At 46.9% G+C, this 144,179-nt stretch overlaps 1 protein-coding gene across 1 annotated transcript; it reads left to right on the top strand.

Moving 5' to 3' along the window:
• Nucleotides 1–35,412: 35,412 nt before the first annotated feature.
• Nucleotides 35,413–121,649, top strand: LOC136661564 (mitochondrial peptide methionine sulfoxide reductase-like). The gene is made up of 6 exons (XM_066638862.1): nucleotides 35,413–35,519; nucleotides 80,251–80,319; nucleotides 86,516–86,635; nucleotides 99,160–99,264; nucleotides 105,598–105,704; nucleotides 120,944–121,649. Exons 1-6 carry the CDS (start codon nucleotides 35,447–35,449, stop codon nucleotides 121,100–121,102), a joined length of 633 nt encoding a protein of 210 aa, XP_066494959.1. The 5' UTR covers nucleotides 35,413–35,446; the 3' UTR covers nucleotides 121,103–121,649.
• The last annotated feature ends 22,530 nt before the right edge of the window (nucleotides 121,650–144,179 follow it).

Below are 144,179 nucleotides of genomic sequence, written 5' to 3'. Positions count from 1 at the left end.
GGGATCCGCTGCATGCAAAGGTATGCATGCCCTACACCTCTTGCACAAAAGCAGGAGTGAGATCAAGGTTGGCCCAAGACCTCCTGATGCCTGAGGCAGCTTGCCAAATTCTGCCCCCCCTGACCTGATGATCTGCCAGCCTCTCTGTTCCTCCCACTCTCCAGTATTCTCGCTCAGTACTCTTCTCCCCTCCTCATTTCCTCTCCCTCTCCACCTCCCTCTTCCAATCCAGTGGAAGGAGGAACAGTGGAAGGGGGCAAGAAGGAAGGACAGAGAAGAGTGCCTCTCAACCAAACTCCTGCCTGATGCAGCAGCTTCAGTTGGCCTCATGGATGGGCCAGCCCTGAGTGAGAATCTACCATCAAGGAAATCTAGCGGCCCGCTTGGAGGCAGGCTGTGCAACATGGACTTTCCCAGTTTGAAGAGACACTTGGCCAACAGTCTGAGGCTAAGAGGCAAAGAAGGAAGGCCCATAGCCAGGGAGACAGGCCAGGGACAGACTGCACTTGCTCCCAGTGTGGAAGGGATTGTCACTCCTGAATCGGCCTTTTCAGCCACACTAGACGCTGTTCCAGAACCACCTTTCAGAGCGCGATACCAGAGTCTTTCGAGACTGAAGGTTGCCAACTAACTAACTAGAACTTCATCATTGCATTCCGCTTTATTCTGCTGTGGAGTCGAGAAGGCTTTACTTTACCCCACAAGGCAAAAAACAGGGGAAGCAGTATTTTATTGGTGAACAGCTATAGGGGCATATTGCTCCATGGAGTCATTGGCTACCCTAGGCCTATCCCCTAGCCCGGCCATTCTCAACAGGAGCCATCTGGCCCCCTGGGGAGCCCTGGCACATTTGAAGGGGGCCACAAACGGAAAACTGTGAGGAGGGGATTTTGTGTTTATCTGCTCTTGTTTGACTGGAGCGGGAGTCGCTTTGGAGCCTGAGAAGAGCTTCTAAGAGGCCTGTAGTCCAGAAACAGAACAAAGGTTGACAATGGCTGCCCTAGGCCACCAAAATGCTTGAGCCCACCATGTTCTCCAAAGCAGCTTCTAGTTCTGCAGGCTGTTCATTCTTGTTTGTAACGTATTCTGCCCAAAACCATCTCTTCCATTTCTCTAATGAAAGGTAAGGCTGCTCCTGTTTGTTCCACTCACCGTCTTTTGACTTGGCTGCCTGTGTATTGAGAATAGCTTTGCCTGGGGTTCCCTTTGCAAGAACCGCCAGACTCTTAATGGAAGGGCTTGATGGGAATTTCAGTGGCTTGTATAATTCACTCTGCCGATCTCCTTTGCCTGCATTCATCACAAACCCCCAAAGCAGAGGACTTTGAATGAATGTTTTATTCCAAGGTTTCAATTTCTTCTTTTTTTTTTGTGGCTGTTGTTGCCGTGATTCAGTGAAAAGGGGAAAAGAAAGGAAAACAACCTGTTTAAGAAATCCATGCCACTTAGAACTGCTTGTTTGGGAGAATGAAACACCAGTCTGTTTTTTGTTTTATTTGCGTGTGTGTGAGCGAACAATCAGTTGGCAAAACTTCTCTTTGGTTAGAACCACTTAGGAGCTGAACAGAAACAAGGACCATTCAAAGGGATGGAACCTGCAATGCATTGGGAGCCCCCGTCCAAAAACCACTTATTGAGTGATTCACACAGTCCTTTGCAAGTAGAGAGGGACAGTGCATGACGCATGGTTGTGCTGGTGTAGAGGGGGACAGTGATGAGAAACATGCCCAGGCTGACCCATCCAGGAGGCCAAATGAGGCAGTTGCTTCAGGCAAGCAGATTGGCAGACTGTGCCCAACTCTGCCCACCTGCCTCCACTTCTCCTCTTCCTACTCTTCCTGCTGTTCTCTGGATTGTAAAAGGAAGAAGGGGTGAAGTGAAAGAGGAAAGGTGGAGCACAGGAGAGTGATGGGCTAGACTACCATTGCCTAACTCAGGGGTGCCCAAACCCAGGCCCGGGGGCCACTTGCGGCCCTCGGGGGCTCCCAATCCGGCCCTCAGGGAGCCCCCAGTCTCCAATGAGCCTCTGGCCCTCTGAAGACTTGCTGGAGCCCACGCTGGCCCGATGCAACTGCTCTCAGCATGAGGACGACTGTTCGACTGCTCTCCTGAGCTGTGGGACCAGGGCTCCCTCCACTACTTGCTGTTTCACATCTGTGATGCAGCAGAGGCAGCAAAGGAAAGGCCAACCTTGCTTTGTGCAAGGCCTTTTATAGGCCTCGAGCTACTGCAAGACCTTCAGTCATTCATACAGGTTCAATCTCTAATGTTTATGTAAATTTATTCAAATTTTAAATGTAAATTAATTCATTTTTTCCCCAGCCCCCAACACAGTGTCAGAGAGATGATGTGGCCCTCCTGCCAAAATGTTTGGACACCCCTGGCCTAACTAACCCGCCTCTATGCTTCCTCTTCTGCTCCATCTCCACCTGTTAAATGGAGCTTCTCTGCCCCAGCTGGCAAAATTTGGCATCAGGCCCTGCGGTGCCCCAGCTTGATACCCTGGACAGGGACCTGGATCCTACAGGGCCTGTGTGTAGGACAGGACTTCTACAGGCAGGAGTGAGCCACCACCTTGTAGCCTCAGTGCTGTGGCCAACCCTACCTAGAAAGCTATTGTTTTGCCCCTTTCCTGAACACTCCTAGCCCTTCTCCTCTTTGCCCCTCTGCATCTCTTGGGCTCACATTCATCCTTCTTCTTACCTTCCCTCAAGCATCTTCTTCCCAGTCACCTTGCCTCTCTCTTCTGATTCACCTTACCCCATACTGCTGTCCTCTATTTCTCCTTTGCTGCTCCTCCTCCTCTTGGCCTCCATCTCACTCTCCTCTGACTCTTGTTCTCTCCTTCTTCTCCTTTTGCCATCCTTCACACTGTCTCTTTCTTGCTCCTTTCTCTCCTTCCACCCGCTGTCCTGCTGTCTTCCATCTCATTCTCTTTCCCGCAACCCCCTTCCCCCTTGGCCCATATTTGTTCCGGCTCATCCCCATCCTACTCCTGTCTGCTATAGAGATCTACAGGGTCTCCCTGCCTTGTCCTTCATTTGCCCATGCCCAGTGAAGACATCGGGCCCAATCCTATCCAATTTTCCAGCCCCGGTGCAACTACAATGCAGTTCCATGGTAAGGGAACAAATGTTCCCATACTTTAAGGAGGCCTCTGTGACTGCTGCCCCACTGCAAGATGCAGTGCATGCCCCATTAGCATAGTTGCACCGGCACTGGAAAATTGGATAGGATTGGGCCCATCATCGTCAGATGACAGGCTCAGAGAGATGCGCCATTCTGTGGAGTCTCAAGGCACAGCAGGACACTACGGCATTGGCTGGAACTCCACAAGTGTGCCACAGATAAATTAAACAAAATCAGTGCATGATAAACTTGCTGCCATTGAGTGCCTTCTTGCTAAATATTTCTTATAAGTCAACGTAAAGGACAATGGGGCAATGGCAACTCTTTTTGAACAACAAAGAGCTTCTTCAGTTACACTGGAAGAAAGAATTTGTCATAAGCGGCAGTTGCTGAGGTCCAGTGCAGCTGTGGGCAAAGGTCACTGTAGTGTTGATCTAAGCCAGGGGTCTCCAAACTACATGGGCCAAATCCAGCTTTCCACAAGATTTTATCTGGCCGGTGGCAAAGTGGTGGGAAAACCTTAACCCCACCACTGTGCTCCAACCTGCAGCAACCTGCTAATGCACCGGGTAACCACAGAGCCTTGGGCGGGGGAAATACTTTCACAATCACCCCAGAAGCGCTTTGCACTTGTGGGGATTCCCTTAAAGGATTCCCAAGTTTTGGAAATCATATTAAGCCGATTACAAAAAAGACCCAAGTAAAACTTATTCATTCATTTAAATTTTATTTTTTTTAATTTGTTTATATAAAACTGATTTTTTGGCCCCCCCAAACATGTGTAAAATATATGGCGTGGCCCTTGTACTGAAAAGTTTGGAGACCTCTGATCTAAGTCACTGATGACTTAGGAATGTCCCACCTACCCCCTTCCCACCCCTTGCCTGAGTGGTTACGCTGTTCTCCTGTATCTTCCCCAGTTCCTGGGAAGCCAGGCTGAAATCTCCAGCTGAGCCTGGTTTGGAACCAATACTGAACAGAGAGCACTGTGGAACTCCTTGCCACAGGATGTGGTGCTGGCGTCTAGCCTAGACGCCTTTAAAAGGGGATTGGACGAGTTTCTGGAGGAAAAATCCATTATGGGGTACAAGCCATGATGTGTATGCGCAACCTCCTGATTTTAGGAATGGGTTAAGTCAGAATGCCAGATGTAGGGGAGAGCACCAGGATGAGGTCTCTTGTTATCTGGTGTGCTCCCTGGGGCATTTGGTGGGCCGCTGTGAGATACAGGAAGCTGGACTAGATGGGCCTATGGCCTGATCCAGTGGGGCTGTTCTTATGTTCTTATGTGTGCACACATGCATGTGTGTGCGTAAGCCAAAAAATGCAAATGATTGTACAAGCTGCCATTTTGCAACTGGCTCCACCATCCCAAGTCATCATTTCGTGCTCTTAATTGTCAAAGCTCTGTCACAGTAACCTCCAGGAGCCCCAAATGGCTCCAAAGGGGAGGGGGAGGGGCCACTTGCATGCCGCAATGAGGTGCCATGCAAAACTTAGCGCTTTGCCCCCCCCTCTAGCTACACTACCGCTCTGGCCAAAACAAAAGTAAGTTCGGTAGTAAGTAACAAAAGATGTTCTGCCACTGGTGTACTGATTAGAGAATTGACCTGGGGTCAAATTCCCACTCAACCATGAAACTTTTCACCAGGTACCTTATCTCAGCCTGAGATTACTGTCGTGAGGATAAATGGGAAATGAGAACCACGTACACTAACCTGAGCATTTTAGAGTAGGGATCTCTAAACCTTTTGGCCAAAGGGCCACATCAAATATCTGGCAGGGTCGAGAGCCGGGAAAAAAATTTATAAATATAAAATTTAAATAAATACATTAGAGATGGAACATAGATGAATGAATAAAAGAATGAATGGGCTCAAATTTCCAGGATTTTTCCAAGAACCAAAACACACCACAGAAATAAAGCTCACACTTAGATAGACCCCCCATTCCCCCACCCCACAAGCACAGCTCCGGTCGTGTTTGGTCAACTGTGTCATAGGCTCTCAGGAGACCAGAGACTGGCCATGGGCCAGATAGAGGCTTGCCACAGGCCGCATCTGGCCCCCGGGCCAGGGTTTGAAGACCCCTGTCTTAGAGGAAGGGTGGGAAATAAATGAAATCAGAAATTCCCCCCAATTGTTCTCCAAAAGTCCCAAATTTTCCCATTGGACCACACTATAAAAAAGCGTGTTTTTCCATAGATTTGTTCATCCCCTTCTTATATGAGGCCTTTGCTTCCATTTCCCACCAGCCACCCTGAGTGTCTAAAAATACAAGGTTGAAAAATATGATGAATTCTTAATAATTTTGAGGGACTGAAAATTGCAATGGGCAAGCGGCATTTGATGCAAGGCAAACATCTGAATAATGTCCCACTTAAAAAAAAGAAAAATAAGCAGGAGACAAAAAGGGGGAAAAGGAACAACTGTTTCTTTAACCCGCTTCCTGCTGTTCCCAGATTTAGGTCAGGTCCATGCATCTGATGTCCAGAGCAAATCCTCCTCTAAAACCTATTCAATTACAAATGCAGCAAGGATGGGGATTATTCTATTGGCTTCCTTGCATCCTGTCCTCACACCCCCTCCCCATCACCCCATGGTATTTCACATCTGGTGTTTGCTACGTGCCCAGACAGATCCTAAACCCTGTTCAACCTGGCAAGGGAAGGCTGACTTGGACAACTGCAAAGGCATTCCTGACATTAGTGAGCTGCCCTGAGTCTCCTCAGCAAAACAAATGAACAATTGGCAAACTCTTAGCCCTGTAGCCAGGCATACAGTCAAACTGCTTAGTTCCTCTGGTTTCAGGTAGGCCTCACTGTGCGCGCCGTGTCACAATCTATGCATAACCTCCAACATTTCACGGCTGAAAATAGGGATATACAACACACCAAGGCTCACTCAGGCACCCCCTTCCCCTCTCACAACCTATTGGAAATCCTTTGCTTCCTGTGTGTTTTTAACCTTGTAACCTACCCTTGCTGCTGTCTCTTTAACTGTGGCTTGATCATGGCACAGAGATCATGCTTATGGCCTGCTCCTTGCTACAGATCATGTCCCCTACTAAGGGCACAGCTGCAGGGGAGAGTTGAAAAGCTAGCAACCTTGTTCGTAGGTATTCATTTACTCTGCTGTGGCTAGTCATGCGCTGGTTTCTGAAACCTTTTGGATGATCAGTTTCTTAATGCAAAGGAATGGAATTATTCATGCACCCTCAAATTTTTAAGAAAAGGCGCTATGAGGGCAGTGTTAAATCAGGGATGCTGGGAGCAGAAAACAGAAACTGCCCCTGGTAAATAGGGGCAGTTGGAGGGTTAAAAGGGGCAGTAAATAGGAATGAAATTATTTGTGCATCCTCAAATTTTGAAAAAGGGCAATATGGGGCAGTGATTTGTCAGGAATCCCGGAAGTAGAAAGCAGAAACTGCCCCTGCTAAATAGGGGCAGTTGGAGGGGAAAAAAGGGGCAGTAAATAAGGGCAGTGTGTGTCTAGTTGGAGGCAATGTCAACTGTACAGACCAACTGTTGTGACATTATTACGGTTGTGCTACCCACTTAAGCAATGCTTAATATTAGAATGAGTGGAGCGATTCCTGCCCCAAAGACCTTACAATCTTGATATTGACACAAGAGGCAAACAGAAGAAGGGAAGGAAACTTGGAGCAGGATTAAATGGGAGAAGCATATGTGGTTGCTTTCATAGCATGGTCTTAAGCTGAGTTAAAGGAGGGAAAGACAACTTAAGGCGCCTTCACAGAAAAAGTGGGTTTTGAGAGGAGATTCGAAGGAAGCAAGAAAAAGTTTGCCTGTGCTCTGTATTGCTGTTTTCCATGGATGCTACAGCAGGATCTGTTTGGCTCACAATTCCCATAAATAGTTGGAGGAAAAGCTGTTTCAGAGACTTTTGCTCCAAAACAGCTTTGGGCCATTGAATTGGAAGGCCACTTCCTGATTGGCTGCCAGTGATGTCATAGCCCTGCCCACACACTCAAGCCATTAATTTTCATGCAGGGCTTTCCTTGCTGCATCTGTCTAGTTCCCTTCCTGGAATAGAAGCGCTGGCTTGTCAGGTAACCAAAGGCTGTCTTCTGCCACGTCCAGTCATGATTCTTCCCTGAGCCACAAGCATATCTGCGAAAGGCAGAGGAACCAGAAATTAGCAGGCAGTGGCGTCACCAGGGTTTGCATCACCCAGTGCGGGAAGACAGAATGTCACCCCAATGACAACCTCCTCCCATGCAGTGGGTGGGGCAGCACCCCAGGTGGTGGGTGTAGTGATGCACCATTGCCCCACCCACTGGTTTTTTGGCCTTAACTTTTGATAGAATAGAGATATTTCAACACAGTTTGTTTCACTGCATTCTGCATGAAATTACACATCAAATGATATATAACATGATGGTATTATTTGAAAATGCCAAGATTTTAAAAATTTTGTCCAGTGGCGTTACCTCCCTGTGCAAATCACCCAGTGTGGCTTGCACTCCTGCATCTTCCTAGCGATGCCACCATCAGCAGGCCTTCCAATAGTTAGGAGGCTATTAGTTAGGAGGCTATTTATCTGGTGTGCTTCCTGGGGCATTTGGTGGGCCGCTATGAGATACAAGAAGCTGGACTAGATGGGCCTACGGCCTGATCCAGTGGGGCTGTTCTTATGTTCTTATGCATGTATCCACCACCTCTACTATGACTTCCAGCATCTCTCCTTTGCCCCATTGGAGTGTAAAACAGAAGAAAAAAATTGAAGCACATCAAGATGCAGATGGTGACTTTTTGATGCAGATTTCCTTGCATTTTGACACTCCATCACCAGAGAGTCAAATCAAGACATTTTCCTGATTCCCAAATCTGATTAAACTTGTTGGATTGAATATCATACCCCCCTCCCCAAACCAGCCAAGAAGAAATATTAATGTCTGTATTTGTTTGGCATGCCCCAGATTTTGTTCATGGATACTACTGCCACGTCTAGAGTTGGGGCTGATCAAAACCAGTGGTGGTCCAAGAGTCTTAAATAGTGACGGTTTTAAAGTTTTGGAGTGTCCCGCAAAAGAATTTCTGGCTGCTTGTGGGTTTCAGGGTGCACAGGTGTATTGGGGCTAGTACCACCTACGCTATACCGTGCTTTGTCAGCCCTATGGGCTGCAATGGTGACACTAGAGTGCTACGGAGATGGTGCCGGCCGCTGTAGCAGCGCAAGATGCTGCTTTGGGGAGCACCCAAGGCTTTTGGGGGCCTTGGTGCTTGGTGGGAGACACACAGGACTCTATCTTGTTGCCTGATGGAGAGTTTTAAAGCAGAAGCACTCTGACGGTTTGAAAGTTAGAACTTGAGGCAGCAAAGAGTTATAGCAGGGGTGCTCACACTTTTTTGGCTCGAGAGCTACTTTGAAACCCAGCAAGGCCCGGATATCTACCAGATCTTTTTTTACAATGTTTGCGCCACCATAACATATAACATTTATGTGTACAATGTATGTTGGTGTACCTTGAGCCCCACTGAGTATAACAGGACTTACTCCTGAGTAGACATGCCTAGGATTAGGCTGTGAGGCTGCAATCCTAGCCACACTTACCTGGGAGTAAGCCCCATTGAGTACAATGGGCCTTACTCCCGGTGTTTCCTCCCAGAGGCACCTGAAGGGGGGGTCGGCACTCCGCGATCTACTCATTTTGCCTCGCGATCTACCGGTAGATCGCGATCCACCTATTGAGCACCCCTGAGTTATAGCAATGAATAAAACAACAGACATGTATAGAAGCGAGATGCAGAAGGAAGGCCAGATGCAGAAGGAAAAAGCTTCTGGGATTCAGCCTTCTCTGACTTTTATTCCCTCTCAAACAATACATCACAGGCTGGGGTTTTCCATTCTCTGATCTTGTTTACAATACTAAACCATGAGTCAGAAGTCTGCGTAATAGGGAAATTTCTAAGAGGATGCTGAGATTCACACTGGCTATAACCAGCCGGCTCTCTAGCTTAACCGCAATACATTCCTAGATATGATTCTCCATAACATCTTCTTGTTGACAGGCTACAGAGCTTTAGACTCAGCATGTCACCAAGGCCGCGCAAGTTTGCTCTGCGCAAGTGCAAAGTGTGCTTTGCTTTATTGCCAACATACTAAGGCTAAGGCTAGCGCCTCTACATAAACACTACAGGCCGCAAAGGGTGATGTGGGGGTATGACACCACTTCTGGCCAAAATTTTTAAAATTCTGGTGTTTTTGAATAATACCACCATGTTATACATCCTTCAATGTGTAATTTCATGCAGAATGCAATGAAATAAACCAGTCCGAAATAGCTCTATTGTATCAAAAGTTATAGCCAAAAACCTAGTGGGGTGGGGCGATGTAAATCACCATGCCCACTGCCTAGAGCATTGCCCTGCCTACTGCATGGGAGAAGGTCCACCATGGGAGTGACATGCTGGCCTCCTGCACTGGATCATGCAAACCCTCGTGATACCCCCGGCTCAGTCCACACTGTATTAAGCACTAGGAAGAAGCAGGCTGGAGGTGTCCTTGGCAAAAGGGGATATTTGTCCCTTTACACCATGTGCAGTGTCTAGAAAGTGGAACTTTCTATCAAAAGTTATAGGCAAAAAAAACAGCGGGGGTGGGGCAATGGTGCATCAACATGCCTAACATCACCAATGGTGCGTTGCCCTGCCGACTGCATGGGAGGAGGTCTATCATGAAGGCACCGGGTGACATAATCCCTTGTGACTCCACTGGTGGGCTGTGAAGAAACAGAGTATTAAAAAAATGCCACAGGGCTCCAGTGCTCTCTCCAGACAAAACTTATTACAATCTGCCTAGAGAAGAGGGAAGGGAGAGAGAGCATGGACCAATGCATCCTCCTCAGTGTAAAAGCTCTATATCTGTTATTTTCTGCTCTTGTATCTGTTTTGCTCTTTTCTGGCTTAGGCAAAAATGTTAAGTGTGTAACGAAGGGCTGCAGAGTTTAATGGCTTGATCAATTATATTAATTGACTTGAAAATCTTGTGGGTAATGCAAATGTTTCCTTAATTAATTAGGCAGCATGTTTTTTTTTTAAATCATTGTTATTAATGCAAAGACAGAAATGCTACAGAGGGCAAGTGCCGTCCTATGTGAGGCATTCCACCTGCTCTCACACAGAAATCGGAATGCATCTTCTAAGTCAGGGGTCTCCAAACCCCGGCCTGGAGGCCAGATGCAACCCACGGCCAGCCTCTATCCAGCCCGCGGCCAGCCTCTGATCCCCTGAGAGTCTCTGGCCCAGTTGACTAAACCTAACTGGAGTTGTGCTTCTGGGCTGGGGAAATGGGGGCCATTTAAGTGTGTGCTTTATTTCTTGGGCTGTGTTGGTACTTGGAGAAATCCTGGGCATTTGAGCCCATTCATTTATTAATTCATCTAAGTTGCATCTCTAATGTATTTATTTAAATTTTATTATTTAATTTTTTTCTGGCCCTCGACACTGCACCTGCTATTTGATGCGACCCTTCAGCCAAAAAGTTTACAGACCCCTGTTCTAAGACGATGATTGATATGGCACATGGCTGCATCATCTAAAATGCATGTGGAACTCCCTGCCTCAAGGAATTTTGTTTTTTTCTCCTCTTTGATAGCTTTCAATACCTAAAGTCTTTTGCTGCTTAGACTTGCTTTTTCCTTGTCTTCTCTTTATTTGCTTGTATCCTTCTGTGACAGGACTGGCATTAAGGGTTGAAGTCATTGGACAGCTGCTAAAGGCCAGGGCCTAGGAAAGGGGTGTGAAGGGGGTAATTTGTACCCAGGCCCAGGGTCAGAAAGGGGGCTCAGAAGCCAAAGAAGGGGCCCCAGAAATTTCCTGGGATCTTATATTTTCCAATCTCACTCAGACTCACTGCCCACATGGGATGCACATGACGCATAGCAGCAACTACTGCCAGAAGCCACACATAGCAGGCCCAGGAATGCATACATTCCTTAACAGTGTCGCAGCTGGGAGGAAGCTGGCCAGCTCCAGGAGCTCTTTGGCTTGTGGATCTACTTACAATGGATGGGAGTTTAGAGACACAGCTGCGGGGCTACAGCTGGTGCAGAAGTGGTGCCCCCCCACTCTGTTTCCCCCCTCTGTCTTTGGGAAGGGGCCCCAAAGAAACTTTGTAACCCTGATAAAATTCCTCTTGGAGGCCCTGCTGAGGGCACAGGGCCTCCAGAAAAACCCATGGTTGATCCCTGAAATCATCTATGAAGCCATAGCTTCCCCATAGTGATGGCAGAGTGAAGCTTCTGACCAAGAGAATCATCCCCTTCTTTCTCCCATCCCATAATTTTACTACCAATGTAAACCACACCATGAACCTTATGGGGGGCACCTTGGTAGGAAGGGGCCCATTATTGCAGTTTGCAGAGGGTCCTCTGAAACCCACACCACACCTTTGGTACGTTAAGATTGACACTCGTCTTATTTGATTGTTTGGATGGTTGTTATTATAATGTGTATTTGGTTAGATTGTAAACATTATAACCTACACTGAGTGCTCCAGATGGATTGGGAAGAGGGAGGTTCATGTGAAGAAAATAAGCAAACCAAGGGAATAAAAGGCAATGCTTTTTTGTTTATGCAAGTTTATGAACATTTAATCAATTAACCCAGTGTTTCTCAAACTGTGGGTCGCGAGCCTTCAGGTGGGTCCCCATTCATTTCAATATTTTATTTTTAATATATTAGACTTGATGCTACCAAGGTATGTGACTGCATTTGGGGAAATGTTACAGACCTGTACTTTTAACAAGCTACTATGTATATTCTTCGAACAATGATAGTAAATGGGACTTACTCCTGGGTAAGTGTGGGTAAGATTGCAGCCTAGAATTGTTAAAAAATTTTCCTGCTTGATGATGTCACTTCCGGTCATGACATCAGTTCCGGTGGGTCGTGACAGATTCTCATTCTAAAAAGTGGGTCCCGGTGCTAAATGTGTGAGAACCACTGAATTAACCAATCAGTGGATTGACTAAAACTCATATGATTGATTGACCAAGATGCCTTTAACAGATAATTGATATATAGCCCTAGCATAAGTTTGTCCCAAAAGGTATTAGAGAAAGAGAACACACAAAAGTACAAAATCTTTTAAGAACCACCATGCCATGTTTCCTCCCCCCCCCCATGTTCCCACACATGATACTAATAGAAGATACTAAGCAAGATAAACCTATGATTTGACTTCCTGCTACAGGTAGGGGGTTGGATTTGATGACCATTTAGGTCCCTTCCAACTCTATGATTCTGTGAAAGCAGATTTCTAATATCCTAAATGGCCAGAAGCAAAGCATTCTCCAAGCGATTTCTTTGAGGGAACTTGGCATGGCTCATAAGCTTGGCCCCAGTTTTAGTGGCCAGCTGACATTCACCCAGTCCCTTTTGCTATTTAGATCATTTGATAATCATATGTAATGGCACTACTTATACCATGAGGTTGCTCATAGACTACTCATGCTGTCATGCTTTTGTCTATGGCTTTTGTCTTCCTCAATTACAGCTCAAAGAAAGGAGACAGACATATGCCTAGCAGGGGAAATGTAGGTGTGACTGAGATGGTATATGGAGAAAGGTGAAACAATAGCTTAACTGCACTGTTTTGTCTCTTTTACACACACACACACACACACACACACACACACACACATCTCTGTTCATCTTCTCCTCAACTCTACGTTCCTCCACCTCCCACTCTTGAATTAAAAAAAAAGAGAGAGTGACGGAGCAGAAGAGGAAGTATGAAGAAGAGTTGTGGACTAGAGTGTCTTCTATTCCTTGTTCTGCTTTCTGAATTTAAAAAGGAGACACTCTAGTCCACCACTCTACTTTCCTCCCCATTTTCTCTGATGCTCCATTGTCTTTTTCCTTTCCCAATCAAGGGAGCAGAGGAAGTACAATGGTTGACATACTGCCAAGCAAGGAAGGGGGATACATTCAGTGTGCTGTTTCAGACACCGGGTGGTCTAGGGCTGGCTCTAACCAAAGGCTCAACTAATTTGGCACCCTCCTTCCCACAGGCCAACCAGATTCTTCCAGAAAATTCACAGGTAAGGCTTGAAAGCAAAAGCCCTCTCTGCTGTTTTCTCCCAGTAGTTGAAATCCACTGGTGTAATGGCTGTAAACCAGAAAGTTCCATTTAGCCGTCTCTCAGAAACAGAGAATTCTCTCTAAAAACACTTGCATCTAAATTGAAAACTATTATTGGTTTCCATTCATATATGTCCTTTGTGGATTTCACTTTCACGAAACTCTGTGCCTACCCTGACAGGTTCCATTTTCCTGCTCTCTTCCAGCAGGCACCCGGCACTACCCCCAAAATGGTTTCTCCCCATAAGGCAGCATCTCATAATTCAGCTCTGATGTGTCGGGGCTAGTGAGACTTTCCCATCCAAGACCAACATTCTTCTGCAATAGGCAGTGATGCCCCTGAAGCTGGAGAAGTGCCAAGGTGTGTTACTGATGGACTAGCAAGTCCTGTGGGGCTTTGTAAGTGCTGTTTCTCGTGTTTCTAGATTGGCTGACCTAATTCTCCAGCTCTGGCTTCAATGGGATCTGAGTGAGCTTTGGAAAATGATTCCGCTTGACAGATGACACAAGATTTGTTGTCTGTCTTGCATTTGCGATGGAGAGGGAGAGAAGTGGAAACGTCCAGGGTGACATGCAAGGTCAGAGCTAAAAATAGGACAAAAAATAGACAATCCTTTTAGTTCTGCGCAGACGTAGGAAGAACGGAGTAATCTTGACCATCGTGCCTGAGCTCGTTCACATCTAAAGGTGTCAAAAGACCATCACCTCTTTTTCACAGGTGACAAAGCTCTGTTTTTGGACAAGAAATAGGATTCAGAAGGCTTGGGGCAGGTCTCATTATTTGGAGGGCCACAACTTGGAACCTTAAGTTTCTAGTCAACGATTTCCCCAGAAGTTCAAGAACATTAACAGACCCTTTCTCTGGGTCAGACCAAACGTCCATTTTATCCTACACCTTACTTTTCATGGCAGATAACAAGATAATTGCAGAAAGATCCACAAGCAGGACACTAACAGCCCAATCCTGTCAGGAAATGGGCATTTACAACTGTGGGACAGAGTTCTGCTGTTGTAAAATGGTTGCTGACACACAGCACTCTGTCAGTGGCCATTTTGGGAACACTGCCACAAGAGGCAGTCGCGTTTCTTGGACGTTGCTGGATCTCCCTGGTCCCACTGGAGCAGGTAAGGCAGCGATTGGGCAGTGAGAGAAGTGAAACGGGTCAGGGAGGGGGAGGAACAGGGGGTGAGGAGGCTGCAGGAGGGGTAGATCCAGAGGTGATGGGGTGTGCCAGATCCTATCTCCCTTCTGGCAGCCTTCCCGTCCCATTTCTCTCCTTGTACCAGCTAAAGAGCTGTGGAGTAGGAGCCCCCATCCTCCCATTGTGGAATAGAATGCTTATGGAGGGGTATGGGGTTTTCCCCTCTGAAGCTTCCTGATCTGCTCACCTGCTGGATACAGTGTGTACCTTTATAGGATTGGGCCATAAGGCAATAGCCACCTCCTACTGTTACTCCCTATCTCACTGTCAGTGACATACTGTCTTCTAGACATGATAATTTCATATATAGCCTCCATGGTTCACAGCCACACAGATAGACTGTCTTCCATGAATTCGTGTAGCCGTTTAAGCAAGCTGAGGGCAAAGACTCTTCCTCGCTACTAAGCTGGCATCACATGGAAGCCAACAACTTCCTTCAAATTATCTCCACACCCCAGTTAGTAAAGACAACTTGATGCAAACATTCTGGGTCAGATACGTCCAGGCTGCCTCTACATCAAGGTTCATCTGGGCTCTGTCTCCAGCTGCCTCTTGTTCTACCTGACTCTATGGTCCTTGCCTCTGTTGTTTTGCTTGCCCTCTGCTCTTGCCCTGATGCAGTGACAGCCTTCCTGAGTACTGGCTGTGGTTGACCTGTTGGCAGTGGCAACTGTTTGCTTCTGGCTATTAGAATAATGGAATTCTCAGATCTGATTAATCCAGCTTCTGATTCCTGCCTGAGCTTTGTACTTGTCATAACAATACATAAGGAGAGACCTTGGCTCAGACCAATGGTCCATGTAGCCCAGCATCTGTTAAGCCAACCAACAGGGTCCTCTAGCAACTGGTATTCATATGCATACTGCCATAGGACATGGAAATTCTATTTAACTCTCATTAGTCATTGATTAGTCTTGTGAGGAATTCACTTTCCCCCTCTTTTTGCAGATTGTTCTGTGTTTTTGAATGCTTTAATTCCCCAGAAGTTCCTATGCAGGTTTAGCAACTAAAAAGCTGCTGGGGCCTCCTTTGCAAGCAACCTTTGTCCTTTGTTTGGAAACCATGTGTGCAAATGTGTGCAATTGCAGGCCTGGCTTCTGTGCCACTCCAGGGCACAGGACCACAACACACTGCCCCCCCCCCCAAGATACTTACTCAGCTCCTTACGGAGCCTCAGGCAATATTTATTCCTGGGCACTCCAAAAGCCTTCTGAGGCCTCCAGAGTGCTGTTAAACAGTACTTCTGGTTTTCCAATGAAAACCGGAAGTACTTTTTAAAGGTGTTCTGGATACCTCAGAAGGCTTTCAGAGCACCCACGGACATAGCACAGGGCTTCGCCTGTCCCTGGAATAGCTCCAGAGGGCAGGCAGAGAGGCGCAGTGGATGGAAGAAGTGGCAGTGGAGGTGCCAAGGCAGTGCCGTCTCCACAGGGCCTACAGGTGTGGTGCCTGGGGCTTTTGCCCCTCTGACCCCCCCCAGGACTGCCACTGACAGCACAATCCTATCTTGCGCTGGAACAGGGCGGCCAGGAGGCCTGCACTGTATCTAGCCCAAGACTGGGGCCAGAATCGGCTTAGCCAGAGGTAAGGGGAAACTCTTCCTCTTATCCCCAGGTCAGCCAACACAGTCCCAATGGGTCTCCTTGGGCCTGTGCCACCTCAGGAGGTGACGCAAGTCAGAGGAGAATGGAGCGGTTTGGAGCCACTCCACATTGCTCAGGGAACGAGGTTAAGATCTGGGCATAAATGCCGGGTCCCAGCCCCACCTGCCCCCTGGAACACCCTCCACCCACCCTCCCCCCTCCACAGAATGCCTCCCTCCTGCCTCCTCCCTGCCTTCCCCAGACCCCTGCATTGGCCAAGGTTGGCCAATGCAGCCTTACCTCTTTGTGTCAGCATGGAGGTTGGATGCAGCCTCTGTGGGCTGGCATGTGTCCCTACACCGGCCTAGCTGACACACAAGGAGGCACAAATGTGCTTTACCGTATGTTTGCGACCCTCCAGGACCAGCGCAAGGGACTTGTGCCAGCCTAACTACTAGTTAGGATTGCGCCCTTAGTGGACCGTCACATCTCTTTGCTCTGCAGATGCTACTGTGGGACTGATTTTGTAATAAGGGTCCCTGGTGTTCATTTTCCTCTATTGCCTGGTCTCTATAACCTGGGATGGTGACAGTAGATACAAACTACCAAGGATTTTTCTCTGTTCAGCTACTATAAAGGGAGTGCAGTGTGCAGGAAGGAGTGCATGCGCGCTCACCACTAGGTGCTACTCCCCTTGGTCAGTTTGCCTTCTCCTGGGAGTCCCTTTTCCTGACAGAACTATCCTCCATGAATTTGTTTGATCCTTTAAAGTCATCTAAGCCAGTGGTCATCATTACATCTTGTGACAATGACTTCCATGACCTACAGTGCAATTCTATGCCTATCAGCTCAGAAGTAAGCCACATTGTTTTCAATAGGATTTTCTCCCAGGAAAGTGTGTAGAGGATTACATCATCCCCCTTCACTCCAGGCATCCAACATATTGAAAAATTACAATCACCAGCCTAGTGAACATGAATGAATTCACTGCTATCATACATAATATTGGGAACCTCTGCTAATTGGGTAAGAGGCACTTTTTCAAGTGGCTGCTCCTTTTTTTAGCAGGGGGAGAGTAACTGGCCCACCTCACCCCAGCACTGTCTGTTCTAGTGGCTGTCTGCTGCTATTCCTTGGCATCTTTTTAGATTGTGAGCCCTTTTGGGACAGGGAGCCATTTAGTTATTTGAGTTTTCTCTGTAAACCGCTTTGTGAACTTTTAGTTGAAAAGCGGTATATAAATACTATTAATAATTAATAATAATAATAATTAAATCAATATTCTTTAACAGGAATGCTTCACCTTACTAAAGCTCATAGCTGGTGCTGGGTGTATATTGTGAATTTTCTCCAGGAATACAGCTGCATCATTCATTTTATTAATCAATTAACATATTTGAACCCCATCTTTCATTTAAAAAAATAACACAAAGGCTGCAATCCTAACCACACTTTCCTGAGAGTAAGCCCCATTGAACAAAATAGGACTTCCTTCTGAGTAGACCTGGTTAGGATTGTGCCCAAAGGCAGCTAACAACATTTTTTTAAAAAAACACAGTTTTTTAATCAATAAATGCTAGCTTAAGCATGTTTACTCAGAAGTAAATTCCACAGTATTCAATGGGGCTTACTCCCTGGTAAGTTTAGAATTTACAGCTGTAGTCTGAGCAAACCTATATAGGCATATGCTGTTAGTCTCTTTGCTGCTGCACCTCAGTGGCTCTCAATTAATGATCTAAAATTAATTTAAATTAATTAATGGACTAAAATGCATGTGATGGCTTGAATCTTTCTGTGGGTAGGAAGGGGGGGAATAGATGTCTAATTTTAACCTGGTTTGCTCTTTGTATTCTGCTTTTCTGCCAAAATAATAACCAGCACCACACAAAACACCACAATAAAACCATGTTGGTAAGAAAGCAATAATTAAAATGTACGCTAGCAAATTTAAAAATGGCAGTATGAAACACTTTGGAAGAAAGCATCAGAAAAGCAGCAAACCACTGATGGCCATCCAGCTTGAATTGTTATGGCAAGTTTTTATCAGTCATCAAAAGATGGGTAGAGAAGGAGGATGCTGAATCTCTATGGGAAGAGGCTTGTTAGGGTTGTCTTTTCTGGTTGTCCCCAAGTGTTTCCAAGAGACTTGCTAAACACACAGCATTATCATTTTAAGGAGATCCTGACCCCGAGTAAACTCTGTGTGTGAGGAAAGGCCAAAGGTATCAATTGAACCTGGTGTAGCACAGTGACTGCTCTGATGAAAGGAGAACACAGCAGAAGGGCAGAAGTTTGTTTTTCCTGGCCTTGCACAAAGTTTGCCTTTAGTATTTGAACTTAGGACAACTGCAGGAGTTGAGAACAGAAGATCAGGAACAGGGAGGAAAAGGAAGAGCAAAAGTAGCCTTTGTTGGAGAAAAGACATGAGCTTCTGGCTTTGTTGTCAATCTGGGGTACAGCCTGCTCCTCCTTCAAGACTAGGGGAGACAAGCATGGAAGGTTTCCACCAAGCCTGAGATCACCATATGTCATCTTTGGGCCACAGTACCCCAACAAAGCCCATCACTGCTTGTATTTGGACCCCATCAGGGAGGTTTGGGCAAAGCCACCATTTTGTTTGCCCCCACAATGACTCTGATGTGGAATTTCTTCAGAACCCTGTGGAAAATAAATTGCTACAGAAGTCGCACCGCCATTTTTATTTCCCCAAATGCCTCAGAGTACCACTGTTCTCGGACATTGTGAGTAAAAAAACAAAATAGTGGCCACGTCAGCTGCCAGTTAAGAAGAATTTGTCATCAGGATACACAAGGGACAAGGAAAAGATGCTTTAATATGTTGTAAGCTGCCCTGGGCATCCCAATTGAGGGAAGAAAGGTGGAATAGAAATGTTTTTAATAAATAAATATTCTGAGAACCTGCATAACAGAAGGACTTGTGACTTGGCTGCAATATAGTTAGGCTGCAGTCCTAACCACACTTTCCTAAGCCCCTTTCAACAAAATAGGACTTACTTCTGAGTAGACCTGGTTAGGATTGTGCCCTTAGAGAGCTCTGCACATTGTGACTCAAAGCATACCAGGTGAACAAACTTAGGACTTGCTAACGCTGGGAGCTCTCCATGGTACTAACATGGCTGAACCACTCAGAACATTTTCTGCTGCGGAGGACAGGAATACAGTCCAGACTATAGTACAGGAATATAGTATCGTATATAGTACAGAATATAGTATAATATAGTATAGGAATATAGTAGTGCTTACTGCCTGTTTCTCTCTCATTATCTGTCCTTTTGGTTAAAGAAAATAAAGATACAGGAACTAAAGAAAAAGAAAGAACAGGGAAACAATCTCACTGATATTACTATTAAAAATGGCAGGTTCCATCAACCTGGCTATAGTTTTCTATGCCCCTTCTATGATGGAACATCTTTGTATGCTGAAAGTGCTAGGGTCAATCCCTGGCATCCCCAGTTAGGGACAAAGACCCTTGTCTGAAACCTTAGAGAGTTACAGCCAGTCGTAGCAACAATCCTGAGCTCAATGGATGACTAGTCTGATATGGAATAAGGTAGCTGTATTTCTGAGATAAAGCAGGACAACTTTTTTTAAGTAAGAAGAAATGTAGCATGATCTCCCACCATTTCTCCCATATAAACCACGATATCAGGATATCGCACATAACTAAGCAAGTGGTTCCCAAATCCCAGGGCCCACTTTTCAGAATGACAATCTGTTGGGACCCACTGGAAGCAATGTCATTAACCATTAAGTGATGTCATGGCCGGATGTGACATAATCAATTTAGGCTTCAAAGCTCTGCCGTGACCAGCCAAAGGTCCCGTTACATAGCACACTCGCGCTGTTATTTTGCATAGCTCGGAATTCAAACATTCCAACTTGGAAGTTAAAGAAGAACACAGATTTGGATCCTTCTCCAACCACACAGCCCTCTCCCTTTCCAGCATTCCATCTTCCCACCTATTCAGGTCAAAGCCAGGCCTCTCTCCCACCAGAAGCCCACACTGTCCAGAAGCTTTGTACTCTGTATTTTCAGCTCTGTATTTTCAACTGTAGCTGGGCCAACCTGAAATTGGTTCATGACTCACCTAGTGGGTCCCAACTCGCAGTTTGAGAAATCCTGAACTAATCTTGTTTATGGGACCAGCATTTGTGGTTGGAGGTTAAGAAATTTTCAAACCTGCCTGAATTCTTCTGTTGCCCATGAAACCACAACTTGATATGTAGAATCAAGAGGGCATCACTGGCTTAACCAGAATGTTTACTACATTTTAGCACAGGACCTAGAGCTGGTCCTATAGCTAATGAATAGCTACATTCATTATTTGAAGCCATAGCCACGAATACATGGAGAAAGCAATTTACTAGTGGAGCAAGATCAGCCATTTGACTAGTCAAGATAACTAACCTGCTGGATACTGGTGAAATAAGAGTAATGACTTCCAAATAATACATAGATATTTAAGTCATTCATTTATTAGAACTCTATCAAGGTGAGATGACTGCTAATTATCAAGTGCCAAATTTGCTTATGAAACAATGAGGTTACATTCTAAACTATTGTAATGATTATGTATAGCTAAAAATTACAATGAAATGTCAATTCTGTGGTCGATATTAGAGAGACCGATCAGGTCTTCATGGCTCTTACATTGGAATCTCAGAGGCAGGTCAGTTACAAAAAAAATTAAGAAAAATGAATGCAAATATCAATAAGGATAAAGCCTGTTTTTACTGGCCATTTGCAGGGCAGGGCGTGTGTACAGAGGGGGGCAGAGACTGTGATTTCTGGTGGGTTGAACTGGGCAAATGGGTCACCCCAAGTGTTCTACCAATCAGAGCACATTAAGGCTGCAATCCTAACCACACTTTGGGGCTTACACTTTCCTTAGAGTAAGCCCCACTGAACAAAATAGGACTTACTTCTGAGTAGACCTGGTTAGGATTGTGCCCTATGACTGCAATCCTATCCACAGTGACCCGGGAGTAAGCCCCATTGACTATAATGGGGCTTACTTCTGAGTAGACATGCCTAGGATTGGGCTGTAAGAGGTAAGAGATTGTATGCCATCTCCTTTTGGTGCATTGACGCTTTATCCTTATTCTTAACACTCTCCATAGCCCTCCTCCCCTCACTCTTTCTCCTCTCATAGCCTGATATATCCCTACCTATGACGTTCACTCCTCCAGCTCCATCACTGAGTGCTGCCTAAAAAGTCTTCTGCTCTTTCAGAAGTCTGTGCTCATGTTCCTTTGCTGCCCTTTAGGCCTAGCACCACCTTCCACAATATTTTTGTAGGCAGAGGCATAACTAGAACAGCGCCTGAGAGGCATGTACCCTGGGTGTTACACTGGGGGGGGGCACATGACTCCACCCTCGTTACAGAGGAGGTACTGGCTGTGTTGTGCTCCCATTCCTTCTACTTCAAAGTGGAGCCTCCGCAGATGAAGGAACAGGGGCATGAAGTCACCAGTCCTCTGGGGAGAACCCAGAAGTGTCTGCCTTGTACTTGCACACCAAGATCCAATGCCCTTTTTACCAGACTGACATGCCCCCTGACTGTCTTTCGATCTATGCCACCTAAATAGCAGGCATTAGAGGCCAGGCAGCCTGTAGGGAGATAAGTAAAAAAAAAAAAAAAAGTTTTGCTTATCTTTCCCAGGCCATTTCCCAGGTCACTCACACCCCTCTGACCATAGCATGCCGTGTGTGTGCTCTTCAGTGGTGCTGCATGCTACAATTGGGCAGGGGATAGGACTGGTCTCTAAAATATGCACCAGAAGGTATGGCCATACCCCAGTGGCAGAGTCCCCTGCTTTGCATTCTAAAAGCCATAGCTCTAATCCCTGTGTTCCAGGTAGGGCTGGAAAAGACACCTGTCTGTAAACCTGGAGAGCTGCTGCCGGTCATCTAGTCTGGTCAGTAGTGAGCTAGAGAAGCCAACGGCCTCACCAAAGCAGTTTCCAATGGTGCTGTCTTATTCTTCACACTTCTGTATGCGCACTGCCCTCAAGGAGTATACAATGTACTATACAGAACTCCTCCTGCTTATCCAGATAGGTGCTAACACTTGCAGAATCCTGCATGCTTTAAGGCTTCACGAGAAAGATCTAGCACCCAAAACTAGTCACGTGGCTGAAGTTCACAATTACTTGTTCCAGTGTATAAACTTGGCTCCCTTGAAATGCTTGGTAGCATTCCAATTCGAGTACTCTTTACCCTGAGTGTTTTTTACCCAACTCAGAAGATAACTTGAGCCAGTGCACCTCTGAATGCTGCAATGGCAGAATCTCAGGCACTGGGTCCCTTGGCAAATATAATTTTCCCAGGATTCCCGAGTCCTCTTTAGTATAGATGTTAGGTGCCTTGGAAACTATATGTCCCAGGGTTTTTAGCATCTTTAGGGCTGGGAGACAGTTATCCTCATGATGACAAAAACCACTACATGAGATAGATTGGGTTGAGTGATGGTGACTGGCGCAAGCTTCATGGCTGGGTTGGAACATCCAGGTTTTCCTAGGTCAACTCCAGCACTCTAACCACTACATCATCCTGGTTCTCCTGTCCTCTCCTGACTCTCCTGTCAAAATTTCCTATTCCAAAACACTCCATCTGGACTCCTTTGATAGCCAGCACTGTTCTGCAAAACATCCACTTAACACTCGTTGGGCATAGTCGCAAGAATACAAATAAGGCATGTAGGGCCTGTGAAGTTCTGGCTGCACAAACACACCACTTTTCTGCTCCCGTGGGACAGGTTCCTCCACAGAGTGGTCTCTTTATATTGACCTGCCCCAGCCTGACAAAGATGGATGAAAGAAAATGGATGGGGGCAGCAGCTGACTGTCTTCTGCAAAGATACATCTTCAGGGCTCCCTTCCAGTCCCTTGGCCTCAGAGCCACATATGCATGTATGAGCTGCTTCAAACCAAATGTACCCTGGGAGTGTGTCTTTACAGTGGCTTTCTTTCTGAAGAACATTTTCTAACCAGGGGAATATCTAACAGGGAAGGGGGTCAGGAAGGAGATGGTGATGGGGGAAGGTTGGGGTCCTTTTGTCCCCCTTAACCAATGGCTGCAAACATGCTCCTTGGGGGGGGGGAATCTCCAATTTGTGTCATTTAAACATCACCCTCTTCTCCCTCCATGTGTCTAAAAGAACAGACTTTGTAATATTGAGCCTGTGTGCATACATACTAGCAGAGGTGCTATACAGGACAATGGGATGTTGGAGAGGGGGAGAGCCATGCAGGAGAGAGAATGGGACAGTAAAGACCAGAATCATGTGCATAGCAGGGGAAGGTAAAGCATTACTGAACCTCTTTCTGGGAAGAGATGAAAGACAATAGGAAGACAATTGAGAGGCTGCAAAGTGCAGTCTTAATTGTAGCAGGTGGCTGTGTGGAAAGGAGACAGGCTAGGCTGGAAGGGCTATTGACGTAGATCTGGATGCACAGGAACCTGTGGGAAAGCCGTGTGGCGGAAGGACAGGGCAGGACAATAGGATTCAAGGGCATCAGGACAAGGGAGAATAAGAATTTGTCATCAGGATACACAAGGAAAGGAGTAACCTGTCACTCTGTCTGTACAGATGAGAGAAGGGAGATGGGGTTGGTTGAGAAAAGTATGACAATATGCAGAGGGGGAAATCTGTATCTATCAGAAAGATGAGGAAATTGCCACGACCACTGACATAATTGGAGATGCTTCTCTAGGTGTGTCTCTCTAGAGGCATGCAGCTACTCAGGCATCACACAAAAGAAATCTATAGCCATACTGTGAATAAATGGCCCATTTGTCACTCAGTACTGGCTTTGACCCTGTTTCCTGTACCACATTAAAAAAAAAAAAATCCCACTAGGTACCAAGGCATATATCCCACCCACTCTCCAACCCCTCTTCCCAAATTCCCCATTTGTAGTTGAAACAATAGGGCATTCATTACAGGACAGTGTATCTCCATCTCCCCCCCCCCACCCACATCCCTCTGCTCCCTCTCCCCCTTCTTCCCCCCAACACCCGCTGCATCATAATTACCTTAATGTTTGAACTGCAGCACACTCCTAGCTGTTCCTTCTTGGTGAAGAGGGAGCAAGAGAGAGGGGAGGGGGAGGGAGGGAGATAGAGAGAGGGAGGAAGGGAGGGAGGGGAGGCTGGCGTACAGACAAATAAGACCCAAGTGAGAGAATGATCTTAGCAGTGAGCTGATGGGTGACACCCAGGGTGTCAATATCGCCTTTCCAACCAGAATGAGGCCACTACTCTCCTTAGGTGCTCCCCCTTCCTGGTGTGTGTGTGTGTGTGTGTGTGTGTGTGTGTGTGTGTGTGTGTGAATAGATTTAACCCTTTTCGTAACAAGACTCTGAATACATCTTCTGCCAGCTTATGCCAAAAAAGGACGCCACCTGCACTTCAAGGCCCTGGAAGGGAAAAAAATTCGAAGATGCTGTTGAAATTCGAGCAGGATGACCTGCAAGAGTAGATCCATGGCCTTCTTTTGTACAGCATGGGGGTCTTCTTTCCAAGCCCACAGGGCTTTTTGACTTACCTGTTGATTGAACAAGACCTGTGTTCCTTGCGCCACTACTGATTGCAGGAAATATTCTCGATATCGCCAATATCGCAAGCAAAGTCCCATCCACTGGCACCAAGTTTTCTTTTGTGATTGGTAAGGGTTTGATTTTTTTTTTTTAATAACAAAATAAAAACACACAACAACATTTTCAGCACTTCTCATTTTTGTCAAAAAACAAAAACAAAAAACCCCAAATCTGCTAAATCAGTGGTTCTCACACATTTAGCACCAGGACTCACTTTTTAGAATGAAAATCTGTCAGGACCCACCGGACATGATGTCATGACCAGAGGTGACATCATTGAGCAGGACAATTTTTAACAAGTCTAGGCTACAATCCTACCCACACTTATCCAAGAGTAAGTCCCACTGACTATCACTGTTCAAAGAATATACATAGGGTGCAATCCTAACCCCTTATGTCAATGGGACATGTGCTGCATCCTGCAGTTGGGTGTCACTCACGGAGGCCTCCTCAAAGTAAGGGAATGTTTGTTCCCTTACTTCAGGGCTGCATTGCCCTTATGTCAGTGCTGGAAAGCTGGATTGTGCCCATAGTAGTCTGTTAAAAGTACAGATCTGTAACATTTCCCCAAATGCAGTCACATGCCATGGTAGCATCAAGTCTAACAGATCAAAAATAAAATATTGAAATGAATCGGGACCCACCTGAAATTGAGAAAAAGTTTGAGAAACATTGTGCTAAATCAATCAATCAATCAATCAATCAATCAATCAATCAATCAATCAATCAATCATTTTCTAACACGTAATTGACTGTGTAATGACTGTGGTTGCATTTGCTGACACTATACCACCTACATCACCTATCTAGTAAACTTTTAAAGTGATTAGAATTTATAATTATCATTTATAAAAATTTGTCCTTGGAATAAAAACACATAACACTGCTTTTTGCACTTCTCATTTTTGTCAAAAAAACAAAATGTGCAAAAAAAAACACAACAAAACCTCCCCCCAATCACACCTCTAGTGACTGGTGATGCAGACAAAAGGCCTTAAGATTTTGAACCATTGTCTGCAAAGTTCTTTCCATCCCATCTGTAAAAAGGACATTGCCAGTGTTGGTACCAAGCAGGGTGACTTCTTTTCCAGGACATGATCTCTTTTTTCCAGGATGGGTCCTGGAAAAGAACTTAAATGTCCTCCTTTTCCCTCTGAGCAGGCAGCGCATGGTCTTCTTGGAATTAATACGTTATATGTACCGTAATATAGTTTTTAATTCAATAATAAGCAATGTAGTGTTTTTAGCTTTTATTTTGTCACATCCTACATTTTTCTTGGATAACCTACATTTTGGGGTACCTTGTCCTCTTTTGCGGGTGTGACATCTGGTCACCCTGGTTGCTGGGGGTTCCAGAGCTATGCTGTACACTAGATCTCCCATACTGCCCCTTACCCATCCCCTGATGGTGCACTTGGAACTATCACTGCCACTGACACTCAGATCTCAGGATAGCTGGTACATTTGGCTGGACCACCTGATGGTTGTGAGCCCTCAATTGGCTGAACACTGCCCTCAGAATGGGCATCAGAATGTGTGGGATTTTTAAATGGCTATTGGATACATTAAACCCAGTGATTGTTGGCTTACACCAGGGGTGCCAAAGCCCGGCCCGGGGGCCACTTGCGGCCCTTGGGGGTTCCCAATCTGGCCCTCTGGGAGCCCTCAGTCTCCAGTGAGTGTCTGGCCCTCTGGAGACTTGCTGGAGCCCATGCTGGCCCAACGCAACTGCTCTCATCACGAGGACGACTGTTTGACCTCTCACCTGAGCTGTGGGACGAGGGCTCCCTCCACTGCTTGCTGTTTCATGTCTGTGATGCAGCAGTGGCAGTGAAGGAAAGGCTGGCCTTGCTTTGTGCAAGGCCCTTTATAGGCCTTGAGCTACTGCAAGACCTTCATTCATTCATTCATACAAGTTCCATCTCTAATATATTCATTTATGTAAATTTATTCAAATTTTAAATGTAAATTAATTCTTTTTTTCCCTGGCCCCCGACACAGTGTCGGAGAGATGATGTGGCCCTCCTGCCAAAATGTTCGGACACCCCTGGTTTACACAATAGTTTTTAGAGATAGTCCCCAAACAGCCAAACGTAAAGAATTGGGGGGGGGGAGTGGCATCCATGTAAAGCTGCAAAACGAATGCAGTAAAGGAGATGAGATCTTGGGCTGATCTATAACACATTTTGAACACAACAGACAGTTACCTAAAGATGTTCAGATTAGAAAAACATGGATTAGAAAAAGAAAAGGGGAACAGAGCAGAAGAGGGGCTAGAGTGTCATGGATGATCTAGCCCTCCACTCTCTTCTCCTCCACATTTCCTTTTCTGCTCCTTTCTTCCTTTTTGAACCCAGAGAGGAGTGGCAGAGGCAGCTGGAGTGCCATGAAGCAAGGGAAGATGGCATTTTGCCTACTGCTTCCAGTGCTCAGAGGTCTTAGTCTGGCCCTGGTCAATCTGTCACTAATCACCCAGAGATCTAGACTTTGGTGGTGTGTTGGTTTTTTTTGTTTTTTGTTTTTGAAAGATACCATTTGATTTGTGTTGATAATGCTCAGGTAAAGTTGTACAAAAAGATAACCACAGCAAACACTCTAAAAATTACTCCTGCTTTTTACAATTTTGGAATATTTTTCTAAATGGGCCTTTAAATCTGACCAAGGCACGGGCTCCGCTTCTGTCTCATACTCTACTGAAATGCAAAATGCACTAATGCTGGAGTTGCATCAGGGCAGCTGGTCCTTTGGGATCCACAGATCACTGAAGCATTTCTCAAAAAGAAATTACCCAAAAGCCTTTGGGATTGAGCACCCCAGAATCTGCCATGGTCTCCATTGTAAACATTGTGGCAGCGATGCTCACAGAGCATACCTAAAAATATCTGTTGCCTTGACAACAGGATTAATAAGCATCGCGACAAGGGAGGAGTCCGAATGCAGGTCTTTGGGATAGCGAGATCAGGATTTGGAGGAATGCTGCAGGTGGCCATTGCCCAGTGACTGATTCATATCTTGGAATCCTAAGACACTTTGGGGGCACTGAAAAAGTTGATCAAATCACAGAAATATAATGGGTTAAAAAATGACGGTTGCTTTTCTTTTGCCTTCTTGTACCCTCCCCCTCTCCTTAGCATTGGCTTAGCTGCCATGATGTCATGGAATTCTGTAGATATTCCAGCTGCTCAGAGGAAAGTTGTAGCAACAAGATGTTGCCAAAGTTCCAAGGATGCTGGGCAGGGAAGCATGGATCGCTCTAGGACCCACTGATGTGGGGAAGAAAGGAGTAGGGCTGGGACTGTGGTTTCATGTTACAAGATCAGGGTGCATCCTTGGCCTTGCTGATAGGTGACTGACTTTCCCCACCTGCTATTCAGAGAAGTGGTGAGGCGGGGAGGAGAATAAATCAGGGTCCAAGCAAGCCTGGCCTAAGACCTCCTAGGAATTGAAGTGGTGCATCCTGTACCACTCTACATATCCTGTGGTGCACCAGCTGCTGCCTCTGTAACTCTTCCTCCTCCTCCCTCCAGTCTATAGTTTCAAGAAGGAAGAGTGGCATGAAGTGAGGCAGGAAGTGTGGTGGAGAGGAGAGTGGGAAATTAAGAGCTTCACACTTTCTCTTTCATTCCATTACTTTTAAAATCCAGAACTAGGAAGAGAAGGAGTGGTAGAGGCAGGTGCCGGATGGAGGCAGGTGCCTTCTGCCTAAGGCACTTACTTCAGGACGGAGGTAGGTGTTGGATGGAGGCAGGAACCTTCTGCTTAAGGCACCGGCTTCAGTTGGCCTCATGGATGAGCGGACCTGGATCCATGTGCATGGGAACAGGGAGAACAGGTACACTTTGGTAGAGCTCCAGTTGCCGGGGATCCAGCCTGGTCATCAAGCCCAATACCATGAGGAACAAATTGCAGGTTGAGGATGCCTGTGAGGGGTGTCCCAAAATGGGGGGGTCTCAGGGCATCCTCTGTTGGGGTGCCGAGGGTCAGCTGGATGGTCTCATGGGACCCCTGGGTGGGGTGTCCACCTCCCTGGGGTTCCTTGCAGGGGAAGCCTCAGACCAAGGGAGGGGTCACGACACCCTTGTCCTCCTCCCTGGAGGCAGGACCTGAGGCACTTGGTCTTCAGGCAGGAGCTCCTGCCTTCCCTCTCCAGAACTGCCTGTCATCACAGGCCTCCCTGCTTTTATCCTTCCCAACCACACCCTCGGCTCTTCCCCTTCCTCTAGGCTTAAAGGGGCCCTGACCCTGGCCTGCTTCCCTCCTCTTTAGTGGTTAATGGTGACCCAGCCCTGCTTGCTGCTCAGGTCAGGTGAGTGCTGGAAGGACGGTCTCTCCCACCCAGCTGCCCTACGTCTTACCTGGAGAGGTGGTGGCAGCTCTACGGCCAGGCAGTTCTGCCCCTGGCCTGCAGCCAGGTAAGGCAAGGGTCAGACAAGGGCTCGACCCCTGACAATGCCCATGCTACCTTCTATTCCTGCATCCACGTGGGCGGTACACATTTTGTGAGGCTTGCAGGAGTCAATCAGAAACAGTGGTAAAACAGATCAACTTTGAATCCTTTGCCAGCCCTGTTCCTCTGAGCTTACAAACTCTGCACCTGACAGCATTGTTTGGCTTCAATTTAAGTTTCATTCTACTTTGCTCCTTTGCAAGATCAAACCTGCTCCCTGCTCTCCACCTTCCTGAATGCCCCAGGTCACACCATGTACACTGTGGTTTTAGGCCTGAACAGGGCTCCACACATAGAGATGCATTACTCCCATGCTCCCTGCAGGATGCCCCGCATGGCTGGCCAACACCAACTGATTTTGACAAATAACAAATTGCTATAATTGAACTTGACCCGTGGTTCTCACACATTTAGCACTGGGACCCACTTTTTAGAATGAGACTCTGTCAGAAGTGATGTCATGACCAGAAGTGACATCATCAAGTTGGAACATTTTTAACAATCCTAGGCTGCAATCCTACCCACACTTACCGAGGAGTAAGTCCCATTGACTATCATTGTTAAAAGAATATACATAGTAGCTTGCTAAAAGTACAGGTCTGTAACATTTCTCCAAATGCAGTCATATCTCATGGGAGCATCAAGTCTAATATATTAAAAATATCAATGGGGACCCACCTGAAATTGGTTCGTGACCCACCTAGTGGGTCCTGACCCACAGTTTGAGAAACACTGCTGTAGAATCAATACCTGAATATTTTGTGCAGCACAAGACTGGTAACTGGGGCCGGGGTAAAGCCCAGCACTGGATCCCTTGTGGCATCTCCTGCCCACCTTCTGATGACAAGATGGGTGCAACCGCTGCTGCTTCCAGTACTGAAGTGTCAATGGTTGGTCTGGCCAGGTGGGCCCTCTGATGGGTGTGGACTCTCAGCCACTGCTCTACCCAGTGCCACCCACAACTTCATAATACCGAAAGCTACTGATGGGGAAAGAGAAACCAAGACAACAAACAAAGATCATCAAAGGAACAAGAAGCTGTTTTGATTAAGACCCTAAATCAACCCACTCTCCCTATTTTCCACCCACTGAGCGACAAATATCCCTCCTTGGAGCTCAGTGCTTTGCATCCCCCCTCCTGCCATTTGTTTCTTGAATATTACTTTCCAGGCACGTTGATTGTGACCTAAATTGCTTGCACTGGGATTTTAATTCATTCTCAGCTGCAGTAATCACTTGAATTTAAGATTCTCTTCCCCTCCCTTCCCAAACATGCAGTTTCACCCTGCAATTTAATCCACAATACAATTTCCCCATTGACTGTCATTATGATAGTCGCTCCCATTACAAAGCACCCCCTCTGCCCCCCCCAACATGGAGTTTCCTTTATGTTTTTCATGCCGTTTCAATATTATTGCAAAATCTAATGAACTTAGAGTATCTGCTGTAGCTGCCATTGTGCAGGCTGCAAAAGAGACTTTTCACTTCTCAGTCTCTACCTTGGTGTTTGACCATGGTTTTTTTTTGTGTGTGTGTGTGTGTAAATATTTTTCTTTGTGGATTTATCTTCTCTCTCTCCCTCTCCCATTTCGTCCACTGGATATTGTGACCTGGAGAAGGCTGGATAAAAAAGAGAAAAACAGTAGAAGACCCAGCCCAAGAGCTCCCAGTACCTACGTGCAAAAATGACGCCCCCGTTTTTTCTGCTGCCTGGATTTGAAAAGAATGGAACAAAAGGAAAGAGAAAGAGCAGAGGAGCGGTGGACTAGAGCGTCTCCACACTTCCTCTTCTGCTGCATTCTTCTCTTCCTTTTTGGAGTCCATGGAGCAGGGTGACCGGATACAATGGAGGACAGAGTGCCTAAACCAGTCGTTCCCAAACCTTTTCAACTGGTGGCTCCCTTGACCTACTGGGCCATTGACTGCAGCTTCCCATTAGGGTTACAATCCTATACATTGTAGAGGGTGGTGGGTTTTTTGCGAGGAACCCCTGTTGCCACCCCTGTGGCTCCCATGGCTGATTTCCATGGCTCCCTGGGGAGCCATGGCTCACAGTATGGAAACCACTGGCCTGTACCTTTAGAAGAAGTATACTGGCCTGTATAGAAGAGGGAATTTTGGCAGGTGCAGCTCAACATGGAAGGGTTTAAAAAGCTGCACCTGCCAAAATTCTCTCTTCTATACAATGGTGAAAGTTATAGGCACTCTTTCCTCCATGGTATCTGCTCACCCTGCCAGTGAAGCAGCAGCATCAGGAGGAGGTACAGTGAGACAACCACCTCAGTTGGCTCATGGGTTAGCCAGCTCTGACAGTCAGGCACCTGTGATTTCAAACATCAGGGCTTTGGAAGAAGATCTTGGTTAGTGATATCAGTACCACACAGGAGTAACATCAGAAGATCTGAGTCACAGCTACAAGTGTTGTGAACAAGCTATGATTATAGCCCAAGTCTTACTGAACTCAATGGGTTTACCTCTGAGTAAAATAAACCATTCTGAGTAAAACACCATTTTCAAACACCTTTAATCAAAGTTAGGCTAGATCTGTACAAAATGAGGGGAAGAGTCCTAGAGTGCAAATCCTATGCATGTTTACTTAGAAGTAAGTCTCACTATGTTCAATGGGGCTTACTCCCAGGTAAGTGTGTTTGCAGCTCTAAGATGGCAGAATGTATGGTACCAATTCCAGCTTCAGTGAGAACATTTTTGAATGACCACCCAAGTAAAAAAAAGAAAGAAAGAAATATAGCAGAAGACTAACATATTAGGAAAAAGGCTTCAGACTTGCTCTCCCTGTGCTTTGCTAGCTTTCTACCTGTAGGGAGCTTTAAAAATTTGATTTCCCACTGCCGACGCCACCCACATCCTGAAATGCACAGTCCATTTGACCACCTCTAGATTATTCCAACTCACAGCGTAATCCTAACTCTTTGTTGAGCCTGTGCAGCCTTCCCCATGCCAGCTCAGATGGTCGCAAACATGATGAAAGGGTAATGGGGTGCATATTTGGTGCAATGCCTTAGGTGCTGGAAGGTCTTGGGCCAAGCCTGGAAGGAAGTGAGTCCTTTCCCCATAGCCTGGATGGAAAGCATGCTAAGGAACTGTACTCTCCACCCACCAGGAATCCTCTTGGCCCATTTTCTCTCTGTTGAAACATTGTGGCTTTTGGCCCTTTGCCACTCCTCCCAGATTTCACTCCTTCTCGTTGCAAGAGAAGAATTAAATCAAAACAAAGGAGTTATGAGCACAATTAATATAGCAAATGGCAGTGAAAGAGAAGAAAGCACAAGAGCCATAAGATGGGGTGTCTCTCTTCTCTTTCTGACTCTCTCTCTCTGCTGGTAAGAGTGTTATTAGGCTCTCTCAAAGAATCCTTATTAAATGCCTTTTGACATCAAGTAGGAAATTATAGGACGTGGATGTTCATTCACTCACTCAGGTGACAACTGAGCCCTGACTGCCACTGTTGTGGGTGGGTGGGAGAGATCATTAAGGAGGCACTGAAAGGGAAGCAAAAGCCAGTGGGCTTATGAAGCATTTCCCCAGTGCTCCTTATCTGGGTGAAACAATAGTCCTCTCTGAGCAGTGACAACAGAAGGGTATGAGAAAAGCAGGAGAACCCTGCACCGATCCTGATTCCTGCTAAGTGAAGCTGCTACACTAAACACGGGGCTGTCCTTGAAGACTGACAGAAATGTCAGCTGGTTTGAAACATGGCAACTTGACTGGGATGTGTGATCATGTTGCAGGTATAGGCAAAGAAGGGCAGTGTGATTCCAGGCTGCATCGAGTAGTGGTAAGGCTGTATTCTGCTTTAGTCACATCCCACTTGGAATGTAGGGGGCACCATAGCTTAAGAGGGATATTGACAAACCGGAGCAGGACTAGAGGCTGGCAGCAAGGATCCTGAGGAGACCTGCGACCAGGTCATATGAATGTGGGTTGAAGGAGTTGGGTATGTTCTGTTTGGAGACGAGATGGCTACGAGGGGACACACATGATAGCCACCTAAGAATATCTGAGGGGTTCGGGTGGAAGATGGAGCAGATGTGGTTTTGGTTGCTCTGTAGGGTAGGAGTAGGACAAATGGGCTTAAATTACCACAATGGAGGTTTTGAATAGGGGAAGACTTTCTTGACAGTATGAACAGTGAAACAGTCTTCCTTGGAAGATGATGGATTCTCCGTCTTTAGAGGTCTTTAAGCAGGGGCTGGATGGCCTTCTCGCAGGGATGCTGTAGTTGTGGACAGCCTGCATTGGGTTGGACTCAATGATCCCTTCTCCAAATCTTTGATTCTAGGTCTAATTCAAAGGCCGGCTACCTGGCAGAGGGCATGCTATGCATTCAGAAGCTTCCAGGTGTCGTCTCTTGCATCTTCAGGTAGAACTGGGAACGGCTAGCTTCTGATACCCTGCTGTTGCCTATCAGAAATGGTATCGCTCGGGAGGTGCAAGCTGCACCGGGTGACGTGCGAATATTGATGTCACCAACCCCCCCTGTGCAGGGGGATGTCACCAACCCCCCTGTACATACCCATCATGGCCTGCAACCTGTGATGGAGTTTTTCTCCAGAAATCTGTCCAAACCCCTTTTAAAGGTATTTAGGTCAGTCTCCATCACCACATCCTTGCAAGGAGTTCCAGAGACTAATTACACACTGGGGAAAGAAATATTTTCTTTTCATTAATTTGCAATACTTAGGATATTTTGGAAAATTTGGAGATGCCTTTTCTACCCAAAACATATAGTTGTACCATACACCAGTGGTTCCCAAATCTTTTAGCACCAGGACCACTGTTTTAAACAACACTCTTTTGGACCTCACCTAGATTTGCCAGACTTTTTAAAGAGGAGATCTAGAAAGAAATAATAATAACCAGAAAGCCCTGAAATATTTATCTCCCTATATGTACTCATGTTTGCAAACTGCAGGAGCTGAGCTCTTTACATAGTAATTAGCAGCTACAGTATCTGAATTTTGTTTTTTTTTAAAATATTTTATTTATTTATTACAGATACAGGTAAGGAAAATACAGTATCTGAATTTTGAATAGCTTCAGGGCTTGAGGCAATTAGTTATCTGCTCTTTCCATCACCCTTTGGTGACCCACCAAAACCAGGTTGCGACTCACCAGTGGGTCCGGACCCACAGTTTGGAAACCACTGCTGCACACAGAATGGTATTGTATTTGTATGGTATTGTATTTATGGTAATGGTATTGTGTTTATCAATACAAAAAGAAAGAAAGAAAGAAAGAAAGAAAGAAAGAAAGAAAGAAAGAAAGAAAGAAAGAAAGAAAGAAAGAAAGAGAAGGAGGCTGGAACAGCACTGAGTTAGGCTGCAGCCCTGTATGTACATGCTTTCCTGGAACTAAGACCCTTTGATCACAGTGGAGCTGGCTTCTAAGTTCATCTGCAGAGAAATGCAGCAGGAGTGTGCACTGAGATTAGTTGTCAGTAAACGCATGAACCAACACAACCAGGAGTTGCAAGAAGAGATTCTGATTGAACGTCAGGAAGAAATTCTGATGGTCAGGGAGGTTTGGCAGAGGAACAGATTGCCAAAGGAGGTGGTGAATTCTCCTTCACTGGAGGTCTTTAAGCAGAGACAAAACAGACATGTGCTGGAGATGCTCTAGGACAGTGGTTCTCAAACTTTTTAGTACTGAGACTCACTTTTTAGATTGGCAGTCTCTCAGGACCCACCGGAAGTGATGTCATGGTTGGAAGTGACATCATCAAGCAGGAAAATTTTTTAACAATCCTAGGCTGCAATCCTAGCCACACTTACAGCCCAATCCTAGCCACACTTTCCTGGGAGTAAGCCCCATTGAATGTAATAGGACTTACTTCTGAGTAGACATGCAGAGGCTTGGGCTGTCACCCAGTTGTAAGCCCAATTGACTATCATTGCTATAAACATACCTGGTAGCTTGTTAAAAGTATAGATCCGTAACATTTTCCCAAATGCATTTTAATAGCATCAAATCTAAAATATTAAAAATACAAAATTGAAATGGATGGGGACCCACCAGCAATGGGCTCCCGACTCACCTAGTGGGTCCCGACCCACAGTTTGAGAAACACTGCTCTAAAAGGATTTCCTGCTACAGGCAGGGAGTTGGACTAGATGACCTTTTAGTTCCCCTCAAACTCTAGGATTCTAGACTCAGATGCATGCCTTGGGGAGGCTCTAGAGGCCCCTCCTCCCTCTGGCCCTGCCCACTTTGCCACACTTGGCTTGCTCAGTGGAGGGAGAGGGAGGGGAAGGAGGCTTTTTTGGGCAAGTGTTCCTGAGCCGTCAGCTGGTTGGCACCTGGACGCTGCGCTCCCTTCTGGGCTGATCTCCGCAGCGATGCCTGGCCCAGCGCAGCTGCCCAGCCGGGAGGAGGCTCTGCGGGGCAGATCTGAGAAAATCGTTGTGTCAGGTACACACAGGCTCTGCATTGATGTGTGATGTGCGTGTGGCTGCTCCTTGTTCCCAGGTCCTTGTTCCTCAGCACAGGGGAGCCTGCATCCTGCTCCAGTCCGGTGATCCCCTTCAGAACTGTAGATCAACAACTGTAGATGTAGATGTAGAAGAGGAAGAGGAGGATGGTGCTCCTTCCTCATCCCTCCCCCCTCCCCCCAGAGTCTGCACAGCCGACTTGTTGCAGAATTTGCAACAGGGGACTGCATTCTTGCCCATAGAGCACAAGCCTAATCTTGTCTACTCGGAAGTAAGTCTCATTATCTTCAACGGGACTTACTCTCACGAAAGTGTGCCTAGGATCGCAGCCTAAGCCTCTGCGAGCGGCCAAGAGCTCAAGCCTAGGCGTGGGTCTACTCAGAAGTAAGTCCTATGATAATCAAGGAGGCTTGCGCCCAGGAAAGCGTGGATAGGATTGCAGCCTGACAGCCCAATCCTGTGCATGGGTCTACTCAGAAGTAAGTCCAATTATAAGTCAAGGGGGCTTACTCCCAGGAAAGTGTGGATGGGATTGCAGCCTATGAAGAGAGCCGGGATGGGTGCCTCTCCCTCGATCCCCGTGACTCCTTTCCACCACCGTGCAAAGTCCAAAGGCCCATTTCACCCAAGCCTTGCAGAGGAAGGGGGGGGCAGAACTGCTCCTCGATCCTACCATTGCAGGGCTACAAAGGGAGGGGGGCTTGCACTCCAAGAACAACTTTGCAAGCAGGAAACTAACCTATTAAGGGCTGAATGAGAACTTTTCTTCCTGACTTCTAATTTTGTGTGAGCAGATTATGTTTCCCCCCTTCCATAGGGAAGCATCCAGTTATTTGCGTCCCCCCCCATATACAGTCTGAAGTGGTTTATTCCAACCTCATCAGCTGTTTGCATACATTCCAATAGATTCTTGGCATAGACTTGCTAGATACATAATCATACGTGTTCTATAGAATGCATTGGAATACTTAGGATAGCTATCTAAGGGCCTTATCCTGTCCAGTTTTTCAGAGCCAGTGCAGCTGTGCCAATGGGGCATGCACTGCATCTTGTGGTGGGGAGGCAGTCACATAGGTTTCCTTCTTGGGGCTGCATTGTGGGTGTGCCGGTGCTGGAAAATTGGATAGGATTGGGCCCTAAGGAAGATCAGAACCAGTCCAGAGGTCATCACCAGACTTGTGAAAACCAGACTATATGATATAGAAAGGCAAGAGATTCTAAGTGCAGCACAGAAAAAATGTTCCCCTCTGAATTTTCATCTTAAAATTACACGTGGCCAACAACCAAAATATCTGCCCCTCCTAGTGCACCCCCTGGAGAGAAAGGCCTTTACCTTGGCAAGTTGTAACGTGACCCCCTCTAATGACTTACATGGCAGATTTAGAAACGCCTCCTGGGAAGATCGTTTATGTAGCTGCAATTTAGGTGAAGTAGAATCATCCACACACGTTATGTTGCACTGTCCCAGATGTCAAGCACTAAGACAGCAATTTCTCTCTCCCTTGCTCCATGCTAAAACAGGGCATTCTGAGAAAGCTATAATTCAATTCCTTCTAGCAGGTGATGTAGAGTACACAACCCTCTCAGTCTCACAGTTCCTAAATTTGAGTAATTTGAATCGAGCCAAGCTTTCTGTAGCAAGTAATCACTGAGTACATTACATCTTTAGCAATATCTGCAGAGTAACTGAATGTTTTGTTTTTTAAATAATACATGTTTGTATGTAAAATGTATTGTACGTTTGTATCTGTGTGTACATGTAGGTGTGCACATATACATATATTTGTGTACTACTTAGGTTTATATTCTCTCTACGGTTTCCATACAGAGTCTTCACCTACCAAATGTTTATGCCTGACTTGAAACTTGAAACTTGATCAGAACCAGTGTTGGTGAACATGGTATTCCCCCCTCCTCTCTGCCCCCTCCCTTGCATACTGGGCTTGTTCTATTTCTAGATAGAGAAAAGTGAAAGGACTGCAAATGCTTAAATTGGACTTTGATCACTAATTAATAATAATAATTTTGTTTTGTTGGCATCCTTCTGTCTCAGAAGACTATGGTATTGTGCTCTGAATGGTGGTTCTGGAACAGAGTGTCCTCTCCAGTGCGCAAAGCCTGGGTAGAGTAGATATGGAAGATGGACTGTTACCCATGCAGCAAATCCCCCCTCTCCACGTTGCTGAAATGGTCCAATGGAAAGGCAGAAGCCAATACGGTTGGTTCCAGCGGTGGTTCGCAGGAGTTGCCAGAACCTGACTGTTCAGCCATGAACTGCCTCAGGGACTCCGGCTCCAGATTTTGCCTTGAGGTTGACTCGTGAAGCCTCTTCCATAACTGAATGTAGCCACAAGGCAGTGGAGATTTGGGATCAGAGTTTTCCTTCTCTCAGATGAGCTGCCAATCTCCAGCAAAGTAGAGATTGAAGGTGGGTCCGACTCCACCGTAGAATCTCTGTGGGTTAAATTACCAGGCTTGTGCAGCGATGTAATACTGGGGGCGTGCTATTGTCCTCCAGACCAGAAATCTGATGGGGACCTTGAAATGAGGAAACAGATCAGGGAGGTGACAAGGAAGGACAGGGTTGTAATCATGGGGGACTTCAATTATCCTCATATTGACTGGGTCAATTTGTGTTCTGGTCACGATAAGGAAACCGGATTTCTTGACATGCTGAATGACTGTGGCTTAGATCAGCTAGTCACGGAGCCCACCAGAGGACAGGTGACTCTGGATTTAATTTTGTGCGGTACGCAGGACCTGGTTAGAGATGTAAACGTTACAGAGCCATTGGGGAACAGTGATCATGCTGCGATCCGTTTTGACGTGCACGTTGGGGGAAGAATACCGGGCAAATCTCTAACAAAAACCCTTGACTTCCGACGGGCGGACTTCCCTCAAATGAGGAGGCTGGTTAGAAGGAGGTTGAAAGGGAGGGTAAAAAGAGTCCAGTCTCTCCAGAATGCATGGAGGCTGCTTAAAACAACAGTAATAGAGGCCCAGCAGAGGTGTATACCGCAAAGAAAGAAGGGTTCCACTAAATCCAGGAGAGTGCCCGCATGGCTAACCAGCCAAGTTAGAGAGGCTGTGAAGGGCAAGGAAGCTTCCTTCCGTAAATGGAAGTCTTGCCCTAATGAAGAGAATAAAAAGGAACATAAACTGTGGCAAAAGAAATGTAAGAAGGTGATAGGGGAGGCCAAGCGAGACTATGAGGAACGCATGGCCAGCAACATTAAGGGGAATAATAAAAGCTTCTTCAAATATGTTAGAAGCAGGAAACCCGCCAGAGAAGCGGTTGGCCCTCTGGATGGTGAGGGAGGGAAAGGGGAGATAAAAGGAGACTTAGAGATGGCAGAGAAATTAAATGAGTTCTTTGCATCTGTCTTCACGGCAGAAGACCTCGGGCAGATACCGCTACCCGAACGGCCCCTCCTAACCGAGGAGTTAAGTCAGATAGAGGTTAAAAGAGAAGATGTTTCAGACCTCATTGATAAATTAAAGATCAATAAGTCACCGGGCCCTGATGGCATCCACCCAAGAGTTATTAAGGAATTGAAGAATGAAGTTGCAGATCTCTTGACTAAGGTATGCAACTTGTCCCTCAAAACGGCCACAGTGCCAGAAGATTGGAGGATAGCAAATGTCACGCCTATTTTTAAAAAGGGAAAGAGGGGGGACCCGGGAAACTATAGGCCGGTCAGCCTAACATCCATACCGGGTAAGATGGTGGAATGCCTCATCAAAGATAGGATCTCAAAACACATAGACAAACAGGCCTTGCTGAGGGAGAGTCAGCATGGCTTCTGTAAGGGTAAGTCTTGCCTCACAAACCTTATAGAATTCTTTGAAAAGGTCAACAGGCATGTGGATGCGGGAGAACCCGTGGACATTATATATCTGGACTTTCAGAAGGCGTTTGACACGGTCCCTCACCAAAGGCTACTGAAAAAACTCCACAGTCAGGGAATTAGAGGACAGGTCCTCTCGTGGATTGAGAACTGGTTGGAGGCTAGGAAGCAGAGAGTGGGTGTCAATGGGCAATTTTCACAATGGAGAGAGGTGAAAAGCGGTGTGCCCCAAGGATCTGTCCTGGGACCGGTGCTTTTCAACCTCTTCATAAATGACCTGGAGACAGGGTTGAGCAGTGAAGTGGCTAAGTTTGCAGACGACACCAAACTTTTCCGAGTGGTAAAGACCAGAAGTGATTGTGAGGAGCTCCAGAAGGATCTCTCCAGACTGGCAGAATGGGCAGCAAAATGGCAGATGCGCTTCAATGTCAGTAAGTGTAAAGTCATGCACATTGGGGCAAAAAATCAAAACTTTAGATATAGGCTGATGGGTTCTGAGCTGTCTGTGACAGATCAGGAGAGAGATCTTGGGGTGGTGGTGGACAGGTCGATGAAAGTGTCGACCCAATGTGCGGCGGCAGTGAAGAAGGCCAATTCTATGCTTGGGATCATTAGGAAGGGTATTGAGAACAAAACGGTTAGTATTATAATGCCGTTGTACAAATCGATGGTAAGGCCACACCTGGAGTATTGTGTCCAGTTCTGGTCGCCGCATCTCAAAAAAGACATAGTGGAAATGGAAAAGGTGCAAAAGAGAGCGACTAAGATGATTACGGGGCTGGGGCACCTTCCTTATGAGGAAAGGCTACGGCGTTTGGGCCTCTTCAGCCTAGAAAAGAGACGATTGAGGGGGGACATGATTGAGACATACAAAATTATGCAGGGGATGGACAGAGTGGATAGGGAGATGCTCTTTACACTCTCACATAATACCAGAACCAGGGGACATCCACTAAAATTGAGTGTTGGGCGGGTTAGGACAGACAAAAGAAAATATTTCTTTACTCAGCGCGTGGTCGGTCTGTGGAACTCCTTGCCACAGGATGTGGTGCTGGCGTCTAGCCTAGACGCCTTTAAAAGGGGATTGGACGAGTTTCTGGAGGAAAAATCCATTATGGGGTACAAGCCATGATGTGTATGCGCAACCTCCTGATTTTAGGAATGGGTTAAGTCAGAATGCCAGATGTAGGGGAGAGCACCAGGATGAGGTCTCTTGTTATCTGGTGTGCTCCCTGGGGCATTTGGTGGGCCGCTGTGAGATACAGGAAGCTGGACTAGATGGGCCTATGGCCTGATCCAGTGGGGCTGTTCTTATGTTCTTATGTTCTTATGTGCCTTCCCAGGCTAAGGAGTCCCATCTACCTGGTGGCTGTTTAGTCGCCTCTTTAGTTGGCAAGTACAGCCAAACTGAGGTCCCATTCTTATCCCCCAGCCCCCAGGGGTTAATAATAATTACAGCATTTGTATACCATAAGAAGAGCCCTGCTGGATCAGGCCAAAGGCCCATCTAGTCCAGCTTCCTGTATCCCACAGTGGCCCACCAGATGCCTCCGGGAGCACATAAGACAACAAGAGACCTGCATCCTGGTACCCTCCCTTGCACCTGGCATTGTGAGGCAGCCTACTTCTAAAACCAGGAGTTTGCACATACCCATCACAGCTTGTAGCCTGTGATGGATTTTTCCTCTAGAAATTTGCCCAATCCCCTTTTAAAGGCATCCAGGCCAGGTGCCATTACCACAACCTCTGGCAAGAAGTTCTACAGACTTAGGGCACAATCCTAACCAGGTCTACTCAGAAGTAAGTCCTATTTTGTTCAATGGGGCTTACTCTCAGGAAAGTGTGGTTTGGATTACAGCCTTAATTACATACTGGGTAAAGAAATATTTTCTCTTGTCTGTTCTAACTCGCCTAACACTCAAGTTTCTCACTTACAAACTCAAGGCAGTTCACATAGGCGGGTTATACTAAACTCATCTTTATTTCGAATGAGTTCTTACAATAATTGTTCTAGGAGCATTGGTAGAACCCTTTACTTCCAGGTGGAGTCCTTCACTGCATGGTCATCATATCTGACATCTGGGTATCAACTGCATTTTTATCTTCTCATAACTCCAAGGAGCTCAGGACTAAATAATGACATCCCGCTAATAATAATTTTAATACTTTATTATTATTTATACCCTACGTGGTATAAATGTGCTCTTGCGTGAGTTCTCCATCAAAACAAAATCCATCATTAATTGGACTGCCAGCTAGTCTGACGCGCCACAGATTGAAAGCACAGTCCTATTGCATGTTAACTCAGAAGTAAATCCTGCTGTCTTCCCTTGGGAAAGTGTTTCCAGGTAGCCCATCACTCTTCTTCACCCCTCACTCCATCCCTTTTTCCCTTTTTGAACCCTGGGAATGGGAGGAGCTGAGACTGGCATGTCACCAGTTAAGGGATGGGCTGGCCCTGCACAAGCCCTGCAACTGAATGTAGAGTGGTTCAAAGTTTGCTTGAGGGTGCTGAGCTGTGCAAACTTCAGGCAACCACCTGAGGAAAAATCCATTATGGGGTGCAAGCCATGATGTGTATGTACAACCTCCTAATTTTAGAAATGGGCTATGTCAGATGCAAGGGAGGGCACCAGGATGAGGTCTCTTGTTGTGCTCCCTGGGCATTTGGTGGGCCGCTGTGAGATACAGGAAGCTGGACTAGATGGGCCTATGGCCTGATCCAGTGGGGCTGTTCTTATGTTCTTATGAGTCAGCCTCATAGACAGTCTGGTGCCCGAAGTTTGTGTAGTCAGTCTTTCTACTGTAGATTCATTTAGGCTGAGTCACACTTCTAGTGGCTGGGTTTGCCTACGAAAGAACAACAGGGAAGAGAAATTGAATATTGCCATACACTCAGAACCGCACAGTGGAAGTTGCGTAGGTAATTATGGCTTCGGCCCCCCAGGTTGTGTTCTGTGTGTTTGAAGACACATGCTTTTCATCTACTGGTAGCCATGTATAACATCAAGTTGGCCCATGTTTTTGTATTGGCAACCTTCAGTCTCGAAAGACTATGGTATCGCGCTCTGAAAGGTGGTTCTGGCACAGCGTCTAGTGTGGCTGAAAAGGCCAATCCGGGAGTGACAATCCCTTCCACACCGGGAGCAAGTGCAGTCTGTCCCTGGTCTGTCTCCCTGGCTATGGGCCCTCCCTCTCTGCCTCTTAGCCTCAGACTGTTGGCAAAGTGTCTCTTCAAACTGGGAAAGGCCATGCCGCACAGCCTGCCTCCAAGTGGGCCGCTCAGAGGCCAGGGTTTCCCACTTGTTGAGGTCCATCCCTAAGGCCTTCAGATCCCTCTTGCAGATGTCCTTGTATCGCAGCTGTGGTCTACCTGTAGGGCGCTTTCCTTGCACGAGTTCTCCATAGAGGAGATCCTTTGGGATCCGGCCATCATCCATTCTCACGACATGACCAAGCCAACGCAGGCGTCTCTGTTTCAGCAGTGAATACACGCTAGGGATTCCAGCACGTTCCAGGACTGTGTTGTTTGGAACTTTGTCCTGCCAGGACATGTTAGGATTTTAATTTCAGTGGATTCAGTGGATTTTAATTTAGGATTTTAATTTCAGGATTTTGCCCATGTTAGGATTTTAATTTCAGTGACTATTCCCACAGGTCACTCCTATGGGGGACGAGGGGGGTATGCACAGAAAATCACGGCACAGGGAAAATGGATAAGGCATAGGTATAAATACTTCCCATGTTCCTGCTGTGTTTATGTCCTGGAAACAAAAACTATAATGAAGGAAGTGGCTTCAAATTCCCAAAGGCTGTCTAAATGATCAGGATAATCAGATATTTGCATAAACAGAAGCTTTGTTTGCACACACTTGCGTTGACATGAGGCCTCCTGGAACTCACCACCTTGGGAATTCATCACCTTGGGAATGCTGAGTGATTATGGTTCAGGAAATGGAAGCTCTAGTGTCTCATCTCCTTACTGCACCATCTTCTTTTTTACTGATTACCTTGGAAGTGAAACTGCGCACATTACATGTGTCATTGGGACCCAGTGTAATTTGGGTTTTCTTAACATGCATAGCAGCTGGGGGGAAGAGATCAGGATTAGCCTGTGGCATGGAGGGGAGCTTTAACCCATTGCTCCCACTTTGATTCCAATCTGAGTTACTGCCCTCTCCTTCTCCACAGCTTCTATTTGCCCCAGGAGGAAAACTCTCACTGGTGCTGATTGGGACAGTAGTGAGAACATACCCCCGCCCCCAATTCCACAATCCTAATCCTATTTGCTTGCCTGCTGTTGTCCTCAGTTAAAAGAATAGGCAAGCAGGAATGAAATGCCCTTAACTGGCCCTTACTTTCTGAACAACTCCCTTCCCGAAAGGAAGTTGCCGAACTTACCTGTATAGTGTTGTCAGAATATGTGAGTTTCCTGATTTGCACAATTAAGTGGAGCGAGGATGCCCTCAAGTTACAGTCTTAGCTCATACTTGTAGCTCTTGGCCAGGGTTTCACAAACCATTTACTTCTGTTTTCACTCTGAATGGAATGTCCTTAAGAGGATAGGGAAGTCTGCTCAAATGCCTGACCATTAGATATGGTGTGTAAAGTACTTTTGATGCAACTTTTACAGAGCTGGCGGGGTAAGGAACATTATCCGTAACCAACATCTAATCAGCTTTTCCATGAATTCTAATTTCATATATTCATTTTGTTATTCTAATTTTCATAATTTTGTTTTTTGTTCCAATTCTAGAAAGTCTTCCAGGTCATGGGTTTGGAATGGAACAATTCCACCCTGAAGTGGGAAAAATATGCAATTATTTGGGGATCAGATTCAGAGCCAGTCCACTTGTGAGAATGACTACGGTTGGTCACCCCAGGCAACATACTGGCAGGTGGTGACTTCCTCTGCTGCTCCTTCTCTCCCTGCTTCCTGAATTGAAGAAGGAAGAGGGGAATGGAGGAGAACAGGAGACGTTCTAGCCCTGAGGTATCAAATATGGGCCATATCTGGCCTGGGGAAGCTTTTTATCCAGCCCACATGATAATTGGGCTCTCCCAGCACAACTGAGCATTGCTACTGAAAAGGCATCATGATAATTAGAGTCTCCCATATCTTGAAAATATTATCAAGATTTGCATTTTCTCCTCTGCCTGAGTGACCAAGCTCACTGAGAGACTCCAGCCAAGCTGGAAAGCGTGGGTGCAGTTGCCTTGTCATGAGAGGAGATGCTGGGGCTATAAGTCTGGGGTGACGTACCCTTGTAGACTCCCTTGTAAAGGAGGGAGCCTTTGACCAGGATTCACTGGTCCCCTTGTGCTACCCTCTTCTCTCAGCTCTTGCACCTCCTTTTGACACTGCTGAGTGGGATTCCTTCTTGCCCCAAGCCCCCTGTCTCTTCAACCCAGTCACCTTCCTCCTTTTGCCTTCCCTCTTGCTTTACTCCCCTTTCCATACCCCATTCCAGCTTCCCCCTCTCCCCATCTGTCCTGCCTGTACTTTTCCTTCCTTGCTTCCTTCCCTATCATTTCCCTGTTGTCCTCCTTGGCCTCTTCTCAAGCCCTTCTCTTGGTGTTCTCTGTTTTAGAGGCTTCTGCCTCTCGAGGCCCTCCCTCCCAGTAGGGAGTAGGCCCTCCCAGTTGGCCCAGTCAACTGGCCAAATCAGCCCCTCTTTTCGCTGTCCATAATGCTTGGTGATGACTGTCGTACACTTGGTCTCACTCCCAGGGTTTTGGGTGCTCAGATTTGTTGGTTCTGAACCCTAGAGCCCTCAAAGATCCCTGTTCGGTAATACTGCCACCACCCTGTAAGAGCCAGTGCCTCAGTCCAGGGAAACCGAGACCCTCTAGGCTTAACTATATCCCTTGTAGGCACTGAGCACTTTCTTTACTTAAAGTCTCAGTCCTCAAGTTTCTAGTCCACAATGAGGATTTTTGGTAGCTTGCTGAACGGGTAGGCAGGATTCTGAACCTTTGTCCCCAACAGACAATGAAACAACTTGGTAAAAGGATTTTTACTTTAATAAATACATAGGGTTACAAAAAGTTACAAAAGGCAGCAAATGCTAGAGGCATAAAAACTTCTATCAGCATAAAACAACAAAGCTAACTGGCTAACTCTATTATTCTCTAACCCTCACCTGGGTCAGCTTCTTTTGTAGATCCTCAGGCCAGTTACCTATGGCCACATGGTCCTGGCGGGGCAGGATGTGCACCCACCACCTCTCTCACCAAGAGACAAAGACCAAAGACTCTCTCCTCTGGAAGTGGGGCTGGAAGCTCACCCTCTCAGCCCTTCCCTTCCCCCTGGAGATCTACAGCTGCATTCCATCCTTGATGGGCATCTTTCTGGCTGCCTAGGTGCTACATAATCATCTTCCATTGAGTTGTAAATTCCTAGCAGCTAGGAAATGCAAGCCAAATGCAAGCCAAATGCAAGTAAAAAGTGTTACTGTTTTAGCTTGGTTCAGGCCTTGCAATGCTACTAGGCCTAAACTGTACATATTCATGACAATGACAAATGACTAAACACCTGGTGTTTCAGAGCCAGCTGGATGGCCCTCTGTGAGTCTCCTGACTTCACGGATAAGCACAGGGCACCACAGGCGGGCAGCATTTGGTGTTCCCCCTTGGGGTCCAGGAAGTCTTGGAGCAGCCTTGAAAAAGTTTGACACTTTCTTCTTAAAATTAAAATGGGTTTAGATGGGATGAGGCTGTTCCGTGTGAATTATTTAGTGCCATTCTTGTGCATGGCATTTTACATAAAATGAGAGGGCACAGACCCCCAATTTAAACCTGAGACAGCAGAGGAAGTGGAGGAAGGGATAAACTGGTGATGAATATGTGATCATTTCATTTACACTTACTTAGGTTTAGTTAATAGAGTAAGGGGAATAGGGAATTGGAAAGGGGGGAGGCTCACTCCAGAGGTGCCAGTAATGAAATGGAAAGCCACATAGCTTCAGACCCTGGAGGCTGAATGGAGTTCTTTTCCTTCTCCCCTTGCTGTCGGTATCCAGTGCTACTTGCATATAAATGTTTAGTGTCTTGAGCTTGTTTAGATGGGTGTCCGGCTTTTCAGGTCAGTTCCTCTGGCCATTGAGTGTTGTTTCAAAATTTGCCCCACTGACACATGTTCTCTATCTGTTCTTCCTCTAGTCTAGACTAGAGGGTGGATGGTTATATGTATGCAGGGGTGGGGGCTGGGAGGGGGTAGTGGTGGTTTGCTTGCCTTCTGATTTCCCAGCTGTTCTTCCCAAGAGAGTGTCATCTCTGTTTACATTCTGAACATGTGCCAAGGGCCTGTGCTATGGAATGATGCCCTAGCTCCCCGAATGCTGATTGGGGATGGGGGATGCTGCACTCTCCATGGTAACAGTGTTGCTAGGAGACAGCAAAGGAATAAAAGACTGGGAGGGATGCCCAGCGGCCTTCCTACCCCTCCTCCTCATCTTCTGCTCTCTCTCGCCCCCCCAAGTGTCTTTGGAACAAGATTATTCCTGAAACATGGCAAGTCCAATTGTGACCATTGCACAGAGGTACCAGCAATGGAGGAATTGCAAACATTTGAAGATTGCGCAGGGAGGCGAACATCTTTTTGCCTGTTCGTTGTACATATGAGGGACCCACTCTGGTGTACCCGTCTGCCAAATTTAATGAAGTGAAAGAGTGTCCACCAATGGTACGGCAGCCTCATTGACTTATAGGTGTAATGCGGGACAAGCTGTGACTAGGTGAGGAATGCCCCTGTTGCCACTTGAGCATAAGGCCTGCTGGCTGTCAGTAAATGGGTTAGTGTAGATCTGCTCATGCGCTCAGGTCGTATGTTGTTTCTGCATAGTGCTCTCCACCACACAAAGAGCATGATGCACATCTCGGGTGCAAAAAGCGCACACAATGCCTTTCCCAGACCAGAAAATAATCTAGTGAAAGAGGCAAGGAAGAACCATAAAGAGACAGGCAGTTACAGGCACACGGGGTCACAGAAAGCTGCCTTGCATTGATTTTTATTTATTTAAAAAATGTATATCCTGTCCTTCTCAACAAGGACTCAAGCTTACCATCGTTTTTTGTTTTAAAGCAAGGGTGCCCAAACCCCGGCCCTGGGGCCACTTGCGGCCCTCAAGGCCTCTCAATGCGGCCCCCAGGGAGCCCCCAGTCTCCAATGAGCCTCTGGCCCTCCTGAGATTTGTTGGAGCCCACTCTGGCCCAATGCAACTGATCTTAGCGTGAGGGCGACTGTTTGACCTCTCGTGAGCTGTGGGATGACCTCTCCACTGCTTGCTGTTTCACGTCTGTGATGCAGTAGCGGCAGCAAAGGAAAGGCCAGTCTTGCTTTGTGCAAGGCCAACCTTGAGCCAACCTTGAGTTAGTAAACAGAGCAGCAACTGTTACCCTGCACATTCCTGATCTCGTCTGATCTTGGAAGCTAAGCAGGGTCAGGCCTGGTTAGTACTTGGATAGGAGACCGATTGGGAATACCGGGTGCTGTAGGCTTATATACCATAGTCTTTTGAGACTGAAGGTTGCCAACCAACCTTGAGCTATTGCAAGAACTTCATTCATTCATATAAGTTCATCTTTAATATATTCATTTATGTAAATTTATTCAAATTTTAAATGTAAATTAATTATTCTTTTTCCCTGGCCCCCAACACAGTGTCAGAGAGCTGATGTGGCCCTCCTGCCAAAAACTTTGGACACCCCTGTTTTAAAGCAAACACAATAGGAAACCTGAATAACAAATAAAAGAGCTAAAACAGCTGTAGGAACTGTAGGAAAATTATAGTAACAAAAATTGATGAAGCCTGATGAAAAAGTCTGTCCTGAATTGGCGACATAAATTAAGCAAGGAAGGTGCCATCCAGAATTGCTGAGCAAGGGACTTTCATAATGCAGGTGCCACCACTGAGAAGTCCTTCCATGAGTTGACGTTCAAACCTCATCTGACTGTCTCTCTAAGGACCTGTGGAAGGGTCTTTCTACAAGATTTTATTGGACAGGCAGATCTTCATGGAGGAAGGTGGTCCTTCAAGAACTGTGACCCTAAGGGTGCAATCCTGCATCACCCTTGGGCCTTGTGCTGGCCCAGGAGTGTTGTGAACGTGGCGTAAAGCAAATTTGCAGCTCCTTGAGTGTGAAGCTGGTGCAAGAATGTGCGCCAGCCTCCCCATGCCGGAAATTCGGATTGCTTGTGGAAAACCCTATGCTCTGATTGGCTGGCACAACACTAAGCCCTTCCCTGCCCACTGGATTTAATACATTTTGCAAGTGAGACCAGAGGTTCTGCTCTTAAAAGGGGAAGGACCAGAGGCGTGTTCCTGCCATATGGCTGCAGTGGGCTGGCCATCCTTCACCACAGATAGCATTATGGGGGGAGGGGTGGTGCCAAGATCCAGGACTTAGGCCAGATTCTAACCCCTCCTCCCTGGAGTTCTGGCCTAGTGCTAGACTGCTCAGATCTGCACCATCTCTTTAGGTGGTGCACTTCCGGGTAGCCCCATTCAGGCTTCTGCCCTGTTACCTAGGGTAAAGGGAATCAATTCCCCTTGCCCTGGATTGCACCACAACCAGCCCCAACCCCAATACAGGCCTAACTTTTAAGACAGCAAAATGTGTGTTGGCCTGTTTACCAATAGTATTGTCAACTTTATAAGTCACTTTGGGCCTTTGCTTCAGCATGGGAAAGGCAGCATATACATTTTTCTAATGATAATGATAACAACACTGTTTGGTAGCTGTTCTGCCAAGTCCCAATCCACTGGGCCTTGTGCTCGCTTAAGGCTAATTAGCTTCCCTTGTTAAACTCACAAGTGCAGCAGGCAAAAGTCAGAGTCCAGTCCCAGTCAAGTCAGGTCAGGTCTCCTCTGGATCAGGTAGCCTCTCCCTCTGGGTGAGGGTAGCCTTTGGTCTTTCTGAAGCTGCCTTTTATCCTTGGTTGTCTCATAATCCAAAATGCAGCTCAGCTGTGAGCTACCTTGCTAGCTCCTTGTTAAGTCCAAATTAGGCTCAGCTGAGCCATCTCTTCAGTCCATGTCCATTCAAAGTCCCATCAAGGTCAAATGAAGCTCAGGTGTCCATCAGAGTCCCATTGGCCTTGATTGATTACAGCTGTGGAGCCAGCCCTTCCATTCCCAGAGCTGTCAAAACATGGAATCGCTGTCAACACCACAGCATCCACCTGATGATCTTCTGATCTTCCATTACAGTAGCAGCTCTTGGTATTGCCAACATTGGTCGGTAGCAGCTGCCCAGGATTTCAGAGAGGAGTCTTTCCCTGATCTACCTGGAGGTGGTAGGGATTGAACCTAGAGCCTTTGGGACGTAAAATGCATGCTCAGCCACTGAACTATGGGGTCTCTTCTACAGATCCATTGGAGTTTGAGGTTTTGTTTTTGCAATAGGAGAGTTGACTAGAAGAAATGAACTAAGAGAGAAGGGATTGTTGTACATGTCGTACACTCCCAGGATTTTGGGGTGCTCAGAGTTCTTGGTTCTCAAACCCTAGAGCCCTCAAGGACCCCTGTTTGGTAGTACTGCCACCACCCTGTACGTGCCAGTGTCTCAGTCCAGGGACACTGAGACCCTCTAGGCTTAATTCTATCCCTTGCAGGCACTGAGCACTTTCTTTAATTGAAGCCTTAGTCCTCAAGTTACTAGTCCTCAATGAGTATTTGGTAGCTTGCTGAACGGCTAGGCAGGATCCTGAACCTTTGTCTCCAACTGACAATGAAACAACTTAGTAAAAGGATTTTTTACTTTATTAAATACATAGGGTTACATAAAGTTACAAAAGGCAGCAAATGCTAGAGGCATAAAACTTCTAGGAAACATATCAGCATTAGAACAACAAAGCTAACTGGCTATCTCTATTATTCCTTACTCTCACCTGGGTCAGCTTTCTTTTGTAGATCTTTCAGCTCCCAGTTACCTAAGAGGCCACCTGGCCCTGGTGGATCAGGCCTCTTCCTGCAGGATCTTGCACCCACAACCTTTTCCACCAAAAGACACCAAAAAGACTGCAACACACCCCTTGGGCTTTGTTCTTATACTTCTCATGCTAACAGGACTGAGGTGACTCTGTACTCATTTAAATTGTCCAATCAGAAGCTCCTGGGGACAGAATCTTCCCAAAGTGGGGCTGGATGCTAGCTCTCCAATCCCCACTGGAGATCCACAGCTGCATTCCCCCTTGATGGGAAACTTTCTGTCTGCTTAGGTGCTACATTATCACCTCCCATTGAGCTGAAAATTCCATTGGCTGTTGTTACTCTCATCCTTGCAGCTAGGAACTGTTCTGCCAAATCCCAATCCAATGGGCCTTGTGCCCACTTAAGGCTGATCAGTCCCCCTTGTGCAACTCACCAGTGCAGCAAGCAAAGGTCAGAGCCCAGTTCCAGTCCACAGATGCCAAGTAAATCAGTCCCATCAATCAGAGTTGCCAAATCAGAGTCCAGAGCCAATAAGCCAAGTTACAGTCCAAGGTCAGTCAAATCCATCAGGTTATCCCTCAAAGTCCAGTCAGATTCCAAATTCAATAAGCCAAGTCAGCCTCCTCTCCTACCTCCGACCAGCCCTCCTTCAAAACCCACCAACCCTTTCTGCCTCAGGTGCTCCTTATATCCCTGAGGGCCCTATTGCCTTCCAGTGGCTGCAGCTGTGCAGCACACTCTGCTGGATGCCCAGGCCTTACCCTTAAAGGGGCCACTGCTGACACCACAGCCTACCTCCTCGCCAGTTCTTCCGAGATTCCAATACAGGAACTGCAAGCCACTTCTCTGTTACTGATTTACCTCGGTTCAGGCTTCACATGCTACTAGGCCTAAACTGTACATATTCATGACAGGGATGGGACATATACAATAAGAAAAGTGATCTAGTGCAGCATTTCTTAATGTTTTTGTCCCCTGATGTACCACTTTGCATGGTCCACCTATCGAAGTATCACTGGAAGTAACTGGTGATAATCTCATCATCAGTGACTTCCAGGTTGGGAGGTGTGATGCAATGCAACAAACCCCAGTAAGAGGCTCAGGATGGACAGGAGGGCTTTTTGAGCATGTGAACGTGCTTTATCGCTTTGCCCTCCAAGCCAAGCGTCCTACTACTGTTTGTTGTGTCACATCACTGGTGTCACTGTAAGGCAGCAGGCATCCAGGGGTCCAGCAAGTACCACCAGACACAACCTCAGGTAACACCTGTGGTACCCTGAGAAGCACTGATCCAGTGTATATGCTAAGGATTTTCCAAGCATGGTAACACAGACTTAAGGGCAAATATGATGGAGGACAAACTCCCACAGGGGTACCCGTGTGATAGATGGATGGTTTGCATCTCTAGCAGGAAAAACAGCAAATAGTCCTGTGGCATCCTGAAGATTAATTGTTGTAGCATAAGTTGTTGTGGAGCCCACAGCTTTAGCAGATTCAGGGCAGGTCTCCTCATAAGTAAGTCCTATTATGTTCAATGGGACTTATTCCCAGGAAAGTGAGGTTAGGATTACAGCCTCAGTGGTTTTCAGTCCATGGCCTACCAGTGGGACACAACCCAATTTTTGGTGATTCACAAAACTGGGTAGATTAGGCTATGTGCATCAAGAGTTAAACAACCTGCTACGGTGTGTGTGTAGCACTGCTGCCCAGTCATCATTTTAGTCCCAGAGGCTTGAGTGGCCTGTAAAGTGAAACTTTTTTTTAGGTAGATCCCAATGCTAAAAAGTTTGGGAACCACTTGTTTTTAAAATGCCACAAGACTATCGGTTGACTTGAAGAAGTAGTAGATCTTGAGGGGACTAGAGATGGGAGGACAGTGTTAGACAAAAATAATTTCAGAATGGGAGAATAGGGCAAGAAGAGGGATGGGTGTGAAAGGAGAAGGAAAGTCAGTGAGGAGGTTTGAGTGGCTACCTTCTAAGAATACATCTATGTAGGCCACCTGGGTTGTCTCTAACACTTTCTGTCACAATTGTTCTGCTGTGAAGTTCTCAACTCTTCATTGCAGGTTCCTTTCAGGGTGCAGATTTCTTTCATACTATAGGTGTTAAATGATGATAGCAAAACCAGGAAGGTTGTGTTATCACTGATTGTTGCTGTCAATGTCTAGTCACTCTGTTTTAACTTCTGTATATATTTGCATAGAATAATTGTAGCTTGAATATTTCCCATTTCATGGCTTCTGGGCCCACTGTTTCTTCTCCATCATTCCATCCCTGAGCACAGAGATCCACTGCTTTAACCCAGTGGATCTCTGGGTTATCTCAGAGATCTGGGTTATCTGGATCTCTCTTATATACTATTCCAGTCCCCCTAACATCAGAAGTCTGGTATGTGGGCAGGACAGATAGAGCCTTTTGGGGTGGCAACTAGAATTTGAAAAACCCTCCTAAGTGCAGTCTAACTGGCTTTAATACTGCAAATACTTTTTTCTTTTTTTAATTCTTTTTTTTTTAATTAATTTTTTTAATTTTGATTTTTTTAAAATTGAAACCTGAGATGGCTGCTGTGTTTTAAGTGGTTGGGAGAGGTGAATTGGAGCCACTGCATTGGGGTGGAAAGTGCTTTGGATGGGGCCTCCTTCACAGTTCTAGCTTCTAGCCTCTGGTTTGAGTGAGGACCTTGTCTGTTGAGACTGGGGCAAGTCTGAGAGGCTTCCTGGCTCTGCCACATGTTTCAAAGGAAATATTTCTTTACCCAGTGCATAATTAATCTGTGGAACTCCTTGCCACAGGATATTCTGATAATCTAGATGCCTTTAAAAGGGAATTGGACAGATTTATGGAGGAAAGCCCTTCACAGTTTACAAGCCATGACGACTGTATGCAACTTCTGGGTTTTAGAAGTATAGCCTCTCTCTGAATGCCAGGTGCATGGGAATGGTGACAGGATGCAGCTCTCTTTTTGTCTTGTATGCTCCCTGAAGCATCTTGTGGGCCACTGTGAGATACAGGAAGCTGGACTAGATGGGCCTTGGGCCTGATCCAGCAGGGTTCTTCTTAGGTTCTCAAGTGTGATCATGGAGTCTTATGGAGTCTTTGAGATTAATTTTTATGGAGGACATTTTGGTTGTGCATGTGTGTGTTTTAGAATTCTTTGTTCTGTGTTGCTTTCTGTAGGTACCTGGATATAGCATAATCTCATTACCTTCCATCACCTTCCTTCTTCGTTCCTAGCTCTTATATACTACTTCATGTGATCTTTGTCCTTCCACCACCCTCAACCATCCAAAGGTCTACTGCTTCTCAAGACCCTGTCTTTTCTCCCTTGCCTTCTTCATGCCTCCCAAAACACCGGTATGATGCTCTCTTGCTTACTTCCTTCAGATCCCTTCTTAAAATATATCTTTTCCATGAAGCCCCTGGCATTGTACCTTAGTCCTCATTCTATGCTGTAACTAAGCTTGTGCATGAAATTGAAAGAATTGCATGTTCTTTCATCACTGGTTCTTCCCATCTGTTCCAGCGCACCCCTTTGTTCAAAAACTTCAAAGAGCCTGAGTAGGGTGTTGTTGGTTCCTTCTGATGTTGGTTGGATGGGACAGAAATAAATAACATACAGCCTGGAGAGATGTACATTTAAGCCAGAATCTCTGCACTAAAACTGAAGTCTGATTGCACATAGTAGGATGTTAAAACTCTCCTTAATGCTTTCCCTACTTTAAGAATGCAAAATACTTTCCAGAAACAACAACTAGTATTTAAGGAGAGAATGGTGTTTTCCCACGGCATGGAAAATAAACATCCATGCTGTTGGGTTTTCAGGATCTCAGTGTCAGTGATTTGCATAAAAGCCTTGTGTGTCATTTATAAGGACATAAGAAGAGCCCCGCTGGATCAGGCCATAGGCCCATCTAGTCCAGCTTCCTGTATCCCAGGGAGCACACCAGATAACAAGAGACCTGCAAGGCCTCCTGGGAATTGTAGTTAAGAACATAAGAACAGTCCCACTGGATCAGGCCATAGGCCCATCTAGTCCAGCTTCCTGTATCTCACAGCGGCCCACCAGATGCTTCAGGGAGCCACACAACAAGAGACCTGCATCTTGTTGCCACTCTCTTGCATCTGGCATTCTGAGGTAACCTATTTCTAAAACCAGGAGGATGCACATGCCCATCAGGGCTTGTACCCTGTGATGGATTTTTCCTCCAGAAATCTGTTCAATCCCCTTTTAAAGACATCTAGGCCAGATGCCATCACCACATCCTGTGGCAAGGAGTTCCACAGACCAATTACATGATGGGGGAAGAAATATTTTCTTTTGTCTGTTCTAACTCTCTGAACTCTCAATTTTAATGGATGTCCCCTGGTTCTGTTGTTGCGTGAGAGGGAAAAGAGCATCCCTCTGTCCACTCTATACATCCCCTGCATAATTTTGTATGTTTCAAATTTTGTACTTCTGAAACATACACAGGCCTACAATTTTTTTTTTTTAAGTTTCCAAGGTTGTTCGGAATATTTTTGAGGTGCTAAATCCAAAAATGGCATCAGTTTTGCGATTGGCTCTAGATTTGGGGGTATGGCATAGCCACCTTATATACCAGTGGTTCTCAAACTCTCTGGGAACTGGAGGGGAAGGGAACTGTTTGAGAGACTGTTTGATCTCTGGGAGAGTTTGAGAGCCATTAAGTCTTTGTGGGGGAGGGAGGGAGGCAGCAGGGGCGAGGGGAAGGCAGCGACGCGATCCCCAGGATTGCGCTGCTCAGGGGGGCTGCAGGGACTGGGATGTACTCACCAGTCCCTGCAGCAGCCTTCCCGGGATGTGGGGAGCCCTGCGCGAGCGCCTGCAGGGCTCCCTAGCCGCTTTGAAGTGAAAGTAGAGCGTTCGCACTCCACTTCCCGTTTTGCGGAAGTGGAGCGCGAACGCTCCACTTTCACTTTCTGCATGCTGGGGAGCCCTGCAGATGCTCGCACAGGGCTCCCCGCACCCCAGGAAAGCTGCTGCAGGGACTGGTGTGTACATCTCAGTCCCTGCAGCCCCGTTAGCTGCCTTCCCCCCCTGCCCCCATCACTTAAGGGGGTAGAAGCCAGGGCCCTCAGGCTGGGGCATCGCGACACCCCAGTCTGAATACCACTGTTATATACTGATTCAAGCAGCTTCCTCAGGAGGAAGCCAACACCTTGGCTTTCTCATGAGGAAGTTGCTTGAATAGGCATATAAAAGGGCTGTGCTGTACCCCCCAAAACTAGAGCCAATTGGGCAAAACCAATACCATTTTTTGATTCAGCACTCCTAACATACTCAAGAGTTGTTGGCAACCTTCAGTCTCGAAAGACTATGGTATCGCGCTCTGAAAGGTGGTTCTGGAACAGCGTCTAGTGTGGCTGAAAAGGCCGATTCGGGAGTGACAATCCCTTCCACACTGGGAGCAAGTGCAGTCTGTCCCTGGTCTGTCTCCCTGGCTATGGGCCTTCCTTCTTTGCCTCTTAGCCTCAGACTGTTGGCCAAGTGTCTCTTCAAACTGGAAAAGGCCATGTTGCACAGCCTGCCTCCAAGCGGGCCGCTCAGAGGCCAGGGTTTCCCACTTGTTGAGGTCCACTCCTAAGGCCTTCAGATTCCTCTTGCAGATGTCCTTGTATCGCATCTGTGGTCTACCTGTAGGGCGCTTTCCTTGCACGAGTTCTCCATAGAGGAGATCCTTTGGGATCCGGCCATCATCCATTCTCACGACATGACCGAGCCAACGCAGGCGTCTCTGTTTCAGTAGTGCATACATGCAAGGGATTCCAGCACGTTCCAGGACTGTGTTGTTTGGAACTTTGTCCTGCCAGGTGATGCCGAGAATACGTCGGAGGCAGTGCATGTGGAAAGCATTCAGTTTCCTCTCCTGTTGTGAGTGAAGAGTCTATGACTCGCTGCAGTACAGAAGTGTACTCAGGACGCAAGCTCTGTAGACCTGGATCTTGGTATGTTCTGTCAGCTTCTTGTTGGACCAGACTCTCTTTGTGAGTCATGGTTCAGGATGTGGACTCACCTCCCTGCATTACAATCTCTGCACATGAACTGGAAGTTGTCCATGACTTTGTGTACCTTGGCTCAACGATCTCCGACACTCTTTCTCTCGATACCGAGCTAAACAAACGCATCGGTAAAGCAGCTACTCAAGAATAGGTCTTGCTATTAAGGCATAAGAACATAAGAACAGCCCCACTGGATCAGGCCATAGGCCCATCTAGTCCAGCTTCCTGTATCTCACAGCGGCCCACCAAATGTCCCAGGGAGCACACCAGATAACAAGAGACCTCATTCTGGTGCCCTCCCTTGCATCTGACATAGCCCATTTCTAAAATCAGGAGGTTGCACATGCACATCATGGCTTGTAACCCATAATGGATTTTTCCTCCAGAAACTTGTCCAATCCCCTTTTAAAGGCGTCCAGGCCACACGCCATCACCACATCCTGTGGCAAGGCAGCAAAATGCGTGTCGTCCTGTGTAATAGTTGATATCAAAAATCACATGTTTTGGTCCCTGGTTTTTTCTTCTACAACAAAAGGCAAGGTTTAACTCGGCATGTTGAGTAGACAGTCATTCATTCAGTTTTAAGACATGAGTATAGGCTGAAATACATTCACGGGGCATGTGATCAATAATTTAAAACCAAGTTATTTTGAAAGTATCATTTAATATGAGTGAGTTGGGATTGCAAAAGATGCCTTTCCACCTGTAGAAGATGTTGTTCGCACTTGAAAGGGATCCATTGCATTTTGAACTTCACCAGTGGTTCTCACACATTTAGCACCGGGATCCACTTTTTAGAATGAGAATCTGTCAGGACCCACCCGAAGTGATGTCATGACCAGAAGTGACATCATCAAGCAGGACAATTTTTGACAAGCCTGGGCTGCAGTCCTACCCATACTTACCCAGGCGTAAGTGTCATTGACTATAATTGCTGAAAGAATATACATAGTAGCTTATTAAGAGCCCAACCCTGTGGTCGGTGGCATGGCTCTGTGCCGCTGACCACAGTTGCAAATGTGCCGAAAGGCACGTTCGCAGGGCTCACCGCCGGGCTCATGCCAGTGTTAGCCCAGTTCCAGCCGGTGCTGGGCTAGTGCGGGGCAGTCGCCCAGGTTCCGCGGCTTGGTGGTCTCCCGGGCCACAGAGCAGCAGAACAGGTGGTGGGGGCATGGACGGGGGCATTGCGGGGACGGGGCATTCCAGGGGAGGGAGGAGGCCAGCGGGGGTGGGGAGGAGGCGTGCCGAGGAGCAGGTGGGAGGCATGCCGGGGGGTGGGTGGGAGGAGGCTGCGTGGAGCTGAGCTCAATAGGATCCAGGGCGCTCGTGGAGGGGCTGCTTACCTTACTCAGGGGAAGGGGACAAACGTCCCCTTCTCCCAAGGAGCCTCCCGCAGTAGCATGGGAGACACAGGATTCGGCGGCAGCCTGGGCGCTCTGGGCAGCTCAGGATTGGGCTGTAAAAGCACAGGGCTGTAACATTTCCCCAAATGCAGTCACATGCCATGGTAGCATCAAGTTCAATACATAAAGAAAAATAAAATACTGAAGTGAATGGGAACCCACCTGAAATTGGCTCGCGACCCACCTTGTGAGTCCCAACCCACAGTTTGAGAAACACTGAACTAGACTGTCACATGAGAAAAGTGAATCCAGAGATAATCTCCTGCTTGTGCAAATGCATGGGTAACCTCTCGCACAAGCAGGATTAGTGAAGGCTGCTATGAAACAGACTTTTTATAGCAAGTCGGTGAACTGTTTTGCAAACTTTTGGCAAACATTTGTGGATCGGCAGCAGCAAACGTCACTAGGTTTGCATCACCCAGTGCAGGAGGCCAGTGCAGCATCCCCATGATGGTCCTTCTCCCATGTAGCAGTCAGGGCAACACTGTGGGCAGTGAGCATGGTGATGTACTGTCACCTTGCCCCTGCTGGTTTTTTGGCTATAACTTGACAGAATAGGGATATTTCAATGCGGTTTGTTTCATTGTTTCTGCATTAAATTACACATTGATTAATATAAGAACATAAGAACATAAGAACAGCCCCACTGGATCAGGCCATAGGCCCATCTAGTCCAGCTTCCTGTATCTCACAGCGGCCCACCAAATGCCCCAGGGAGCACACCAGATAACAAGAGACCTGCAAGGCTTTCTGGGAATTGTAGTTAAGAACATAAGAACAGCCCCACTGGATCAGGCCATAGGCCCATCTAGTCCAGCTTCCTGTATCTCACAGCGGCCCACCAAATGCCCCAGGGAGCACACCAGATAACAAGAGACCTCATCCTGGTGCCCTCCCCTACATCTGGCATTCTGACTTAACCCATTCCTAAAATCAGGAGGTTGCGCATACTCATCATGGCTTGTACCCCATAATGGATTTTTCCTCCAGAAACTCGTCCAATCCCCTTTTAAAGGCGTCTAGGCTAGACGCCAGCACCACATCCTGTGGCAAGGAGTTCCATAGACCGACCACGCGCTGAGTAAAGAAATATTTTCTTTTGTCTGTCCTAACCCGCCCAACACTCAATTTTAGTGGATGTCCCCTGGTTCTGGTATTATGTGAGAGTGTAAAGAGCATCTCCCTACCCACTCTGTCCATCCCCTGCATAATTTTGTATGTCTCAATCATGTCCCCCCTCAAGCGTCTCTTTTCTAGGCTGAAGAGGCCCAAACGCCTCTTCATGATATATATAACATGATAATATTATTCAAAAATAGCAAGAATTAAAAATTTTTGGTGAGTAGTGGTGTCACCCCCCCCATGCGCATCACCTGGTGCATCCCACACCTCCAGCACCCTCCTAATAATGCCACTGGCGGTATGAAGTTCCTGTTCATGGTTCTTTGGATCCAAACTCCTGAATCGTTTTTTGTCCAATTTTTAAAATGTTTAATTTGAATTTTTTAAAAATTGATTTTTATTCACTCCAGACTCTTGTCAGTTCCTCTGCTAGGGATGTCCTTGCCCATTTAAAGACATTTTCAGCCCAGTCCTATCCTTTGCCATGTGAGAGCATGCAGCCATACCAATGGAGCACATGTTGTATGCTATGGTGGGTCAGGGGGAATCAGTCAGTCTACAGGAGGTAAGTAAAAGTATTTTTACTTAACTCCTGGTAGGCTTTATGATTGTCTATAACAGGGGTGCCCAAACCCTGGCCCTGAGGCCACTTGTGGCCCTCAAGGCCTCTCTATGTGGCCCTCAGGGAGCCCCTAGTCTCCAATGAGCCTCTGGCCCTCCGGTGATTTGTTGAAGCCCACACTGGCCGGATGCAACTGCTCTCAGCGTGAGGGCAACTGTTTGGCCTCTCGAGTGCGCTGTGGGATGAGGGCTCCCTCCACTGCTTCTTGTTTCACGTCTGTGATGCAGTAGCAGCAGCAGAGGGAAGGCCAGCTTTGCTTTGCGCAAGGCCTTTTATAGGCCTTGAGCTATTGCAAGACCTTCATTCATTCATATAAGTTCATCTCTAATATATTCATTTATGTAAATTTATTCAAATTTTAAATGTAAATCAATTCGTTTTTCGTCTGGCCCCCGACACAGTGTCAGAGAGATGATGTGGCCCTCCTGCCAAAAACTTTGGACACCCCTGGTCTATAGTTCTCCTCGGAGCTATGTCAGACATTTTGCTGTCACGAGCTGTAGGGGGAACGGTGTTGGGTTGGAAAATGGGGGATAAGATCCTGTGAAAGTGACTGTAGCCAGATCCACCCCCTCCCATCCTTGACATGCCCTTCCGGTTCCTCCCCCTTGCTGCCCATGAACCACACCTCCCCCCTCCCCGACCTGCTTGCCCTGGTGCCATCCAGGGTTCACAGCAGCAGAGACCTACCTCTGCAGCCATCTTGCTGCAGCAGCGCAATATTTACGCTGTCTAAGAGCCTTTTACGCTGCCCCGCTGTTGCAAAAGACCCATAGGATTGGGCCATTTGACTGTATGAGGATCACTCTTTTATTTTTATTTTTTGTTCTCATGTGCTTCTGAATACTGTGTGCTTTCATTAAGAAATTATTTTCTCCTTCAGGAAGAGCTTTTAGGTTTGTGTCTTCTGAGTTTTGACGCATTTGTGATTTCAAGAGAGGCTACTTAATGGATTCTGTATGATAGCAGTACCTGAGCTCGTCCTTCAAGCAATTTCTGGCCACTTATACCAGTTATTGGATATATTCTGGGTCAGCTGGAGGCAGCACAGTGGTTTCTCCTCTGGCTGACTGCAAATCAAAGCAGGTAGTCAAGTCGAACCCTATTCGCTTGAACTGAAAAACATAATGTTTCTGTGAACTTTGATGTGTTGTGAGTAGAGATGTTGCCAAACATTTGAAATTTATCTGGTTTGGAGTACAAATGTGTCCAGTTGGCAATGCTCAGATATATGAAGAATTTTCAGCTTGGAATGCAATATGAGATTTTGCGCATGTGTGTGCCAAAGTTATTTTAACATTAACCCCATACTCTGCCTGAAGTTGTCTTTGGTAAGTGTGAAACTGTGGCCTGACCATTCTGTTAACCAGCAAGTTACATAAGAACAGCCCCACTGGATCAGGCCATAGGCCCATCTAGTCCAGCTTCCTGTATCTCACAGCGGCCCACCAAATGCCCCAGGGAGCACACCAGATAACAAGAGACCTGCAAGGCCTCCTGGGAATTGTAGTTAAGAACATAAGAACAGCCCCACTGGATCAGACCATAGGCCCATCTAGTCCAGCTTCCTGTATCTCACAGCGGCCCACCAAATGCCCCAGGGAGAGCACCAGATAACAAGAGACCTGCAAGGCTTCCTGGGAATTGTAGTTAAGAACATAAGAACAGCCCCATTGGATCAGGCCATAGGCCCATCTAGTCCAGCTTCCCGTATCTCACAGCGGCCCACCAAATGCCCCAGGGAGCACACCTGATAACAAGAGACCTGCATCCTGGTGCCCTCCCTTGCATCTGACATAGCCCATTTCTAGAATCAGGAGGTTGCGCATACACATCATGGCTTGTACCCCGTAATGGATTTTTCCTCCAGAAACTTGTCCAATCCTTTTTTAAAGGCGTCCAGGCCAGATGCCGTCACCACATCCTGTGGCATTGGTTCTCTTGATTATTTCATGCCATTTCCTGTGCGTATCTAAAAAATTTTCTTGTTCATCAGTGCCTGATTTTGCAGGTAGTTCCTAGGGGCAAAATCAGATGGCTGTTGGTGGGCCACTATGACATACAGGAAGCTGAACTAGATGGGCTTTTGGTCTGATCCAGTGGGGCTCTTCTTATGTTCTTAAGGTACATTCCTGCAACACTATCACCCAGGGCTATGGTATTGCTAGCATAGCTAGAGGGAGTGCAAAGCACTATGTTTTTCAGGGAGCCGCACTGCAGCATGCAAGGGACCCCCCCCCCCTGCTTTGGAGCCATTCCAGATGGGGAGGGAGCAAAATGAATGCCTCTGAAGGGGAGGGGTCTGTTGCACACTGCAGTGAGGCTTCCTTCAAAATTTAGTGCTTTGTACCCCCCTAGGTATGCCACTGTATGAATGTGCGTGCCATTGGAACCTTGTTGAAGATAAGTGCCCTGATGGGAGACTCCTTGTGATTTCCATGTCTAGCACCTTGATTTTCACAGAGGAAAAAAGGCAAGATATAAAAGAATAAGCATCACAAGCGTTACGAAGACAACTCTTAAGAGAAGGTAAGCTTTTCCTCGTGCATTTGCAGAAGCAGCTCATAAACAACTGAACCAATTTCACATTGAACCAAGGGGATATTTGCATCACTAATTGACTGCATAAACGGGTTATGGGAAATGCTTCCACAGGATTTATGAATGCATTTTATGTGTGTATAAAATGCAACGGAAACAGAGCAGAATTTCTGAAAAGCTGTTGTAAATTCATAAAACCAGGAATTTAGGGCAGTGGTTTTCAAACTTTTTAGCACCAGGACCCCCTTTTTGAACAGGGGTGTCCAAAGTTTTTGGCAGGAGGGCCACATCATCTCTCTGACACTTTGTCAGGGGCCAGGGGGAGAAAAAAAAAAGAATTAATTTACATTTAAAATTTGAATAAATTTACATAAGTTTACTTAAATGAATATATTAAAGATGAACTTATACAAATGAATGCTTGCAGTAGCTCAAGGCCTATAAAAGGCCTTGCACAAAGGCCTTTGCCACTGCTACTGCATCACAGACGTGAAACAGCAAGCAGTGGAGGGTGACCTAATCCCACAGCTCACGTGAGAGGTCAAACAGTCGCCCTCACACTGAGAGCAGTTGCATCGGGCCAGCACGGGCTCCAGCAAGTCTCTGGAGGGCTCATTGGAGACTCATTGGAGGCTGGAGGCTCATTGGAGACTGGGGGCTCCCTGAGGGCCGGATTGGGAATCCTCAGGGGCCGCAAGTGGCCCCAGGGCTGGGGTTTGGGCACCCCTGTTTTAGAATGACATTCTGCCGGGACCAACCAGAAGTGGTGAGATTAACCTGGCAGTGATGTCATGCCGGAAGTGACACCATCAATTTAGGCTTCAAACCAAAGCCGTGATCAGCTAAAGGTCTCATTGCATACCACACTTGTGCTGTTATTTTGCATAGCTTGAAATTCAAACGTTCCAGCTCGGAAATCAAAGCAGAATGCAGACTTAGATCCTTCTCCAAGCCCACAGCCCTCCCCACTTTCCAACATCCCACCTTCCTACCTATTCAGGGCCAAGTATCCTGTCTCTCTCCCACCGGAGCCTCTTCCCCATCCAACAGCTCTGTAACCTGTATTTTCAGCTCTGTATTTTCAACAGTGGCTGACTTAGGTGCTATGCAACCCACCTGAAATTGACCCATGACCCACCTAGTGGGTCCCCACCCACAGTTTGAAAAACACTGAGGATAATCTGATTGTTTGTCTAGTACGCACTCTATAGTTATCAAAAACATCAGAATTATATGAAATTGCATAATTTTTGTAGTTTGGTTCACATGTCAGTGTAATGACATTTGATCAAGCAGTGATTCCTCAAATGTTTTTGCTTGTCATTCAGACAATAAACTTGAATGAACTGTCCCCTTCTGAAATTAGCAAAAGGGAGAGGTGTGTGATGGTTGTGCCTCCTGTTCCAGAACATTTTGCCCACTTCTGCCATGTGTCACTGAGATGTGCACAAGTGGCTCCTGGCCATGTGTATGTCTGCACACTTTGAGCGAAAAAGGCATGTTTTAAATAGTGGTTCTATTTCGCAGGGAAGGACACCTCTTCCAACTGCCCCTGATAACCCCAGCATTGCATCTTTTCCTGTGGCTGTTTCCCAGTGGCTCTTGTCAGGGCCTAAGAGAGAGGAGGAAAGGGAATAATTTGTACCCAGCCCAGGGTCGAAAGGGGGCCCAGGAGCCAAAGGAGGGGCCCCAGAAATTTCCTGGGATCTTACATTTTCCTATCTACTCAGACTTGTTGCCTGCTGGGGACACTACTGATGCCACATGGGTTGGTAGACCTGGGCTTCAAAGATTTTTCCAGCTATCTCTATCCTCCCCCTACCCTGTTTTGCTCCTCCCTGCCCCTATTCTGCTTGCCCATCACCACCCTCCCCCACTCCCCCTCCCTCTTTGCAAAGGGGCCCAAAAGAAACGTTGTACCCCCTGATAAAATCTCTCTCAAAGGCCCTGGCTCTTGTATCTTCCTGCAAGGCCGTGTGAGTCCTTTGTGATTGTTTAAGATGGTTCTGGGACGAGGAATCATCGTGTCCTTCATTTTGCTACATGGACTGCTTTGTGAATTTTCGTTGAAATGTGGCATACAAATATTTTGATCATCAGGATTAGTGCTGAAACAAAATGTGTCATTCCCCCCCCCCCTTAATTCTCTGCTCCATTTGCAGCTGGTGAAAGAGGGGACAGGATTTTGGTAGTTTTGCAGGGAGGTGAAATGGTGCTGCTTGTTGGATTGCTACAAAACAGATGGCCAGTCATGAAAAGGGGAAAGCCAACGGTAAAGGTCACCCATTTTCCTTTCACTCCCTACTTCCTTCCTGCAAAGCTGCCTTCCGTCCATCACCTGGTATCTGGGTTTTCCTTGCAACCCTTCCCTTGAAGGATGCCCAGCTGTCCTCTTCTCTCTTACCTTTCCCTCCTCTTTTGGGAGGAGAAGCTTTTCAGAGAGTTCCCCACCTATGCTGGGGTGCAAGCCAGCCATGTAAGCATCAGGTTGGGTTGACTGAACTCCCTCAGGTGGCGAAACTCCCAGCAACATGAATTCATATTAACATTTGCTTGCGTAAAACGTTTGAGAGGGAATAGACACTTTGGGGGCCCAGCAAGTAGCATCTTCTCTGCCTTAGCGTTGTTGGTTAATAAACTTTTAGGCTGAGAACCTACAGATGTTGGCTTGAAGAAAAAACCTACAGATGTTGCCTTGGGGAAAAAATACTTTTAGGATGGAAATGTTAATGCAAAATATACCCTTATGCCAGAAATCCGTGTAGGACAGAGCTTGTTCACATGAAATGCGCTTTGCCCCTTTTGTCTCCTCTCCGCTCCAAAAATTATATATATACAGACGTTCCCCTCATATCCACAAATCTTTGAGTCGGTGGGGCATTACAGTACTTTTTGAAGCACAGGTGTTTCTTGCTTAACAAAATAACATTCTTGCTCAGCTGAAGAACTTGATGTACAGACAACCAGCCTACATGGTTGTTAATTGCTAACTGAGTGTTAATAGGAAGCAAGAGCTGCCCTGCTTCCTGTTAAGGTTTGGTGTCCTCCCTGTAGAGTGCAGGCTGCTTGACTGCATGTTGTGTTCTTCAGTTAAGCAAGAATGTTCCTTTGTTAAGCAAGAAACGCCCGTGCTTCAAGCTCTACTATAGAAAAATGAAGGTAAAGGGCAGTAGTTGGCAACCTTCAGTCTCGAAAGACTCTGGTATCGCGCTCTGAATGGTAGTTCTGGCACAGCATCTAGTGTGGCTGAAAAGGCCGATTCGGGAGTGACAATCCCTTCCACACTGGGAGCAAGTGCAGTCTGTCCCTGGTCTGCCTCCCTGGCTATGGGCCTTCCTTCTTTGCTTCTTTGCCTCAAAGGAGCGCTATTTACATATGGTTCCCCTGTATCCACAGTTTGCATATCCATAGAATTGTAGTGGTGGTGGAATGGAACCCCTGTGGGTACAGGGGGGATGCCTATATATATTTTACCCCCACTGACTAGATCAGGGGTGCTCAATAGGTGGATCTACCGGTAGATCGCGAGGCAAAATGAGTAGATTGTGGAGTGCTGACCCCCCCTTCAGGTGCCTCTGGGAGGAAACGCCAGGAGTAAGGCCCATTGTACTCAATGGGGCTTACTCCCAGGTAAGTGTGGCTAGGATTGGAGCCTCACAGCCTAATCCTAGGCATGTCTACTCAGGAGTAAGTCCTGTTATACTCAGTGGGGCTCAAGGTACACCAACATACATTGTACACATAAATGTTATATGTTATGATGGTGCGAACATTGTAAAAAAAACTCTGGTAGTTCTCCGGGCCTTGCTGGGTTTCAAAGTAGCTCTCGAGCCAAAAAAGTGTGAGCACCCCTGGACTAGATTATGACCATACAAAGCACTTCCCCTGCAACTGTGGTTGAATAGGAAGGTTGTTGGTCTCTTCTGAAACACACAGAGTGTTGGGCTTCTGCAGGCTTCTCTTATGAGTGAGAATCAAAATTGGGGGAAATGACAAAAGAGGCCCTGCCCTGAGTTTTCACAGAATTAGCCACCAATGTAGATGAAATATCAAGCACCTCCTCCTGGCTGTTGTCCCAAGGCAGAAGGACAATGTAACTTCACCGTGGCTTGCCTTCCATCACCACAGGTCATGTTTCTCCATACAGGTCAGTGAGGGAGTAGTGCATTCACATGGAGCCAGGAGACTAGGTCCACTGTAGAACCACATACGGTAGGGATCAAATGTGCATCCAGAGATAGAGCCTGTTTATGACTCGCTATCCTGAGCAGAATACCACTTAAGACTTGGAGGCACCATCCCCTATTCAAAGATGGGCCCTGGGGGGAACTCAGCTGGTTTGACCTTTTGGAGAGCAAGCAAAATTTCACCTGGTGGGAACAATTAGCAGCTTGATGTCTCTTTGCTAATTCTGAACTCTTGTATGATTTTTTTTTTAACTTGAAAGAAGCCTCTACATTGCCATGTCAAGGAGGATACATCTGCTCCTGGGTCTCTTCCACTCTTTGCTGCCTTTTTCTTTCATCTTCCTCCCTCCTCCCTTCTTTCTCTCTATCCCATGATGCTTTGCACCCCAGCAAGCTGATGCCATATAAGAAGAGTGGCTGTTTTGCTGCCTGTTCTTCTGATGGCAGAAGGAGAAAAGTACCTGGCACCACTCGGAGACGGAACATGCCAAGCTTCTGACAGCGTCCTCCTCGTTTTGTCTCCTCTGGCTTTCTTTATCCCCCCTTCCTGACATCCGCAGCCTCCTGTGGGCAGAGGGCACAAGGTGGGCATCCACAAGGGTTTTGGGCAGGTGCTGGCCTGAAGGAAATGGGGAGCCGCGCACCAAAGGGGGTAAGGTTTTTTTAATCCCCCCGTCTTCTTGTGCTGTGTTAAAACAAAATAAATAAGTTGCTGTGTATGTTCAGATCTTGCTACTTTTGTTGGCTCGCTCTCCGGTTCTGCCAGGCAGGCAAAGCAGCCAGAGAAGGGAGGGGAGGGAGGAGAGGGTGGCACAGAATCACTACAGTTGGGATGAAGGTTGGCAGGGAAGCCGTGAGACAGAGGGAGAGGGAAAGAGAATAAAGCTGGCATGGGCTGGAGGTCTGCCAAGGATGCTTGGCAGAGATGCCAGGGAAGGCTGGGGCAGCGGGACGAGGCAATGCAATATATGTTAGTGGGGGTGTGTACGGAAATGGTGAAAGATGGATAAGCAGTGTGCCTGTTTTTTTTTGGGGGGGGGGAGGAATCCTAGACCCCTACATTAGACACTTGTTTTGTGACTATGTGTGCTTTGGGGTTTGGTTTTGTTTTGCTTTGGTTCTATTTTCAAAGATGGCAAACCACTTTGTCTTTTGAATTTTTTTTCTCCTCTTCTTGCGGACATGGGTTGGTTGGGTCTGTTTATTTATTTATTTTCGGCGGCGCAGGGCGTTGCTTTCAGAGAGCACAACCATTCCAGGGCTGATTGAATTGAATCCGGGCCAAGGAAATTATGTAGCCTGTTTGTTTCACTTGGAAAAGGGTGATGGGGGGAGGGAGACAGAGAGAGAGAGAGAGAGAGAGAGAGAGAGAGAGAGAGAGACTGGGAGGAATCAGCTGCCAAGCTGCCTGGCCACCTTGGCAACGCAACAGCAAGCGGCTGCAAGCGGGCCTCCACACCTTTTGTCTTCTCTTGGGTCTCCGTCCTTGCCCCTTCGGTTCCCTGCCCGGCTTTGGCTGATTCACAGTTGCACCCCTAAGTGGGCAACCTTCGGACTCCATAGTGGGGCAACTTGGGACAGGTAGGAAAATTAATGGCAAAAGCATCCATTCCAAGTCTCCATCCTCCTATTTTACTTTTGATGCTGAAAACTTTGAGGTCCGGTGGGGTATGTGATTTGGGGGATGGGGAGTGGTGGGGTTCAGGTGAGAGCCGGCTGTGGACACCGTAAAAACTGTTCTGGGTTTCAGTCTGCTTTGTTATGTCTTGGGCAGCAGATTCTTCTCTGGTTTCTCAGACTTTTGAATTTGATCAAGTTCATCCTTGTGGACCTCACCATTAGGGGAAAATCTCTCTGCCCCATAAACCCCCTTCTGCAACATGCCTTGTGCTTGTGCATGCTGAGCCTTGAGGGGCGGATGAGGCAAAACTGCAAACATGGCTGCATCTCTCCTGGTTTAGGGATTGCCAAGGCATTGCAGACCCTGGTGGGTGGGTGTGGTCCAGGAGGCCAGAGCGAATGCTGGGAAGCAGATCTCCAATAGAGGGCGGTTTGCATAGGACCCAGAGCGTCTAATACGGATTTGCAGTCAGGAAAGTGAGTGCTGGGCGGAGCCTTGCCCTTAACTGTTCTTTCCTACTGGGAACTGCTCACTGTGAATCTGACTCTGATAATGCTAGTTTGGTACCTGGTATGTATGTGTAAGATCTGAAATATCTTACCATGAGTGATTTCAGGAAAACAGGCCATGTGGTCCTTTATTTTCAAAGAACAGTCCCAGTTTCCTAGTATCTATCTATCCCTTGTAAATTATTGTCCTGATTTTGCATTTTGAGCATGCTTGATATATATACATTATAGGGCAGTTCCCAGACTGTGGGTCGTGACCCACCATTGGGTTGCAAGCCAATTTCTGTTGGGTCGCAAACCCAGAGGAGCGTTTAGTTTTTTTTAGCTTAACAACATTCTAATGCATTCTAGCAGTTTACTCTTCCATTGCATTCAAGGACTTGTCGTTCTTTCTTTCCACCCATTCTGTTTTTATCCTGAAGTACTGTGATCCCATGATGCCCTTTCGTTGTCAGAAGTGCATGTGCGCGATTGAATCTGACAGAGACCTTAGAGATCCAAAGCTTGTTTGCATCCTGCATTCCTCTCCCTGAGCCATTTGGGCCCCCCGGGGATGAATGTTTGGGTGCAGACTTAAGAGAGCTTCTGCCAAAAGTACATAAGAGGAATTTGTGGGAATGGGGAAGTGGCAAGGGGGGGGCTGAGAGGTGGTGGAGCCCTTTTTGGACCAAATGGAGAGTGGATGTGGGTCACAGTGCTAAAATGTTTGGACACCACTGTGCTATTGCATGCATATGCCATTCTTGATCTCTGGTAGGGCTGGCCCATCCATGAGGCCAATGGAAGCAGTTGCTTCAGGCAACAGATTGATGAGAGGTACCCGTCTCTGTCTGCCTGCTTGCCTTCACTGCTTCATCTTCCACTCCCTGGAGTGGAAAAGGAAGAGGGAGACAGAGAGGTAAATTCATTAAAAAAATCCATTATGGGTTGCAAGCCATGATGTGCATGTACAACCTCCTGATTTTAGAAATGGGCTATGTCAGAATGCCAGGTGCAAGGGAGGGCACCAGGATGAGGTCTCTTGTTATCTGGTGTGCTCCCTGGGGCATTTGGTGGGCCGCTGTGAGATACAGGAAGCTGGACTAGATGGGCCTATGGCCTGATCCAGTGGGGCTGTTCTTATGTTCTTAACTACAATTCCCAGGAAGCCTTGCAGGTCTTCTTGTTATCAGGTGTGCTCCCTGGGGCATTTGGTGGGCCGCTGTGAGATACAGGAAGCTGGACTAAATAGGCCTATGGCCTGATCCAGCGGGGCTGTACTTATGTTCTTATAGGTAGAGGAAATGTGAAGAGGAGGGGAGTACTCAGCTGAAACGCTGGAGAATGGGAGCAGCAGAGGCTGGCAGATTGTTGAGTATGGGGGCAGCATTTAGCATGTCGCTTCAGGTGGTCTTGGGCCAGCTCAGGTCTACGGAAGACAAATCCCAGAGTGGGGAGATGGAAGAAGAGATGGATGGATCTTAATAATAAGCATTTGTATAGAACAATTAAGCATTTAAAGCACTTCTTATGGACTGCTATATCTAGTAGTCTTTACAACAATCTTGTGAATCGAGTCATATTATTCCTATATCGCAAGCAGGGATGACTGAGGCTAAGAGGGCATGGCTTGCCTAAGCCATTAGTGTGGTGGTTCTCAAACCTTTTAGCAGCAGGACCCACTTTTTAGAATGACAATCTGTTGGGACCCACCAGAAGTGATATCATTAACCTGGAAGTGTGACTGGAAGTGCCACGTCATCAAGCCGGAAAATTTTTAACACCCCCCCCCCCATGCAACAAAATCAAATGAAGTAAGCAAATAAATTAAAAGTTTACAATATGTATAAGTTAAAAAGTTTATATAAAATAAAGAAGAACCCACTTAACTCTCCCAAGCAGTTGCTGATCCGTTTAAAAAAAATTCCCCAAATATCTCAAAGGCTATAATCCCACCCACTCTTACCCAGGCATAAGCCCCTTTGATTATCATTGTTAAAAAGCATGTATGTAGTAGCCTGTGAAAAGTACAGATCTGTCACATTTCCGCAAATGCAGTCACATACTGTGAAAGCAGCAAGTCTAATATATTAAAAAATAAAATACACATTGAAATGAATGGGGACCCACCTGAAATGGGCTTGCAACCCACCAAGTGAGTTCCGACCCACAGTGTGAGAAACACTGTACTAGTGACTTCATGGCAGAGGCAAGATTTGAACTAGGGAAGTTCTGATTCACCACTCAGACTCACAAATAAAATCGTGTGTATTATTTTTTTACCTTGTGACCCAGGGAAAAGCATTTTGTAACCCAGTACTGGGTTGCAACCCATACTTTGAAGAACACTGTGTTACAGAACCTGGTAAGGAATAGTGAATGTGGTGGGGCATGTTGGAGGAATCTTAAAAAAATTGATTTCCTCTTTAGGGGGGAAGCAGAGTAGCTTCAGCAGCAGACCCCACCCCCCCCTTGCTGGGAATCAACCCCAGGGAGCCTTCCACAGCTGGCTGACTGCTAATTAATAAAAGACAAACGACAATGGCTGGTTGAAGTTACAAAAGAAGTCATTTACTCACGGTTCCATAGAAGCATATGTTACAGCATCTGATTATGATCAGAGGTTACACTAAACTTAAGATAACAAGGCCCTGGAACTGCCTCGTCCTATGAGGAAGAGAGGGCGTGCTCGGAGCAGAAGGGAAGATTATAGTGTCTGGGCCATACCCCCACATAGGTCATCCAAAGGGGACAGGTAAAGTGTAGGGTCACTGGGCCATGGCTTAACCCTTTCAGGACAGTATCGTGCTACCTCTGAACAGCAGACGGAGTTGCACCAAACTCCAACAGAGCAGGGGTCAACAGGTACCGTGTTGCAATCTGGGTTCAAACTGGTGCATCTACACTGGAAACAGAGCTCACAGCCCTGTCCAACCCTGCTCTTGCTGACTGCATACAACACGAGGCTGCCTGTACTGCTTTCTGAAATTTTTTCACTTCTTGTTCCTATTTAGTGCTCCAGTTATGCTTTTGATATGCTTTTCATTTAGATCAGAGATACACAGATCCTTGCAATTGATCTGGACACTCTCTCTTCCTGGCCACTGGGTTGCCTTTCCTCTTTTTTTATGATTGGAACAACCTTTCTTACTTGTGTATTTTTTTTTAATTGAATGCAGAGTTTGCACTGTTGCAGCAAGACCCCTTGCTGATTTATTCTGTTAACTTCTTTCAACAGCAATGGGATTTAGCTACTTCTCAATCCAGTCTCCTTTTAGGCACACTTCTGTCCCATTGCTTTTAATTTATTGGAATGTGTTTGGGGGGGCCCAGAGGCAATGCGGCAAATTCTGCATTATTTTAAGGAGGACAAACTCTTCAAAGGCTAAATCTGCCATTCCACAAGAAAGAAGTGCAGACAAAGGGGCAACGTGCAACATTAGTTCAAGGGTAACGAGGGACAAACAATGTAATGAATTGGAAAGAGGGCTGTTCTGTTTGTGCGCTGAACTTCTCAATAGCATCATGGGCCTCTATATTTCTATATACCCAGGTCTACCTGCCCAGCAGCCCTTAACCATGGAGGCCAAAATTCAACCATGGGCCTCTATATTTCTATATACCCAGGTCTACCTGCCCAGCAGCCCTTAACCATGGAGGCCAAAATTCAACCAGGAGCCCAGGTCTACGCACCTGGTTGATCTGGAGTTAAGGTAGTGCTTATACTCCCCCCCCCCAAACACAAACACTGGATTCATCCCTGATGTGCTCTATGAGCCATCATCCTTCCCCTCTTTCCTTCCCACCTTCCCTGCACAGCTATATGCTATAAGGCGGAGCCCAATAAAACGAGAAAGAGTCCATTGACTGGACACATATTGTGAATATTATTTAAGGACGTTGAACAGTAATTCATGAGAACAAGAACAAACTCATGATCAAAACTCTTGAGAATCAGAGTGTTGCAATTCTCTAACACAATTATAGAAAAACTACAATTCCCAAAATGTACCGTACTGAGTGGGGGGAAGCCATGATAACGTTCTCAGCATAATGGTCCATGGACCATCTAATTTCTCTTGGACTGTCATAGAAGTGCGTGCCTACCTTGTTGGTGCAATGTTATAAAGCGATGAGGGCAGAGACCAACTCATAATATTTACCTGCAGCTGTCTGGGGGATTTTTTTTTTTTTTTTGAAAAGGTGGGTCTTAATACAGTGATATTCCTGAAGGATAAGGATCTGTTTTCTTCAACCTACTCTGTATATGTTTTACATTGTAACTAAGGACAAACAGTGTCTTTAGACTCAATGTCTTCTGCTCTTGATTGCAACCGATAAAGAATGTGAGTTATACTAGCAAAAGCCCAGTCTCCACCAGCATGGTTGGTATAGGAAAAGTACACAGTGCTTAAAAATCGGCAATACATAGCATTTGAAAACTATTTTAATTGCAATGCCCAGGGCAAGGAACATCTGTTTGATCTTTTTTCCATAATATAGCCCTTCTCTCTTGTGAAAAGTCACCACTCTTGTTACTAGGCCAGAAGGCACATACTTGAACCAGCCTATCTATGAAGCTAACTGAAACTACAAATTGCAGGAGGCAAACTGCATAGAGCGCCCACCTGCCCTTATCCTCCTCCCTCTCTCTGGATTTTAAAAAGAAAGTGGGAAATGGAGAAGAAGAGCAAGTGGAGAGGAGAGGAGAGTGATGGGCTAGAGCTCTACCCATCACTCTCGTCCACACTTCTGCTCTATTCTTCACTTCCATTCCAAATCCAGGGAGCAAGAGGAGGAATGGTGGAGATGGGGTAGCTGGCAGCCTGCCAGCCGAAGGGGGCTATGGCAACATTTTGTGCATCCTCTCAATAACTGGGATGTCTTGGGGCTGGCCTGCATTTGGGCATCAGCAGTCAGTTGGTATGAATTCTTCAGTTTACATCAGTTCATCAAATTATTATTTTTGTTGTCTTTAAAGCAGGGGTCTCCAAACCCTGGCCCGGGGGCCAGATGCGGCCCACAGCAAGCCTCTTTTCGGCCCACAGCCAACCTCTTGTCCCCTGAAAGCCTCTGGCCCACTCAGCTGAACATGACCAGCACTGTGCTCTGATTGTTTCTGGAGAGTGTTCTTTTTTTTTAATGTTTTATTATTTTCCAAAATAAAAACAAACAACAAATATAAACAAACACATAACAAACTCAATACACAACACACACACACACACACACACACACACACACACACACACACATAGAGAGAGAGAGACACCGTTGGAGGGTGCAAGCAATCATATATCAATATATCTAATCAATCAATACATATCTTCTAATCTTGTTCCTCTTCTAGTTTAGCCTCTTAATATCATTTATCTATCATATCCTGTATAATATATCATGTATACAATATATTCATCTAAATGCCCTATCTTATACATCTACAACTTCATTTTCAGCCAAGCATAAAATGGTCTCCATTGCTCTATCTGTGTTGGTTTGCGCTATTGATCCAAAATCTCTGTAAGCCTATCCATTTCCGCCACATTCATTATTTTCTCTATTAATTCATCTTTCATTGGAATTTTAATATCTTTCCAGTATCTAACATAAAATCCTTGCAGCAGTTAATATCATAATAACTAAATACACATCATTATCTATAATAGCTAAGGTAATATTAAGCAAAATTAACTCTGGTTTCAGTGATATCTTAAATCGAATGATCTCTTATATTGGATTCCTTATCATTTTCCAATATACTTGCATTTTTTTTACATGTTCACCGCTTATGATAAAACATCCCTTCTGCACATTTCCAACATTTTTTTTGATATGTTCTGATTCATTTTTACCAGTTTTACTGGTGTCATGTACCATCTATAAAACATTTTATATACATTTTCTTTAAAATTTGTTGCTCTAATAAATTTTATATTATATTTCCAAATCTATTCCCATTGTTCTAATGTAATATTATAACCTATCCATATTTAACTTTTACAATTGAAGGAAGACTTTCTTTCATTTTTGAGGTGAATTTAAGCCATTTACATTGACAGAGTAAATACTCCATCCTCCCTTAACCATCATGTTTCTTTTTACTATGCACCTTCTCTTTTTGTCTTCTTCTTGTTGCTATCGGTGAATGCCTCCTTGCCCCTCTAGTTTCTTCCTTTTCTGATTCCTCAGTTATCTCTGAATCATCTGATTTCTTCCAGCTGCATTTCTACACTTTCTAGTTCTCAGTTCCTCTTCCTCAGTTTCTTCATTTCTTGTCTCATCTTTCATCACTGTACTCAAAAAATTTTCTGCTTTCATTGTTGAATTTATATTGTATCTCTGTGACTGGAATTGAAAAAAACATACCTTCCAGGAGAAGCCATCTATATGGTATTTGCTTTCCTCTTAAGAATTTTGCTAGCTCTTCATATTCTTTTCTCTTCTTTCTCACTCTCCATGGGACATGTCTCAGAATTTTCACTTTGCTACCCCCCACCATCTATTCCTTTTCCTGTGAGATCTTCAATATTTTATCTCTGTAAAAAGTTCTGATGAATTTCACATGGATTTCTCTTGGTAGTTCATGTTTTCTTAGATAAAAAGTGCTCACTCTTCTCGCTGAATCCATGAGTATCTCCTCTGTTGGCATGTTGATCCACTCTGATATTAAATCACCAGTCAGACGTCATGTATCTTTCCCTTTCTGTTCTGATACATTTTGTATTCTCACCACTCGAGCTGCACTCTCCACCTGAATTTCCATTAAAGTTGCCTCTCCATCATATTGGTTCTGTTCTATCTCCAGTATTCTAGATCAGGAGTGCCCAAACCCCGGCCTGGGGGCCACTTGCGGCCCTTGGGGGCTCTCAATCAGGCCCTCTGGGAGCCTCCAATTTCTAATGAGCCTCTGGCCCTCCAGAGACTTGTTGGAGCCCATGCTGGCCCGACGCAACTGCTGTCAGCAAGAGGACGACTGTTTGACTTCTCACCTGAGCTGTGGGACAAGGGCTTCCTCCACTACTTGCTGTTTCACATCTGTGATGCATCTTGCTTTGTGCAAGGCCTTTTATAGGCCTTGAGGTACTGCAAGACCTTCATTCATTCATATAAGTTCCATCTCTAATATATTCATTTATGTAAATTTATTCAAATTTTAAATTGTAAATTAATTCTTTTTCCCCTGGCCCCTGACACAGTGTCAGAGAGATGATGTGGCCCTCCTGCCAAAATGTTTGGACACCCCTGTTCTAGATTGATCTTTTATTGTCTTTTCTTCTAATTTTCTAATCTTTTGTGTATTCTCATCTGCTTGGCCTTTAACAGCTTTCAGTTGCACACTGAGATCATTTCGTTGTGTGGTTAAAACATTCAGACTAGCTTGAACCTGCAGAAATTGATTTGTGTGCTGCTGTCCCATCGCCACTAATGTTTCTATATTGTCTTGTATTGTCTGCTTCCAATCTTTCCCTTTCGGTTCCTCTTGTGTTAGTTTTCCCAAGCTTTATTCCAGGGCGGGAGAGCCCCTAACTTTCGCTCCTTTTCCTGTCATCCTTTTTCTTCCTTCTTATGTCTTCTTTCCTGTAAAACTCAAATATCTGTTATCACATATATCACTATCAGTTACCCTTATATCACATCATCACATCATCAAGAAATCAACTGTTCACCCATAAAAACCAACACAAGGAAATTTTAAGTCAAATAAACCTTTGCTTTGCAATATCTTTAACGCCACTAGACGTCCTCAGCATATCGTCCTCCTTACTTCACTTGTCAAGTCCTGTTCTTGTCCTTGCAATGTCTTTTTAACTCCACTAGATGTCCCTGATGTTCTATTCTTCTTATTCTGTTATTTTGATTCTATTGCTTATGTTTGTTGCTATATCAACCGCATTCTGTTCCAGGAGAAAGTGAGAGGAATTCAAAACCATAAACCATTTTTGCAAAACAAAGAAATGCAGATCTCCAGCCCTCTCCACAGGCACTCCAAGGTCTCCACAGGAAAATGAAACTGAGTGTTCCAAAGCAGAGTTTATATTCCAAAACGATTAATTTGTAATCCAACGAGTTTTAGATTTGTAAAGTTAGAGAAAGCTTCCCCCATCTTTCCTCCTCCCAGAGGGGGAAAATCTGCCCCTCTTTCGTCTTCCCTCAGGAAAAAGCTTAATCAGGCAGTCAATCAATCAATGCCAGACACACATAACAGAATAACACTCACTTAGTTCTTCCAACAACTTTCCTTGCCTGGGGCCTTCAGCTTAGTTTCAAGATGAATCCTCACCAACACTAACATTGATGGCTGGGTTCACTTGGAGAAAAACAGCCCCTGGCTGGACCCTTCTTCTCTGAAACCGTACACCATCTGTAGGATCGAATCTCTCCTGATCACAGATCCTTGGATCTCCTCAGACCCACAGTTTTTTGGGAGGAAATAGCATGCTTTCCCAAGAGCTTTCAAGAGCTTAGAAAAAACACAGCCATTCAGTTGCCTCTGGCTCCGCACCCCTCCGGAGAGTGTTCTGAGAGCCAGAGAGGTTGAATGAATGAGCCCATTCATTCATTTATTCACTCATCTAAGTTCCATCTCTAATTTATTTAAATTTTATATTAAAAATTTTTTTCCCGGCCCTCCACACCACGCCAGATATTTGATGCGGCCCTCTGGCCAAAAAGTTTGGAGACCCCTGCTTTAAAGAATCAATACACGATAGTACCTACATCATTTTTTTTGGGGGGGGGGGAATGTTTTAAACTGAAATGCTATTGCAATCTCTGTAAGATGGGGAGAGAGTATGCCCCAGAATATCTAACTTTCATATTGCCCTGTTGGATTGTATAACGCATTGCTGTTGGATTTTCGTTTTTTATCATCTGCCACTTTGAGTATTTTTTTTTTAAATTTACAGACAGTTCTCTTTATCTGCAAATTGCTTATCCTTGAGGGGCAGAATTGCCACCTTCTCTTGTTATCTGTGCCTCTGTTCTCATTATCTGCTATGCAGAGACCTTCCAGAGGCTGTAGGGACCTTCAGAATGGTGCCTGTGACCAGTGCGAACTGATGGAAGCTTCTGTCAGCCAATTTAAAGGGGTCTGCGCTGGTCACAAGCATCATTCTGAAGGTCCCTGGAACCTCTGGAAGGTCTCTACAGCATTCAGAGATCTTTTGGCACTTCTTGGTGCTCTTTGCTGGTTTTCTGAGGGTCTCTGCCGTATTCTTCCGATGGCAGGTAAGGTACCCCTTCCCCCCAGGGTACCCCTTGCACCCAACCCCATTGAACCCATAGGATCAATGGTTCAATGGTTTGTTATCTGTTAATTCGCTCTGAGGGTTTTCAGGAACCTAACCCTAGCGGATAACGAGAACTGACTATATACAAAGGTGGTTTGTAAACCAAAGGTCCAATCCTATTCAATTTTATAGCACCAATGCAGCCAGAGTGCAGCCTTGAGGTGAGGGAACAAATGTTCCCTTACATTGGGGAGATTTCTGTGACTGCCCCTCTCACTGTGGGATGCAGCGTATGCCCTTTTGGCGCAGTTGCATCAGTGATGGAAAGCTGGATAGGAATGGGCCCCAAGTATTGTTTTAAAAACCAGCTTGCATAATTTATACAAGTTTTGGATAATGGCTGTGAAAATTTTTTTGTTGGGGGAAGGGAGAAATACTCGCAGTACAGTGTAGGGCTATACCATACCACACAGTGTGATGTAGTACTGGCTGGGGTATGTGTGTCGAGTTAAAATCCTCACTTGGTTATGAAGACCACTGGGCCAACCAGTCGCTCTCTCTCTCCACCTAAGCCACCTCACAAGGTTGTTGTGAGAATAAGGAGGAGGACAACCACGGTTGCCACCTTGTGTTCCTTGGTGGAAGGGAGGGGATATAAATGAAATTAATAGCAACAGAAGCCATGCTTATAAGTGCTCCAAAGCTAGGCGCATGGCATCCTGGCCCAACAGCTCCATCCAGCTTGCAGTGGCGAATTGGATGTTGGCCCCCATCCATGTCTACTGCCAAGAATTTCGTGATCCTCCGCCCTTTGCTCTTTCCATCAGAGCCTGTTAAGCCTCCTCACTTGGCTCTGCTCCCACTGAGTTCCCTTGCTTCTCTCTCTGCGAGCACCCGTTGTGCCTTTGGAATTTGCCTCTTCTGTAAGAAGCAACAGCGCCTAAGGACATTGAAGGAAACAGAGGTGGCCTTAACTCATCAGGAGGGTTTAAGGCTTATGCGCAATCATCCACATTTAGAGCTCACGAGCCCCTTCACCTCGGGAGGCCTTCAGTGGCAGCACTCGACAGATCTGTCCTTAGCTACAAATGTCACTTGTTCCATCTACTGGGCTTGGAAAGGGGAGGGGATGCCTTTCCTCCAGGCAAGCTGCCCTGCCCTGTCCTGGTAGCTGAACATGTGATATGGGAAAGCCAGTTATCCGGCAGTGAGATTTGCAGAGGAAGGGCTTGTGAAGGGAGGAGGTGAGGAGGGAAAACCAATCAAGTCTTTTGTAGCCTTAATCTGTGGTGGTGGGGGGGAGGAGAACATTGTGTAACTCTGGTGCACATCCGTGACTGATGCTGGCATTATTTCTGGGGTGCGGACAAGAGGCAGCTCAACTTGTGTGGCAGACCGAGGTTCCACCATTTTTGTTCCCCTCCTTGTCAGCCCCCAAATCATCTCCCACACTACCACCTCTATTTTGTTGGCTAGGGTAGATTTCAGCTCCTTAAGTACCGTAAGGACTTGGTCGCTTTTGTATTCTCCATGACGCCTTGTCCATTGCTGGCACTGTGTACTTATTTATGAGAAGTATTTATATGTCACCTTTCTCCCCAGCCAGGCAGACTCAATTTTGTGGTGTACAAAATCAGATGAAAACAACCTGACTGTCATGAGCAGGGGTTAATTGTACTGGTTTTTTGTTTTGTTTTGTTTTGTTTTTTTGTTTGTTAATGAGACAACTACATTGCTCTCTGTGTTGGCTGCTTTGAGGAGCTGTGAGGAGAGATGTGGGTTATACATTAATTTTAATTAATATGTTCCACATCTAGGAAACTGCTATGGCAAATGCCCTCTGATGCATCTCATCCAGCTGTACCTTGGAGTGAATACAGGGTCACTACCCAGATGGGAATAAATCAGGCCTTCCCAGTTCAGTTCTGTCCAGTAGTGGCATTATTGGTTCATGAGCATTTATTTAATGTTAAATTTGTCTTTATCTGGGTTGGATTCACCTTCTCACTGCCTTCCAACCTGAGAAGCCCCCTTCCCATATGGCAGTGATTCTCCAAGTTTTATCTTCTCATGGCACACTGACCTCTGTGCTCTTCTCTAAGGTCTTCACCACTTCTAGCTTCCAGGAGGCTCTTCCCGGTTCTGCAGCTCTTTTTTTTCCGGACGACAGTCTGTAGTAACAAATTTTCTTTCCCTGTTCCTCTGCCTGCTCTGCCACAGACAAGACAGTTCACTAATACAGACAGTTGCCCTAAAAACAGAGCCACAGTCCCCTGAAGAGTTTTTCAGCAATTTTCAACCACTGTGACCCAAACTTCCAGGGGGACACCTGCGGACCTTTCTGCCCACCTGTTGAAAATCGCTAACATATGCCCTCCTAATGCCTTGTCCCCCCCAAAAATGTTTGGCAACCTTCAGTCTCGAAAGACTATGGTATAAGCCTACAGCACCCATTATTCCCAGACAGTCTCCCATCCAGGTACTAACCAGGCCTGACCCTGCTTAGCTTCCAAGATCAGACATGTGCAGGGTAACAGTTGCTATCTACAACGCAAACTTCTGACAGGTCCATGATCATTCTGAAAGCTAATGGTATGAAGTAGATCCCAGGTGACCAGTTAGAAAACACTGTGCTATTTGAACTCCAAAGGATTTGGCAAAAGGATGCATATCTCTCTTTCTCCTTCTTCTCCAGGCAGCCATGCCGTCAACAAAAACCCAATGTACCCACCGTTTCCGGAAGGAATGCAGATGGCGATATTTGGTACGTGATTTGTTCTTGCTTTGTGGCCAGTTCTGAATACAATTTTTTTCCCAGTTGGACTGCGGTACAGTACTGGCTGTTCTGGAATCTTGCCTTGGAACAGAAAGAAAGTTTGTTTTGCCCTGTGAGCTGCTCAGGATGAGCCTCTCCAAGAATGGGTCATTCACTGTTGCAGCTAAAATGGTTTCTTAAGCTCAAGTTCATGTGATCTCTTCTATTCACATTAATAATAATAATAATAATAATAATAATAATACAGGTATTTCTATACCGCCTTTCTTGGTCCTCAGATTTCTCCTTAGACTTTATTCAAGGCGGTTTACATAGGCAGGCAATTTAAATCCCTGTAGGGATTTTTACAATTTGAAAGAAGGTTTCTATCTTTCAAGAAACCACAACATTCAGATGTTTCTTTCTTGATCTGGTTGCACATTCTGACCTCCATCCTCCCATGCTCAGAGCAGATGGAATAGCTTGGCTCAGCTTGTCAGCTGCTTCAAGGTCGCACGGTGCCGGTGGCCTCGAACTGGCGACCTTCAGATGTTATCTTCAGGCAAATGGAGGCTCAACCCTCTAGACCAGACCTCCTGCCCATTGAAAATCCTTTCTTCCTCCTTAAGGTTTCAGGACAGGAAGTGTGTGTTCCAGTGCACAGTGATGCCTCTCTAAGAATCGTGACTCTCTCCCACTAAATAGGTAGTTCCCAAACTTCTTCGATGGACAGCTCCCTTGACCTATTGGACCATTGGCTATGGCTTCCCATTAGGGCTAAAATCTTATACATTGAATAGGGCAGCAGGTTTTATTGTGGATTCCGCTGCTCCCCTGTCTGGTTTCTGCTGCTCCGTAGGGAGCCACGGCTTACAGTTTAGGAACCAGTGCACTAACCCTTTATTTCCCAGGAAGCAAAGCATTTGGATTTTGTTTTACTGCTCTCTTTGCTTGTCTTTTTAAAGATTGAAACCTCTGCAAACCTGTAATTCAGTCCAAATGCCACCTTCTTTGTGGATGGGACCTTAGAAATAGAGGGATATTTCTCTTTTGGTGTGTGATCTTGTTTGGGATTGGACAGGTACAGGCAAAGGCAAAACAACTTCTGCTTTTGGTGGTATATGTTCCTCTTTAGTAGCTGGGACTGATATGTTCATTTATTTGTATTGCCATAATAAATTGAGTAACAGACATATTGTACAAATGGTCAAAAAGTTAAAATTAGTGTTGAGGTTGTCTGTTTATTTTAGTACTGTATGTTTAAGAACATAAGAACAGCCCCACTGGATCAGGCCATAGGCCTATCTAGTCCAGCTTCCTGTATCTCACAGCGGCCCACCAAATGCCCCAGGGAGCACACCAGATAACAAGAGACCTGCAAGGCCTCCTGGGAATTGTAGTTAAGAACATAAGAACAGCCCCACTGGCTCAGGCCATAGGCCCATCTAGTCCAGCTTCCTGTATCTCACAGCGGCCCACCAAATGCCCCAGGGAGCACACCAGATAACAAGAGACCTCATCCTGGTGGCCTCCCTTGCATCTGGCATTCTGACATAACCCATTTCTAAAATCAGGAGGTTGCGCATACACATCATGGCTTGTAACCCGTAATGGATTTTTCCTCCAGAAACTTGTCCAATCCATTTTTAAAGGCATCCGGGCCAGATGCCATCACCACATCCTGTGGCAAGGAGTTCCACAGACCAACCACACGCTGAGTAAAGAAATATTTTTTCTTGTCTGTTCTAACTCTCCCAACACTCAATTTTAGTGGATGTGCCCTGGTTCTGGTGTTATGTGAGAGTGTAAAGAGCATCTCTCTATCCACTCTGTCCATCCCATGCATAATTTTGTATGTCTCAATCATGTCCCCCCTCAGGCGTCTCTTTTCTAGGCTGATGAGGCCTAAACGCCGTAGCCTTTCCTCATAAGGAAGTTGCCCCAGCCCAGTAATCATCAGTTTGTTTATATAATTATGCATTAAGAGCCCGGTCCAGACCTGTTTGTATCAGCTCAGTTCCGGGGCACAGTGTTGCAAATGTGCCGTAAGGCACACCTGCCACACTTCCTGGCCAGCAGGGAGAAGGCATGGCAGGGGGAGGGAGCAGGGCGGGAGGGGGTGAGTCCAGTGGAGTTCAGCTCTGCCGGATCCTTAGCCTCGCATTGGGCATCCCTGCCTGACATCGGAATACTTTATTCTGCACCAGCCAAATAGCTGGCGCAGAGTTGAGTAGCCCCATTGTGGGGACACTTCCCGTACTCGGTTGAAGGGGATGGATGTCCCCCTTACCATGAGGAGGCATCTGGAGCTGCCGACAGCTGCCTGGTGTCCATAGGATGCACCAGCAGCCATTTCGACACCGCTGCAGCCTTGGGTGCCAGGCAGCTCCGGATTGGGCTGTCGATGATCTTGTCAGAACACTGAAGCCTCTGGCACCCATTGGCTGAGTCTATGTGCTCTCTGGGGATGTTCACTAGCATTCTATCTCCTGAGAGACGTTGTCAGCTATGGCATGTTCAGGACGATTCAGCTGTGTTTGCTGAAGTGAAAGGTCAGGAAACAACGCTAACAACTTTCCCTTACGTCTCAGGAGTGGAAATTGCTGTTTGGGCACTCTCAACAGCCAGAAGACTGGAAAGCTGAAGGAAGAGAAGTTCTGGGCACTGAGGAAACAAAGGGGCTGGGTTATTGGGTGGAAGGGGTGCAGCAATCTCCAGAAAAGGAAATGAGGGAGGGGTAGGTAGATGAGGCAGAGGCACCTTGAGTTGACTCTTGAACGTCAAGGAGTTGACTAGAACAGAAATTTCCATAAGGTGCAGAAATGTCTGTCTCTGCAATGCCCTGAAGTGTATAACTGCTGCTGTATCAGGTTTGCAAGGTAAGGAAGAAAGCCTGGTTCAGCCCGAGCATCTCTTCCCTTCCTCTTTATGGCAAACCTCCCACAATCTGCCCACAATAGGAGCCTTAGAACCTATCCAACTTTCCAGTGCCGGTGAAGCCACAATGCAGCCCTGAGGAAAGGGAACAAATCTTCCCTTACCTGGAGGAGGCCTCCGTGACTGCCCCCCTACTGTGGGATGCAGTGCATGCCTCATTAGCACAGTTGCACCAGTGCTGGTAAATTGGATAGGATTTGGCCCCCAGACCTCCCTCTCCTGAGTGTGTGACCAGGTTTCTGACTCCCAAGCCGGTTCTTTTCCATACTTCCACGTGCCTGAATTGTATACCAAATGGAAACTCCTGAATCTCTCCACAAAGAGATGCCCTTGGCTGCATCTCTAACCACTCATGTTTTACTGTTTTCCAGGGACTGATGCAGTTAGAGTTCCATGCATACCCCATCTTTGATTTTTGCCGTCCTCTTTTTCCAGCCCCTGCCCAAACTAGTTCATTTATCTTGAGATGTCCCCACAGTTCATTCTTGTAACATTCTTCCTGTTAGTCTTTCTCTTTCTAGACTTCAGCCCCTCTCCCTGACTTTAGATGATGCTCCGGCAGGGTTTGCTTGTCATTCAGGTCATGTTCCTTCTCTGCTGAGCCATTTTCTTCCCTGGTGTGCTCTCTCCTCTTATCTTGGCTCTAAGCTCTTGTACTTGCTTTAAACTTCTCTGCAGGTGTCCTCCTCTAGATCTGTCTTCATTCTCTGTACGGAACCTTAAATCTAAGATTGTCCCTTGCCTGCCTCCCTCTTCCCTTACAGTTCTTTGCAACGGACATGCCTTTGCACTTGATATCCAATTTGCTTCCTTGTCCACTTGCCTCCATGGCTGTTGTTCCTCCTCCTCCCTCTCTGAACTGAAAATGGAAGAGATAGACAGAGCAGAAGAGGAATTGTGGAGGAGGAGAGAGTGGCTAGAGCATCTTGCCAGGAGCTCTTGGGCTGGTTCTGCCAGCATTTCTCACCTTGAACATCAATTTGCATGCCTGCATACAGCACCTGCTTTATTTTGAATTTTTGCACAGAGTTAGGTCTTTTAAAAATCATCAGTCACAGAGAAGAGGCTGCTGAGGTTGTATCCTGCTCATTTTCGTGGCAGCATCCTTACCTGGGCAGAAGGAAGAACAGCGATTTGGTTGCTCAAGGGTGAAGAGACTGCCTACTGGAAGGATGAAGTCCCTTTTCTCAGGGGCTGGGGCCAAACTTGCCTTTAGGGCAGAGGTTCCCAAATTGGGGCATCTTGAACGTCACTGGGAAATGGTTGCTACCCCTTAAGGGGGTGGCAATGTCATAATGGTGGCACTTCTGGTATCACACCACCACTGTGAAAAGTTTCCCACTTACCTGGGGGGTCGTGCTGGCCCTCTGGAGGTGCGGGGGCACGTCCCCCCTCTTTAGGCCTCCCTGCACCTTAGAACATCTCCTTGATGCGATTGTGACCCACTTCCGGTTTTGTCCCAGAAGTGCTGTCGCCACCCCCCTCAACTATATACGGAGGTCCCAACCATTTTGTAAAACTGGGGAACCTCCAATATAAGGGATGGTGAATTTCATGCTTTAGATAGCCTGTGCCTATCTATTTAGCAGCCATGAGTGGTGGAGTGCGATAGTCTGGATCAGACTGTGGTGAAAAGGGAGTTTCAGCCTCTCCCTTTGTGCTGTTTTCTTCAAGTTACCCTCCAGCAGCTATTGAAAGTAAATAGCGTGAGGGGAAGTATCTATAGGAAAGTGGTACTGCATGGAAGAACTGACCCTCCATCCCATAGTTCCAATTCAGATCAAAGAGCTTTCAACTGCTTTTGATAATTAAGAACATCACCACCCGTGGGTATTCCCAAGCATGAAATGTGCGCATGAGCATAAAGTCATATAATAATAATAATAATAATAATAATAAACTTTATTTATATCCCGCCCTTCTCCCTAAAGGGACCCAGGGCGGCTAACAACATACAGTGGTACCTGCATAACGAATGCCCCGCGCAGCAAAAAATCCGCAGAACGAAAGCATTGTGCGAAGTTTGGTAACTCGCACAACAAATTTTTATGACTTATGCTTCGCATAACGAATTTTTGTTTTGTTTTGGTTTGGTTTGTCTTAAGGGGGGATCTTCATGTCCGTTTATGATCCCGTTCACCCTAGTAAGGGGCAGATCTTCATGTCACTTTATGATCCCGTTCACCCTAGTAAGGGGCGGATCTTCATGTCACTTTATGATCCCGTTCACCCTAGTAAGGGGCAGATCTTCATGTCACTTTATGATCCCGTTCACCCTAGTAAGGGGCAGATCTTCATGTCACTTTATGATCCCGTTCACCCTAGTAAGGGGCGGATCTTCATGTCACTTTATGATCCCGTTCACCCTAGTAAGGGGCGGATCTTCATGTCACTTTATGATCCCGTTCACCCTAGTAAGGGGCGGATCTTCATGTCACTTTATGATCCCGTTCACCCTAGTAAGGGGCGGATCTTCATGTCACTTTATGATCCCGTTCACCCTAGTAAGGAGCGAATCTTCATGTCACTTTATGATCCCATCCACCCTAGTAAGGGGAGGATCTTCATGTCACTTTATGATCCCATCCACCCTAGTAAGGGGAGGATCTTCATGTCAGTTTATGTAAGTAAATCCCATTGGGCTTGCTTCCAGGAAAGTGTGCACAGGATTACAGCCTTCAAACTCCCCACTCAGCATCCCCCCATCGCTCATTCACCCTCTCACTGCCCCATTTCCTTCACGTTTTCCCCCATGATCACGGCAAAAGCAAGCAATTGAGTGCAGCTGCTCTGTCCTCCCCAACTTAGAGCACAATTCTGTGCGTGTCTCCTCAGAAGTAAGTCCCATTGTGCTTACTCCCAGGAAAGTGTGCACAGGATTACAGCCTTCAAGCTCCCCACTCAGCATCCCCCCGTTTTTGAAATCCTCTGTACAGTATGTATGCCTTTAAAGAGCACTTAATAAACACTTTGTAAACCAAATTTGACTTTGTTCTGACTTTTCTTGCCCATAGGAACGCATTAATTAAATTTCAATGCATTCCTATGGGAAAACGTGCTTCGCAAAATGAAAAACTCGCATAACGAAAGGAGTCGCGGAACGGATTAATTTCGTTATGCGAGGCACCACTGTATAAAAAACACATTTAAAAACAATTAATTAAGACAAGTAGCAGATAAAAACATTAAAAACATTAATACATATACATGTAATAAATCCCATTTGTACTCAATATAGGTTTCTTTTCCTCCCTTCCCTTCTTTCTAGGAATGGGATGTTTCTGGGGAGCAGAAAGAATGTTCTGGAAGCTTCCAGGTGTCTTCTCTACCCAGGTGGGATTCTCCGGAGGCTTCACCCCCAATCCTACCTACAAAGAAGTCCGGACTGGTAAATCTTTATTCTCTTCCTCTTGGAAATGATCTCCTTCCCCAGGTTTCTGAGGATTTGTGGATGCTAAGATATGGGAGGCCGTACTTGTTTTTCATAGTCTGAGTATCATGCCACAGTAGCACCTCATTTGTTTCCTTTGACGATTGAGCAAAACTGTGCATAATCAAATGTATTTGCAACATAGATAGCATACATAGATAGCATGCATAGACGGCTATCCAGCCTCTATTTAAAGACTTCCAACAATGGAAAGTCTACTGCTTTGTATGTTGCCGTTTATTTATTTGCATTGTTGCAACGGTTGAACCTTGGTTTGCATGGATGTCAATCCAGCCATCATCCCTGGATTAGTTCAGGGGAGGGTGCAGAAACAGCTATACCTGCTGTCAGAGAGAAATAAAAAACCTTAAGACAAACCCTAAGAAATGTGCAGTCTCCTCCTTTCCACGCTCTGCCCTGCACCCAGCCAGATTTGGAAAATGTGTTCTGAGAGAGAACAATTACACTTAGCGTTTTGTGTCGCCTTTTTGGGTGGTCAGTGTGCTTTCCCTATATTGTTGTAATCTTTACAATAACCCTCTAAGGTAAGCAGAATAGGGCTGTGAGGCTATGATGTATAGCTTGCTGATGACTGACTTTCCCCAGCCCTTCTAATGCCATAGAACGTCACTTCCAATTTTATAAAAATCCAGAAGTGACTTTTTTTTTTGCCTAAACAGCCATTCTGAGGTCCGCAGAGGCCACGAGCAGAGGCCTCTGTGGGGTTTAGAAGAGCCTCCAGAGGCGCGTCCCTGGTATCCACAGATTCAGCTATCTGGGGGGGGGGAGTTTCCGAAATGGAGCCCCTGTGAATACTGGGGCATGCCTGTAGTGTCATTCTAGAGGCTTCTGGAGCTCCCAGCTTCAAGAGGAGAGCCCTTGGAACATGAATTTTTACCCCCTTGCCACTGAAAATCGTTGCGGGGCCTCACTTTCCCATCTACTTTCTTAATATTTTCAGGCAGAGGTTCTTGAGAACTGTAAATTCGGCTGTACCTCCAAAATTAAAACAAACAAACAAATCTAGCACAAGAGAAATATTCTAGCCCAGCACTGCCCCTTGTGTTTGTTTTCTGTTTGAAAGGAGCTTTTCATTTAGGGGAGCATACAAAATTATAACCCTCTCATCTAGCCTGAAGTGATATAAGAACATAAGAACATAAGAACATAAGAACAGCCCCACTGGATCAGGCCATAGGCCCATCTAGTCCAGCTTCCTGTATTTCACAGTGGCCCACCAAATGTCCCAGGGAGCACACCAGATTAACAAGAGACCTCATCCTGGTGCCCTCCCTTGCATCTGGCATTCTGATATGATTCTTTCCACCACTGCAGGACTATACCATATCAATGAATTGCCTTTGTAGGAGTGATCAGCCCCATCTAACCTGCCGCCATGAATTATGCCCAGTGCGATTCCACTTTTGCAGCCTGCAAATGAATCTGCAGTACTGGGAGGGGAACATTTCAGGCCAGCATTAGCAGGCAACTTCTTTTTCATGGGAGGGGATAGGAGCATTCAAAAAATGAGATTTCTCTCCCTTCCTGCAGTCTAAAATGGTACAGACCAGGAGTCTGTTATTTCAGCCTCACGTCTCTTCCTCTGTATGTATAGGTCAGACCTCAGAGATTCAGAGAGGTTCCTCTCTTTCCCAAAGTTAACATCCAACCACACTTTTGTGTCTTGTGCTGGACACTGATTGGAGCTCACCCGTTAGAACCTGGGCTCCAAGAGGTTGCAAGAGGGGGCAGGTTGGTTAATGAGAGAGCTTTTGTCAGTGATTGTGTCGCATGTGGCTGCCCCATTTCCTCCAGCGTGCTAATGCATTTATGGGTAAAGTTAATCCTCTGTTCTCAACCTGGATCCGTCAGAAATCGGAACAGACGGTTTTGCAGCTTATCTGTAAAAACATTTTGAGTGCGGGTGTACAGGATTATCTGTCTGCAAGAAATATTATCCATGTCTGTTGTCTATGTAGCGAGTATTAACACAACACAGCTGGAGAGGAGAGGATCTTTCTCCCGTAGACATGCACGCACCTATCTGTGGAAGGTGTAATCTGAACAGGTCCACAGAGGGCTGTAGGGCTCCTAGTCCATGCCAGGTTTCCAGTGTTTGTTTCAAGTAAAATTGATGGCCATATATGAAGGTTTCGCATGTAGCTGTACTCTGCTGCTGTCTGGTTAGCAGCCATTTTACTTTTCATAGAATCATAGAGTTGGAAGGGATCTAATAGGTCATCTAATCCAACCCCCGTTGGATCAAATACAGGAACTTCTCATTTTACAAGTGTTTGATTTAGACTTTTTTTTTTTTTTTGGAAGAAAGCACTTGTTTAAATAATACTAAAACCTAATTTATGCTGGCAAATTTTCAAAATAATACGGTTGTGCCTCCTACACTCTTCTGCATGTCCCGGTGTGAAATTGTTTTTCCTAGCAATCATGTGTGGAAAATGTCGTTCTGCCTTGCGCTGTTCCCTCTCAAGCATCTGTACTGCTGTGAGGACCTAGCAGCGCGGCAGCATCTCTGTTCGCTCGCAATGACATCAGATATCATCACCTCCAAACTATGGCCAAATTAAGTGGAGACTTCAGAAATCTGAATTTTTTTTTTTTTAAATGCAAGTTTTTGACCCTTGTGATGGTGAAGGTCAGCTTGAAAGTGTATTGGTATGGCTGGTGAACTGTCCAAAGACAGCAGACAGGCTTCAGTGCTTTGCTTGGTACCTTCGTATGAAAGGAGTTGGTTCATTTTGCATGATCTGCAAAACATATTTGCTTCATATAAGGTTGCAAAACTCAGTGATTCTTGGGTCCAAATTTGGGAGAATGTTGAGGTCTTCGTTTTAAAAAGCTCAGAATATGCCTCACTGACTTAATCATCAAATCATGTATTGTATTGGCAACCTTCAGTCTCGAAAGACTATGGTATCGCGCTCTGAAAGGTGGTTCTGGCACAGCGTCTAGTGTGGCTGAAAAGGCCAATCCGGGAGTGACAATCCCTTCCACACCGGGAGCAAGTGCAGTCTGTCCCTGGTCTGTCTCCCTGGCTATGGGCCTTCCTTCTTTGCCTCTTAGCCTCAGACTGTTGGCAAAGTGTCTCTTCAAACTGGGAAAGGCCATGCTGCACAGCCTGCCTCCAAGCGGGCCGCTCAGAGGCCAGGGTTTCCCATCAAATCATATCAAATCATACATCACATCAAATCATACATCATTCATAAATCATAAATCAATCATAATCTTTAATCATTCAAATCGTACAGCACTCTCAAACAAATTCATGTACAAGTTGGATCTTGTTGAACCAGGAGGGATCTGCTACTGGATCTCCCCCCCTCCCTGTGGGTAGTGAACCCATGAATAATGAGATCCTCAGGGGGTCCCTTAGAGGACCTTGGGATGCAATCCAAAGAGGCTTCTTATCACGTCCATAGATGTTCAGAGGCTGTGGGCAGCCTCTGCCCACCTCAGAACATCTCCCAGTGGCTTCTGAAATGCACTTCTCGTCTGGCAAAAACTGGAAGTGCCTCTCAGAAGCTTTTGGGAGACATCCTGAGGCACACAGAGGCTGCGAGTGACTTCCACATGCCTGAGAACATCTCCCAGATGCAACTGGAAGGTACTTCTAATCGTATCCATGAGGTTCCATGAGGCCCTCCAGAAGTGAATTCGGAATCCACAATGAATCAAATCTGCGGGGTCGGAACCTGTGAATGAAGAAGGCCCACTGTACACTACCTTGCTGTAGTCTTTATATAACTATAAGGTAGGACAGTGTCACTATCCCCGTATTGCAGATGGCAGGAGGGATGAGGCAGAATGTGGCTTATCTGACTGCCCAATCCTTGACCACACTGAAACATGCGGCCATGCCACAAAGGCATGCATGCTGAGGTGGGGCGGCAATCAGAAGCCCTGCAAGAGGCAAGGGAAAAAATATTTACCTCTGCATAGACTCCCTGATGGCCTCTGGGTCTTCTCAGACCTATGTCAGCTGTAATGTAATGTTGTGGCTCTTTTTTGCTGCATTTACATTTGGACATGAAGGGCACTGTTGTCTTTGATGGCTCCACATCAGACCCCTTTGACATCCGAAGCGGCGTGAAGCAGGGCTGTGTTCTTGCACCAACCTTGTTTGGGATTTTCTTCGCTGACCTGCTGAAGCAGGCCTTTGGAACTACAACAGAAGGCATCTATCTCCGGACCAGATCAGATGGAAAGCTCTTCAACCTCTCCAGACTGAGAGCAAAGTCCAAAGTCCAGCTGAAATGTCTGCGTGACTTCCTCTTTGCCGACGATGCAGCTATCACTACCCACTCTGCCAAAGATCTCCAGCAGTTCATGGATCGTTTTAGCAAGGCCTGCCAAGATTTTGGACTGACAATCAGCCTGAAGAAAACACAGGTCATGGCTCAGGATGTGGACTCACCTCCCTGCATTACAATCTCTGCGCATGAACTGGAGGTTGTCCATGACTTTGTGTACCTTGGCTCAACGATCTCCGACACTCTTTCTCTCGATACCGAGCTAAACAAACGCATCGGTAAAGCAGCTACCACGTTTTCCAGACTCACAAAGAGAGTCTGGTCCAACAAGAAGCTGACGGAACATACCAAGATCCAGGTCTACAGAGCTTGCGTCCTGAGTACACTTCTGTACTGCAGCGAGTCATGGACTCTTCACTCACAACAGGAGAGGAAACTGAATGCTTTCCACATGCGCTGCCTCCGACGTATTCTCGGCATCACCTGGCAGGACAAAGTTCCAAACAACACAGTCCTGGAATGTGCTGGAATCCCTAGCATGTCTGCACTACTGAAACAGAGATGCCTGCGTTGGCTCGGTCATGTCGTGAGAATGGATGCTGGCCGGATCCCAAAGGATCTCCTCTATGGAGAACTCGTGCAAGGAAAGCGCCCTACAGGTAGACCACAGCTGCGATACAAGGACATCTGCAAGAGGGATCTGAAGGCCTTAGGAGTGGACATCAACAGATGGGAAACCCTGGCCTCTGAGCGGCCCGCTTGGAGGCAGGCTGTGCAGCATGGCCTTTCCCAGTTTGAAGAGACACTTGGCCAACAGACTGAGACAAAGAGGCAAAGAAGGAAGGCCCATAGCCAGGGAGACAGACCAGGGACACACTACACTTGCTCCCAGTGTGGAAGGGATTGTCACTCCCGAATCGGCCTTTTCAGCCACACTAGACGCTGTTCCAGAACCACCTTTCAGTGCGCGATACCATAGTCTTTCGAGACTGAAGGTTGCCAACTAACTAACTGTCCTTGTCGAACTTGGATGTGGCATCCCTACTGCCCTGTCATCAGTGCCTCCTCGATCATGGTCCTGAACGGCTGAGGGCCACCCTTCTGCCAGCCTCTTCTCCACTTTGCCGAACATCTTAGGCCTACGCCCTGCCTTCCAAACAGGTTTGCAGGAAATGAGAGAGGAGTTGGATATCTTGCTTTGGGTGTGAACTGGGAAGGAATTCAAAATTTCTGTAGAGTTGGTGGGAGGGAGTGTCAGTAAAAAATGTTGTTATAAGCATGACGATTCTCTTGTTGACGTTAAAAAGAGGCTGTGCCAAATATTTCTTATGTTGGGATTGCAAGCAATTCTTCTGGAGAGGATGAAAATTCATCCTCAAAATGGCAAAATTGTGCAAATATTCAGCTTTTTCATCCCTGTTGTTTGCCCTTATTTCTCTTCTCTGCAGCCTCTTTGGTGCCACTTTTCTTTTCCTTCTAGTTACTGACACATCTTCTTTTCTCAAAGAGTTAACACAGGCAAACCTGGCCAATCAGGGATCACATCCTGAATGGGATGATGCTATGTATCCAGTTGGATTTGGCTACGTGCTGACCTCTCTATGGGAAAACCAAGTCAGTTCAGAGTATGGGCAGTGCTCCCTAGACAGGCAAATACTCTCTCTCTCTTTCAAAGCAATTCAATACTATCTCCCCTTTTCAAAGCAATTGCCCAAAGTGTTCATGAAAAGCACCTGTGTGCTTTTTGAGTCGATCCCAGATTGAAACTTGGTCCCAAGGATAACTGACCCCCAATGACCATTGCTTTTAAACTTTATGAAGTGTGTGTATTATTGATATACGTTTGAAGCTATTGATTAATTGTATTAAATATTGGGCAACTTGTATTTATACTCTGGGTGTTCTGCACTACTTCTCTGCCTCCTGAGACTTCCTTGCCACAAAGGTTTTGGCTGTGGGGCTGGGAGAAAGGGTTGGCATTGTGCTGTATCCGAAATAAGAACATGCTTATTTCTTATAACAGGCTTATTTATTATAACAGGCTTGTTTCCCTCTCCCTGCCTCCCCCACCCCACCGCACCAGTGGGGACTGGTCATCTTCTGGGTGGATTTCATGGGTGCTTGTCTCCCCACTTCTTGCCAAATATATTAGGAATCTCTTGTTTCCAAATACTTGGCAGTGCCTCCACATCTCTTGCCCTGCCAGCAGAACAGGTATTTTGTTTTAATAGGGCTGAATTTCTGTGCACGGATATCTGGGGCAGCAGCCCTCTTGCCTGGCTTTGCTGCACACCCTTCCCAATAGACTCTTTTCTCTCCTCTCGTGCGCGGTTGGTTGGCTGCGGATAACAGAAGGCAGCAGACTTCCCTCGGTACATACAGCTACAGCACTGGGGCGAAAACTGCAGCAGAGATGCATCTAATTATAACCAGGCTCAGAGCTTAACCCTTCTTTGTCTGGGCTTGAGATATGCCATACAGGCAGGAGAGATGCTGCCTCTAAGTTCTCAAATAGGATTAAAACAGGGCAGGAAGGAGGGTCTATGTCTTGTTCCCTTCATGCTGCTTTGGCTCTTGAGGACAATGGCTGGTTGGTAGGTAAAGAGGCAACAATTTCTAGGTGCTATATAAAAATCAGAGAATAGGAAATGGCCTTCAGTTGACTCTGATAATTGGTCCTTCTTGTTCAGTATCATCAATTCTGAAATTTCAAGCAAGGGCTTTTCCCAGCCCTGTCTGAAGATGCCAATGATTCTAGCTGGGACCATTAGCATGGAAATAACCCAGGTCTTATCCTCAGGTTTTCCAAGTAACGATAAAGACACGGAAAGAAGAGTGAAAAGGGAATGAGAATCAAAGTGGGGGGGGGGAGTCAGGGTGAATCTCCAATAAAAGGATCGTCTTCTGTCCCATGTATTGTGGCTGTCCATTGATGGACTCTTGAGAGGGCAGAGGGGAGAGGGTCAGATGAAAATTGGGCCAAGGAGACCTATGGAGAGGACTGCTCTCTCTCTCTCTCTCTCTCTCTCTCACTGCTGAATTTCTAGATGTTCACAGAGAGGAATGGGGAAAGAAATAATAATAATAATAATAATACAGGTATTTATATACCGCCTTTCTTCGTCTTTATTCAAGACTTTATTCAAGGCAGTTTACATAGGCAGACTTATTTAAATCCCCGTAGGGATTTTTACAATTGAAAGAAGGTTCTATCTTTCAAGAGCCACAACAATTCAGATGTTTGATTCTGATCTGGCCTCCATCCTGGCCTCCATCCTCCCCCGCTCAGAGCAGATGGAAATAGCTCGGCTTCAGCTTGTCAGCTGCTTCAAGGTCGCACGGTGCCGGTGGCCTCGAACTGGCGACCTTGTGGATGTTATCTTCAGGCAAATGGAGGCTCTACCCTCTAGACTAGACCTCCTTACGGATCCCCTCAAGAGGAGGGCTTTTAGGTTAGCCCGTCTGAATATCTTCCCTTCTGCAGTGTTGAGCGGTCGCTACTCGCGGATACCCTTTGATCAAAGGTGTTGTAACAGTTGCGGCATTGAGCCTGATTCAGTTATTCATTATCTCTGCATCTGTCCCGCGTTTCGTAAGCTTCGCCGCTCTATTCTAGACCCTGTTTTTTCAAGCTACTCTGGCCCCTCCCATTTTCTAGCAGCATTTCTTCCACACGATTTTTCGCAAGAAACGACATCGCTTGTTGCCAAGTTCCTTGCAAAAGTTTTTATCTTTAATAGTTTAAGGTAGCCCTGATTGGTATGTTGAGTGTTTCTTGTGTTTTGTCAGTGGGCTTATTGCGACCGTGTATTTATTTATTTATTTATTTATTTATTTATTTATTTATTTATTACGTATGCCAATAAAGGTTTCGGAATTCGGAAATTCGACCAGACCTCCTGCCCTGATGTGGGAAGGTTGTACTTTGTTTGCATTTGGGGGAGAAAGCCACAGACACAGCACATGGGAGCAGTGAGTGAAATCCCCAGCCCATGATGCCTGGGTGTCCCTTTTTGGAGAGGTGTTTTCGTGGGGAAGCACCATCTCCATGTTCTGTTAGAGGGATCAGTGTCTAGTGGGGGAAACATGGGGGCTTTACCTCCTATGCTGTCTCCTAAGGGGTCAGCCTCAAAAACTGGGGATGATCTCTTGGTCATATGCAAGATTCCGTTATTAGCACTGCAAAACAATAAGGGGAATGTAATCACCAGGTAACCATAAAGAGAGGAGTCAGAAATAAGGGATGGTATATCTCTCCCCCTCCCCCCTCCCGTGTAATGTGTTGGGGGATTTGCTCCAGTCACCCTCTGCTCAGGGATGGCTCATGGTGAACAGACCAACATGCCGAGGTGAGTTGAACTTGGCTGTGCTTTCAAGGTGTATGCCACTGTGTTTTAGGCAATCCACCAGTGATTCCCAAACTTTTTTGGCTGGTGGCCTCTCTTGACCTACTGGGCCATTGGCCACGGCTCCCCATTAGGGCTACAATCCTATACAACCCTGGCTGGTTTCCACAACTTCTTGGGGAGCCCCAACTCACAGTTTGAGAACCACTGCTGTATACGGTGATGCTGCATCTCTCCTGCACCCTGCCTGCTAGAAGCTCTTGTGTTGCTCTTGCGCTGCTGCTTCCCTTGTGTCGTGAGCTCCTTAGGCCTCTCCACAAACAGGTGTGCAGTTCTCCCCTGGCACAGCAGAGGGCAGAGATGCACAGCCGTGTGGCACTGGCATGGCGGAGCTCCAAGAAGCAGGCCTGTTTGGGGGCGGCCGCTGCAAATCCCTCTGCCGCAGGGGAGCGTGGGCTGTTTTGTGGTTCCCCCCCAAGCCTGATGGGCAGTTGCGCAGGATGGGGGTGGAGGCATTGCGTGCACCACCATTGCTTGACCTTCTGTGGGAGGTCAGTTCTGCGCAGCCAGCTGGCTGCTGCCTCCTCCAGCCTTGCAGCACCTGAGCAGGAGAAATGGGAAGCAAAGGCTCTGCTGCCCCTGCCTGCCTCTGGTCCCTGCCTCAATGCATCCCAGGCAAAAACCGCCCGCAGCCAGGGCTGTGCTGTTCTTCCCCTCCACATCCACTGTATATAGGGCATTGCACAGCAGGCGCCCCTGCCTCACTCAGCTGTTGGCTCATCACGTCTTCGTCCATGCATCACCCTCCCGTGCCCCCTTTTCCTCCTAATTACCGTGTGAGGGGCGGCAGATTTGCTTGAGCAAAAAAAAAACCACCCTAAAAACTGCTTTAGGGACATGCCCCCCGTGAGAAGAATCTTCAGCTCCATTGGGGTTGCTGAAGTGGAAGGAGCTGCGCCCCCTCCCCCACTTTAGAGAGGAGACCGTAATAGAGGGGGGGGCGTCAACCGTTGTCAGAGAAGAAGCGCTGGATTAACCCTTTCATTGCTGCCTGCTGCAGATTGCAATGTGCCCGCTGTATATCTGCCCAAATAAATATAATTACCAAGCTTTCTCGGTTTGGTTTCATCATCGGTTTGTGAAGCATTTTCAAAAGTACGAAAGGGCTTTCTATGGAGCCTTAGCTCTGCTTGTCTTCATGAGAACCCCCTGGTATATGCGGCTGTCTCTCCCATTTTGCAGAAGGAGAATTAAAGTGGAAGGCAGGAAGGGATTTTCTTGGGATGACTTGGCAAGGCCCAGTCCTGACCCTTTGTACTGAGATGTTAGGGTCAGCTAGTCAGTTGGCATCTTTCTGTCTCGGAAGACTATGGTATCGCGCTCTGAATAGTGGTTCCGGAACAGAGTGTCCACTCCAGTGCGTGAAGCCTGGGTAAAGTAGATATGGAGAATAGACTCATGCAGCAAATCCCCCCTCTCCACGTCGCTGAACTGGTCCAATGGAAAGGCAGAAGCCAGTATGGTTGGTTCCAGCGACGTCGCAGGAGTTGCCAGAACGTGACTGTGTTCAGCCATGAACTGCCTCAGGGACTCGGGCTCCGGATTTTGCCTCGAGGTTGACTCCTGAAGCCTTTTCCATAACTGGATGTAGCCACCAGGCAGTGGGGGTTTGGGATCAGAGCTTTCCTTCTCTCAGATGAGCTGCCTTCCCAGGTTAACGAGTCCCATCTCCCTCTTAGTTACCTCTTAGGACAAGTACAGCCAAACTGAGGGCCTATTCTTATCCCCCAGCCCCCAGGGGTTGGTCAGGCAGGCAAATAACATAAGAACATAAGAACAGCCCCACTGGATCAGGCCATAGGCCCATCTAGTCCAGCTTCCTGTATCTCACAGCGGCCCACCAAATGCCCCAGGGAGCACACCTGATAACAAGAGACCTGCAAGTTTCCTGGGAATTGTAGTTAAGAACATAAGAAAGCCCCACTGGATCAGGCCATAGGCCCATCTAGTCCAGCTTCCCGTATCTCACAGCGGCCCACCAAATGCCCCAGGGAGCACACCAGATAACAAGAGACCTCATCCTGGTGCCCTCCCTTGCATCTGGCATTCTGACATAACCCATTTCTAAAATCAGGAGGTTGTGCATACACATCATGGCTTGTACCCTGTAATGGATTTTTCCTCCAGAAACTTGTCTAATCCACTTTTAAAGGTGTCCAGGCCAGTTGCCATCACCACATCCTGTGGCAAAGAGTTCCACAGACCAACCACACGCTGAGTAAAGAAATATTTTCTTTTGTCTGTTCTAACTCTCCCAACACTCAATTTTCGGCATGATCTGAACTGGAAGTGCCTCTTCTTCCATTTAAAAAACAGCTGGGGTGGGGGGGAGGGCTATCTAGTCAGGAGAACAGGAGGTTAACTCTTCAACCTTTAGCAATCTTTCCTGACCAAAAATAATCTCTCCTCTTCCCCAGCGGCTACTTGTCCTCAAAGCAAATTGAGGGGGCAGTGATCTTGGGCAGGAAATCTGCACAAGGGAAAAGAGTTAACTCCCCCCTCCAGGCCACATTCCCTATCAGGACATCAGAACAATCCCCCCCCCCCAGTTCAGAGCATGCCCACCTCACTAGTGCACATTTGCTTAGCTTGGCCCTAAGCCACTTGGTTTTGATGGAACTTAACTTCCAGGGGATGGGTTTAGGGTTGTGCTCTTCACCTTGAGATGTAGTTTAGTAACCATGGATTCACCAGTGACTAAAACTTTGCAGGAGGGCACTGATTGCAGGAGACCTAGACCTCCCCTTCTTGGGTCTGGAATGCATTGATGAGTCAGGTATGGGCTTGTTCCTAGGAGAAATACCAAAGCTGTTTTCCTTAGGCATTGGCACCAGATGTCCTATAGCTGCATTAAGGATCATGGCTTTACAGGAGTCTGTGTTGGCAACAGAGCTATATCCTCCAGTTAGGTTGCCACATCTTCAGGTCAGTGTCCCTGGCTCCAGTGCAGAATCCAGACATGCCATAATATGCAGGCGAGAACGTAAAATTGGTTAATTTCTTCAGGGGAGAGCAAAAGTTGAGCCCAGGGTACCTTACAGTGCTATAAGAACATAAGAACAGCCCCACTGGATCAGGCCAAAGGCCCATCTAGTCCAGCTTCCTGTATCTCACAGTGGTCCACCAAATGCCCCAGGGAGTGCTCAAGACAACAAGAGGCCTGCATCCTGGTGCCCTCCCTTGCATCTGGCATTCTGATGTAGCCCATTTCTAAAATCAGGAGGTTGCACATACACATCATGGCTTGTAACCCGTGGTGCACTTTTCCTCCAGAAATTCGTCTAATTCCTTTTTAAAGGCATCTAGGCAAGGCGCCATCACCATATCCTGTGGCAAGGAGTTCCACAGACTAACTACATGCTGAGTAAATAAATATATGTAAGAGCCTGCCAGGCTGGTTCTTTTTTTTCTTTCTTTTCCCTTCTCAATCTGTTGCAACATATAAAAAATTGCATGGTGACCTGGGGAACAATCCTAACCAGGTCTACTCAGAAGTAAGTCTTATTTTGTTCAACAGGGCTTACTCTCAGGAAAGTGTGGTAAGGATTGCAGCCCTGGTCTATCAACAGCGAGCATCCACCTTAGCTAAACTACGTAGAGCCTCTGTATCCAAGACTAGTATACCTCTGAATTTGGAACACTGAGGACACGCATTGGGGAAGCATATGGACATCCCAGACCAAGTAGTGCTTCTGTTGCAGCAGCTGTGGTCAGAGTGGCAGTCAGAGAGGCGAAGGAAACTTCAGGTACTTTGAATGATAGGATTTTGGCTAGTCACTTTCTCTTTTCTCTCCATTCCAAATCCCAGGGAAGACGGGGCATGCTGAGGTAGTCAGAGTTGTGTTTGATCCGCAGAAGATTAACTATGAGGACCTTCTCAGATTTTTCTGGGAGAAGCATGATCCAACACAAGGTAAGGACCAATGTTGGAGAAATGGGAGAACCTCTATTATCAGAACCGGGCAGTCCCAAGACCTCTAGGTGCCTATGCAATGTCCCAAATGCCGTGCACTATTAGGGCCAGCCCATCTGTGAGATTAGCTGAGGCAGCTACCTCAGACTTCAGACAGACAGGTGTGCACCTCCACCTGCCTGTTCACCTTCCACTCCCTGGATTGGAAAAGAAGAGGGGGAGAAGTTGGAAGCGTGGAGGAGGCGTGAGAGGCACCCTAGCTCAGCGGTTCCCAAACTTACCTGGGTCAGGACGACCCCACAGCTTCTTTCTGGCTCCGCTGGGCACCATCATCTTGTGAGATGGCGGTGCCCAAATCTCATGAGGTTTGGGCACCGCCATCTGAGATCTTACGAAATCTTGTGAGATCCGACATAGCAGCACCCAGGGGAACAGGTAGGACAGACCACAGGACACGTCTCATGGCACCCCTGTGAGTGTGTTGCAGCACACTTTGGAAACCCCTGGTCTCTAACCCACCACTCTCCTCAGCATTCTTCCTCTTCTGCCTTGGCCCCTTCCTTTTCCAATCTAGGGAGCGGAAGGAGCAGAGACTGATGCTCATTGGATGAAGGAGGGGGAAGCATTTGGTGTTGCACTTCAGCTGCCAGGAGGTCTGGGGTTGGCTGTACACACTGCCCACCTTCCCTGGTGACGTACTAGCCTCTGTTGTGGCTCCTCTCCTTCTCCTGCTGCCTGGGGAATGAAGGGAAGTGTACATTGATGCCCATTCTTCACTGCTAATACTGCTAAAAAAAATGGGTGTGTGGAGTGAGGGGGGGGTCGCTGAAAACCTCCCCCACTAGGTATGTTGAATCCCCATTCAGGAAATGAGGGACGACTGTGGGACGATAACGCCATTCAAACTTGCAAGGACTTCCAGTGGCTCAGTCTGCCCTCCCCCAGCTCTCTCCTTCCCCCCCCCCAATGCCATGTCATCTACACAGGCACACGTTACTCATTAAAATACAAACATGCAATTACAGGCCCAGAGGAGAGCCCTGCCAGTGGCACACAGAGAATGCTAATCTGCTCATTAAAATTACACTTCATTACAAAAGCTCAGCCTCCCCCTGCTGTCACTCAGCGTTGACGTGAGACGGGTTTCAAGCAGGCCTCCCCCCTTCAAATAAACAGATACGTGTATTTTAAATAATTTCTCATTGCCCTCTCCTTGCAAGCAATTCCCCTCCCGCCCCCTCGTCGCCCTTGCTGTTCCCAGACCTCAGGCTGCAGAGTGAGCAGAAAGTGGAGGTGGGGGGTGGCAATTGTGAACTGAAACACCAACTCACGTTTCTTGGTTGAGGGATTAATAGAAGTGGGCCCTGCTTGAGAACTTTACCCATCCTCTGCACAAGGTTCCCCAGAGGAATTGCTCTTTGCCATTCCATGGACAGCTTTATATGGAATATAAACCTCAGTTGACTCTGCTCTGTTTCCTTTACTTTCCCTTATACTTATGACAGTCTCTTAAAACACCTGTGGGATCCTTAAAAGCCCACCTTCTCCGTGAAGCCTTCGGCTCCGGCCATTGTCCCCATTCCCTACTGAAAGAACATTTTAAGTTTATGGTAACTCAAACCATCACAAATGCTTCACTGTTTTCCGCTGCCTCCATCTTCCTTCTCACCTCTCCGTTGTCTCTCTTGTGTCATTTTCTAGATCAGCAGGCACCAAACCGCAGCCCACAGGTCAGATCCAGCGCCCAGAAAAAGCCTTCCCTGCCTTTTGCGGTGCTTACCCTTACGCACTGCTGCCTCTTATCTTCTCCGCTGATCTTGTCAGAAAGTTGCGCCAGGCAACTGGTTCTGCTACCTGCCACCCCAGCAGGCTGTGCACCCTAATTTCGGAGCAGAAGTGGCTTCCTGGAGTGACTTTCTGAGAAAATCGGCTGGAACAGTAAGAGACAGCAGCGCGGAATGGTAAGCTCCATACAGGAAGGGGAAAGCTTTTTCACTACACAGCTGTCCACGGTTTGGAGACTGCTGCTCTAGTTTGTAGGCCCCTCAGGGCAGGGATCTGTCCCTCCACTTTGTGTAAAGTGCCAGTGTAAAGTGCATTGATGGTGCCATATAAATTAAAAAATATGTCCTCATATGGAAGAGGCAGTGGAGACAGAGAAGAAGGTGTTACACTGGCCTCCAGTTGTCTTGAGGGCAGGATAGCTGATGGTTCCTCTTCTCCCATGTGAACCTGACTACACTTTTAAGTCTTCTTCTGAGGCCCTGCTCTGGGTGCTCCCACCCTCTGAGATCAAGTAGGGCAAGCCAGTGGGGCCAGAACCTCTTCTATAGTGGCCAGCCTTCCCCAGTTATTTTTGCTCAGTGCCAAATATTTTGGACAGTTCACTGAGCCTTTCATAGTGGGTTGTTTCGTTGCTCTCCTCTTTCTTTTCCCGTTACTTATTTATCGGGTGCCATCAGTGTGCTGTGGTGCGTGTCAGAGTACAGAAGGATTGTTCTCTGCCCCAAGGGACTTCCAAGTTAACATTCAACACAAGTAGATGACCCAGGGGTAGGAAAAGTGAGGCACTGAAGCACAGACAAGCATGAATTTAGGATTTGTTGCCACAAAGTGCAGGGCTCAATCTGGATTTGAAAGTCTGGTTTTAGGATTTTGAGCTTTTTGTTGTGTCTCTCATCTGTCAGCTACCTTGGATATTGACAGCCCAATCTGAACCACCTTTCCAGTGCCGCTGCAGCTGTGGCATCAGAGCCCATCCTGCGGTGGGGAGGCAGTCGCAGAGACCTCCTCAAGGTTAGGGAAGCTGTTCCCTTACCTCCGGCTGCACTGTGGCTTGCCTCAGTGCTGGCAAGTTGGTTAGGATTGGGCTGTGAGAAGTAGAAAGGTGGGAAGTGAAATCTTAAATTGAGTAACAGCCCAGTCCCGAGCAGCCCAGCGCCCAGAGGAGCAGTGGCACCAAAATGGCTGCCACTGTGACCTATGCATTTGGGTCCTGGGCATTTGGTGGGCCACTGTGAGATACAGGAAGCTGGACTAGATGGGCCTATGGCCTGATCCAGTGGGGCTGTTCTTATGTTCTTAACTACAATTCCCAGGAAGCCTTGCAGGTCTTCTTGTTATCTGGTGTGCTCCCTGGGGCATTTGGTGGGCCGCTGTGAGATACAGGAAGCTGGACTAGATGGGCCTATGGCCTGATCCAGTGGGGCTGTTCTTATGTTCTTATGCATGTGGGCAGCCACCACTGCCTCCTTGGGGCATTTGTCCCCTTCCCCTGGGTAAGGGCGCAGGCCCCACAATGGGGCTACTCAAGTCTGCACCGGCTATTTTGTCGGTGCAAAGTTGAGAGTCTCCATGTAAGGACCAGTAGGCCCAGGGTTCAGGGTTCAGGATCCCGCCGGTCACACCCCTCTGACCCTAGAGGGTCCATACAATCGTCATCACTAACAGCTGCTAGGCTTCTGCACAATTTCATAAAACCCTTTTTAAAGGGCCAAACAAATCCATGATTAGCTCACTCAACATCATTTTATTTTTCCGAAAGCAGTCATTGGGGGGGGGGGTTGAGATTGGTATTATAAGATTTTGGGGTGGGAGGGGAGGAAGTGTGACCCTTGCTTGCTCACTCTGGCGGCTGCTCTTAAAAGAAAATACTGTAGATGTTGGGAGAACTGAGTGTAAAAAGATGCCATTCTGAGTCAGACCACTGGTCCCTCTAGCTCAGTACATCCACACTGACCAGCAGCCACTCTCCAGGTTTTTTTCTCTGCCTTACCTGGAGATACTTGGGATTTCTGCACACAAAGTGGGTTCTGAATGACCCAAACCGCAGCCTCTCCTGTCTCCAGTTCACAGACTGCCCAAGTCTCCATATCGTTTGACCCCCGGCCAGCAGCGGTCAAGACATCTTGCGCAACGGCGCATTCCAGGAGTACACTTTCCTGTTTGCTGCCCTGAATAATCGGTTTGCTGCAAGTTGGTTTCTTTGGGAGTGACCCTGAGTTTTGATATTATGAAAGAGGGAGAGAAAAACTTCTCTCTCTTTGCTTGTTCCACCTTGTGCTTCATTTTTAAAATCTCTTGGCATATCTCCCTGGTTTGGACGATGCCTTGCTGAATCCTTGGCCCCCAGCCTATCCCAGCCTATCCCAGCCTATCCCAGCCTATCCAGTTCCTACAGTCTCTTCATAGTGTATTGTCTTCCTTCAGTACCTTTCCATTTCGGCTTCTGCCTCTCATTCTCGCCCTCCTCCTAGGCTTAGGCCCCCTCTAATATATTCACACTGCACAGACGCAGGCTGGGCTGACGAGTCACACATCGGGCAGGGGGGGTTTCTTGTGCTGAGATGATTAACAGCCCATCCCAAGAGAGGAATAGCAATCTTTCATTCATGGCCCTGTTTCTAGGGCCAGCCTGTTCATAAGGCTGGCTTAAGGCGGTCACCTCAGTTCACGGATCGCTGGGGAGGGTCCCTATTGCCCATCTGCCCACCTCTGCTGCTACTTCTCCTCCTGGAAGGAAAAAAGGAACAGAAAAGGAAGTGAGAAGGAGAGAGTGTCAAGAGGCTGTAGAACTCGTGGAACTAGATCCAGGGGGTGCAAACTGCAAGAGAAGAGGTTCCTGTTGGACCTCAGGAAGAAATTCTTGATGTTGAGGGTGGTTCAGCAGTGGAACAGATTGCCAAGGGAGGTGGTGGAGTCTCCCTCACTGGAGATCTTCAAGCAGAGATGCTCTATAGAGATACTCTAGGAGGATTTCTTGCTACAGGGAGGTGGTTGGACTAGATGACCTTTTAGGTTCCTTCCAACTCTGTGATTCTATGGCTGCAAATTAGTACAATGTGGAAGGGCAACTAGATAAACTCTAGTGTGGGAGTTTGGTTCTAGACCACCCACCTTCCTGGTGTCTAAGGAATTCTGTGGATGCTGGGGTCTGCTCCTGCAGCTCACACAAATTACTTCCTTGGAGCCTCTGGAGGCCTCTCCTCAGTCATGGCGGACAGGCAGCCCACTCTATTGGCTTGTGCAGGCCTCAGAATGGCTCACAGAAGGCTCTGGAAGATGCTTTTGGTCAGACCATAAGTTCTCTCTGGATACTGGATATAGCTTCTGTGGTCATTCTGAGCCCCACGGAGGCCAATAGAGTGGGTCGCTGGCCTGGCGTGACTCCGGAGAGGCCTCTGGAGGCTCCAGATAAGTAACTGCAAGGAGGCTGTGGGGCATCCGTGCGGACCCTCTGCATCTACGAATGGTACAATCCGCAGGTACAGGACCCATGAATGCGGGGAGGGTCCCCTGAACTGCCACTGCAGGAGTGCATTTTTTATTTTGCTAAGGTAATCGGATGCCCACCACTAGCTTGTGCATTTTTGTTAGTAAATAACAGGGACGTGCTGATCCACCACGGTGAGATTTGAGTCGAGTTCCAAGTCCCCACCCCTTTTCACTCCACTTGTGCACAAAATTTAATGGGTGGCTTCGAGTCACCCATTAAGCCTTTTTTGGGACTTTGTTTGACTTGCGTCAGAGTCTTTTTGATAAACATTTCTGGAGCTGCTCCAAAGGAAAAAAAAAAAAACAGGCCTCCCGGGGTGGTGGTGGATGTGTGTGTGTGTGTGTGTGTGTGTGTGTGTGTGTGTGTGTGTGTGCGCGTGCGTGGCTGGGGGGAGGACTTCTCATTTAACACTCCCCTGATGTCCCCATCCCATCTATAAACAAAAGCTCTGCTGTTCTTCAGGTAAGTACAGCAGTGCAGAAAGCACCGATCGGTTCCTTATGAACCCCAGCGACGAACCCACCCGCATCACAACTCCTAATTCCACCCTTGGAAGGAGTGTCAAGCATAGACAGACCTACAGGGAGGGAGGATACATCCCAGTTCAGCAAGGCAGGAGGGGACAGGCAGCATGAGCAAAGGGTAGAAGCGGCAGGTGGGAGGGTCGCTCACAGCATCCAGGAGTAAGTATCTGGGAGTTTCTGAGTCTCCACTTGTTCCTGAGAAAAGCTCCCAATTCCCAAGTCACCTCTGGTTTCAAAACATGTGTGTCTCGAGTCTGCACAAGTCCCAAAAACACGTGTTTGGTGACCCAGTCTTATGAATTGAGTCACCCATTCCTGATGAATAGCCTGTTGCAAAGACACCTTAAGTCTCCAGTGCTGTCTCATATACCAAGGAAGCTGAAGCAGTGGCACCAACCTGAGAACTTCTTGCCGCCTGAGGACATAGGAAGCATGGAGCATGACTTGGCATATATGATGTGGGTGGGTGACAGGGAGTAATTGCGTGAATCGCTTTCCCGCAACAACCAGCACTGTGCAACCTTTTCTCTCCAGGCATGAAGCAAAGCGGAGATATTGGTACGCAATATCGTTCGGCCATCTACACCACTGGAGCTGAGCAGCTGGAATCTGCCCTAAGGACCAAAGAGGCATATCAGCAGGTATGGGAGGGGGAGAAGGATGTGGAGCTGTAGGGGAGCAAGCTACACAGGGCCCACTGAAGACTTTCCAGCACCTGAAGCAGCTTACCAGGTACTGCCACCCTCTCCTGCTCCTGCACCTCTCCTCCTCTTCCTTGGTTTGGAAAGGAAAAGAAGAGGAAGTGGGGAAGAGAGGAGAGTGGTGGGCAAAAGTATAGGGGACTCTCTAGCCCAGCAGTTCTCAGATGTTTTGGTCTCTGAAGCCCTTGACTCTCCCACAAGGAAGTATTGCATGTGCGTGGAATGCGTGGGGTCTTGCAGCACTGAGCCCAGTGCTGAATACCGATGAAGAGTCAGAACGGGAGGGGAATGGGGAAGGAGAAGCCACAAACAGGGGAGGCGGGAGGGTGAGACCAAGAGTAGGCAGAGGCAGCCACTTATGGTGTGCTTGCAGAGCCCCTGAAGGGATCTCCAGGAGCCCTGGGGCTACCAGGATCAAATTTGGAGAAATGCTGCTCCAGCCATATTTCTCTCTTCCTTCATCCCCCTCTTTCATTATGAATTTAAGACATGGGAAGAGAAGGAGCGGTGAGAGGAGGTGGGTGGAGGCAAGTTGCCCTTGCCAGTCTGCTTCCTGGCACAATAGCCTCAGCCAGCCTCGCAGACAGGCCGGCTCTGTCTAGAAACACAGTGACGAAACCATCCCAAGGACGTTCTGAGTGTTGACGCTCTGCTCAGGCTGCCTCACCTGAGGCGCCTGACGGGACCCCTTGCTGATGGAAAAGCACTTTGAGGAGGCCCTTGTCTTGTTTCTCTCCCCTCTGGTGCATAGAAACTGTCCCCTAAGCCATGCCCCATAACAAAGGCAGGCAGAGTGAATGTAGATAATTACTCCTTCAAGGCCACGCGTGTAACTCTGGGATAGAAAGGGGGGCACAGTGGGGGGGGCGGAAATGTGTCGGTTTCCTTGGCAACTTGCCATCACAGCAATTGGCAGCGAGGGGGCAAAGGTCACCAGCAGAGACAGGTGCAACATTGGCTCCCCTCCCTTTCCCAATGATTCATTGCCGTAAGCGGTTTGCCCACCACCACCACCCCCTGCTGCCATCGTGGGGACAATTAAGGGCAGCCCAGCTTAAAGCTGGCACGTGCTGGGCAGACGTCGGCGTGTGTGAGAGGGGGAGGGAGCATGGAACATGGAAGGGGGGTGGAAGGCAAAGTGGGATGCGGAATAGCTCTCTGGAAAAAAAAAAACCAGCTCTGTCTTAGCAGGCGGTTTAAGAGGCGAAATCAAGGACGACTTCTAAACAGCATCTCTCTCTCTGTCCCTGGTCGGTGCTGCCAAGAGCTGTTCTGTACTGAGCTGCAGACCGGTTTTGGGGTCCTGACAAATGCCTTATGCCGCAAACGTTGGAACCTGGGGAGATCGAGAGCCAAAGGAAAAGACGTTTGCGGCATAAGGCATTTGTCAGGACCCCAAAACTGGTCGGGTTTGAGAGTGGGCTGCAAATAATGAGTCCCCTGAGTAAGAATGGAAGGGAAAGGGGTCTTGTGTCTATAAGTCTGTCTGGAAGGCTCTTGGATAGGACCGTGTGTAGTTTTGCAGCTGCGTCGACTGAAGCACAGAATGTTGGTATCTGTCCCAGAAAGTGGTGCCCAGAGAATTGGTTTTTTTTCCATTTTTGCCATGGAACATTTCTAGCCCTTTTATGTTTCGTGGAGATAAGGCTGGACACACGTGGGCCTCCCGTCTGCTGAAATCTCAGAAAGGAGTGCAGTTTTGGGGCTGGGAGTGGAGGGGCGTTTGGCAGGCTGGAGGCCAGCTGAGAAGCAGCCAGCTACACAAGTCGTATGCAGGAACGCTGAGCTGAGAACCTCTAGAAGACTGTTGGTGGGGGGCATGGTGGCGGCAAGCAACTCCGAGGAGTCTGTGCTTCAATAAGCACTATCTCATCCTCTTTCTCACCACCCCCGCCCTTGTCCTTTCTTAGTTTTTATATCTGTTTGCTCTTTTCGATATTGCAGCTGCAGTTGGAGCCACCTTCAGAGGAAAAGGGAGAAGTCCACAAAAGTGGCTTGGGGGGGGCGGAAGAGGAGGAGGTGGGGAAGATCTCCCAAAATGCTACCACTTTTGCATTCCAATAAACCTGCCCCTGCTTATCTGAAGTATGTTGAGGTTCATCCTTCTGTTTCTCCTTCCTGCTTTGGGAGTACAGTATCATTCGGCTTGTGCATAGGCTGGATTCCATAATAAACTGGAATTTTCACAATCATACTCCTTTTTTTTTTGCAATCAATTCCGCAGTCTTAACTCTTACACCAGTGGCTCTCATTTTCAACTGGCGGCTCTCTTGACCTACTGAACCATTGGCCATGGTTCCCCATTAAGGCTGCAATCCTATACATTGTATAGAGCGGGAGGTTTTTCGCGTGGATTCCGCTGGCTGGTTTCTGCGGCTTCCCAGAGAGCCACGTCTCACAGTTCGGAACTAGTGTCTTATACCATTGCGTGTTGGGTTGAGTCTGATGAGCACTTTGATTTAGTTAAGGTAACATGACATTAACCTCCTGTATTAGATGCTTGCTTTTTCCTCCATGGATAGCATGCTTGGGTGTGGGGCAAACTTTATCAGGACTGTGGGGCCAAGGGGGAGGAGGCGTTAACTGTTTGTGCATGCCATGATTCAGATCTGGATCCAGCTCCCACCCCCAAACTTGGCATCTTCCAGCTGGTGGCAAATGGCTCAGTGTAATGCGTAGTTTGGCTCTTGGGTGGCATTCTGCAGACGTACTGTGAAATCACACGGAGAGTTGTTTTGGAGCTTCCGAAATCCAGCTCTTCTGACTGCTGCTGGGCCTTCTTTCATGACCTCATCAATAATGGACAGGCTTCTTCTTGCATTTCTCTGGAAATGGTCTTGTTGCCCTCCATTGGGTGTCTCTGGCTATATGGCACTCAAGTTCAACTCAGTATCTCTCTCTCTCTCTCTCTCTCTCTCTCTCTCTCTCTCTCTCTCTCTCTCTCTCTCTCTCTCTGTTTGTGGAGTTCCCAAACCGCACGTCGCAGACCTCCAGGCCGGCAAGCCTGCTTCCAGTGGCCTATTAGACATGCTAAGATATTCCCCACCAGGGAGAAAATATTCAGTAGCTCCCCCCTCCATCCCAGAGGGCAAGGGGACAGCATCTGTTATTTATATATTCTGTTCCTCCACAAGCCTAAATACCAGGCACTTGCTCTCTGCTCCCTGGAGGGGCCCCTAGAGCTTAGCTCATCCCAGGCTTGCATGTGGCAGAAGAAAAATATCTTAGCATTTATTAATAGCTCCAAGGGAGCTGAGCTTTCTTGTTGTCCGGAACCACCTGGGATCCTGTCTCAATAGCTCAACAGCATTGTCTCTTTCCTATGGGAAGGTTTTCCCCTCCCTTCAGTTGCACGCACACACACATACACACAGGGCCAGAACTGGAGGTGAAATGCTGTTTTCCAAACAAACACAGGGCTTGTTTTCCAGTACAGGATGGTGCCCAGAGTTCAGATTTCCCCTCAAAATTGATTTCATCTGAAACAAAAAAAAAGCATTTTCTCCGGCTTCTAACTGATACCTTTGGGTGTTGCGAGAGCTCTTCTCCAGGGGTACCTGGATTAAGCAAGCAGCCCTCTCTCAGCTCTCCCAGATTTCTTATTCCTGCGTTTCTGCGCCTTGAGCTTTCGGTGTCCAAAACTACAAAGTGCTATCAGCCCAAAATAGTGCCAGCAACCTGCTCTTTCCATTTGTCCCCTTTGGAAATCAAATGGTCAAAAAGAAATGGGGCACATACAGGGTTCAGCCCATCCAGGAGGCTGGCCTAGGTGGCTGCCTCTGGTAGCAGGCTGATAGGAAGCACCCCTTCTGCCCACCCGCTCTCTCGAAAGTGTAGCAGTAGAGAAAGTGTGGAGGAGATGAGATCGATAGGCCAGAGCGCCAATGCTGTAGTAGCCACACTTCCACTTACTCTCTGTCCCCCTCTTCCTTTTTCATTCCTAGGAGTAGGAGGAGCAAAGACCGGCGCATCACCATGTAAGGGGGGCAGCATTTGGTGCACCAGGTGCCTTGCCACGATTTTGAATTTCCAGATTTGGGGATCTGATTGCTCCCCAACTCCCAGAGGCAGTTGATTCCAGGAGGAGAGGAGGAGTGTTCTTTTGCTCTTTGTTTGCTGTGCTCTCACAGTCACTTCCAAGGAGCATGGTCTGGGGGCATGAGATACAATCACCTTGCTGAAAGCTGGCAACCTTCAGTCTCGAAAGACTATGGTATAAGCCTACAGCACCTGGTATTCCCAGGCGGTCTCCCATCCAAGTACTAACCAGGCCTGACTCTGCTTAGCTTCCAAGATCAGACAAGATCGGGCATGTGCAGGGTAACAGTTGTTATGGATGAGCTGGTCAATGCCTGGATGTGTAACCACCTGGGAACCTCATGGGGGTGTCTGCCTTCAGTTCCATAATGGAAGACTGGCAGGATAACATCATAACAAATAGTGATTCTGCTTCCTGTGTCCTCAGTGGCAGAGTATAGAAAAGACGGGGAGACTAACTTGGCTCCAGGAACCTGCCATGGCAGAATCGGTCAAATGTGTCTCTTATCTTGCAGATTGTAACCCTGGAGCAGCTGGTACCCAGGGTGGGGGGAGGTTGCCCATGCCCCCTCTGCCCAACCCATATGAGCACTGCTGTGGTACCTACCCCATGTGTCTTGCCCCAAGGAACCATTGCTTATTTTTGACCAATGAGGGTGGCTCAAACTCCGATGGATAGATCCCATTGCTGATGTTTTGGCAAATGTGGTGCCTTATACAGTATTCAGGATCACACCCTTGGTCTCCACAGTGGCAAATTTAGAACAATTGCAGACCACACTCCAGGATGGACCATAGTATCTGACAAGTAGGCATTGATAGAGTGAAGAAACACATTCTTTTATAACAGCAGGTGCCAAATCCTGGACCCATGGGCTGGATCTGGCACCTGTAAATACCCTTCTCCATCAAGTGCAGAGCTTACTCCGTGCTGCACAGTCTTATCATGCGATCCAATCATCCCACAAAGTCATGCCAGGCAGCCAATTCTGCTACCTGTAGCCCCAGCAGGTTCTGCGCCCAGATTTCCATGTTCAGCCTGTGTTCTGAACACAGAAGGTTCCAGGTGCAATCCCTAGCATCTATCAGTGAAAAGGGATCTTGGGTAGCAGGGCTAAAAAAGGCCCTTATCCAAGGCTAGCAATCATAATGAGGATCAGCTAATTAGCTCTTCTGTGCTATTCATTTTATTTGAAAGAGAAACAACATCAAGAGAGTGATCTGGGTGGGAACTGCAGCATGGGGGAAGGTTAGCCCTCTGTCATGACCACCACGGTCATTCAGAGATGATGTTGTGCGCTCGCTGAGGCATATAGTGGGCCACTGTGAGATACAAGAAGCCGGACTAGATGGACCTTTGGCCTGATCCAGCAGTGCTCTTACGTTCATGCCAAGGCTAGCACTCCAACAGACCTTTTATGCTTATCTGTGATTTTTGTGTTTAAATCCCTTTTCTCAATTCTTATGCATTCATTTTAGAACGATTGCCATGCACCCCAAGAAGCTGGGGGTGAAACGAGCCAGATATTTCAGACAAGCTTCAAAATAGGAATGAGTGGCAGGTGTAGAAAACAGGCCTAATGAAGACATTTTGAGTTGTTGTTGTAGTATAGTCTTAGTCGGAGCTGGTTGTGGGGGGAGGGGGATCACCATAAGCTTTTGCATGCCAAGATATACCATTGCAGCAGTGGAGCGTTTCGGGCTGAAGATAATATATCGGGGTGTGTGGGTGGGGTTGATTTCCTTTTAAAATAACTCCTGCCCCTATCGAAGTATTATGTTTACTGTGAATGAGAAGCAAGGCTGGCAGAAGAGTTCCCTCGTTCTGGAGCTGGAGGAGGGGGTATAGGTCCCAGAGGTGTGTTTTATTATTATTAATTATTATTGACAGTATTTATATACCGCTTTTCGACGGAAAGTTTCACAAAGTGGTTTACAGAGAAAATCAAACAAACTAATGTCTCCCCGTCCCAAAAAGGCTCACAATATAAAAGGATGCAAAAGAGCACCAGCCACTAGAAAAGACAGTGCTGGGGTGAGGAGGGCCAGTTACTCTCCTCCCCCCCCCGCCAAATAAGAGCCCCCACTTAAAAAGTGCCTCTTACCCAGTTAGCGGGAGTAATGGGTATGTTTTGAACAGCAGGGCTATGTTTTGAAGGAGTCCTGCCTTTCCTGCCAATGGGAAGAATTTGCAAAATCCCCAAAGGGTATGTGACCCCCCCCCTCCTATTTCCTAGATCACAACACACACACACATGAGAGAGAGAGAGAGAGAGAGATGCATGTGGGGTACTGGACTGGCTGCCGCTGCTCTTTTTTGCTGGTCAGGCCCAGCTGGGTTCCAGTTAATTAACTGTGTTGTCTTATCAGCTCTCTTGCACATGCCATCCGGGCTGCTTGTGAATTAACTCCGCCAGCGATAAGCCTCATTGTTCTGAGCCCTGAAGATCCACGTTCCTTTTCTCGCCTCCCCCCCCCCCCAATTCCCTCCCCAGTGCCCAATCCAGTTTCGTTGTCTGGAAAGCCTCCAGAGCTGGCAGCCCCTTTGAAGTGGGCAGTATCATTAATTGCATTTTAAGGAGTGTGCTAAAAAGCCAGCCTGCATCTCTCTCCTCCTTGTGCTTCCCTGTTACAAATTCCACCCTCATCTAAGCCAATGCCTGGCTCCCTTTCTCTGCTCCCAACCAGGAGCTGAAAAATGCTTACACTTCATCCAGTGGCTCACAAGTCTGGCTAACGGAGTGGGGAGAGCAAGAGTGTAACAAGCTGCTTGACACAGAGACAAGTCACCCCGTACAGTATTATCAACACAGGCTGGCAGCAGCTCCCCCGGTGTCTTCCAGCTCTACCTGGACATGCCAAGTATTGAGGCTGGGAGTGGGACCTGATTCATGCAAGGTGCTGCCCATCTTCTCCATGAGGCTGGTTCTTCGGACCCCTTCTAAATCCACCTTGTGTCAGTTGCAACACCAGCCTATGCATGACTACTCAGAAGTAAGTTCCGCTGTGTGCCATGTGGAGGGCTTACTCCCAGGAAAGTGTGTATAGGATTGCAACTGAAATTGATCTCAGTGGAATTCATCATTTCTTCAGCATCTGGATTAAAATGGTGGGACTTTTTTCAAAATGGTTTTGAATTGGGGGGGGGGGAATCCAAGAGGAGAGTGATGAGTGGTTGCTTGTTATGTGAGACTGTGTGGTTCCCTCCTGCCCCTTTCTGTAAGATTGCTGGATGAGCACAGATTCAGAATTCCGTGCCATGATGACTCCCAGCGGAGCTTTCCTCTCCATCAGATCCTGTCTTTCTCCTTCATCAGTCTCTGCTCAGGGGCAGGACAAAGCCAAAGTTGAATCCTAAATCTGAAGTGATTATGGACCAGTGGTGTAGCAAGAGCATCGGGCACCTAGACACATAAATTAACATCCCTCATACACCCACCCCCTGGGCTTCAGAAGGCCTCCTGGAGACCTTAGAAAGGCACTACCTTGTGAGGCTTCTGAAACATCCCACATGGCCTCCCCAGGCCTCAGAAAGGCTCTGAAAGGCACCCCTTTGACACCTCCTCAAGGCGTGGTACCTGGGGCAATGTATGCCTCCACCCCCCCTTAGCTATGCCACTGTTATGGGCCTAGCTGGATCAGACCAATGGCCCATTAGTCCAGCACTGCTTTGTGTAGGGTTTCTATCTTGTCAGACGCTGTTCCAGAACCACCATTCAGAGCGCGATACCACAGTCTTTCGAGACTGAAGGTTGCCAACTACAGCCCTCCCATAACAAATGTTCAGTGTTACACTCTCCTGAACATCCATTGTGGCCAGTAGCCACTGATAGTTCTCTCCTCCTACCTGACTGTGTCAAATCTCATCTAAACCACTGCTGGTCGCCACATCTTGTGCCTGTGATTTTCCTACATTAATTATGCATTGTGTGAAGTCATTTTAAGAACATAAGAAGATAAGAAAAGCCCAATGCGCCCATCTAGTCCAGCATTCTGTTTCCCACAAAGACCCACCATCTGCCTCTGGGAAGCTCAGAACCCATGCTTCCCTCCCACAGTTGCTCCGCTGCAATAGGCATTCAAAGGCATACTGCTGCGGAACCTAAAGGGAGCCTGTGGCCATCGTGGCTGGTAGCCATTGAGAGACCTGTGCTTCATGAATTTTGTCCAAGCCACTTGTCAAGTCACCCAAGCTACTAGCCATCACCACACCTCATGGCACCAAGTTCCACAGACTAATTATGCACTGTCTGAAGAAGTACCTCCTTCTGTCCATCCTGGGGCATCCATTAGTCAGTTTCATGTGATGATCCTTGGCTTAGTATTGGGAGAAAAGAAGTTCTCTCTCTCTCTCTGCACATCATGTGTTATTTTGAACACGTCTCAATCATGTGTCATCCCCCATCCCCCCATCACCTTTCTTTCCAAGCTAAAAAGTCCCAAATGCTGCAGCCTTTTCTCTTAAGGAAGGTGCTCCAAACCCCTCATCACTTTGGTTGCCTTTGACATCTTTTCCAGCCCTTTGGTTTGTCCTGAATCTACTGCCAGTCAATTTTACTGGATGGCCTCCAATTCTAGGGGCCTGAGGGAGGGAGAAAAAGTTCTCTGTATTCAGAACAATCATAGGTTGTTATGTTGATCCATTAGCTTTTGGGTTCTCCCGAGTTCTCTGGATGAATGTGAAAGAAAGGCAGAACAAACAAACAAGCAAACAAACACAGGGTGTGGCAGACAGAGAACTGGGCATGGAGAACTTAAGATTTTATCTTTTGGGGTGAAACTCATAAAGGTATTACTGTGTTGTGGCTTCAGGATGTTCTTTCTTCCTCCAAATCATGTCTTCCCTACCCTTCCCCACCCTTAGTTCTTCTTTTCCTCCAAATAGAGCCCCCCCCCCAATCATTCTTTTTCCTCCACTTTAACCCTTTTGGACAGTGTTATTCAAACTGTGCAGCGTGGCTCCCTAGGGAGGTGCCACAAACGCACAGGGGAGGCGCGGGATGTCCTCTCGGGATGTCCTTTTGCAGCGATACAGTCACACCACCGTTCCTGGACAGAATACGAGCCCCTCCGTCTTCTGCGCTTTTTTTTTTAAAGCAGAAGAAACAGGTTGCTCAGCTGCTCACTCCAGGAGGGACTGCAAGAGTGGCTGCTGCCACCTCCCTCTTCTCCCTCCTCTCCGAAGCTGCCACGTTCTGTGTTCGCTGCATGCTGTTTCCAAAGCTCTTCAACTCCAACCCTCCAGCTGGCAAATACCAAGTATGCTCAGTTTGCAGTCCTTGCCCTTACTGACCGTCAGAAAGAAACCCTCGCTGATCCTTGTCTGGTTGGGTCCTAGTTCCCAGCCTGGGATCGCTTCTCATCAAAGTGAAATCTCTCTTTTCAACCCCCTCCCTCTTCCACTCCCCCCTATCCATCTCCAAACCTTCCCACTTCCCCCCCCCCCCCAAATAAAAGGCTTCCTAGTCAAGTCAAGTCAACCTTTACTAGGCATAAAAAAGGCTTCCTATTTTACCAGTCATCAGGGCTCTTAAAGTTGTTTCCATGCAGTTGGCAAAGGGGGGGAAAGCACTACCCTTTAATTGGCCAGGAGCTGAAAAAGGGTACTGTTTTTAAAGTGATTTGTTAATCTTGTTTGACTGAAGAGGAGAGGCTGTATTTTTAAAGTGATGAATCTTGCTATTTGAAGGGAATCCTTATCAGCCATTGATGAGGTGATTGCCAGCCCAATCCTATCTACACTTTCCTGGGAGTAAGCCCCATTGACTCTAATGGGACTTACTTCTGAGTAGACACGCATAGGATTGAGCTGTGCATCTCCTAGCATAGGAGACAAATCAGACTCCTAACCAAACCCTTATCAGCTCTGATATATTTTCATGGTCTATTTTCGTTTCCCCCACCAGCTGCTGGAAAAATTTGATTTAATTTAATTAACAAAGGGTTCAATCCTATCCAAGGAGAATGGGAAAAATGACTAGTTGGATTAGGGTCCACAGGGGTGCGTGTGTGTAGTGTTGGTCAGACTGGTTGTTCACAAAGTTCATTTGATAAAACAATTCTATTGGCATGCTTACTAAGTTAAAAAAAAAAAAAGAGTCCTCCTAGACTAGACGAAATCTACCTACTCCAGCATCCTGTCACCAACAGTGATCAGCAGCTGATCATTTATAAAGCATGTATATTGCTGTGTATTAATAATATATTGAGATCTGCATTTAATTAATGATATGATTAATATAGTTAATATTAATATAAATATTTCTGGCCACTTCCTGTTTAATGATGTCACTTCCAGCCCTCAGGAACATGATGGGGAGTCATGGCCAACAGCCACAGGGGTCAAGGGAGCCACGGGCCAGAAAAGTTTGAGTACCACTGCTTTTGGAGACAGCACAATCACAACTGCACCCTGCATTATTCCGAAAATGGTTGCACTGTGAATTTATATGCAGGCAGGGCTCAGAATTGGCAGAAGCATCGGAACTCCTATCTGCAATGTCCACCTAGTTATTCAGTTTCAGATCTGTTAAGCCAGTGATTTTCAACCAGTGTGCTGTGGCACATTGGTGTGCCACAGATGTCCACAAGGGTGCCACAGGAGTTTGGGGGGAGGGGTCATTTATTAGTAGGACCATCGGGGAACGTGAGCCCCCCACCAGCAGCATGGTGTGCCTTGTCAATTGTCAAAAAGCTGAAGGTGTGCCTTGTTAATTTTAGTGCCTTGTCAGTGTGCCATGAGATGAAAAAGGTTGAAAATTGCTGTGTCAAGCCCATCAATGTTAATGACAGACTTGACCTGCTCTCTTGTTTGGCTGAGATTCCGACCATGGGTCCATAAGGGTACAAAGAGAAGCACTTCTGGTGATTGTGCTAGAATTCTGGAGCTCCCCATGCTCTTGGAGACTTGCCAAAGTCAGAATCTGGGTATTTTTTAGAAACAAACTTTCGGCTGACACCCAAATCACCACAAGGTGATTTAATTTGATATGCATTTATATTTAGTGTGCACAGATGCCACAGAAAGGAGAAAACAGTTTGGGTGCAAGTTTCTTATCTGTGCGTGCATTCTTTGTAGTTTGCTTGCATTTTTGTTGTTTAAGTGTTGTCGATCGGGGTAGAAATCAAAATAAATGACTGGAGATGTTTCTAGAACTTCATAGTGTGTTTTGTATCTTTGGAGCATTTAGATCTCAGGAGAAGGCATAATTTACCTGTAGCCAATCAGGAGTAGTGTTAAATCAGGTTGAACACCGGTGGTAGAGGCATAAAATTTGCAGTCCGTAAGCAAAGTGCTTTATAGATGTTACTTGGTGTCTTCTGTCTCCAGTCCAAAAATTGTTCACTGCGCATCCCTTTACTCCCATTCTGAGGCTGATTCAAGGATGTGATGGGGGAACTGATACTGATACTGAACTGATACTGAACTTCCATGGTCCAGCCACCAGAGGGAGTCTGTGCCCAGTCCCAGGCTCCTAGTTCCCGGAAAAATTTACTGAGGCTATAATCCTATACACACTTTCCTGGTAGAAAGTCTCATTGAACACAATGGAACTTGCTTCTGAGTAGACATGCATAGATTGTGCTAGATAATCTGTGCTGTAAGATTATCTACTCACCATTTACTGAGAGATGCACTTTAAACTTTCCATCAGGGAGTCAAACCGAACTGAAACCTGAAAACCGGTTCAGAAAACCTAAAAGGGCTTAGGGCACAATCCTAACCAGGTCTACTCAGAAGTAAGTCCTATTTTGTTCAATGGGGCTTACTCTCAGGAAAGTGTGGTTAGGACTGCAGCCTTAGTTGCTTTGAACCAGAACTGAAATGGAACCCCCTGAAGACGAAAAGGTGGTTCACCTGTTCACAATATGTGGTCCAGTAATCAAGCAGTCAGATTCCTGTTCATTCATTTTTTTTTCCACCCTTCCTCCCAGGGCTTAAAAGGATTTCTCTCTACCCCTCACTTTTGCTTCACAACAACCCTGCGAGATGTCTTAAGCTGAAAGAATGTGTGTCTGGCCCAGGGTCTGCTAGTTGAGCTCCATAGCTAAGGGAGGGTGTGAACCCAGGCCTCTTGAGTTCTGGCCTTACACTTTTAACGACACTGTTAATCAATTCAATTAAGACTGAACCCTTAAAAATATGATATGTTGTACATGCTTTATTTGGAAAAACCTTTAGAATAATTATAAGAAAGCCATTTTTAAATAGCAAAAAACAATATTTTTCAAGTTAAATTGCTGTCCTTAATTCTGTTCAGGCTTTTAGCCACACAGTATAACAAATTTGTGAGGACGGGGGGTGAGTGTGCATGGCAAGTACCACATGTATTCTTGGAGTCGAACTGCAAGAATACATGTCTTCTTGGAGTCCCTTCCCCTTGTCTACAACATTTGTCTTTCCAATATCTGCTTTTGATGCAAAATCAGGAAATCCAATAGCCGTCTCCCACATCTCATGTCTGTTTTGTCCGTAGTAGCAAGTGCTATAAATGGAGGTGTTTCAAAATGTTTTTGTTTTTTTTAATTTGAAAATTTGTTGAATTAATGCAAAATGTAGTATTTTTTTGTATTTATTCACAACTGAATACACAATTCCAGTGTTCCTTACTCATTACTTATGATTAGAGGTGTTTGAAAAATGTGGTGTTTTGTGTGTTTGTTTAGTTATCAACAAAAACACACATCACCGTCCTCTGGTTCCTTCTCATGAATCTGCTCTTCCCATATTTTTTTCCTTGCCTCTATTTTTCTTTCCTTCTGGGATCCTAGGAGATCATCACCATTCTTTCAGTTGACGTCCTTTGAGGTTAGGTGACAGCATTCACTGTGAGAAAGAAAGCTTGAAGAAGTGTTTAGAATAGTCTTGGTAGCCCTCAAGTGGCCACTTTGGGGAACCACAACCCCTGTTCATTTTCCCATCCTCAGAAAACCAGCCGGCTGGCTATGTCGAGAGGGGGAGCTGTCCTTTTGAAGGCAATGAAGGCTGATAAGATTATTTCTCCAAGGAAAGATTGGAACCAAATTCTCATATGTCTCCACTTCTGTAGATGTGCTGTTTGGTTCTTCAATGTGTATCAATATCATTCGAGGATGTTTTAAATTTAAAGACATGAAAAAATACTGCAATGTTTTCTTTGTTGGCCTAGAACAGGGGTGCCCAAACCCCGACCCGGGGGGCACTTGCTCCCCATCGGGGACTCCCAATCTGACCCACGGGGAGCCCCCAGTTTCCAATGAAACTCTGGTCCTCCAGTGACTTGCTGGAGTCCGTGATGGCCCAACACAACTTCTCTTAGCGTGAAGGTGTCTGTTCAACCTTTTGCATGAGCTGTGGGATGAGGGCTCCCTCCACTGCTTGCTGTTTCACATCTGTGATATAGCAGTGGCAGTGAAGGAAAGGCTGGCCTTGCTTTATGCAAGGCCTTTTATAGGCCTTAAGCTATTGCAAGACCTTCATTCATTCATGTAAGTTCCATCTCTAATATATTCATTTATGTAAATCTATTCAAATTTGAAATGTAAATTAATTCTTTTTTTCCTGGCCCCCAACACAGTGTCAGAGAGATGATGTGACCCTCCTGCCAAAATGTTTGGACACCCCTTGCCTAGAATCTACTTAGGATCATAGAGTTGGGAGGAACCTATAAGGTCATCTAGTCCAACCCCCTGCCTGTAGCAGGAAATCCTCCTCGAGCATCTCTAGCAGGTGCTTGTTGGGCCTCTGCTTGGAGATCAAGAATCCAACACCTCCCTCAGCAATCTGTTTATGTTACTTGCACAAATGTATTTGATTTCAGCAATATCCCCTACCTTTCATTCAGAATGATCCCCGAGGTGGCTTCCAACAGATCAGAATGCAAAAGTAACCCAGTGGCCCTCACTGGCAGATGGCAAGGGCTTTCTTTCAGGTCTGCAGTCCCTGGGCAATAAACAGATTGAACCCATCAGAGTCCTTTGGGACAGGGTTGGAGATAATATGCTCCCTGAAGTGCCTCTGCCTTGTGACTGAAGTCAGGCTGGCTTTTACCTAGATGGTTTTTCTGGGAGGCTGGGGACTCACAAAGAGAGTCTGGTCCAACAAGAAGCTGACGGAACATACCAAGATCCAGGTCTACAGAGCTTGCGTCCTGAGTACACTTCTGTACTGCAGCGAGTCACGGACTCTCCGCTCACAACAGGAGAGGAGACTGAACGCTTTCCACATGCGCTGCCTCCGATGCATCCTCGGCATCACCTGGCAGGAAAAAGTTCCAAACAACACAGTCCTGGAACAAGCTGGAATCCCTAGCATGTATTCACTGCTGAAACAGAGACGCCTGCGTTGGCTCGGTCATGTTGTGAGAATGGATGATGGCCGGATCCCAAAGGATCTCCTCTATGGAGAACTCGTGCAAGGAAAGCGCCCTACAGGTAGACCACAGCTGCGATACAAGGACATCTGCAAGAGGGATCTGAAGGCCTTAGGAGTGGACCTCAACAAGTGGGAAACCCTGGCCTCTGAGCGGCCCGCTTGGAGGCAGGCTGCGCAGCATGGCCTTTCCCAGTTTGAAGAGACACTTGGCCAACAGTCTGAGGCAAAGAAGGAAGGCCCATAGCCAGGGAGACAGACCAGGGACAGACTGCACTTGCTCCCAGTGTGGAAGGGATTGTCAATCCCGAATTGGCCTTTTCAGCCACACTAGACGCTGTTCCAGAACCACCTTTCAGAGTGCGATACCATAGTCTTTCAAGACTGAAGGTTGCCAACAAGGGGAGTTGCAACTTTCCAGGGTCCCTTGTTCCTCTGGCCTGCTGCAGAGGCCAAAGGAAGCATCCCATCAGATTGACAGGCCCCAGCCAACTATCAATAAATCATGCTTCTAAGTCTTCCTCCCATCAATAAGGACTAAGAGCATGTTCTTGTTAATGCAGGCCGTGATTCTAGGGAAGCTAAAATTCCATTCCCAATACTGAAAGCTCAACATGGGCTCAGTGCTACAAAGGTGGGGTGTTGTGCTCCATAGATGGGCTGATGTTCAAGTGAAATGCTTGAGCAGAGTTTATACTTCACTTTGACTCTCCTGCCAAGAGTGCTCACTATCTAAATTGCTCTTTAAAAAAAAATTAATCAGTTAATAATTCTGTTTTTCCTTTGGCAGGAGTTGGCTAGAAAGCAGCTGGGACCAATAACCACCGAGATCCAAGAGGCCGGCGAGTTTTACTATGCCGAAGATTACCACCAGCAATACCTGCATAAAAACCCAGATGGATATTGTGGCTTGAAAGGCACTGGGGTTGCCTGTCCCATTGGCAAATGAGAGCCTTGCATGGGAGTGTTCCCGGGAGCCATGGTAATGGGAACCTTGGAGCAGTTGCCATGGAAACCAACATCCTAGCATGTTGGCCCAGCATCCTCTTTTAATTCAACTGTAATTTTAGCAACTGGGGCCTTTTGTTTCCCGTTTTACGGGACCCGCTGAGATTTGGGGAGGGAGACCTCAACTATACCTTCCCGCGGCTTTGATCTGTGCAGACCTTGCAAGACAGTTTGCATCCAGAGCTGCTGTTCTTTCTGGGGAGAGAGAGAGAGAGAGAGAGAGAGACCTATGTGTAAAAACCACATTTTTATCTCAGTCACAGGCCCCTCAGTTCTGTCTCATTGGAAGCCGTCAGCGGAGATTCCCATAACGTGAAGTGTTTTGGAATCAGTTTGGGCATCCAATGTTGGCCCTCACTAGCATTCTTGTTAGGTCACCCTGACTTCAGAGAGAGGCTGACTGGGAGACTTGAGAGACTGCTCTTTTGACTTCCTGGAGGATTTCTACATCTGTGGTTGGTGCTGAAAGCCAAGATATGGGTGTTGTTTTCTTTCATCTGCTGCATCTACTGGCCAGCTGCTCTTAAAAGTGGATCTGTGTTGTCATTGTCTGTCCCTGCCAAACTGCAGTAAGGTAGTTAAAGCCCAATCCTATGCCTGTCTACTCAGAAGTAAGTCCCATTATAGTCAATGGAGCTTACTCCCAGGAAAGTGTGTATAGGATTATACCTTTAGGCCCAAATCCTAACCAGCTTTCCAGCACTGGCATAGTGGTGCCAATGGGACGTGTGCTGCATCCTGCAGTTGGGTGTCACTCATGGAGGCCTCCTTAAAGTAAGGGAATGTTTGTTTCCTTACCTTGGAGCTGCATTGCCCTTATGGCGGATTGCACCCTTAGCCCATAGCCTATAGACTACAGCATTAGTCTCCTTCCTCTTCCAGATCTTTGTAGCTAAGGCAGGCCAGGCCACTCCCAGAGGCCTCTGAATGGCTCTGCTCTGCCAGTGCCTTATTGACTATGCACCCATTTCTTTGATCTTCTTTCTGTCTTCAAGCCATGGTTCTGTTTGTTCAGTAGACTGTCAGTGCAGTCCTAACTTGCACTGGAACAGGCAGGCTGGTGGGCCTGTACTGTATTCAGCACAAGTTTAGGGCTGGCTGAGGTAAGGGAAAAAAATTCCCCTTATCCCAGGGAGAACCGTAGTGGCCCCAGTGGGCCACCTAACGAGGTGGTGCAGATCCAAGCAGAACAGAGCAGCTAGGAGCCACTCTGTGCCACCTGGGACTAGGGTGGGCTAGTTATTCTGCATAACAGCCGGGTCCTGGCCCCACCTCCCCCACCTGCTCACCCACAGGAGTGCCCGCCACCTGTCCTCCCCCCACCCCAAAACACCTCCTCCCTGCCCTCCCCACACACACCCCCCAGACCTCAGCGAACCTACCTCATTTTGGTGCAGCAGAGGCTGAATTCAGCCTCAATGGGTTGGCATGCATCCCTACTCCAGCCCAGCTTACTCCCACAGACGCGCAAACATGCTTTACAGCACGTTTGCTACACTCCTCGGCCGGTGCAAGAGACTTGCGCCGGCCCAGGGCACAGTTAGAATCACGCCCTGTGTGCCTCAGTTGTGACCTTCAGATTCTATTCATCCTCGCTGGATGTGCTAGGTACCTCAGCTTGGCCATACTACAACCCATCTGTCAGGTTGACTTCCAAGCCTTCAACAAAAGAAAACTCTGACTTTCTTGGTTGCTGATTTTGGACAGATACTTTCAGACATGCTTCAGACTGAACTAAATGGAACAAATGGAGATCTATGGTGTAGATTTATAAAAAGCAGTGCAGGGAGAGGAGGTGTTAACCCTTGCTCCCCATGATTTTTTCCAGATTAAAACCACCACCAAAGTCAACTCTTCTCCCAGTACACTGCTATTTATGTGTACCCGTAAATTTTCCCCGGCTGGGCAAACAGCAGCTATGGATGTGGGGAGGTGGTGAGGATTTACTTTTGGAAAAGAGTACAGGGGAGAAAGAGTTTAATCCTCCTCTAGTAATGTGGTCCTGATCCACCCATTGTTTAAGAAAAAATTAAGACAGATGGTCCCAATCAAATTTCCCCACTGTCTTGTCCAGTTTGACTCTGATATTTCTGTTTTTAATAAATGTAGACTGATGAATATTCAGGCAGGCTGATGTTAAGTCTTTGATAATAAACCACATATATTTGGATTTCTCCCTAACTTGTATTTTTCACGTGCGCATGAATGCAATTAAGTGATGAATGTACTGTTCCATGCTATTCAGTTTGAATGTGTAACTAAGAGCCATACTTGCATGTTAACTTAAGTGCCTCATTAGAGCTGATGGTGCTTGGGTTGGTGTTTCTCCCCCTCCCCAAATAGGAGCCATAGGGATCAATCTGGCCCAGGGCCATGGGGAAAGGGAGGTTTTAACCCTTTGCCTCCACCACAGTCCAAGTCAGGGCACCCTAGAGGTGCCAGAGCTTTCCTCCCAGGGCAAATAGCAGCCATGTGAGGGGCACGCTGGATAAGACAGACACCCCCAACCCACCCACCCCTCAGCTCTAATGATACTTTTAACATAACATTAAACAGGGCGGGAGGGGGGTGGAGCTGACAGGAGCTGGGCAAGCAGCTGGTTCAGGTCAAATCATCCATAAGGGATAAGGTTGTAAATGTTTTAGATTATCCAAAAGTTAAAAGGTTGCAATTTGGACATGTAGGAGCATACAATGAACATTCAACTGGACAGAACAGCTGGTGAAAGAGGAGAAATGGCCACAGGGGAAAAGGCAGATGCCAACATTTGGAATTTGACACAATATAAAAGTGTTTATGTGCAAATGTCAGAAGCCTTGTAGCCAAGCTGGAGTGCCTGATTGTCAATGTTTGAACCCAGAAACAAGATGGAACAGAAAGAACCAGTGGGATGCGGTTACATTGGGATTTAAATGCTGTAGGGAGGGGCATGTTGGGGGTGATGTACCTCTGTGTGTCAACGAGGATATAGAGTTCAACATACTTGAAAACTTAGGGGGACCAGATGCCTTCACAGTATTATTGGACAGCCATTCCATTGGACGTTTATTTTTAATCCAGTCAGTTCTCTTCCTATGCAGATTCACTATTTGCGAATCCGCTTATCTGCAAGGGGCAGAATTGCCACCTGTCTCTCGTTATCTGTGACTGTTCTCATTATCCAATAATACTGTGCTGGTGCTGCATCAAATGGGCATCGTTATTGGCCTGTGAGGAATCGTTGGTCACATCTGTGCCCGCTTCCAGACTTGGCCCACCTTCTTGGGCACCATTTCAGGGGCTCCAGCTGAACTTTCACAACTCTGGTGATGGTGAGAGACTGTTGATAAGAGGTTTCTGGAAGGGTACCTGAGGGCCGCACAGTTTGGGAACTGCTGGGCTAGCCTGTATCACCACACAAAGCAGGTAAGCCTAGCTGTAAAAGGGGATGTCGAGAGCCACTGTGGCTCCAGGCACAGTTGTGTGCTTCCATGGTACCCAGGGATAATGTGGGTGTTAAGTCGTCATGAGAAAAGTTATATCTTATATCCTGAAAACATGGACAAGATTTGCCCCTTTTCTCTTCTGTCAGTTGCAATTGATGAGTTTCTATGTGAGAACAAAGTGCTGATTTCTGGCCATCATTTGCTTCATGATGTCACTTCCTGCTTAATGATGTCACTTCCAGCCCTCAGCAGGCACCATGAATGCTAACTTCGGCCCTCTGTATGAAACAAGTTTGACACCCCTGCTTTATACAATGTTTGAGACAATGTGATTTTTGCTCACTTCTGAATGTGTTATAGAACATTGCTTAATTAAAGGGCAGCTTTCCTGGTTACATGAATCAAGCCAGCTGTAGTTCCTTAGGAATATTAATCACTTGCACAAATGTTGGAAGAAAATGTCACATAAAACCCCCACATTTTATTAAGCCAGCCCATCTTAAATATTACAAGCCTTTGGCATTCATAACAGTGCTTGAGTTCCCCAGGCAGATCTTAAAATGTTATTAAGTTGTAACAGCCATCGCAACAGTTTAGGGCCTCCTGAAACGTCAAAAGTAGTCTCATCACTTCTATTGTTCACAGACTGAAACAGAAAACAATTTATTTGGCTTTTACAACACCCAGTCCATTTCTTAAGTTTCTTAAGTCCAAAGGAAGCAAATATTCTCTGAGGGTTTTATTTCCCCCATAGAAAAGCCTCCTTTAACACAGCGCATCTGGTAGAGGCCACCGTTTCAGACTAGAGATGTCCTCTAGAGAGCGATTTTCAACAGTTTCCTTTAAAAGGCCCATTGATCTCTGTGGCAGTGGTTCTCAAACTTTTAGCACTGGGACCCACTTTTTAGAATGAAAATCTGTCAGGACCCACCAGAAGTGATGTCATGACGGGAAGTAACATCATCAAGCAGGAACATTTTTTGTAATCCTACCCACACTTACCCAGGAGTAAGTCCCATTAAAGGTGATCCTGTCCTGCTCTGGAACAGGCATGCCAAGAGGCTTGCGCTGTATCCAGTGCAGGATAGGGCCAGAATTGGCTCAGTCAGAGGCAAGGTGAATCTGGGTAAGCCCTGGGTAAGGCGCCCTGGCCCCTATGGGTCTCCTTGGACCTGTGCCTCCTCCTCCTTCCTGTCTTAATGAAAAGGCATCTTCGGAAGCTGTGATACATGTTAAATTTTGAATGAGTAAACATGCTCTGTAACTAGGAAATGATCCAGTCTTTCAGATTTATAGTGTGGTTTTTTTGTATGCATTTTTTTTTTATGTATACATTTGTTTACTATTAAAGTAACTTCTGTTGTTTGGTCCAATAGACCCGTAGGTGGGTAACACTAATGATAAAATGGCATCAGCAGTTTTAGCATACCAGTAAAACATATTTTTAATCACTCCTGAGAAGATGATGGAAGCAGTGGCATACCTCCCAATTACTCAATGGGACAAATGCCCCAGGCGTGGAGCTCATGCAGCTTTAGTACCCTGTGAAACCCTCTCTGAAGTTCCCAACGGGGTTGGAAACTGTGCTTCTGGTTTTCCGGCAGCACAGTTTAATGCATCGGGGAACCCTCAGGAGGTTTCCCTGACATGCCCTGGAGTTGCGTGAGGCACTGAGAGCTCCAGGTAAGTGGGGGGGGGGGTTTGGATTTGCATGGGGGGGTGGCGACATCCCGTGTGGGGGGGGTGCCATTGCTAATCTTTGCCCCAGGGCATGGGTTTGAGGAGGTCAGCCACGGAATGGAAGGGGACAGGCTGAGGTAGGCAGCAGGTGCAAGGTGCAGGAGGGAGCCAGTTTGTCCTCTGCCCCAGCCTTGCCCCCTGAAGCAAATGTCTCAGCTGACTTCATGCCTGGGCCATTCCTGGACTGCCCAACATTAGAGCACATCTCTTGCATGTAGATATTCTCAAATTCAATCCCTGGCCTCTCCATGAAGGGCCGAGGAATGAACCCTGCCTGAAATCTTGGAGACATTTTTGGGATTTCACATACACTGTCTATATATCAACTATTATAACCAAATAACCAGAGAAAGAAACCCAGCTACCCTATGTAACAAAAAGTCAATTTCCCTAACTCAAAACGAACCAGTGAGACAGATTGCTCCGAGAACCAATGAGGTGTTGTTATAACACAGCAGGGAACCCATAAGGTGTTTGTATGAGTCAGCTCTCATTTCCATGCATCAGAGCTAATACGATTTAGTTGTGTGAGGGTGCAAGCCTAACTGGTGCTGGAAATACGCAGTGGGCCTATGCTGCATCCAGCACAAGTTTGGGACCAAAAGCAGCACAGACCGAGGCAAAGGAAAACTTTTACCCTTATCCCGTGTCATGCTGCAGTGGCCCCAACGTGTTTACTTGGATCTGCACCTCCTGATGAGGTGGTGCAGATCCGAGCAGAACGGAGCGGCCAGGCCGTTCTGCGCCACCCATGAACAAGACTAGGATCTGCCTCCCCAATCCCTGCCCGCCTGCCTCCAGGAAAGCCCACAGCCTGCCCTCCCCCTGCCCCAAAACACCTCTGTCTCCTCCCTACTGTTGGAATTGGTGCAACTCCGTATGCTCTCAAGGGGTGGCAGGAGACTGTCCTAAAAAAGGGTTAAACCCAGGCGACCTCTACCTGTCCACTTCTAATGACCTATGTGGGAGGGGCGTGACCCAGACCCTATATAACTCCTGAGCACGCTCTCCTCCCTCTCTCTTACCTCTTCCTTCCTTCACTGATCGGACAAGATGGCTCGCAGCAGGGCTCTGCTGGCGACGCCATTTTGAGAGCACATGGCATGCAGGATGAGGCAGCTATAGGGCCTTGTTGTCAAAGTTAGAGTACCTCTGATCTCAATCAGATGTTGTAACCATGCTCCAAAGGAACCGTGAGTAAATGAAACTACTTTGCAACTTCAACCAGCCAATGTTGTTTGTGTTTTCTTGACTAGCAGTCAGCTGGGTGTGGGAGGCTCCTCCGGTTGATTCCCAGCAAAGGGGGGGTTCTGCTGCTGAAGCAACTCTGCTCCTCCCCCAACGGAGGAAAACGGTTGTAAGAGATTCCTCCGACACCTACCCTCCCCATGCTGCCCCCAGACCCGTGTGTCAGCAAGTTCAGTTGACACAACTCACCTTTCCTCTGGGGCCTGTGTTGGCGCAGGGAGACCAGTGTACATCTGTGCGCCTGTCTATGTCCCCTCAGTGTGGTGCAAAAGTAAAGGTCTTTTTAAAAAAAACCTGTAAAGAAAATGAACTGGAGTTCTGGGCTGGCCGTTATCGATTCCAGAAATAAATCTGTCTTGTCACCTCTCCTCTGTGTGTTTCATCAGCCTGCCAGCTGGTGGAGCTGCTACATTAATAAGAGCCGACTGAATGCACCCAAAAATAATTAATTTGGTTATTTCAGAAGCAAATCATCTTGTTTAGCATTTATTGGGCCATTTAGTGAGGCAGAGCATCCGAAGAACAAATAACAACAGCAGACTATGCCTTGAAGAAGGGGAGAGAAACCCTATCCTGTTAAACCAGGGCGTGAAGCAACAGTACAATGGCTAAAATGATAAGAACGTTAATTTTGGATTGCAAACAACAGAAGAGGCCCAACTGAAAGATTAACAAATGCATTGCTGCGTGAACAATTTATGATCAAATCACAAACCCACCTCTATCACGGTTGGAAGGTTTGAAGGGAACTCCCTGCCACGGGGATGTGGTGATGGCATCTGGCCTGAATGTCTTTCAAAGGAGATAAGACAAATTTCTGGAGGGAAAGTCCATCACAGGTTACAAGCCATGATGGGTATGTGCAACCCCCTGGTTGTAGAGGTAGGCTGTCTCAGAATGCCAGGTGCAAGGGAGGGCACCAGGATGCAGGTCTCTTGTGGTTTTGTGTGCTCCCAGAGGGATCTGGTGGGCCCCTGTGAGATACAGGAAGCTGGACTAGATGGGCCTTTGACCTGATTCAGCAGGGCTCTTAAGGAGTAGCCTTGTAGCCAAATTCCAGGACACCATCTGAAGCCTTCTCTCATTACCTTCTCCTTTTTAAACCCACCCCTTCAGGTCGTCGTTGGAGGCCCTGCCCCAACTGCCCCTGCTTTCAGAGGTTAAGCAAGCACTGAGTGAGGACAGAGTTTTTTTTCCCTGTGTTGCCACCTTACCTTTGGCACACCTCCCCAAAGATAATGTAGTTGGGGCACCTACACTTAGGCACTTACATTTAGACACTTATTGCTAGTCCATCCATGAGGTCAGCTGAGGCAGTTGCCTCAGACAGCAGATTAGCACCTCTGGCCACTCACTGGCATCCACTGCTCCCTCTTAACTCCCTGGATTGGAAAAGGAAAAGGAGGATGGAGTGGAAGAAGAAATGTGGAGGAGACTGGTGGAGGGGACACAGAGGAAAGCCTCAGAAAACCCTCCAGATGTGACCGAAGCACAGCTCAGAGGGGGTGGCACGCCTTCCAGCCATGCTGCTGCTTGAACTCTGGTTTTGATTTGAATATGTGTCAGTATTAACTCAATTATCATTTTACAAGTATTTGTCTTAACTGCAAGGCCAGCCTTGAGCACATATGGTGAAAAGCCAGGGCAAAAATATTTGAAATATTTGACACAGCTTTCAAGTCCGAGCAGGGCGTGAAGCCACTGAACAAGACAAGAACCCAACCTGAACAAACTACAGCCACCAGACTGGGCAGCTGTATCTAGACCTGTGAGCTTCTGGCTCTAGCTCTGGAGACTCTCAATGGTCTCTCTTGTGCAAGTATCCAGATCAGTGGTTCCCAAACGTTTTAGTACCAGGACTCACTTAGGTTTACTACACTTTTAGAAAAGGAGATCTAGAAAGAAATAATACTTTATTTATTTATTTATTTATTTATTTACTTACTTACTTACTTACTTATAATAATCAGAAAAAAGACCCTCTCCCTATATTTACACATGCTTGCAAACTGCAGGAGCTGAGCTCTTTGCAGAGTACTTGGCATCTACAGTATCTGATTTTTCAACAGCCTCAGAGCTTAAGGCAATTAGTTATCTGATTTTTCCATCACCCTTTGGGAACCCACCAAAAATCAGGTCACAACTCACCAGTGGGTCCCAACCCACAGTTTGGGAACCACTGATCTATGTAGACTGTAAACCTAGATTTATCTTGACTGAGAAAGAGACTTGTCTTTTCACTCTATGTAAAGCACCATTTATATGGGTGGTGGTGATGATGATGATGATGGTGGTGGTGATGATGAGGATGATGATAGAATGGAGGATAAACAGAAAACTTAGTGACTTCAACAATCTAATGCTATGAAACTTGTATAGTACTACCTCCTATAACACTATGGATATGTTGAGCCCTGATAACTGAGCAAAGAGGCACTTTTTCAAGTGGGGCTCCTCTTATATTTGGCAGGGGAGAGTAACTGCTCCTCTTCATCCCAGCACAGTGTCTTTTCTTGTGGCTGTTGGCAGGTGTTTCTCCTGCATCTCTGTGGATTGTGAGCCTTTTGGGGGGAAGGGGACTATTTATTAACATTATTTTCTCAGTTAACCATTGTATGACCTTTTTTCTTGTTGTTGGGCAGCAAAATGGCAGGTGCGTTTCAGTGTAAGTAAGTGCAAAGTAATGCACATTGGGGCAAAAATGATCAAAATTCCACATATAGGCTAATGGGTTCTAAGCTGTCTGTGACAGATCAGGAGAGGGATCTTGGGGTGCTGATGGCCAGTTCGCTGAAAGTGTTGACCCAATATGCAGCAGCTGTGAAGAAGGCTACTTCCATGCTTGAGATAATTAAAAAGGATTGAGAATAAAATGGTCAATATTATAATGCCGTTGTACAGGCCACACATGGAATATTGCATCCAGTTCTGGTTGCTGAGCCTCCATTTGCCTGAAGATAACATCCGAAGGTTGCCAGTTCGAGGCCACCGGCACCGTGCGACCTTGAAGCAGCTGACAAGCTGAGCCAAGCTATTCCATCTGCTCTGAGCGTGGGAGGATGGAGGCCAGAATGTGCGACCAGATCAAGAAAGAAACATCTGAATGTTGTGGTTTCTTGAAAGATAGAAACCTTCTTTCAAATTGTAAAAATCCCTACAGGGATTTAATTTGCCTGCCTATGTAAACCGCCTTTAATAAAGTCTAAGGAGAAATCTGAGGACCAAGAAAGGCAGTATAGAAATACCTGTATAAAAAAATACCTGTATATATAAAAAAAGGATATAGCAGAAATGGAAAAGGTGCAGAAGAGAGCGACCAAAATATTTATTGGGCTGGGGCACCTCCCTTACAAGGAAAGGCTACAGCATTGGGGCTTTTCAGTCTAGAAAAAAGGCACCCAAGGTGGGGACATGATTGAGGTATACAAAACTATGCAAGGGATGGATAGAGTGGATAAAGGGATGTTCCTTTCCTTCTCACACAACACCAGAAAACCAGAGGACATCCACTGAAAGTGAGTGTCAGGAGAGTTACAACAGTCAAAAGGAAATATTTGGTGTGCAATTAACCTCTTGAACTCTTTGCCATAGGATGTGCTGATGGCACCTGGCCTAGATGCCTTTAAAAGGGGAGTGGACAGATTTATGGAGGAAATGTCCATCAAGGTTACAAGCCATGATGGGTACATGCAATCTCCTAGTTTTAGAAGTAGACCAGCTCAGAATGCCAGGTGCAAGGGAGTGGCACTAGGATGCAGGTATCTTGTTGTCTTATGGGCTGCTGAGGCATCTGGTGGAGCTCTGTGAGAAACATGAAGCAGGACTAGATGGGCCTCTGACATGATTCAGGGGGGCTCTTCTTATGTTCTTAAAGTACAGGCAGCTGCAGTTTTCCACACCATCATTTTGAATGGTTTTATGGATTTTAACCTTTATCTTGTTTATAACACTGTAAACACTGCAGCAAGATGAAAGGCATTTTAAGAGGTGTCACTGTGTCACTGATGTTGTACCAGAAAGAAGCTCTGATTCATGTAAGCAAGAATTCAAGACAGGCAGTGCTGTAGCTAACGAGGGGCGAGGGGACAGTCCACCCCAGGTACCAGCCTTGGGGAGGGGGTGATGACCCAACATTGTGGAGGTTACGCGTAACCCCCTCATGCTATATACCATTGGATGTGGAATTTCCAGTAGAATGCAATGGGAAAAACCGGAGTGAACTATCTCCTTTCCATCAAAAGTTATGGCCAAAAAAACGGAAACAAGAGCCCTATGGAAAGTTAAATGAGCCATATCGTGTGTTTACTCATGAGTAGGCGAACTTGCCTTAGTCCATCGGAAAGGGCAGGCTGAGAGGAATCCAAGGACACCAGAATGGTTCGTATCCAATGAAAGCAGCCCCCGAAAAACACCCAAGAAGGAAATCACTCCCTCCATGCAGACGAATGTATTGAGCCCTATGGAAAGCGAAACTCAGTTACACTGTCACGTTTACTCATGAGTAAGCAAATGTACCTTTGTTCCTGGTCAAGTCAGGCAAAGGGGAATGCAAGGCTAGCTGCATGGTCGCAATCTGATGAAAGTGGAGCTCAACAAATGCTCCAGAAATGCCCCCCCCAAGAATAAAACAGAGGCTTGAACTGGTAAGGTCAATTTTTATTTGTTTTTAGACTTGTAAAGCCAGGTGGGTCCTGATAGTGATATGCTTGAAATATAAGAATTTACACTAAACTGGGCACTGGAGAGGGCTGAAAATTTGAGATTTTTTTTTTTTTTGGGGGGGGGGGTCTTATTGCAGGCAGGCTACAGAGAAAATTTACTTGGTGAAACAGGGCTGGCTTCCCCTTATTTAATTATTTGTTTTTCTTTAATTTAATTATTTATAATTATTTATTTTATTTTGCTTGATTATGTCACTTCCAGCCATGACATCACTTCCGGTGAGTCCCGGATAGATTGTCATTCTAAAAAGTGGGTCCCAGTGTTAAAAGTTTGAGAACCACTGCCTTAACTCAAAACAGGTCAATGTGACATGGGGGGGGGGAGAAATGACACCCTAGTGACCAAAATTCTGGAAATCATGGCTTTTAGGAATAATACTGTTATGTTATATACCATTTGATGCAGAATTTCATCCATTGCTTGTGGGGAATTATTCACTGCATTTATTTTCTGGCCATTATTATTATTCATTTCATGTCATGACTATTACTATCTCTCAGTCTCACCTACCTCACAGGGTTGTTGTGAGGTCAAAATAAGGGGAGGAACCATGTACACCATGCTGAGCTGCTTAGAGGAAGGGTGGTATAAAAATGTGAATTAATTAATTAATTTAACATAAGTAATTAATTATGTTGTATGGAGTGACAAAAATTTATGGGTTCCAGGTGTCAAACGACCTAGCTACGCCACTGAAGACAGGTGCTTCTTTCTAAAAGGCAGCCATGCGAGTTTTCCTACTGTGGTTGTAGGCCGAGTGACCACCTGTGTTTTAAGAAAGAGCCAGTATTGACCTTCTCCAGCTTCAGTCAGGTTCCTGCAACAGTCACCTTTTTGTATCTATTTCTTCCACTCAGCTCTGAATTAGAAGACAGCTGTTACAACCAAGACTGTGTTATACATCTCCTGCTTTCGTTTTTGGGTATGGAGTACAGTAATTCATAATAACATAAGAACAGCTGCACTGGATCAGGCCAAAAGCCCATCTAGTCCAGCTTCCTGTATCTCACAGCGGCCCACCAAATGCCCCAGGGAGCACACAAGACAAGAGACCTGCATCCTGGTGCCCTCCCTTGCATCTGACATAACCCATTTCTAAAATCAGGAGGTTGCACATACACTTCATGGCTTGTAACCCGTAATGGATTTTTCCTCCAGAAACTAGTCCAATCCCCTTTTAAAGTCATCCAGGCCAGACGCCATCACCACATCCTGTGGCAAGGAGTTCCACAGACCAACCACACGCTGAGTAAAGAAATATTTTCTTTTGTCTGTTCTAACTCTCCCAACACTCAGTTTTAGCGGATGTCCCCTGGTTCTGGTGTTATGTGAGAATGTAAAGAGCATCTCTCTATCCACTCTGTCCACCCCCTGCATAATTTTGTATGTCTCAATCGTGTCCCCCCTCAGGCGCCTCTTTTCTAGGCTGAAGAGGCCCAAACGCCGTAGCCTTTCCTCATAAGGAAGGTGCCCCAGCCCCGTAATCATCTTAGTCGCTCTCTTTTGCACCTTTTCCATTTCCACTATGTCTTTTTTGAGATGCAGCGACCAGAACTGGACACAATACTCCAGGTGTGACCTTACGCATAATTTGTACGACATTATAATATTAGCCGTTTTGTTCTCAATACTTTTCCTAATGATCCCAAGCATAGAATTGGCCTTCTTCACTGCCGCTACACATTGGGTCGACACTTTCATCGACCACCACCACCCCAAGATCTCTCTCCTGATCTGTCACAGACAGCTCAGAACCCATCAGCCTATATGTGAAGTTTTGATTTCTTGCCTCAATGTATGACTTTACACTTCTTGCCCCCAGTGACTTTACACTTACTTACATTGAAATGCATCTGCCATTTTGCTGCCCATTCTGCCAGTTTGGAGAGATCCTTCTGGAGCTCCTCACAATCTCTTCTGGTCTTCGCCACTCGGAAAAGTTTGGTGTCATCTGCAAACTTAGCCACCTCACTGCTCAACCCTGTCTCCAGGTCATTTATGAAGAGGTTGAAAAGCCCCGGTCCCAGGACAGATCCTTGGGACACACCGCTTTTCACCTCTCTCCATGTGAAAATTGCCCATTGACACCCACTTTTTGTTTCCTGGTCTTCAACCAGGTCTCAACCCATGAGAGGACCTGTCCTCTAATTCCCTGACTGTGGAGTTTTTTCAGTAGCCTTTGGTGAGGGACCGTGTCGAACGCCTTCTGAAAGTCCAGATATATATAATGTCCACGGTTTCTCCCACATCCACATGCCTGTTGACCTTTGCAAAGAATTCTAAAAGGTTTGTGAGGCAAGACTTACCCTTACAGAAGCCATGCTGATTCTCCTTCAGCAAGGCCTGTTCATCTATGTGTTTTGAGATTCAATTTTTGATGAGGCATTTCACCATCTTACCCGGTATAGATATTAGACTGACAGGACTATAGCTGAATTCAGCTGACTATACTGCCTCCTTTAGCACTGTTTCATTACAACAGTGACGTTACTAGGGAGTTGTGGGTTGCACCAGGTGACATGCGGGGGGGGTGACACCATTACTTGCCCAAACTTTTAAAATCTTGGTATTTTCGAATAATGCTATCACGTTATATCAATCGATGTGTAATTTCATGTAGAATGCAATGAGACAAGCCACATTGAAATAGCTCTCTTCTATCAAAAGTTATAGCAAAAAAACCAGTGGGGCAGGGTGATGGTATATTGCCATACCCACCGCCCAGGCCATTGCCCCACAACTGCATGGGAGGAAGTCCATCATAGAGGTCACACACTGGTCTCCCGCATCTGGTGACGTAAACCCTAGTGATGCAACTGCATTACTGTGCTCTTCCGAGGTTGATTGATAGCCACTGTAGGCAATAGGAGTAGGGAATTCTGGCTAGAGCAGGGCCTATCAGTTCCCCACCCCCCACCCAGAACTCCTTGGCTTCTTCAATGTCTCTTTTGGTGTCTCCTTTAGTGCTGTTTCCAGTGCTCAGCTTTGAAGGAACAGATCCCGCATTACGCAAATATTAAACTTTCTTCAATCCTATTCAGCACAGTCCTCACCCCTCTCCCATTGCCAGCAGCTGTTTCTTGGTGCCACTTCCCTCCTGTGGTACTCTTGCAGCTTGTTCTTTGCTGGTGTAGGCAAAGGAATAATCCCACCCAATCAGGGATCACACAATGAACAGCATGATGTGACAACACTCCATAACCAGTCAGCTTAATAAGAGGAAGCCATGCAACTCATTGGTGTAGCAAGTGCTTTGCATACAGAAAGGTCCAACAGCGCCAGCCCAATACCTCCTGACGTGACATTCCAAATCTTGGCCCCCTTACCCAATGATGTCCCAGTCTCTGCTTCCCCTACTCTCCAATGTTCTAGTTCAGTCCTCCCCTCCACATTTCCTCTTCCTCTCTATCTCCCTTTTCCTTTTTCAATCCAGGGAAATTGGAGGAGCAGTGGAGACAAGTAGGTAACGAACGCTCCCCCATCAGTCTGCTGCCCAAGGCACCTGCTTCAGTTGACTTCATAGATGGGCCGGCCTCCACGTTCAATCCCTAGGTTCTCCAGATAGGGCTGGAATAATCCTGGAGACAATCCGTGAAGATAGTGCTGAGCTCGATGAACCAATGGTCTGACTAATTTTAAGACAGCTGCCAACACAATGAAGCTCCTGAGAGTAGGTCAATGGTTTGGGCAAGGAATGCCAAAAAATCACTGGGGGGGGGGGGAGGAGGCTTTTATTGACATTGCTAGAACTGAGCTGCACTGACTCAACCATTTGTGAATATTCTTGGCAAAGTTCTCTTTGCTACTGGTTCTAGAGACAGAGCCCTACGTTGTGGTTGTCTGCTGCTGAAAAAGTTTCCTGGTGGTGAATCATCCCCTCCTCAGCTGTGTAAGGTGTGGAAGAACTCATCGTGTACAGTAGTTCAAGGCCATCACGTGGCCACCTCCATAAATTCACTCCACCACCCCAGAAAGCAATCGGCTGTCTAGCAATCATTAGGCACCACCTGGGCACCCTCCCTTGTTTAAACATCCAGAGGGCAGAGGAATGAACAAGCTACCTGCTGTCAATCTGCAGGTGAGTCACAACAGGAAGTGTGCTGGAAACAGGTGCAAGAGGGAGGCTTAGGACACAGAAACAATATGAGTCAGGGGGGGAATGATATACCAGCTGGTGTCTCTCCCCATTTCTGAGGCAACCCCTGGTTTGTTTGAGGGAAAGGTCAGGAGTCCATATTCTTGAGCATTGCAAATGTTGATTCTCTAGAATTTTGTTGACTAAGAGTTAACTTTTCCAGTGCCCCTGGAGAAGGAGGAAGCAGCACCTCCTGGTGTAACCAGCTACTGGGCTGAACATCTTTGGCAAAGAACCAAAGTCAACTTTGGTTCTTCGTGGCTTGCACAATGGCTGTGATTACGCCCATCTTCTTTCTCCTCCTCACCATTTAAAAATATAAAAATAAAAAACCACCAGTATTCCAGTGGACTCTTTATGAACATGCAGAGGGGACCTTTCTGGGGGAGGGGGCCAGCCCAATCCATAATCCAGTCTACTTTGCAGCACTGGTGGGGAATACTCTCAGAATGTGCAAAGATTTGATTACCAGCATCCGCCATTGTCATTGAAAGTAGCAGCCAGCATTTGACAGATAACAATCAGTAATTGATAGGTGACACATAGGATAAACACGTCAACATTATGGAACTCAGGGCAATGTATGTGGCAAGCACCGGTGAGACCTACAACAGGGTTAACTTCAACAATGCTTTTTTACCTTTAGACCAGGCCCTGTCACTTTCCACCAAAACTCCCCAAGTGATTTGCAACGTAAAATAACTGCTAAGCAATACAATAAAAAAGAGGCAGGGAGAAAAGAGGAAATGGAGAGCATTCAGGATACCAATTGTCAGTGGTGGACCTGGGGCGGGGCAGAAGGGGCACATTCCCCAGGCGCTGCGCTTGCAGTGCGCTTGCTATGCCCCCGGCACTGCTGCCTCGGCCTGCCCTGCTGCCTGCCCATCCAAACCATTCAACTGGCAGGCAAGGCTCTGTGCTGTGGTCGGCAGCAGGTGAGAATCCTTCTTAGGCTTTCCCCACTGTTTTAAAATATATACTTCCGGTTTTGTCAGGAAACTGAATAAAACAGCGGGAGAAGCCTCAGAAGGTTTCTTGCCCACTGCAGAATGTCACATGAGCCTCTGAGAGTATCCTGGGGAGGGGGGGTGGCATGGTGGGAGTGGCGGCATGTGGGGGGGCCAGCATGTCATGGATCGGGTCGTAATGAAGGCAGGTCCGCTACTGCCAGCTTTTTCATGATATCATATTATGAAGTGATGGAACTGCAGCAGGCAGTTCTGGGGAGTCAGTTTGGCCCACTCGGTAGTTTGGCCCAGTAGCTTCATAGCTACTAAAGACAACATTACCCATGACTCAGTGTAACTTCAACCAAATTGTAGGAACACGAAGACAAAGGAGTGCTGCTATCTGTGGCATGAGAAATCAGTGAAGGAACGGAGGCAAGAAAGGCCCAATTTGCAGACTGCAAACTGTATCAAACTTTTGGGTGCTTCAAGGCATGCCTCCGGATCCTCAGCCCTCTTGTCCTCCCGCACAGCTTCCATTCCCGGCTACCTGAGTGGCTTTGGATGCACTCCTTTCTGGCAGTAAAACTTCCCTCTCACCCCTGCCATGCAAGCAGCAGAGATGTGGTCAACTGAGACTGCTGGCTCCTTTTCTCCCCAGTAATTGGCTTGTCCCAAATTGCAGCCACAGAAGGCAGGCCTGGCACATGCTCCAGCCAAGTGAGCAAAGGCAGCATGTTTTGTTTTGCTTTGGAGTCTGCAGGGAGCCCGTTGGCTCAGGAAACTGCTGCAGCAAGGTGCTTTTGAAACAATTTCTGAATCAGGGCTTGAAATAGGAACTCTATGAGTCCACTGGGAGGGCCTGTTCAAAGAACCAGCTTGGAGATGACCCACTGAACGCTATAGCCAGAACACTCCCCCCTCCCCACGCTCTCCAGGCATATGCAGCTGAGACGACTCTCATGCGCTGGAATTTTTCTGACCTGCAACAACCTTTTGCTGAACCCATCTGAGATCCTCCTGACACAGCTCATCCAGTGTCAAAGTCAACTCTGGTGGTCCTGTACTGGACCCCTGAGAGTCTACTGGATCACTGAACCTGCCACCCCCACCCCAGCCTTGGATGGCAGGGTGGCAACAGTCCAGAATGTTTCACATGGAAACCGCCATTGCATTTAACTCTGTAGCGTGCTTGCTCTCACTGCACCACAGTCACACTGTGATGGAATGGGCACATATCTCTCCTTTAAGGAGGGAATGAACATAGTCACACACACACACCCCAACTTACCTACTGCCTTAGAAAACAACGACCTTTCTAGCTTTCCTTTCAACCAGGTGGAGGTGACTGGAGAAGGATTCTAGTCATGTATTCTCCCACCCGGCTGCTCCTCTCACTCCCTGGATTGGAAAAGGGAAGAGGGGACAGAGGGGAAGTGTGGAGGAGAAGAGAATGGTGAGGGCCAGCCCACCCATGAAGCTGACTAAGGTGGTCACTTTAGGCAGAAGATTGGTGAAGAGTGCCTATCTCCACCCACTTACTTACCTCTACTGCTCTTTCTCCTCCTGGGTAAAGAAGAGGGGAACTGAGAGGAAGTGTGGAGGAGAGGAGAGTGATGCTCTAGCCCACCATTCTCTTCTCTTCCACACGCCTCTTCCATTCTGTCTCCTTTTTCCTTTTCCAATCAAGGGACTGGGAGGAGCAGAGGTGCCCTTGAACACTACACTAGCTCTCAAGTCTCTTAGTATCTCAAGTCTCTTTATGCCCAGCTTCGGTTCGTTCAGTCGGAGCTGGCCATGGTGGTCCATGCCATGATGATCCAGATCAGACTATTGCAACGCGCTGTACGTGGGGCTGCCCTTGAAGACAGTCCAGAAGTTGCAGCTAGTGCAGAATGCAGCGGCTCGTGTGGTTGCTGGAGGTCGGCGGTTTGACTCTGCCACACTGCTGCTCCGACGGCTGCACTGGCTGCCAGTTTATTTCCGGGCCCAATTCCAGGTGCTGGTTTTTGACCTTTAAAGCCCTAAATGGCTTGGGACCAGCGTATTTGAGAGATGGTCTTCTTCCATATAGTCGGCCCATCCTTTTCGGTCATCAGGAGGAGCCCTGTTGGCTGTGCCGCCATTGAAAGAGGTGAGGGGGATGGCGGCCAGAAACAGGGCCTTCTCGGTGGTGGCTCCTGTACTGTGGAATTTCCTCCCCTTTGAGGTTCAAACAGCTCCTTCTCTGTTAACCTTCCAGTGAGGCCTGGAAGGTTAACAGAGGCTTTCTTATTTCAGGCTTTCTTATTTCAGAAAGCATTTGATGCCTGATAGAGGGCATGATGGCTGCTTTTTAAATAATTGCTTTTATACTGCTCGTTTTAAAGCTGGCCTTACTGTTTTATTATGTATTTTGTTATATGTATTTTATAATTTTATGTATTTTTCTGTATTTTATGGTTTTTAAGTGCTGTTAGCTGCCTTGGGTGCCCTTCGGGGAGAAAGGCGGATTACAAGTCCAATAAATAAATAAATAAATAAATAAATAAATAATAGTATGATCAGTTTCAGATACCAGTTCTTTTCAGTGTAAACTTTTATTCTAAATGCCCAGCCATTGAATGGATTGATGAAGTGCATAAGTAGTTTTATGATACTGTATTTACTGCATTTCTGTTCATATATATTTTTTTAATGTGTGATGTTCTTTGTTTTGCATTGCATTCTATGATAAGTCGCCTGGAGAATCTCAGTTTAAAGGCAGGATATCAACCTTATAATTAATCTAGAGGCGACTCTCTTCTCATTCACACATACTCCTCCATTCAGTTCCCCTCTTCCTTTTTTAATCCAGGGAGCTGGATGAGGAAGAGCAATAGAGGGGTCCACCAGGTTGGCAACCTTCAGTCTCGAAAGACTATAAGCCTACAGCACCTGGTATTCCCAGGCGGTCTCCCATCCAAGTACTAACCAGGCCTGACCCTGCTTAGCTTCAGAGATCAGATGACCTCCCCAGCACTGCGCCTTGGGGCAAAAGTCCGCAATGGCGCCCCCCATGGGCTGTCGCCACCCCCCATGCGGAAATCTGTCCCCCCCCACTCATCTGAGGCTCATGGAGCCTCATGCAACCTGAGCATGCATTGGGGAAGCTTCCTGAGCTTTCCCCGACGCTATAAATGCTTCCCCAATGCCAGGAAACCAGAAGCACAGTTTCCAACCCTGTCGGGAGCCTCAGATAGGCTTCCATGGGGTCCTAGAGGCTCGCGCCTGGGGCATTTGCCCCATCAGATACAATGGGAGGTCTGCCACTGGTGACTACCTCATCAAAAACCTGCCATGTCCAAGAGGCCTACACCATGTGCTTCTCCCAAACAGGTAGACTGGTTTTACACTCCAGTTAAAAACAAACTGTTGTTAAGGCTAACTAATTGCGCTGGCCTGTTTGGCTCCTGTTTTTCTTTCTAAAGTGCAGTTTCCTTTCCATCTAATCAGTTTCATCTCATGTGCTGCCAAATGGTTCTCAGCTGAGGTTTCCTGAACCAATGATAACAAATCTGAACAGCTGTCAAGAGAAGGAAAGATCAGCCTTGCAAGATTTGAACTGCTGAGTCAAAGCAGAGTTCTTTGCAGGCTCTTTATGACTTGAAATCCTGTGCGCGCTTACCTGGAAACAGCCCTACAGAACTCAGTAGGATTTGCTTCCAAGTGGACGTGGGAATCTGCTTGCACACCAACCATGGGAAGGGTTACACCTATCCAAAGTGATTCTTGGTCACCCCAGTAGTGTGCTGGGGGGGGGTCCCCCTGGGTATCAAATCCGCTCAGGGGTCAAATGCACCACTGAGCGCCAGTAGACCTCATCTTCACCAGGGGATGTCAAGGCAGACACCAGGACTACCCTTTGCTTTGAGTGGCCCAGCCTGGGTGTCAGATACCCTTGGTATGTCACTAGGTCGTCCAATTTGATATTGTTTTCTGTCCACTTAATACACAACATGCATCATCCAAATGGCCTGGGAGAACAAAGAGGCGTTTGGGCCTCTTCAGCCTAGAAAAGAGACGCCTGAGGGGGGACATGATTGAGACATACAAAATTATGCAGGGGATGGACAGAGTGGATAGGGAGATGCTCTTTACACTCTCACATAATACCAGAACCAGGGGACATCCACTAAAATTGAGTGTTGGGCGGGTTGGGACAGACAAAAGAAAATATTTCTTTACTCAGCGTGTGGTCGGTCTGTGGAACTCCTTGCCACAGGATGTGGTGCTGGCGTCTAGCCTAGACGCCTTTAAAAGGGGATTGGACAAGTTTCTGGAGGAAAAATCCATTATGGGTTACAAGCCATGATGTGTATGTGCAACCTCCTGATTTTAGAAATGGGTTATGTCAGAATGCCAGATGCAAGGGAGGGCACCAGGATGAGGTCTCTTGTTATCTGGGGTGCTCCCTGGGGCATTTGGTGGGCCGCTGTGAGATACAGGAAGCTGGACTAGATGGGCCTATGGCCTGATCCAGTGGGGCTGTTCTTATGTTCTTACACAGCACTCTTTCTTCAAAGGAGTCCAGGGTGTTGAAATAGAGATCTCTAATTTGGTCCCCACAACAACTTCAAAAGGGAAATCAGGCAGAGAGAAAGAGACCTATGTTTCTAGTTGTGCTTGGCATATTGCCACCATTGTTGGTGGGATGGACAGACTCTTTGACTGCTTCACAGCAGGCAGAAATCCATCAGATGAAGCACAGGGATGCAGTGATGGGGAAAACTCCACCTGTTGATTTGTGTTTGGCCTGCTCCAAAAGACAACAGTAGACAGAACAGTGACCAAGGCACTGATCTGTTCAAGGGCTTCCCACCAAGTAGGCAGGCTGCCCGGCTTTGCTCTCACCTTGCATGCGATCTGGCTCTGCTCCACACTGAAGGGGAGGGGCTGAAATCAGCTGCAAACCACTTGCTTTGCAGGTTCAGTGTTTGACAGCCTCTCCAGGTAGGGCTGAGAGAAACTTCTGTCTGAAACCCTGGAGAGCTGCTTGGCTCAGCACCTTCCTCTGTTCAAAGGATTCTGGCCTCACCTTCCTCCTCATAGGCTAGTTTTTTAATTATGTGAGCACCCAGTCATAGCTTCACCACCTCATGAGAACAAGGCTGGGTGTCAGAGAGCCTTGGATCTTCACATGTGTCAGGCTGAGTTAAAAGCAGGGCCTCTTCCACATCAAACTGCATTGGAGAAATTGCTTTAAAACAAAGCAAAAACAGAAAACACTCTCCCTCTGCTAATTGACTGGGCAAAGAGACACTTTTTTCAAGTGGTGCTCCTCTTATATTTAGCAAGGGGAGAGTAAGAGCCCAAGCCTATGCACGTCTACTCAGAAGTAAGACCCATTACAGTCAATGGGGTTTACCCCCAGGAAAGTGTGGATGGGATTGCAGCCTAACTTTTAGTCCAGCACAGTGTCTTCAAGGGCTGTTTGCTGATGATTCTTCAGCATTTCTTTTTAGATTGTGAGCCCTTGTGGGACAGGAAACTAGATATCCCATTTTTTCTGTAAGCCACTTTGTTAATTTTGTTGTTGATGAAAAGGAGTTAAAAAACATTTTGAAGAAGAAGAAGAAGAAGATTTTTTAAAATCTCCCTGCAAGACAAAAGCTAAGCTAGAACCTTGGCATGCTAGCTTTCTACATAAAGGGATTTTTTTTTTCCAAAGGGTAATGTATTTAAAATCATACCCCCCCCCCCAACCTGCATCAACACAGGCCACCTCATTTTGCTGCATGGGTGGACCTTTCAAAGAGCTACTGAGTCACCTGCCATCTATGACAAAGGAGGAAATCAATCCCAGGTACACCCAGCACCTAAACCCACACCGCTAAGCTGTCAGGCGCAAAGTCTCTCAGGAAGATTCCTTCAGTTGTTTTCTCACCCAGCACCAGGTGTCTGCCTCTTATCAGGCCTTCAGCTGCACTTCTTTTGCTGCAACTGCTGCGCCAGGTCAGGTGGGCGGGTGTTAATGAGCAAACAACAGGAAGCAATGGTCTTTTATTAGCCTCTCTGCTATACCTCACAGCTGTAGGTGAGTAATCTGATCTCTGCGGTGGCCTGTGCGCTGCTCCTGCAAGCCACATTACAACCCCCAACATCCCTGTTCACCTGTCGCTGGACGAGCCTGCAGCTCACCCTAATCTAGACACCCACACCCAAGCCGCCCTTCCTCTCCGCCCACGTTCTCCCCTTTTTTTATCGCTCTCTGCTTCACGAGAGCGAAGCCACCAACTCAGCTCAAAGCTGCTAGGCGTTGCGCATCTCTGCCACCTACTCATGTCCTGTCTAAAACTTCACAACTGCACACCTGAGGTGAGAGGGATTCTCTGGTGCCTTACAGAGCCATGCCCAGATAAGAACATATGATCAGCCCCGCTGGATCAGGTCATAGGTCCATCTAGTGCAGCTTCCTGTATCTCACAGTGGCCCACCAAATGCATCAGGGAGCACACAAGGCAACAAGAGGCCTGCATCCTGGGGCCATCCCTTGCATCTGGCATTCTGAGGTAACCCGCTTTTAAAATCAGTCCAATTCTAAAGGCATCTAGGCCAGATGCCATCACCACAACCTGTGGCAAGCAGTTCCACAGACTAACTACATGCTGAGTTTCCACAGGCTAACTACATGCTGTTATTGGTCTTGGCCAGCTGCCATGCCTCACTTGGACAACCAAACTCCACCACACTAGTTTTCCGGATGGAGTTCTCATCTAAGACAGGATCAGAGAGGGCTGGAAGGGCACCAGCCAGCCCCCGCCTGTGGCCATGAGCCCCCTT

This window comes from Tiliqua scincoides, chromosome 10 (genome assembly GCF_035046505.1).
Source record: "Tiliqua scincoides isolate rTilSci1 chromosome 10, rTilSci1.hap2, whole genome shotgun sequence".
Classification (NCBI taxonomy): Eukaryota; Metazoa; Chordata; class Lepidosauria; order Squamata; family Scincidae; genus Tiliqua; species Tiliqua scincoides.
The sequence above is the reverse complement of the archived record's forward strand: the minus strand, read 5'-3'. Positions and strand labels throughout refer to the sequence as shown.

What these genes read in the sequence shown, in the direction of transcription:
- LOC136661564 (XM_066638862.1), top strand. Translation starts at nt 35,447, where the DNA reads ATGCCTGGCCCAGCGCAGCTGCCCAGCCGGGAGGAGGCTCTGCGGGGC. An exon ending in TGAGAAAATCGTTGTGTCAG is followed by an intron (nt 35,520 to 80,250) that starts GTACACACAGGC and finishes CTTCTTCTCCAG; the next exon opens with GCAGCCATGCCGTCAACAAA. An exon ending in GAAGCATGATCCAACACAAG is followed by an intron (nt 99,265 to 105,597) that starts GTAAGGACCAAT and finishes TTTTCTCTCCAG; the next exon opens with GCATGAAGCAAAGCGGAGAT.